The sequence below is a fragment of the Ictalurus punctatus genome, chromosome 9 (assembly GCF_001660625.3).
Source record: "Ictalurus punctatus breed USDA103 chromosome 9, Coco_2.0, whole genome shotgun sequence".
In the NCBI taxonomy this organism is placed as follows: Eukaryota; Metazoa; Chordata; class Actinopteri; order Siluriformes; family Ictaluridae; genus Ictalurus; species Ictalurus punctatus.
Window position 1 is genome coordinate 27,805,343 of NC_030424.2, and position 144,179 is coordinate 27,949,521.

The 144,179-nt window shown below is 37.9% G+C and overlaps 6 protein-coding genes and 1 pseudogene across 14 annotated transcripts; 6 read left to right on the forward strand and 1 right to left on the reverse strand.

Annotated features, from left to right (window-relative positions):
• Positions 1-3,022: 3,022 nt before the first annotated feature.
• LOC108269837 (up-regulator of cell proliferation-like) lies at positions 3,023-11,553 on the forward strand (annotated as a pseudogene).
• Positions 11,554-16,162: 4,609 nt separating this feature from the next.
• Positions 16,163-34,193, forward strand: LOC108269831 (E3 ubiquitin/ISG15 ligase TRIM25-like). Of its 2 annotated transcripts, none has more exons than XR_008397022.1 (6): positions 16,163-16,216; positions 22,459-23,027; positions 24,383-24,443; positions 24,624-24,674; positions 25,750-31,497; positions 31,978-34,185. XR_008397022.1 is itself a non-coding variant. In XM_047157863.2 (6 exons), the coding sequence occupies exons 2-5, from the start codon at positions 22,461-22,463 to the stop codon at positions 31,475-31,477; spliced, it is 720 nt and encodes a 239-aa protein (XP_047013819.1). In that variant the 5' UTR covers positions 16,163-16,216; positions 22,459-22,460; the 3' UTR covers positions 31,478-31,497; positions 31,978-34,193. The 2 variants fall into 2 exon arrangements, 1 of the variants encoding a protein (XP_047013819.1); XM_047157863.2 differs by having other exon boundaries at positions 31,437-31,497; positions 31,978-34,193.
• A 2,779-nt stretch (positions 34,194-36,972) lies between these two features.
• On the forward strand, positions 36,973-57,837 carry LOC108270226 (up-regulator of cell proliferation). 2 transcript variants are annotated; one of them, XM_017476684.3, is made up of 6 exons: positions 36,973-37,115; positions 39,839-39,979; positions 47,980-49,016; positions 51,442-51,498; positions 51,679-51,729; positions 52,738-57,837. In XM_017476684.3, the coding sequence occupies exons 5-6, from the start codon at positions 51,708-51,710 to the stop codon at positions 57,405-57,407; spliced, it is 4,692 nt and encodes a 1,563-aa protein (XP_017332173.2). In that variant the 5' UTR covers positions 36,973-37,115; positions 39,839-39,979; positions 47,980-49,016; positions 51,442-51,498; positions 51,679-51,707; the 3' UTR covers positions 57,408-57,837. The 2 variants fall into 2 exon arrangements, with proteins under 2 accessions (XP_017332173.2, XP_017332170.2); XM_017476681.3 differs by lacking the exon at positions 39,839-39,979 and having other exon boundaries at positions 37,007-37,115.
• Positions 57,838-65,845: 8,008 nt separating this feature from the next.
• Positions 65,846-75,137, forward strand: LOC128633594 (up-regulator of cell proliferation). Of its 3 annotated transcripts, XM_053682792.1 has the most exons (4): positions 65,846-65,937; positions 66,901-66,998; positions 68,788-68,838; positions 69,894-75,137. In XM_053682792.1, the coding sequence occupies exons 3-4, from the start codon at positions 68,817-68,819 to the stop codon at positions 74,558-74,560; spliced, it is 4,689 nt and encodes a 1,562-aa protein (XP_053538767.1). In that variant the 5' UTR covers positions 65,846-65,937; positions 66,901-66,998; positions 68,788-68,816; the 3' UTR covers positions 74,561-75,137. The 3 variants fall into 3 exon arrangements, with proteins under 3 accessions (XP_053538767.1, XP_053538768.1, XP_053538769.1); XM_053682793.1 differs by lacking the exon at positions 66,901-66,998 and having other exon boundaries at positions 65,869-65,937; XM_053682794.1 differs by lacking the exons at positions 65,846-65,937; positions 66,901-66,998 and adding an exon at positions 67,461-68,623.
• A 1,496-nt stretch (positions 75,138-76,633) lies between these two features.
• LOC128633592 (up-regulator of cell proliferation) lies at positions 76,634-86,519 on the forward strand. 3 transcript variants are annotated; one of them, XM_053682789.1, is made up of 3 exons: positions 76,634-76,786; positions 77,759-79,697; positions 80,706-86,519. In XM_053682789.1, the coding sequence occupies exons 2-3, from the start codon at positions 79,634-79,636 to the stop codon at positions 85,373-85,375; spliced, it is 4,734 nt and encodes a 1,577-aa protein (XP_053538764.1). In that variant the 5' UTR covers positions 76,634-76,786; positions 77,759-79,633; the 3' UTR covers positions 85,376-86,519. The 3 variants fall into 3 exon arrangements, with proteins under 3 accessions (XP_053538764.1, XP_053538765.1, XP_053538763.1); XM_053682790.1 differs by having other exon boundaries at positions 76,651-76,786; positions 79,653-79,697; XM_053682788.1 differs by having other exon boundaries at positions 76,651-79,697.
• Positions 86,520-87,359: 840 nt separating this feature from the next.
• Positions 87,360-96,746, forward strand: LOC128633593 (up-regulator of cell proliferation). The gene is made up of 3 exons (XM_053682791.1): positions 87,360-87,575; positions 90,436-90,490; positions 91,503-96,746. Exons 2-3 carry the CDS (start codon positions 90,469-90,471, stop codon positions 96,170-96,172), a joined length of 4,692 nt encoding a protein of 1,563 aa, XP_053538766.1. The 5' UTR covers positions 87,360-87,575; positions 90,436-90,468; the 3' UTR covers positions 96,173-96,746.
• A 12,474-nt stretch (positions 96,747-109,220) lies between these two features.
• LOC108270418 (cytochrome P450 26B1) lies at positions 109,221-122,821 on the reverse strand. Of its 3 annotated transcripts, none has more exons than XM_053682797.1 (7): positions 122,680-122,821; positions 121,177-121,493; positions 117,729-117,953; positions 115,586-115,861; positions 114,739-114,894; positions 113,005-113,442; positions 109,221-112,558 (listed from the first exon to the last, which is right to left on the reverse strand). In XM_053682797.1, exons 2-7 carry the CDS (start codon positions 121,381-121,383, stop codon positions 112,184-112,186), a joined length of 1,677 nt encoding a protein of 558 aa, XP_053538772.1. In that variant the 5' UTR covers positions 121,384-121,493; positions 122,680-122,821; the 3' UTR covers positions 109,221-112,183. The 3 variants fall into 3 exon arrangements, with proteins under 3 accessions (XP_053538772.1, XP_053538771.1, XP_017332586.1); XM_053682796.1 differs by having other exon boundaries at positions 122,573-122,821; XM_017477097.3 differs by having other exon boundaries at positions 121,177-122,821.
• Positions 122,822-144,179: the final 21,358 nt, after the last annotated feature.

The following is a 144,179-nucleotide window of genomic DNA, read 5'->3' on the forward strand; positions in this document are numbered from 1 at the left end:
TCTGAAAACAAAACCTGACTCAAACATTCACCAACAAATGCTCTTCAATATAAAATCCAACATAGAAAGAGAGAACATTTACAATCATGATAACAAGCCATCGCTTACTTATTTGAGTAGTAAACTACAAAGAGTTTCTCAAACCAGGATTTAGCTGTGGCACCATTACCCACCATGAGGTTTACAAGTGAATCTCTCTTCATCTTCTACAGTACTCTCTCTTTTTATACTCAACTCTTTTTATATGCGTCCTATTAGTGACTCCTGGTGGCAGGGATGAGCATAACATAAAAAGAAAATATATACACATACCCCATGACAGGCAATTGACTGTTACAATTTCAGTTATTCAGCTGGCCTTGTCTTTAATGTTGTACTTTGAAGTTTGTAGTGTTTTGTTCCCCCCAGTGTGTCTAAAGTGGACTAGTCCGTCTGTATTGCTGCCTCTGTTGATTTATTTGTTTGGTTCTGTTCAGTGCTTGGTTATTTCAGTTTAATTATATTTAGTTTGTCACAAATAGGGGTGCACAGTGGCTTAGTGGTTAGCATGTTCGCCTCACACCTCCAGGGATTGGGGTTCGATTCCCACCGTGGCCCTGTGTGTGTGGAGTTTGCATGTTCTCCCTGTGCTGCAGGGATTTTCTCCGGGTACTCCGGTTTCCTCTCCCAGTCCAAAGACATGCATGGTAGGCTCTCTAAAGTGTCTGTAGTGTATGAATGGATGTGTGAGTAGGTATGTCATTGTGCCCTGTCCAGGGTGTACCCCGCCTTGTGCCTGATGCTCCCTGGGATAGGCTCCAGGTTTCCCCGTGACGTGGACGGATGGATGGATTGTCACTAATAGAATATGATGTGGCCCGCATTACAAGTTGACCTCTTTTATAGGCATTAATATTGATTTTGATTAGTTGAATTTAATCTATTTGAATATATGCATTTTTATTCATTCAACTTTTTTTTATGGGAAAGTGCATCCCTTGTGCCTTGACTGCCTTGGTCCCTCACAAACAACTTAACCAAATGATAAGTCTGCTATTACATATTGATTATGTAAACAATCTTGTCTATTCATTAACAGTAGCGGTTTCGCATTATTTATGATACTGTATATAGTTTCTTAGTAGTTCTCCGGGACGCATAAAAGAAATAGTAGTTGTTGATTAGCTAATAGTGAACTACCGCATTCATCTGTATGCTATTACTTACTAATTTGTTAAACAGAGTTTCTAATTAGTTAATTGTAGTTACTAGAAAGTTTCATTATTCATTTCTTCCTGTGTCGTTATTCATTAATGAAGGATCAGTATTCTTAAGTGTTACCAATTCATTGAAGGTGGAGAACAGGTTTTGTAAACAAAGCCTCACATGAGATGGCAGTTACTTTCAGAAACATTGTTCTCAGCACTACAGTGATATGTTGGTGTATTTTTTTTTTATCCTCTTATTTGTATTTAATGTATTGAAACACAAGTAAATTTTAATAATCTTTTGTATGATGTATCACATCGTGCATACCATCCATTCATTGGGAAATCCTGAGTAGAATTCGATTGTCCGTTCATTCTACCCGGCCCAGAACTGCTCTGTCAGTAACACTGAAGAACAGTGTAACCTCACATGTGTTTCACATTTATTTTAAATATGTGAGTAAGTTATTGAAGACATTTAGGACAGTATATTCAGAATTCAGTCATCAAATTAAACTACCCATGGATTACCATTATTTAATGGATTCTGTTAAAATTCTCATTGAAATCTCTGGAGCTGAGACAGATTATTTGGCATCTACTAATACCAATGTTCCCTTGTACTTTTAAGAAGCTGAATAACAATCACCTCTTTAGAAAACTCTAGGGCAGAAGACATTCATGGACTGGACTCTATGTTTCTTAATATTAATAAACATTCATTCTTAGACCCATAGTTGAGCACCATTAATCAATCAGATTAATCAAATTAACATTATTGTCAATAGACTCATAAGCATTCCGCCCGTCTTATCTACTGTTGCTAAATAATGGGCAGCAGATGGATATGCAGATGATATAGCTATTTTTATGCATGTAAAAAAATCACTCAGGATGGGACACTAGTCCATTGTAGGACATCATGCACACACATGTTTGAACGCTCAATTTAGCGCAGCCAGTTCACCCCCTGCCATGATTTTGGAGGTGGGAAGAAACCAGAGACCCTGGATTGAACCCATGCACATACAGGGAGAACATGTGAAACTGCACACAGACATTAACCTTCTGTGAGGTGGAATTGATACCCACTGCACCAACATGCCACTTTTAGAGATAATAGAGATCATTTGACTATTGAGGCAGTAAATTAAAAATAAAAAAAATTTAATTCATTATTTACGAATTTACTTCATATTACTTGTCAAGCCTCTTGGACACATACTTGGACATACTGATGCAGCATATAACCAAGTATCAAATTTTAAGTTGGGAAATTTTTATGAAATTCTCATATGTAGTATTAATCTAGATTGTAAAATCGAATCTAATTAAGTTAACGTGTTTACTTTTTCTTTTTGTCCATCAGATGATAGAAATGAAATTTCTGCTGATTTAAGAGGATTTAAAACCATTGGTTTATTTAAACAATATATATATGCTTGCTGGAAAAATAAGAGTATCAACATGATTTCCAAAAGGATTTTCGTTATAAAGCATGTTAATAATAGACAGCTAAATTAGTATTGGTATTTTTCATAGAGTGTGGAATAATTTAGCATGTTTTGTGCTTTATGTGTCAGTTTATTTGTTATTTAGCCACATTCTTTAAATGCTGCTCTGTGAATTTATTCTGTTTTTTTTAGGAGGACATTTGAAGGAAGAAATATGTTATTTGTAAATCTTAGAAAATGTTAACGTTTCATACAAATGTTAATTTCTTGTACATATTTGACCTTTCCCTGTTTTGAGCTTGTCTTGTCTTGCCCAGAGCAGGGTGTTTTTTCACCTGCTATTTCCTGTAAGAGCAAGTTTATCTGCTTTGAGTTTCGGGGTATAAACTGCAACTGCAACAGAAACAGCACAGACATCACCATGAGCACTTTTATAACTTGGATTTGGTAAGAAATTGTGGCATTTCATAATTTTCTACACTACAAATTTATTTTTGTTCTTATTTTGTTGTCAGCTACAAACATTTGCTTTTTACGGTTCCATTTGCAAGGTTTAATGGCGAACTGGAAAGAAAAGGCATTACATTGAATGACAATGTTACTCGCCTGTTGCCAATTAACCTCCAGCTGTTTCTTTTTTATTAACATTTACTTTTCCAGCCTTTTGTTGCCCCTGACCCCAACTTCTTTGAGACATGTTGCAGCCGTCAAATTCAAAATTACTTTATTTTTTCCTTAAAATGGTACATTTACTCAGTTTAAATATTTGATATATTTTCTATGTTCTATTGTGAATAACATATGGGTTTATGAGGTTTGCAAATCATTGCATTCTGCTTTTATTTACATTTTTCCCAATTTTTTTGGAATTGGGGTTGTATATTTTTTCATAGTTTGTTCAGCATCCCGTTGAGGGAGTTTTGGGCAGATAATGGCTCCAGTCATGTTGACTATTAGAGCAGGAATCTTAGGAATCTTCCTATTTCTAGATTAAACAATCAACTTGACTGTTAGATTGCAGATGATAAAACGAAAATTAACTAACATTTATTAATTGTTGATGAAATGCTTTGGAGATATGTGGCATTAATTGCACCCTTCTGGTAGATACAATATCCCCTGGTATACCATTATATTAAAACACTACATTAAAGGTATTGGCAGTTTACATTACAGTATGAAGATTTGCCCAGGGTATTAGTAAACAGGCCTTGAAGAAGCAAACAAGAATTATCAGGGGTGTGGTGTAACACTGGGATTAAGGTAGACCAGTTATTAACTCTATCACTAGGCCAACATTGATGTGGTATTGGCAAGAGTACAAACAAGACAGTGAGAGGGTATCAAGGGATTGTTTTTTTGTGCACAAACTTGGCAGTATTGGACAAACTGTGTCACAACATGGTTCAAGGAAGGCCACCAGAATATATTGTGTGGTAAAATGATGGATCTTTGTGTATGGGGATGTCCTGAGCTGAGTGTGGGCCCACAGTATAAGCTGGTCTCACAAGGTCTGTAGAACAGTAGAACTTTGAAGATTTTGTCAGAGTACATTCATGCAGTATGGAGTCATTGTTTTTTGCTTGGGAAATGACTATGATAATCTATGAGCAACCATTGGATGTGAGCTACTATACTGACTTCATTTTGAGTCTGTTTCCTCTCCATTCGTCCATTAGGCCTTTCCCCATTCAGCTCTTTCTACTGGATTGGTTCCGGTGCTTCCTTTATATTGAAGCCAGTTAAGGTGCTAGTGACATCTGAAAAATTTGGTATGAACCTATTATAGTAGCCATCCAGCCCCACGACCTGGCCCTTTAGGTCTCTGGTCTCTCACAGCACCTCCATTAATAGCCAGCCCCAAGGACTCTCTCATTTCCGTTTTGGTCTTTGGTCTCAAGTAGGCCACAATTCCTCTTTGCATGCCCACACCTGCCCATGGCCCAAGTGGAAGCCCAAATACAATTTTTCAACCTGTCCAATTGCATGCTTCATTGGATTAGCTAAGTCCTGCCTACCTATCGCAAAGAATTTCGGACAACTCTTGGGTGTTGTATATGGTACTGCTAATCATTACTATAAATGATCATCTAAATAGGCAGTGGCATATACTTTGCTCAATTATCATTTTTGATAGTCTATAAATAATTTGTTAACTGTTTTCAGAATGTTTAAAAGTGGATTATCCAAATAAGTTGTCAGTATGAATAATTTGCTAATTTTTGTATACAAAATATTTTGTAATAGATTTTGCAATGAAAGTAGTTGCATAGGTGGCAAAGTGATACAGTGGGTAACACTGGGCTCCCCATGTGCCCTGTGACTGACATTCCAACCAGGGTGTATTCCTGCTTCATACCTACTGTTCCCAGGATGGGCTCTGGATGCATAGTGAAATTGTCCATGATAAAGTTAAATGAACTAATTAGTGAATTTAGTCCTTTTTTTGAAGAACTGCAGGCAGGATCTAAATAAAGAAACAATTCTTTTTTTAAATGCAGAACTAAATAGTGTAATGCGTTAGCCCTCCATACATATTGGACACATTTATATAACATTTAACACATCAAATCATGTTCTGTTTTTTCTCTCTACAGATATTTCTGGAAAACTGTAATAACCAACAAACTTATGGAGAAGAAACATCTGTTGACATAAATGACAGAGATAAAAGTATGAAATACACACTAGAATATTGGAGTATTAAATATTCATTAAAATGTTTGTGTGTTTGTTTTTGATTAATTACATACGGTTCTATAATTTGCTTTGATTAATATAACTTTTCAACTGCAAACATCCAACCAACTGTGTTGAATTAAACTTGTTTCCGTTAGTAAAAGACTGTGGCTCAGGATCAGCACAGATGGAGTTAAGGCAGGTCAAAGGTGAGTAAATGATAATGCATGAAAGGGGGGGGGGGGGGGGGGGAAGTTCTACATTTTGTAGAAGTAAACTAATGGATTATAATGTACATTGATGAAAAGAAATAAAATAGTTGAAAACATTAATCTAATTATTATAGCAATATATTGCATTTGCATTAATTCATAATGGTGTCACGAAGTAATACTTTCTCTTAATAAGTTATTTATTGGTTCATGGAATTCTAGTTATTTGCAGCCCTTGAACTTGGACAATTCTTTTGTTTTTGTTATACACTGAAGAAGAATGTTTGTCATGTCCTTGGTAGAATATTCAAATGAACTTGACAAATTACCTATTTTCTGAAATAATAATGATATTAATATTGATTTAAAAATTATCTCAACTTTCAGATGATTTTCTTGCATTTTTGAAAACACTGGGACTTGAACAGTATTACCCAAACAAGCTGACTCTGAGGTCTTTGTTGGAGATCAACAAAGCCAGTGAATCTGATGAAGAGCTTCACTCACTGCAAGCAATACCATTGGCTTTCCTACGCAAGTTACTGATGGTTAATTCAAATTCAAGATCTTTAATATGTGTACCTGGTGAAAATAATGATACAGATGACTTGTTTGCTGAGCAGAGCTGTGACGCTACCCCAAATCTTCTAGATCTCCACACTGCACTCTTCATCTGTGCAGACAGTTTCCTTCAGCAAGAAATAGCACTTAAAATGTCAATGTGCCAGTTCGCAGTACCCTTTCTGTTGCCTCAAGGAGTACATAATCAAAGCACTCTTATGTTATGGGCTCTTAGAGGTATCCTGAAAGAATGGCATCCCCATTCAATGTCAGAATCTAAAGGGTTTGTTGAAGACAGTGTTGTTCATGCAAAAATTCCCATAATATCGTTTGTGAGGCTAAGCAACTGCAGCTTGTCCAAGTCACAGATTTTGAACCAAGTGCTCAACAATTCACAGCAGCACCATGACTTCTTTTCTCATCGAGAAATGATTGGAGGATCTGCTCGAAGGGTAATCAGTAATGGGATGGTTGAAATATGCTGGAATCTGCCATGTGGGAGAAAGAACATTGATGTCTTTCCTGAGGCAGTGGCTATTGCTAATTTAAGAGGAGATGCTTGCACTTTTGAAACACAATTCAGTTTCCTTACTCAGGTGTCCACGGCTGTCTTTGTGTTCCTGGACAGTGTTGAAGAAAACGAGCAAAGTCTGATCGCCTCTTTACGAGGAATGAAGTCCAAAAGCTTTCTTGTGGTCAACTCTCAGGAAAATATGAGTGAGAAAATGAAGTCATCAATTAAAGTAGCAGTTGATACTCTGCAAATGGAAAGAGATCACATCATTCTGAAAAACCAAAACATGAATTTGGCTACTTTCTCAAAGACGATCAGTTCTGCCATTAAAAAAGTGCTATGTAGGCATCATCAATCATGTGAAATAGAGGCTATGAAGGGAATTGCTCAAGAATTACATATGGGCATTGATGAACGTGAAAATAGAGCCTGTGAATCAGCAGAGGAAACAGCAGAGAAAATCATGAAAAGTATTGGAGTTCGTCAAATAGTGGAATATAAAAAGACACGGCTGCCACTACAAGGTGAAAACTGGAAAAGACTGGCTCAGATAGAAAAAGAGCAATGCCGATTACAACATGCAGGGGACTTGAGTTTGGAGGTGTATAAAGTTCGACTTCAAAAAGAAAAATGTGAAATATTGAAGAAACAAAGCCAGTATAAGATGACAGAAACAATGGACATTTTAATAAAGGCATTGTCAAACTCATAACACTGAGCGAGACTTCTTCCTCAGATGGCTGGGACTAAAGCTGGACATGCGATCACGCAAACACATGTCAAACCTTCGACGCAAATACAAGGAGTGTGAACAACAGAAAGACAAACATAGCATAGCCCAATTAGACCAGGAGCTTCTTGATTGTTCTCTTGGAATAGAGCACTACATGAGAGAAATGGGACAAATCTATGAGGCTGCTTCATTTGGTTCAAATAAAATGTCTGACAGAATAAGCAGTCTCCCTACTCTGGCTGCCAAATTGCTTCTAGCTGGGTTTCCTCTTGAATTCCTTGATGGAGATGCATCAAATATCCCAGAGAAATGGGTGAGTGATGTTCTCATGGAGCTTCACAGGATGGTTGGCCAGAAGAGCCGTTTGCTGGTTATCACTGTCTTAGGGGTTCAGAGTACGGGTAAATCAACACTACTCAACACTATGTTTGGAGTTCAGTTTGCAGTGAGCAGTGGACGATGCACACGAGGAGCATTCATGATTTTCCTTCCTGTAGGTAAAGACTCGAAGGAGGAGTTACTTTGTGACTTTGTCCTTCTAATTGATACAGAGGGTTTGAAATCACCAGCACTGGCACAACTGGATGACAGTTATGAACATGACAATGAATTGGCCACATTTGTGATTGGTCTGAGTGATGTAACCATCATCAATATAGCAATGGAGAATTCCACAGAGATGAAGGACGTCTTACAGATAGCAGTTCATGCTTTTTTACGGATGAAGGAAGTTGGTAAAAAAACAGTTTGTCACTTTGTTCATCAAAATGTTGCTGGTGTATCTGCATATGACAAAACCATGCTAGACCGAAAAAAGCTCCTGGACCAATTAAATGAGATGACAGTGATTGCAGCTGAAATGGAAAAGCAGCCTAATGTGAAGAAATTCACAGATGTCCTTGATTATGATGTTGAAAAGAATAACTGGTATATACCAGGCCTATGGCATGGCACACCACCAATGGCACCAGTTAATACAGGCTACAGTGAGGCTGTGTTTGATTTTAAGCAAAACCTCTTGGAGATGCTTAAAGCAAGAAAAGATGAACAAGCCTCTCAGATCCCAGAGTTCCTGCAGTGGATGAGTAGCTTGTGGAAGGCAGTGAAATTCGAAAACTTTGTCTTCAGTTTCAGGAACACTCTTGTGGCCCGTGCCTATGACAACCTTTGCATAGAGTTTTCTGAATGGCAATGGTCTTTCAGAAGACATATCCTTGCTTTGTTTCCTAGTGCAGAAGCTCAAATATCTAACGCTGAAACCAATTCAATTCATGAAGTTGCTGGAGCACTGAAGGAAAATTTATATAAAGAGATTGCAGTTCAAAACAAAGCAATGACTGAAAAACTGAAAGACTTTTACAAAAGGAAAGACCGTTATGTGCATTTGGTGGAAAAGTACAAAGCTGATTTTGCTAATAGCATTAAATCTTTACAGACTGAAATGACAGATGAAGTGAGAAAGAAATTAGAAGCTGCTCTTGAGAAGAGAAGAAACACGGAAAAAGTAGAAGATATACAAAATAAGCAATCTGTTATATTTGAGCGTCAATTCCTTCAGTTACTGCAGAGCTGCAAAGGTCGTGAAGATGACGCATCTGAGGAAGATCTCAAAGCAGATTTTGAGAACATGTGGAGACAAGAGGTGGGAAACATCACTGGTCTTACAGAAAAAGATGTTCCTCATGATGTTTTTATGATGCTACGTTCAAGTTTAGGAAATCGTAAAGTCACAGAATATTTGCAGAAAATTGGAGATTTGACACAACATGGGAAAGAAGAGTTCAAGGCCAAGAAGGAACATGTGAAATTGGGAAAATTAAAAGGTTTAGTATATGCACATCGTAGTACAAAGAAGGATTTACAGATTATTGCAGTTGATGCAATTAACAATTGCACTAGGATGATTGAACAGTTCACACAATCCAAAAATGATTACCAAGCTACATTTGCAAAAGATGTGCTTGATGAAATTGATGCACACCTCAAAAAAGCAGGCTCCAAATTCACTACCAAATTTGAATTTGACCTGAAATTACACATTTGTGGCATTGCTTCTCGGAAATTCCTTGAGATGCACAGAAAGTATCTGGCTGAGCAAGACCCATTAAAACATGCAGAGAAATTCAAGAGTAAGTATCTCTCTGATTTTATTGATTTGTACAAAACGAGGGATCAGCGCCAAAGGAAAGCACAAGAATTCACTCAGCTCTGTCTCAAACCAGCAGTGACTGAGTACATCGACCATGGTATCGGACCTGACATTGTTGATGCAGTTTTGGAGTGTAAATCTACTGAGTATAGTTCACGAGCACTGTTTCAGTACACCATCCTGAAGGAACTACTGGAAAAATCCAACTTCACTGACTTTGTAGAGTATATTTTGCATTATGAGAATTATGTCAAAGACTGGATATACAATCACATCATTGAATGCTTCTCCAAAGACATATCTTTGCAAGAATTGAAAATAAAGAAGCTGGACAGTGTAATTAAAATGATAACTAAAGCTTTGGACGCATCTAAGCTTGAACCCAATGGGTCTCCTTTGCCCAATAATGCAGAAGGTACCACAATTCTGATCCAACACCTTTGCAAAGCTTTGAGCAATGCCATCTCAATATCCATGAGCACAGTGGAGAGGGTCCTGTTTCAGAACACAAGTTGTTGTGAACCATTCACCAAAAGTCTCTATGAATGCATTGATGACCTGAAACAGCAAATAGCAAAGGAGATCTCGGAGTCCACTGATACCACTGAGACCCTGAACAATGTGCAAGTAAAACCCCAAGATGAGCTTTTCAAGAGGGTGTTTGGTTGTGGAGCACAGTGTCCCTTTTGCAAAACACCATGTGAGGCAGGTGGGAAGGAACATAAGCTACACCATGCAGCTGTGCACAGACCACAAGGACTTGGCATGTACACACACATAAAGACTGATATCCTTTTTGAAGAGATTTGTACATCTAGTGTTCATGGCAATGGGACATTTGACAACCATGAAACAAATTTCCAACCTCATCCATACAAAGACTACCGGAAATTCTACCCAGACTGGCTTATTGCACCTGACATGTTTATAGAGGCCTCAGATTACTGGAAGTATGTGCTGGTGACATTCAATACGCAATTTGCTGAACGGTATAAAGCATTGCCAGCTGTATATCCAGATGCGTGGAAGACAATCACTAAGGATCAGGCTTTTATCAGTCTGAAGCACATGTTTAATATTCAATAATGGATGACCTGCAAAATATTACTGCAGAAATATTGCCATTTGTGAAGTGGACAACTCCATCACTCACAGTTCCATCACTAATGTTATCACTCAGGTGAATCAGGAACTGGAGCGCTAATTATGTCTGACAATTTAGCCATCTTCTTACTTACGTTTATGTAAATATAGAATCAATGGGATTTAAACATTTTGATGACTGTATTATGTCTGTGTCTGCAATATTAATTCAAACATTACAATTATGTTATAAATGCTACAATTCTGTTTATTAACTACTTTCCAAAATTCAAATGAACGCATTATTCAGAAAATATTGTATGAAAGTATGACTATATTCATATTCAGAGAACTAACTGCATAAACAATGCATAGCTTAACTACATCAGTCTGTCAATCAAAATTGGTTGCAAAGGCAAGTGTTATTGAAGTGTCATTTACAAATAAACTAATCATTTCTCATATTCATTAAATGAACCACTATTGTCATCATACATACATTTATACATATACATATGTACATGTGTATACAGTATAACTAAACAGTTTAGCTAGCTTCAGTTGTAAACATATAACAAGTGTTAATGCAAATAACATGAGACAAGACAAAAGAGATTATGTGGGTAGAAGCATTCGACAGGGTACTTTACAAAAAGATTTCATCAGATGAGTTCTCCATACATAATACATTACAAAGGCATTTAGCAAGTATAATGTCTTCGGTTGGCATGCCAATCTCAGTCTTTTCATCTGTTTGTGTTTATATTCCATGTATTCAAATTTCAGCACAGCCTGTAATGTTTTATTCCTTACACAATGCATTGAAACATACATTTGTTTGGTCATAAGAATCCTAAACCATGTCTAAGCACGAGTGAGTAATTCATTACTTTTATCAGCATACCTTTGATCAGCAACTGAAGAGACATTACTGTCAAATGTTGGCTTATTGTTCTTATTTTCATATTTCTGCTGAAAGTTTTGTAAATAAAATGGAACTGTTGCACAAAAGGAACTGCTTTGACTTGAAGGTTTATCAAAATTCATCTCCATTAAGGATGCATCAATTTTATTTATGTGCTTACAGGAATTCAGGATAAAAGATAAAAGGCAAGGATAGACAGATGCTTCCTATGCAGAAGTTTTGTTCGAAATCTGAACTATTACAAGATAAAGCTAATACAAAGTAATAATTATGGTTTATAATAAGTAAGGACACACAAAACACACAACTTTTGTGTATAACAGGGTTTGTTCTGTTGACAGTACGTGTGTCTGTGTGTGCTTTAGGAATGAATGACTTAATTGTTTATAGTGGACTGGGTTAAGGTTGAATGACTGAAGGCCAAATGTTATCACAGACAGTACTGCCACCTTCCTTACCTCTCACACAGGTTCAAGGTGTGTTTGTTGTTTGTAAATTCAAAAATTTCTTGGTAATTTTCAGAAAGTGCAAAAGTAAATAAATAAATAAAGTTTTACTCAGGTTTCAATCAGTTGTTTATGGCTCTTTGGAGGAACTTTTGCCTAAAGTTCCTTTGTACAACCATACAGGTAAGGCTTTATTCTTAGTAGAAATCTTTAATAAACCTTTAATTAACTCTTTAGAAAGCCTATCTTTTTAAAATAAGTGCAGTGTTTGTTCTTTAACCCTTGTACATCAATTAAAAACGTTACACATATAGGTTCATAGAAGACAAAAATGTCCATGTCAAAAAACTGTCATAAGAATATATTAATAATAAAAATATATTATTTTTTTCCACTTTCATTGATGTTGATTTTTAATTTTTTAATTTTTATTTTTATTATTATTATTTTTTTTTACTAGCAGTAGTTCTAATCATAGTTACCAAACTTGCATTTATTTTCAGAATTGTAACCCTTTGAATGCTGGTTTCTTTTACATAATGCCACAGATGCCATTATTATATGTCATTATTTTCCATATACTAAATGCTAAGCAGAATTTTTTTCTTTGATTATTACAGTCTTTGTTATGTCAATGATTAACAACAACTTTAATTTTGATGCATTCATATTTTTTATGCCATGTCAGATTTAAAACAAACAACAAACTAACACTCAGGTCCATAAAGGACAAAAAGGTACATGTCAAAAAACTGTCATAGATATATTATATTATAATATATTTTTTCCACTTGCAGTCACTTCGATTTTTTACCAGCAGTCCGTTCTGATCATAATTACCAAACATTCATTCATTTTTCAGAATTTTAACCCTTTAAACGGCGGTTTCAAAAATCTTCAAAGCTTCAAAGGAACCTTCTTTGACTCGTATACATGGGGTGGGATTTGTGATATCCAGTACAATATCATTTATTTCTTTCAAACTGTTTTTCAAACAACAAATATTCAGTACACACATACAAACCACAATTCTGATATCCACACACACACACACACACACCAACACAATTATATCTGCATCATTTATTTGGTTGCTCTGTGGCACTCTATATGTTACGAAACGTATCGGGACTGGACAGCGGATGCAGGTGCAGGTCAAAGTCTTTATTAACAGTAGACAAACAAACACAGGAAACGCGGTCTTCACCAGGAAAACAAGAAACGTATCGTGGCTTGAAACTAGAGCAGGGCATGAAAACAGACCGCTTAACATGCTAACGTATTCACTATCGTAATCAAATATAAACGGGAACCGCATCAGACGTTTGGTACAAACTATACCAACTACAATACTGCGCAAAGTGCGAGGTCACACACATTAGGTTTAAATAGCAAACCTAATCAGACCAAAACATGGACACTTGGGCAAATCAGAGACCTGATCAAACCTAATTCAATGTCCAAGCGGGAAGCGAACGAAGACAAAAGAGTCACGTGACCAGTCAGAAGCCTGCCGCAGTGCCATCTGCTGGCCGTGGCGTAACACTATAAGACAGCAGAATAAGGAAAAGCATGGATTTTCGCAAGAGGCTAAACCTGAGAAAATACTACACATTTAAGATTTTTATTATTTTAAATATTTATTTATTTATTTATTTATTTATTTATTTATTTATTTATTTAACAAAATTCAATGTTTTGAAACCTGGTCAACAAAAAAAGGCCTATACAGTAGTGGGTCTTGCTTGTGGGTCACTGCAGGCAATGACAGTGTTGCAGGCCTACCAAGCAGACCTACTGAGGGTTCTGTCTACCGTAGAAAAGGGTTACCGTGTCCAGTTTAGAGCTCGAGACCACACCGGTTCAGAGGTGTGCTCATCACACTAGTCAGCATAGACCAGAGCCCGAAGTTAGCGCAGGAAGTAAGATCCCTCTTGGAAAAAGGGGCCATAGAACATGTATCCTGTTCCCTGAGGGAGGGAGGTTTTTACAGCTGTTATTTCCTGGCCTGCAAAAAATAGAGGAGTATGCGGCCAATTTTACATCTGCGTCATCTGAACTATACTCTTCGGACATACAGATTCAAGATGCTGACGCCCAAACTTATTGTTCCACAGATTCAGTTTGAGGACTAGTTTGTGACAATAGATCTAAATATTTCCACATCAAAATATCGCCCAGTCACAGGAAGTTCCTGGGGTTTGAATTGGAGGAAATGCATATCAAGATCGGGTTCTTTCCTTCAGGCTAGCTTTATCCCCTCATACCTTCACAAAGTGCATGGATGTCATTCTGGCTCCATTGTGACTCCAGGGCATCCGTGAACTAAACTACATGGATGACTGGTTAATTCTAGCATGATTTAGGGAACTGGCAGTTGTTTTTCTTGCCGACAAGAAGAGCTTGGGGCTCGTGGTGAACCTCAGAAAAGTATGCTTTCTCCTGTGCAGTGGACAACTTTTCTAGGGCTCATAAGGATTCTGCTACGATGAGGGAATTTCTATCCCCAATATGTGTAGGATCAATCCTATCAACAGTGAGCAAGATTCAGGTTTCAGAGTGTGCTGCGAGCTCCTGCGCTTTGCGGAAGTTGAAATCATGACAATGTTTCAGTTTATTTGTAATGTAGCATTCTTTAAATGCTGCTTTGTGGATTTTTTCTGTTTTGTTTTTATTTCTATTTAATTGAAACATTTTTCCAACTTCTTTTCTTATTTTAAAAAAAGTATTTTGAAAATCTTAGAAAAATTCTTCTTTGCAGGACCTCTCAAGCTCCATCAGGTTGGATGGGGAGCGTCGGTGCACAGCCATTTTCAGATCTCTCCAGAGATGTTCAATCAGGTTCAAGTCTGGGCTCTGGCTGGGCCACTCAAGGACATTCACAGAGTTGTCCTGTAGCCACTCCTTCGTTATCCTGGCTGTGTGCTAAGGGTCGTTGTCCTGTTGGAAGATTAACCTTCGCCCCAGTCTGAGGTCCAGAGAGCTCTGGAGCAGGTTTTCATCAAGGATGTCTCTGTACATTGCTGCATTCATCTTTCCCTCAATCCTGACTAGTCTCCCAGTTCCTGCCGCTGAAAAACATCCCCACTGAATGATGCTGCCACCACCATGCTTCACTGTAGGGATGGTATTGGCCAGGTGATGAGAGGCGATGAGTGGCCAGGTGATGACACTTGCCATTCAGGCCAAAGAGTTCAATCTTTGTTCAATCTTTGGTCTGAGAGTCCTTCAGGTACCTTTTGGAAAACTCGAGGCGGGCTGTCATGTGCCTTTTACTAAGGAGTGGCTTCAGTCCGGCCACTCTACCATTCAGGCCTGATTGATGGAGTTCTGCAGAGATGGTTGTTCTTCTGGATGGTTCTCCTCTCTACACAGAGACACGCTGGAGCTCTGTCAGAGTGACTATCGGGTTTGCAGTCACCTCCCTGACTAAGGCCCTTCTCCCCCGATTGCTCAATTTGGCCGGGCGGCCAGCTCTAGGAAGAGTCCTGCTGGTTCCAGACTTCTTCCATTTACGGATGATGGAGGCCACTGTGCTCATTGGGACCTTCAATGCTGCAGAAATGTTTCTGTACCCTTCCCCAGATCTGTGCCTTGATACAATCCTGTCTCTGAGGTCTCCAGACAGTTCCTTGGACTTCATGGCTTGGTTTGTGCTCTGACATGCATTGTTAACTGTGGGACCTTATATAGACAGGTGTGTGCCTTTCCAAATCATGTCCAATCAACTGAATTTACCGCAGGTGGACTCCAATCGAGTTGTAGAAACATCTCAAGGATGATCAGTGGAAACAGGATATACCTGAGCTCAATTTTGAGTGTCATGGCAAAGGCTGTGAATACTTATGTACATGTTCTTTTTTTGTTTTTTATTTTTAATAAATTTGCAAAGATTTCCAACAAACTTCTTTCATGTTGTCATTATGGGGTATTGTTTTTAGAATTTTGAGGAAAATAATGAATTGAATCCATTTTGGAATAACGCTGTAACATAAAAAAAAAATGTGTTAAAAGTGAAGCATTGTGAATACTTTCCGGATGCACTGTATATTTTTCTTTACCTTTCCCTGTTTTCAGTTGCCTTGGCACATCATGTTCTAACACACAAAGGTACATCAGTTGCAGAAAGTTCTGAGTAATTTCCAAGAAATCATACTCCCCCAGAGCAAGTTGTTTTTCACCTGCTATTTCCTGTAAGAGCAATTTAATCTGCTTTCACTTTCAGCTGCACAGACATCACCCTGAGCACTTGTTCCAGCTGGGAGTACATTTGGTAAGCAAATATAACACTTCATAATTTTCTGCACTACATTTTAATTTTTGCCTTATTTTGTTGTCAGCTATAAACATTTGATTTTACTGTTCCATCTACAAGGTTTAATGTTTTTTTTTTTTTTTTTTTTTACAGAACTGGTAAGAAAATTACATTGAATGACTAAATGAAAATACACATCTGTGTTGTTAGCAAGAAAAGAGAGGAAATAAAAATATATATGAGATTTTGTGTTGGAGACATTGGAGGTTATTTGTCTACATATTTTAAAGATATTTTTTAAGCTTCTTCAGCAACCTGGTGTGATAATGAAAATATATTATGGCAAATACTGGTGGGGAGGGGAAGATCCCACCTCCCACACTGGTCCGTTCCCAAAGCTGTGGAATCTGTCTCCTATGGGGTCTACTACTGTATCTGTTTTCAGTAGAAGTTCATGATTAGAAAAAGGTGTAGTATTTCCTCAGCAGTGATCCAGGTACATTCCTCTGTATGGTACCCCTCTCAGTGTATGAGGTACAGCATGCATAAACCCTGTCCTTTAGAGTCAAGTAGTCTTATGAGGTATGCTGGTCTGCTGTCTATTTAATCCAATTTTTAATTATATTTAATTGTATTTATATAGTTCTTTTAACAATGGACTTTTTCACAAAGTAATTTTACAGAAGTCCAGATATAGATTTAAATTCCAATAATGAGGAAAACAGCTGACAATAGCAAGAAATCTTTACAGGAGCCAGACTCAAAAGGGAACCCATCCTCTTCTGGGTGACAAGAGATAGTGAGATTATGAGTCATTACCCATTCACAGGTGTGTACTGTGGAGATAAGCAGTGTTAAGTGTGGAAGGATCTTGATTGAGCCTCAGAGTAATTTCTGATTTCATTAAATTTAAGTGTGAAGTGTGTTTGGGGGGGATGGGGGTAAAATTCAATAGTAGTGTTTTATAATCAATGCAACATTTTGCTGGGAACCAATGCAATGTGAATAAGATTGGGGTGAGGTGGTTAAATCTTCTGGTTCTAGTAAGGACTAGTTGGACTAGTAGGACTGGTTGCTGCATTCTGGACTAACCAGAGCTTGTTTATGCACCTACTGAAACATCCAAACAGAAAGCCATTACAATAATCCATCTAGAGGTGACAAAACTAAATTAGTTTTTCTGCATAATTTCTTATTTTAGCAACTTATTATCTTAGCTATTTCTGAGATGAAAAAGGCTATTAGTAATATTAACTAGATGAGCTTCAAATGTAAGAAAGTAAATAATTACAACAAAGTCTTTTACTGCTGCAGAAGGTATACAGTTGCAATCAAAACTATTCAACTCCTTTATGGCAAACATCTTTAGTACTTAGTAGAGCACCCTTTGCTGTTATGAGATGCCAGACACTACCATATGGAAGTGTTCCTGAGGAATCTTAGTCCATTCATGAGCAATGGCCTCCAGTTCAGTAATATTCTTGGGTTTGCGTGCTGTAACCGCCTTCTTCAAATACCACCACAGATTTTCTATGCAGGATGCAAATCAGTCCCAGAGCATCATCAAGCCGCCACCACCACGTGTGACTGTGGATAGAGTTTTCTTTCTTCATTCTTCTTCCTCCAGACATACTGCTGATCCATCATGCTGAAAAGTTACAGTTTTGTTTAATTGCTCCACAGGACAGAATCCCAAAACTTCTGTGGATTATTTATATGATTTTAAGACAACTTTTCTTGTGCTTTTGGGTCAGTAATGGTGTATATCTTGGAGTTCTGGCATGTAAACCTTCTGCATTTAGTACATGCCTTACTGTGTTCACTGAAACCTCAGTGTCTGTTACACCAAGTCTTGCTGCAGGTCTTCTACAGTCACTTGAGTGTTCTTCATAACGTGCCTTCTCACAAATCTGGTTGCAGCTGTTGATAGGTTCCTCTTCTGCCCAGTCCAGGTATTTTATACATTTTCTACCCCTAGCCAGTTCAGGTACATCATGTGTTTAAGCTCAAGCACACCTGCTGCAACTAATGAAGCCCTTGATTAGTTACATCAGGTGTGCTTGAGACAACACCTGTTTTGCATATTTGTGCTGCTGTGAGGGATTCTATTCAGGGGGTTGTATAATTTTGAAACTGGAGAAATCATTATAAGTTGCATTTTCAGTTGAATTTTCATCCTCTTCATAGTACCGAAACTGCCCTTATAAGAGTTATCAATGACCTATTACACTCTAGCAACTCTGATTCTCTTTCTGTTCTTCTATTATTTGATCTTAGTTCTGCTTTTGATACTGTCTATCATGACTTACTTCTCTCCCGCCTCTCGGATATCGGTGTCACAGGTGCTGCTTTTTCCTGGCTTACTTCTTACCTCACACATAGACAGTTTTCATTTCTAGGCAGGATTATCAGTCATCTACAGTCTCTCTGAAATTAGGTGTCCCTCAGGGGTTGGATCTCTACTACTCCTTTTATATATATATATATATATATATATATATATATATATATATATATATATATATATATATATATATATATATACACACACATAGTATCTCACAAAAGTGAGTACACGCCTCACATTTTTGTAAATATTTGATTATATCTTTTCATGTGACAACACTGAAGAAATGACACTTTGCTACAATGTAAAGTAGTGAGTGTACAGCTTGTGTAACAGTGTAAATTTGCTGTCCCCTCAAAATAACTCAACACACAGCCATTAATGTCTAAACCACTGGCAACAAAAGTGAGTACACCCCTAAGTGAAAATGTCCAAATTGGGCCCAATTAGCCGTTTTCCCTCGCCGGTGTCATGTGACTTGTTAGTGTTACAAGGTCTCAGGTGTGAATGGGGAGCAGGTGTGTTAAATTTGGTGTCATCGCTCTCATGCCCTCATACTGGTCTCTGGAAGTTCAACATGGCACCTCATGGCAAAAACCTTTCTGAGGATCTGAAAAAAAGAATTGTTGCTCTACATAAAGATGGTCTAAGCTATAAGAAGATTGCCAAGACCCTGACACTGAGCTGCAGCATGGTGGCCAAGACCATACAGCGGTTTAACAGGACAGGTTCCACTCAGAACAGGCCTCGCCATGGACGACCAAAGAAGTTGAGTGCACATGCTCAGCGTCATATCCAGAGGTTGTCTTTGGGAAATAGACGTATGAGTGCTGCCAGCATTGCTGCAGAGGTTGAAGGGGTGGGGGGGTCAGCCTGTCAGTGCTCACACCATACGCCACACACTGCATCAAATTGGTCTGGATGGCTGTCGTCCCAGAAGGACGCCTCCTCTAAAGATGATGCACAAGAAAGCCCACAAACAGTTTGCTGAAGACAAGCAGACTAAGGACATAGATTACTGGGACCATGTCCTGTGGCCTAATGAGACCAAGATAAACTTATTTGGTTCAGATGGTGTCAAGCTTGTGTGGCGGCAACCAGGTGAGGAGTACAAAGACAAGTGTGTCTTGCCTACAGTCAAGCATGGGGGTGGGAGTGTCATGGTCTGGGGCTGCATGAGTGCTGCCGGCACTGGGGAGCTACAGTTCATTGAGAGAACCATGAATGCCAACATGTACTGTGACATTGTGACATACTGAAGCAGAGCATGATCCCCTCCCTTCAGAGACTGGGCCACAGGGCAGTATTCCAGCATGATAACGACCCCAAACACACCTCCGAGACGACCACTGCCTTGCTAAAGAAGCTGAGGATGAAGATGATGGACTGGCCAAGCATGTCTCCAGACCTAAACCCTATTGAGCATCTGTGGGGCATCCTCAAATGGAAGGCGGAGTCGACATCCGTGATGTCATCATGGAGGAGTGGAAGAGGACTCCAGTGGCAACCTGTGAAGCTCTGGTGAACTCCATGCCCAAGAGGATTAAGGCAGTGCTGGAAAATAATGGTGGCCACACAAAATATTGACACTTTGTGCCCAATTTGGACATTTTCACTTAGGGGTGACTTTTGTTGCCAGCAGTTTAGACATTAATGGCTGTGTGTTGAGTTATTTTGAGGGGACAGCAAATTTACACTGTTACACAAGCTGTACACTCACTACTTTACATTGTAGCAAAGTGTCATTTCTTCAGTGTTGTCACATGAAAAGATATAATCAAATATTTACAAAAATGTGAGGGGTGTACTCACTTTTGTGAGATACTATATATATATATATATATATATATATATATATATATATATATATATATATATATATATATATATATATATATATATATATATATACTGCCTTTGGTCAACTTATTTGCCACCATGGTTTCAGTTAGCACTGTTATGCTGATGACATTCAAATCTATACAGCTTGTAGATCTGCTCCCACTCCCCAATCCGGGCCACTATCAGCAGGTGTAAATGAAATAAAAGGATGGCTTAAGTCTAACTTTTTAAAACTGAACATGGACAAAACTGAGATCATTATTATTGGAACACCAACTCTTACTAAAAATATCCTTTATGACATTACTTGTGACATTGATAGTACACTCATTAAACCATCTCGTACTGTAAAAAATAAATCAGCACCATCTTTGATCCCTCCCTCACCTTTGAAGCTCATATAATTCTAAAATTGGATTCTTTTACCTTCATCACAGTGCTCGTCTCTGTCCCTTCGTTAGCCTCAAAGACACTGAAACACTGGTTCATGCATTTATATCCTCACGTCTTGACGATTGCAATGCACTCCTCATTGGTTTACCTGCTAATTCCATTGCTAGGTTGCAATATATTCAAAACTCAGCCACTAGATTTCTTACACATACCAAGCTCTCAGCTCACAGTACTCCAATCCTGTCTGAACTGCATTGGCTACCGGTTTTGTTTAAATATACAATAATCCTGTTCACATTCAAAATGCTTCACAGTTTGGCACCTTGCTATCTTAGTGAACTGCTTCTCCCCTACAACCCGACCTGCTCTCTCAGGTCCTCTGGGCTCAGACTTGTCTTTGTCCCTAGATCTAGTCTCTCTATTATGGGTGGCAGGTCTTTCAGTGTTGTAGCACCAAAGATCTGGAATTCACTTCATCTGACTCTTCGCAGCATCCATCTCCGAGTTCAACTCCCAACTGAAAACATATCTGTTTTCTCAGTATTATTTGTCCTAATGTGTTACTATGAATTTTCTCTCAGTGACTGTGTTTTTCATTTTCCGTGTCTGATTGTTCATTGTTTTTCACATTTTGTGTTTGTCCATGATTGTTCATTGTTTATATTGATATTGTAAAGCATCCTTGAGCCCTGGAAAGTTGCTATATAAATTAAACACTCATCCATCCATTTTCTGTACTGCTTATCATTACTGGGTCATGGGGAACACGGAGCCTATCCCAGGGGGCATGGGGCACAAGGCCGGGACACCCTGGACGGGATGCCAATCCATCACAGGGCACATTCACACAAACACACACACACACACACAATCACACACTACAGACACTTTTTGGACATGCCAATCAACCTACAATACATGTCTTTGGGCTGGGGGAGGAAACCACAGTACCCAGAGCACAGGGAGAACATGCAAACTCTGCACACACGGGACTGCAATGGGAATCGAAACCTCAACCCTGGAGATGTGAGGCAAATGTGCTAACCACTAAGCCACTGTGCCCCCTAAATTAAACATTATTATTGTTATTATTATTATTATTATTATTATTATTATTATTATTATTATTATTATTATTATTATTATTATTATTATTATTATCTCAAGTGGTCCATTATAGGTTGCTCAAAACAGACTAGATATTGATAACTGCCCCTTAAATACACTGCCTAAAATGCTGCAGCAGCAAATACCTGTAACTAGTTGCGATTTGCATTTTTTGCACTGCCACATTCATAATCATAAAAATAAAAATAAAAAAGTATTATTAGATACCATATTTAACAAATTACAAAAGTAAATCAGATTATTTGAGCAAATATGACTTACTATCAGTAGGAGGTTGCCACATTCATTTGTGATGTTTATCAGACAGTGAAAGAGAAGATTTATATTAGGAGTGGGAACAAATACTTGAAAGTTCGTAGACCTCCTCTAAAGTGCACTTGAATACTCAAAGGAAAACAGATGCTTTTGTTTACATGGTTGTATTTCCCCCAACTCTCCACATAATATGACACACCTTGAACTTATCACAAATAATTAATTGGTGGAGGTGAAAAATATGTGAATTGTTTCAATTGTATGTACTCATCATTGTCTGTATCTTCTCTGTCAGTCATGGCATCCTCCAGCAGTGTCCTATCTGAAGATGAGCTGCAGTGCTCCATCTGTCTGGATGTGTTCACTGATCCTGTCTCTACTCCATGTGGACACAACTTCTGTAAGGTCTGTCTTAGAAAGTGCTGGGACACCTGTCCACACTGCCAGTGTCCAGTTTGTAAAGAGGCCTTCCCCAAAAGACCTGAGCTTCGTGTGAATACATTTATCTCTGCACTGGCTACTCAATTTAAGAAGTCAGTTCAGGTGAAATCCAGCAGCGCTGCAGATCCGCTTCTCTCCATGACTAAAAAGGTTCTGTGTGACTCTTGCACTGAGGAAAAGCGGGAAGCTCTAAAGTCCTGTCTGCACTGTGGAGTTTCTCTCTGTAGCACTCATCTACTGTTTCATAAAACTACAGCAAAATTCAAAAGGCACAAACTGATCGACCCTGTGGAGAACCTGGAGGACTACATCTGTCAGAAACATGACAGACCCCTGGAGCTGTTCTGTAGAGATGACCAGACGTGTGTGTGTCAGTTCTGCATTGAGGGAGACCACAAAACTCACAACACTGTTCCCATACAGGTAAGTCTTGACTGACTTACAAAAAGAAAAGGAAGGTAACCATGTATGCAAAATGTGGCGAAGATATACAATGGCCTCCATTTTGGCCGCTAGTGACACTCCCCTTGGTGCCTCCTAGAAAGTAGTCATAGTGGTCAATTACATTTACTAGAAGAAGGCACCTCTTGCAATCCCTCATTGGACATGGAGCTGGCCTAAACACATAGTCATCTGCAAGAGTAGATAGACTGATAAGTTGTTGATACTGTTGTGTTAATATATTTGGTAAGAATGCTGGTTTCACCCACAGCATGAAATATTTGAATCCCACATACCAAAGCAAACACTGACACATTAAAAAAAATGTCTTCGGTGAAAGCAACTTTGGTCTCGTCTCAGACTAAAGTTGCCAACCATTTAATACCCCCTGTGAATGTGTGGCAAAGACTTGTTCATGCACCAACCTTTAAACAGGGATACCACGGAATCATGCTCAATCGGCTGAGTGCAATAAACATAGCATGAGAGATACTGTAAGTGTTCGAGAGACACTTTTCTTGGAAAATAAATGTCGTAAACTAAATATAATTGTATCTCAAGCATAAATTTCCTGCACAGTTCATCAAAATTAAATGTTTATGGTGAATTGATTAAGATGAAGTTTACCTATTGTCTTGAGGTCACTAAGTCCTGAGTGTGAATGAAGCAAGCTGATAAAATACTGTTAATTAAAATAGCATTCAACTCTGAAATTGAACAAATAATTTACAACCACAAATTAGACCATATACGTCTTGCGCATGGATGTTGCGTGCTTTAATAGTAACAGTAAGCTATTCAGCGGTGAAATGGTTAGGAATCACTTCAATATAATTTTGACATACTTAGATGGTGTATAATACAAAAACTGTGGTGTTAAACATTCTTTTTATTCTTTTATTCTTAATTGTTCGATACCATTACCATACCATTGTGTAAGACACAAACCTTTAATCACGAATCACAAACGTCTCTTTTATCTGTGTATAGTTTAGTTTGGTAATAAATTGAAACTTAATGCAGTGCACTTTTCACATGTAAATGACAGAGACCTTTTTTTGCACTCAGATTTCATTTAACACTGGTGTTGTCATGAGTGAGAGAAAGGGAACAGACATAAAACAGTTTTTTTTGTGTGGCCAGAGGAGTACTTCAGAAAGCATATACGGTACTACTTTTTTAAGGAATTCATGGCACTATGAAATACATGAACTAGTTAATCTGGGCAAACCGAAAAAAGCTGACCCCCCTAAAAGTCAGTGTATAATTCGCACACTGATTACACACCGTTACATAATATTAATGCATCAATTAACGTTCTGTATTTCTCTCTACAGGTATTTATGAAAATCTGTAATAACCAACAAACTTATGGTGAAGAAACATCTGTTGAAACAGGTGACACAAATGAAAGTATAAACTACACACTAACGTTTTGAAGAATTAAATGTTTGTTCAAATATTTATACAAGTTTTTTTTGATTAATTACATACTATGCTACTATACTTTGCTTTGATTAATAATTCTTTGCAACTGCATGTCAAATACCTGTGTCTAATTAAACATGTTTCCTTTAGTAAAAGACTGTGGCTCAGAATCCGCACAAATGGAGTTAAGGCAGCTCACCGGTGAGTTAATGCTGAGGTTGTCACAATAATGCATGAAAAGGGAAAAAGAGAAACTTCTTCTAAATGTAGTTTAGTTTTGGAGAAGTAAACTGATGGAATATAAGGCACATGGTAAAAACATAAAAATAGTTGAAAACATCAATCTAATTATTATAGCATCGTATATTTATTCACAGTGGTGTCAAGATGTAATTCTTGCTCTAAATAAGTTAATTATTGGTTCGATTAATTCCAGTTATTTGACATCTTGAACTTGGCTAATTCTTTCTTTTCCTAAAAAAAAGTTCACCACCTGGGAACTTGTCATTTATGGCTTACATTTTTTTTTCTATATTTTGTTCCCCAACTCATGCACTCAGTCTTTTTTTAGATTATTAAGTATTGGCTGCCAAGTAAAATCAAGTTAAAATGATGTTGAATTAAAAGTGGAATTAAATTCTATAAATGATTAGAATAGTATAACTGAATTAAAACATGAAACATACCCAATGTTAACAATAAATAAGTGGACATGAGTATTTAGAATACCCATATATTTACATCTAAAACTAAAATAGTAGTTGGAATTTCTATATTCTGTATTCTACAGTATATACTTGCCACCAAGTATGCTAACAGATGTTCACATATAAATACACTAGTCTGCTTTTATTCAAGTACTTAGATTGTCCTACTGTAAACATAAAAGTGGACATCTCTAATTAATATACTTAGAAATTGCATTATATCAAAAGTAAACACTACATCTCTCTAAATATACATTAGAATGTTTGTCATAAACTTGGTAGCATATTTGAATGAACTTGACAAATTTACTTAGCAGATCTGAAGACAGGATGTGACTTTGTTGAGATCTCTACTGTAGAAATGTATTTGAGACTTTTGTCTCAGGAGAAAAAGAGAGACAGGAGAGTTAGGCAGAGTTCACTGTTTCATTTCCATTTGGTCTCATTGCTGTCTAAATAACTGTAGAGATAATAAGGAGATCTGCTTTTAGGTTTTCTTTCTAGGGTGGGGCATAGTCTCTAAAATAATCGTGATATTAATAGTGATATAAAATGATCTCTACTTTCAGATGATTTTCGTGCATTTTTAAAAAGACTGGGACTTGAAAAGTACTACCCAAACAAGCTGACTCTGAGGTCTTTGCTGGAGATCAACAAAGCCAGTGTATCTAATGAAGAGGTTCACTCACTGCAAGCCTTACCATGGGCTTTCCTATGCAAATTACTGATGGCTAATTCAAATTCAAGATCTTTATGTGTACCTGGTGAAAATAAAGAAACAGATGACATGTTTGCTGAGCAGAGCTGTGATGCTACCCCAAATCTTCTAGATCTCCACACTGCCCTCTTTGTCTGTGCAGACAGTTTCCTTCAGCAAGAAATAGCACTTAAAATGTCAATGTGCCAGTTTGCAATACCATTTCTGTTACCTCAAGGAGTACATAATCAATGCACTCTTATGTTATGGGCTCTTAGAGGTATCCTGAAAGAATGGCGTCCACATTCAATGTCAGAATCTAAAGGGTTTGTTGAAGACAGTGTTGTTCATGCAAACATTCCCTTTATATCGTTTGTGAGGCTAAGCAACTGCAGTTTGTCCAAGTCACAGGTTTTGAACCAAGTGCTCAACAAGTCACAGCAGCACCATGACTTCTTTTCTCATCGAGAAATGATTGGAGGATCTGCTCCAAGGATAATCGCTAATGGGATGGTTGAAATATGCTGGAGTCTGCCATGTGGAAATGATAGCATCGATGTATTTCCGGAACCAGTGGCTATTGCTAATTTAAGAGGAGATGCTTGCACATTTGAAACCCAATTCCGTTTCCTTACTCAGGTGTCAACAGCTGTCTTTGTGTTCCTGGACAGTATTGAAGAAATGGAGCACAGGTTGTTTGACTCTTTAAAAGGAATGAAAAATAATATCTTTCTTGTGGTTAATGCTCAGAGAAATATGAGCCAGAATGTAAAGTCATCTATCAAAGCAGCAGTTGATACTCTGCAATTGGAAAGAGATCACACCATTGTGAAAAGCCAAACAGTGAATTTGGCTAATTTCTCAATCATGATCAGTTCTGCCATTAAAGAACTGCTAAGTGAGAATCACAGATCATCAATCACAGAAATTGAGAGTATGAAGAGAACTGCTCAGGAATTAGGTCTTTGCATTGATGAATATGAAAACAGAGTCTGTAGATCAGCAGAGGAAAGAGCAGAGAAAATCATGAAAAGTATTGGAGTTCGTCAAATAGTGGAATATAAAAAGACACGGCTGCCACTGCAAGGTGAAAATTGGAAAAGACTGGCTCAGATAGAAAAAGAGGAATGCCGATTACAACACTCAGGAGAGTTGACTTTGGAGGAGTATAAGGTCAAACTTCAAAAAGACAAAGATGAAATTTGGAAGAAACAAAGGAACTATAAAGTGACAGAAACAATGGACATCTTAATAAAGTCATTGTCAGCCTCTGATGACACTGAGCGAGCTTTTTTTCTCAGATGGCTGGGACTAAAGCTGGACATGCGAACACGCAGAGACATGTCAAAACTTCGGCAAAAATATACAAAGTGTGAACAGCAGAAAGACAGTGATGCTATAGTTCGATTAGACCAGGAGCTTCTTGATTGTTCTCTTGGAATAGAGCACTACATGAGAGAAATGGGACAAATCTATGCGGCTGCTTCATTTGGTTCAACGAAAATATCTGAAAAAATTAGCAGTCTCCCTACTCTGGCTGCCAAAATGCTTCTGGCTGGTTTTCCTCTTGAACTACTTGATGGAGATGCATCAAATATCCCAGAGAAATGGGTGAGTGATGTTCTCATGGAGCTTCACAGGATGGTTGGCCAGAAGAGCCATTTGCTGGTTATTACTGTGTTAGGGGTTCAGAGTACGGGTAAATCAACACTACTCAACACTATGTTTGGAGTTCAGTTTGCAGTGAGCAGTGGACGATGCACACGTGGAGCATTCATGATTTTCCTTCCTGTGGGTAAAGACTTGAAGGAGGAGTTACTTTGTGACTTTGTCCTTCTGATTGATACAGAGGGTTTGAAATCACCAGCACTGGCACAACTGGATGACAGTTATGAACATGACAATGAGTTGGCCACATTTGTGATTGGTCTGAGTGATGTAACCATCATTAATGTAGCAATGGAGAATTCCACAGAGATGAAGGACATCTTACAGATAGCAGTTCATGCTTTTTTACGGATGAAGGAAGTTGGTAAAAAAACAGTCTGCCACTTTGTCCACCAAAATGTTGCTGGTGTATCTGCATATAACAAAAACCTGACTGAACGAAAACAGCTCTTGGACCAACTGAATGAGATGACAACAATTGCAGCTGCAATGGAAAAGCAGCCTAATGTGAAGAAATTCACAGATGTATTGGATTATGATGTGGAAAAGAATAACTGGTATATACCAGGCCTATGGCATGGCACACCACCAATGGCATCAGTTAATACAGGCTACAGTGTAGCTGTGTTGGATTTTAAGAAAAACCTCTTGGAGATGCTTAAAGTGAGAAATGATGAACAACTCTCTCAGATCCCAGAGTTCCTGCAATGGATAAGTAGCTTATGGAAGGCCGTGAAGTTTGAAAACTTCATCTTTAGTTTCAGAAACACTCTTGTGGCCCATGCCTATGATAACCTTTGCAGAGAGTTTTCTGAATGGGAGTGGTCTTTCAGAAGACATATCCTTGCTTTGTTTGCTAGTGTAGAAGCTCAAATATCTAACGCTGAAAGCAGCAGTGTTCATGAGGTTGTTGAGGCACTTCAAAATAATTCACATAAAGAGATTGCACTTCAAACAAAAGATATTACTGACAAGTTGAAAGACTACTACAAAAGGAAAGACTGTAATGTGCATTTAGTGGTAAAGTACAAAGCTGATTTTTCCAATAGCATTAAATCTCTGGAGAATGAAATGAAGCATGAAGTAAGAAAGAAATTAGAAGCTGCTGCTGAGAAGAGGAGAAACAAGGAGAAAGTAGAAGAAATACAAAATAAGCAAGCTGCTATGATTGAGTGTAAAGTTAGGCAGTTACTGCAGAATTACAAAGATCGTAACGATACAGTGTCTGATGATGACCTCATAGCTGATTTTGAGAGAATGTGGAAAAGAGAAGTGGCAAACATCACTGGTCTAAAAGAAAAGGATGTTCCTGCTGATGTTTTGAAGCAACTGCGAGCAAGTTTAGGAAATCGCCAAGTCATGGAGGATTTGCAGAGAATAAAAAATTTGACACAATATGGACAAGAAGAATTCCAGGTCAAAGAGAAACATGTAAAAAGTTATAGCAATATAAAAGGATGTTGTACCTCAAATTATGCAACGAAAACTCTAGAGATTGTTGCATTTGGTGTCATTAAGAGTTGTACTAGGATGATTGAATGGATTATACAATCTGGAAGTGATTACCAAGATACATTTACAAAAGATGTGCTTGAGCTAATAGATGCACAACTCAAAAAAGAAGGCTCTAAAATTAATACCAAATTTGAACTTGACATCAAATTGCACATTTGTGGCATTGCCTCTCAGAAATTCACAGTGATGCACAGGAAGTATCTCACTGAGCAAGATCCATTAAATCATATACAGAAATTTAAGAGTCAGTATCTCTCTGATTTCATTGATTTGTACAGAGAGAGGGACCAGTGCCAGAGGAAGGCAAAAGACTTCACTCAGCTCTGTCTCAAGCCAGCAGTGACTGAGTACATTGACCAGTCCCTTGGACCTGACATTGTTGATGCAGTTCTGGAGAATAAAACTACTGAGTATAGTTCACGAGCACTGTTTCAGTACACCATCCTGAATGAACTACTGGAAAAATCCAACTTCACTGACTTTGTAGAGTATATTTTGCATTATGAGAATTATGTCAAAGACTGGATATACAATCACATCATTAAATGTTTCTCCAAAGACATTTCTTTGCAAGAATTGAAAATGAAGAAGCTGGACAGAGTAATTAAAAAGATCACTAACGCAATAGAAACATCTAAGCTTGAACCCAATGGGTCTCCTTTGCCCAATAATGCAGAAGGTACTACAGTCTTGATCCAGAACCTTTGCAAAGCTATGAGTGATGTCATCTCAATATCCATGAGCACAGTGGAGAGGGTCCTGTTTCAGAACACAAGCTGTTGTGATCCATTCATCAAAAGTCTCTATGAATGTATTGAGGTCCTGAAACAGCAAATAGCAAAGGAGATCTCAGACTCAACTGATATCACTGAGACCCTGAACAATGTGCCAGTAAAACCCCAAGATGAGCTTTTCAAGAAGGTGTTCGGTTGTGGAGTGCAGTGTCCATTTTGCAAAACACCATGTGAGGCAGGTGGGAAGGAACATCAGCTACACCATGCAGCTGTGCACAGACCAAAAGGACTTGGCAGGTACAGATCCGTAAAGACTAATATCCTTTGTGAAGAGATTTGTACATCTAGTGTTCATGGCAATGGAATGTTTCAAAACCATGAAACAAATTTCCAACCTCATCCATACAAAGACTACCGAAAATACTACCCAGACTGGCATATTGCTCCTGACATGTCTATAGAGGCTTCAGATTACTGGAAGTATGTGCTAGTGACATTCAATAAGCAATTTGCTGAAAGTTATAAAGCATTGCCAGCTGTGTATCCAGATGCGTGGAAGACAATCACTAAAGATCAGGCTTTTATTAGTCTGAAGTGCATGTTTAATATTAAATAATAGATAACCTGCAAAATATCACTGGAAAAAATATTGCCATTTGTGAAGAGGACAACTCCATCACTCAGTTCCATCACAAATGTTATCGCTCAGGGGAATTACGAACTGGAGCACTAGTTATACTGTATCTGACAATTGAGCTTCTTCTTACTTACTATTATCTAAATATAGAATCAATTTTACTAAAAGTTATTTTCGGGGATTTAAATGGTTTCTTTTAAACATTATATCTGTATGTCTACAATGATAAACATTTTTAAAAAGTGTAGGTAGGATTGTTATAACATCTTGGTGATTGGATTATTTCTGTGTTTGTGATGTTAATTCAAATGTTACAATTATGTTTATTAATCACTCGGTTACAATTGTTACAAATCTTTGTTATAAATGTTACAATTATGTTTATTCACTACTTTCTAAAATTCAAATGAATGTGTTATTCAGAACATATTGTATGATTCTATGAGTATATTCATGAACTGCATAAACAATTCATACCATAAATATATCTGTCAATCAAAATTGGTTGCAAGGACAAATTTTATTCAGTGTGATTTACAAATAAACTAATACATAATACAATAAACTAATAATTTCTCATATTCATTCAATTTAACACTTCTATAATCATACATTCATATGAGCCATTCCACTGAATGGGTGCCATTTCTGTCCCCAGGACATTATATGTATAAATATGCATGACAATTAACTGAAAAATACATCTTATTATCAAGCAAAGTGTCTGCACATTAATCTAACAGCAAATTAAAAATATATAATTTAAAACATTTATAAAAACTTCCTAGAACACTGATAAAATGTGTTACCTGTCCACACTCTCTAACACTACACTTTACTGCACTTTATAAATCTTTTTTTGCATTGTTGTGTTCATATTTCATCTACAGTTTAAATATTCTTTTTCATAAGCAATCCGTAATATTTTAATTAATATACACATTTTAGTCGTGTCCCCGGGTTTTAACTTTAACACCTCCCCTCTCTGAAAACATTTGGAACAAGGCACATGTTCACCAGGACGTTGTATCATCTGGATCTTCTGAAGGCCATGGGAAGACCAAAAGTAAGTTCTCTCATTTTGTTTTCTGTATATTTTTGATGTTGTAATTATGACTGAGAAGGTTAATCTCAGTGTACAGTCCTGTTACTTAAATCATTTCTTAGATGTTATTTGTCTATTTTAAAAATACAAATTTTTGGTAAATCACTAGTAGCAAAAATTTGTGCTCATGCTATTTTCATATATGCCATGTGGCTATATTTCATGTATTTGCTAATTCTATGCTAGAAAATCAGTCCTGTTACTTTCAGTTCTGTTCCTTTTAGAAAGAGAAGACTTCTTAGAAAAGGTTTTTTTTTTATGAATTTAATGCAATTCTAGCTAAAACACTAATGGATGTAGTTTTTCCAACTGAACCATTTAGTGTTTTGTAGACAAGCAGGAATATTTTCAAACTGATCTTAGATACTGGTAGGCAATGCAGAGATCTGACGACTTGCATAATATCTTCAACTTTATTTTTGTCATTCATATCTTTTGTAGATGAAGATGGAGAGAACCCATACTATGCAGGAGCCAGAAACACCCACCCATTGTATGTTGAAGGGGAAGGAGCGAAACACACCCACCACCCTCTCTATCTCCTCTCTCTCTGTCTCTCCCTCCATCTCTCTCTCCCTCCCTTCCCCTCTATCTCCTTCTTTCCCTTTCCACTGCCTTTGCTGTGAAGAACTACAAGCATATAGAATATCCCTTCAATATAAACATGCACGCATGGCCATACACACTCTCACAAACACAAAAACACACAGGCATGCACACACACACTCATTCCCGTTATCCACCACCAGTGTGTAACATACACCTGGATGATGCAACCGCAGCCATAGTGCACCAGAACATCCACCACACACCAGTTATTAGTGGAGAGGAGAGTGGGCCAATGAAGTGGGCCATTGGGCCAATAAAGGCCAATGGGGATTTTTAATAACCACAGAGGGTCAGGACCTCAGTTTAACATCTCTTCCAAAAAGCACTGCTGTTTTTACATTATAGTGTCCCAGTCTCTATACTGGGGCATTAGGACCCACACAGACCACAGTGTGAGCACCCCCTGATGGCCTCACTAATACCACTTCCAGCAGCAACCTTAGTTTTTGGTCTCCCATCCAGGTACTGGCCAGGCTCAACCCTGTTTAGCTTCAGTGGGACACCAGATGAAAATTGCAGCAAGATCTGACTCTGGCAAGAAACCAACTAATAAAATAAAATAAAATAAAAATAATTTCTATTATATTTGGTCCATAATTTATCAAATAATTTAATAAATTACATGATAAAAAATGTATAAACTTAAGGTTTGGGTCTCCTTTAAAAGGGAAAATATAGTTTTGCCTTTTCTTTCTTTTTTTCTTTCTTCCTTATTTATTTATTTTTAAATTTTTTTTTTTTTAGAAAAATACAACTTGTGTGCATATACAGTGATTTTTTAGTGATTCTTTTTGTCACAAACATCAATTATTTGAATGTGTAACCAACCATTTTTTTATTTATTTTTTTTTAAATAAACACTTTCTTGAGGGAAAAACAAAGGAATTAGTTTAGAAGTTTTCATGCATTTTAAATGGAACATGAGTTTTGGTAACAGGACTGAAAAAATGCAACCATCTTCTGCTTAGAAACCTTATAAAAATTTGAATAGTTAAATACGTGTGTTATTAGATTTGGTGTTGAAAAAAAATTTTTTTTTAAAAGGTTAATTTGGAAGATTTACAACAAGCAAATGGCACCCATTTGATGGAATGGCTCATATACATATACAAATGTACAACCCCAATTCCGAAAAATTTGGGACAGTATGGAAAATGCAAAAAACTAACAAAAAGAGTAATTTGACTCACCTTGTACTATATTGAAAACATATTATTTGATGTTTTACTTTCTGAATTGGATTTATTTTTTTTAAATGCACTCATTTTAAATCTGATGACTGCAACACACTCCAAAAAGTTGGGACAGTCGACTGTTGACCACTGTGCAACATCAGTTTTTCTTTTAATAACACTTATTAAGTGTTTGGATGCTGAGTGAAGACACCAGTTGGTTAAGTTTAGCAAGCATTTAATAAGTTTATGCATTTCTTCAGCTGCGCAACTTTAGAAGGCCTTACTTGCCTTATTTTGCACTTCACAATGTGCCACACATTCTCAGAGAGACTGAGAGACAGGTTAGGGTTAGGGTTATGAGACAGGTCAGGACCATGCTAGCACCCGCACTCTCTGCTTACACAACCATCTGGGCAGAATGTGGTTTGGTGTTGTCCTGCTCTGGATGGCAACATATATTGCTCCAAAATGTGTACATATCTTTCTGTATTAATGATGCCCTTAGAGATGTACAAGTTACCCATGCCATGGGCACTGACACACCCCATACCATGACAGACACTGGCTTTTGGACCTGACGCTGATAACAGCTCGGGTGGTCCTTTTGCTCTTTGGCCTGGAGAACACATCAGCTGTTTTGTCCGATTTGAAATGTCGACTCGTCCGACCACAAAACACGACTCCACTGTGCTACTGTCCATCTCAAATGAGACTGAGGCCAGAGAAGTGGGAGGAGCTTCTGGACAATGTTGATGTATAGCTTCTGCTTTGCATAGTGATGTCTTAACTTGCGTCAAACATTCATTAAATTTTAACCCTTTAAATGCTGGTTTCTTTACACAATACAAAAGTCTTCAAAGCTTCAAAGGAACCTTCTTTGACTCGTGTACATGGGGTGGGATTTGTGATTTCCAGTATAATATCATTTCTTTCTTTCAAACTGTTTACACACTTAATATTTCCAGTACACACATACAAGCCACAACTCTGATATCCACACACACACACACACACACACACACACACACACACACACACACACACACACACACACACACACATACACACACACACACACAATTATAGCTGCATCAGTTATTCAGTCTGCATCGCTCTATAGTACAGCAGAATCAGAAAAAAGGAAAAGGATGGATTTTCCCCAGAGGCTAAACTTGAGAAAATAATACACCTTTATGATTTTATATATATATATATATATATATATATATATATATATATATATATATATATATATATATATATATATATTTACAAAATTCAATGCTTTGAAACCTGGTCAACAAAATAAAAGCCTATTAACACAGAATGCATGATAATATGCTTAAAGGTCGTGAAGATTAAATATTGCAGTTTGAATGGGTTTCAATGAGGATGTTTTTGTCCTTAAGATCCTGACTGTAAGTATTTTGTGTACCTAGTTTACAATAGATTTATGAAAACAAATAAGGGTGAAATATTAAAATTCCAATAAAAGACACACCTTTTGCAAAATTGCATTAACACAGACAAAATGATTAAAAAAAAAGACAAAAACGTCCATAAAGATGCACAAGGGTTAATATATCCTGGTGTTTCTTAAGGTTTACATAAAAATGATAATTTAACCCTTAAACGCATACCTCAGGTCTTTAGCGACCCAGGACGTCAATCAATACCCTCCCCCTCGTTCATTTTTTCACATTAGTCCCCCACCTTCTTTGAATTCCTCAATCTATTTATTATCAACAATATTACAAGAAAAAAAAATTGTCAAATAATATCTGTTTTATAATTAATATTTTTTTGTAAAAAGGTTATAGGGCCGAGGTATATAATAGTATAAGTATATTTTTCTGCACAACAATATTGAATCTCTCACGGCTCAATAAGTGCAGTTCACTTTTATTCCTCAAGGCGGGAATGTTTGGTAAACAATGATGATGTAATGTGTCAATCATAATGACCCCAGACATAAAAGAAACAGTACAAATTTTGGCATCGTTCAGCGATTTACTGCAGAACAAGTTTTTAATCAAATATTAGCGTCGTTTGATGGTGGATCTGATGAGGAAGCTGTCAGCGAACAAAATATTGATCTTGATGATTATGACTACGATAGTAGCCTATTGAGAGTAACATGCCAATGATCCAGACCCCAAATATGAGCCAGATGCTGAATTTACAGGAGGAAGCATAGAAGGTGCCACATTTATCTGGAAAATATTAATAATATCATAATATTACTTGATAAAGTCCAGGGGCGTAACCTGGCCTGGGCATTGGGGGCTGTAGCAGGTTTTATGATAAATCCAACTTTTTCTGATCATGTCATACAAGTTACCACAGCGTCCATAAAACAGAACTTAATTGAGCTGAAAAAAAATGCACGGAGAAGAATCTAGGCTCAGCCCCGGATGATTAACAGTCCAGCTAACGCCCCTGTTTTTAGCCATGAAAATCTAACATGATGAAATTTCTTGAATTATGAAATATTAAATATTTAATAATGTTAATTTTGTTATGGTGACTGAAATGATTGAATGAAAATGCTACAATACTGTCACTATTGAAATAGGTGTGTAATTTTAACAGTGTATTTTTTTTGACAAATAAAATGTCAAAATATAATGAAATATGCTGTATTTGATTATTTTGTAATTGTTAATAAAATATTAGGACAGTTTTATACTATTGGGGCAGTTTAGAGATCCATCCACGTTAGATATAGACTCTGGGTCGCTAACAACCTGAATATGTAATAACGATGGGTGAAACATGTATGTTTCATGTATATTTTCAAACAAAATAAAAACAAACAGGATGATTTTGGACAGTGTGTTCCAGCAGCATCATCAAAACCCCAAATCTGGGGTTTTGATAAAATCCATTAGAAGATTGGTGTGCTATCTCTGCAGATGCCCAACATCATACTTCTGTACAGTAGGTCCCAAACATTTTTTGCCAGCTGAACTCCTTAAACTCCTTAAACAGTGCATATGAAAAGAAGTAACATAAATAACTAATAAACTAAGGCATATTCACTTCACACCCCTGTGTTACCACATGTGCCCGCCTGATGGAGCTAAAACACGACAAAGCGATTTGGACGTCGCTGGTGACGTCAGGTGTGCGACGCTCAGGTAAATCGCGGTGAATGGAAACCAGACACTTTTAATATGGCGGGAAACAGCAGCTCTGTATTTATATTAGGATCCGGATCTAAATCTGTAATTACTGTTTTCATTCCCCCCCCAGTTTTAGTCAACAGAGCAGATTCAAACACTGCTATAGAGGTAAGGTGGTTTACATGAACATGTGTAATGCAAAAAGTGGAGGAAAATAAAGAAAAACCTTTGATGCACCAACATGCCATCTAACATTTAGAGATAATTTGACTGTGGAGGCAGCAAATTTTTTGTTTGTTTGTTTTGTTTTGTTTACAATATATCTTGTCAAACCTCTTGGACACAGATATATTGAGACAGCATATAACCAAGTATCAAATTTTAAGATGGTAAGTTTAATTGAAATTCTCAAATGTAGTAGTAATAGCTTGTATAATATAATGTGCAATACCATTGTGGTTTTTGTTTTGTTCATCAGATGACTGGGATGAAATTCCTGCTGATTTAAGAGACTTACATACGCATTTTCATACTACCCCCAGAGCATATTTCCTGTAAGAGCATGATAATCTGCTTTCACTTTTGGAGTATAAATTCTGATCATAACCAGCTGCAACAGAAACAGCACAGACATCACCATGAGCACTCGTCCTAGCTTAAAGTACATTTGGTAAGCAATTTGGACACTTCATAATTTTCTACACTACAATTGTATTTTTTGTTATTTTGGTGTCCGCTACAAACCTTGGCTTTTACTGTTCCATTTGCAAGGTTTAATGGGTGTTTTTACAGAACTGGAAAATTGCATTGAATGAAAATGCTTTACATTGAATGACTGAATGAAAATACCCTATCTGTGTTGTTAGCAGGAGACATTGGAGGTTATTTGCCTACATATATTTTAAAATATATTTTTCATAAAATATTTTATCTGGCTGAAAATGATATGAAAGCTCTAGAAACATCTAGATCCAAAAGTGATCAATTGTCATTAATTACAAGGCTAGAAGCATCTTAAAACTTACATGAATTTAATTGTAGACTCATTAATTTAACAGAGGATGTACATTAAGTTTGAGCTTCTCCTGTAAAGGTTTAGTTTAGCTCCAGAATTCGGAATTTAATGTGTGATTTAAAGATATAACTGCAGGAACTGAATGATTGAGTATATGTTTTATAAACAGTATAAGAAAAGCATTAATGACATGTGCACTGATTGACATGATGTTTTTTCAACCTCACATTTATAAATAAAAATGTTATGTTTCTATAACAAAGACAAGGTATACAGTAGCACAGGATCCACATGCATTAGGTTAAATTAGATCCAGGCAAACAGAAAATTATACATCTGGCATACATTAATAATTAATAACACTCAGTGCAATCGAAGGCAGTAATCCAAAATTACAGCAGTTGTTCAATACACATAGTAAGTAAGTAAAATTTATTTATATAGCACGTTTCACACAGCAAAGCTGACCAAAGTACTGCACAGAGTAAGGAAAATAACATAGAAATAGAATTAGACCAAATAAAAATAGACAATGGAAAATAGAAACAATTGATAAAAAATTTGTTTAAACAATTAAAAATTTTATCAAAAAGCCTGGCAGAAGAGATAAGTTTTAAGCCTATTTTTAAAAGTGGTAATAGAAAAGCAAACATGAACAAAGCTCAAGCTCAAAGCTCATGAGTCCTTGTTTCCTCGCTCCTATGTCCCCCAGCCCGTGATCCAGAAATTGGTTGACACTAGAGAGACAGGATATTCCATTAGACTTGCTTTGATTCCTCTCTCCTCACATTTCATCCATGCATCCTTCCCTGACACCCTAATGGAGTGGAGCTAAGATATAAGGAAAGGCAGTGAGGAAAAGAAATGAGGATGCACAAATAAGAAATGAGAAGCAGCTGGAAACCTAGAAACTCACAGAACCCTCCCAGAATCCCATTCAACCTATGAGGGGCAGGTTGACATGGCTCAGTAGAGCTGAAAAGTCTTGGGAAATGGGAGCTGGGTTAGAGGGTGCGGGGCAGGTAGGCATGGATCAGTAGAGCTGAAGAGTCTTCTGAAATGGGAGCTGGGTTAGAGGGTGCTGAGGACTGTTGGTCAATACAAGTTGTAAGATCTGGGTCAGCAGCTGCTCATCTTGCTGTATAGGTGCTCCTTGCATGGCCAGTGCTGTTGTGTGTCTTCCCATTGTGGTCCCTTGATTGGATGGTGATCTCTAGTGAGTTTTGCTCTGCTGGCTCCTTCTTGATGGAGTGTTGCTGTAAGGGTTAGGGACCCTGGATAGGAATTGAACCCTGGTAATGGTGGTGATGACCCAACAACTTAACCACTGCTCCATAAGATAGGTGGGACTAAATTGCAGAGAAACTCTAGCAAATCAGGGGCAGGTGAAAACAGTAACAAAGGTTTACAGGTCAAGTGAAAAAGAGAAAACAGGTAGAATGTCCCATCTAGTGATGAAAGTCTTTATAGTCCAAAATCCTAACATCTCTCATCTGGCTTTGCTGAAACACATAGCTGTATGTCATCAGCATAACAATGGAAGCTAACACTATGTTTACAGATAATTGTATCCTATTTTTACAGATAATGTTTTAAATAAATAAGACCTGAGCAAGGAGAGAGCCATTTTCTTAACGCCAACAACATTTTCTAGTCTATCTATGAGAATATTCAATGGTATCTATGGGATCAATGGTATCAAAGGTCAACCAACACAAGCAAGGAGATACAACCCTGATCAGAGACCAGAAATAGTTCGTTTCTTACTGTCTTTAATTTATTTATTCATTTTCATATGGTTCATTTACGTATGATTCATTTACATGTGATTCATTTTCATGAGATTCATATTCATGAGATTCATATTCAAGTGATACATTTTCATGTGATTCATTTACGTATGATTCATTTACGTATGATTCATTTACATGTGATTCATTTACTAATTTGCTTCTCTTTAAATCCAGTTTTAGACTGTGATATTACAAAGGTCTTTCCAGATTATTACTTGCTACCCTGTATGAGATAACCCCAGTAAAATTGCCTGAATTCTATAATATAATTTGTGCACCATGTTAGGTTTAAATTCTCTAAAAAAAGATTCGCAATTAAATAACATTACACCCTTCAAAGCATTGGCATGTTCTGCTTACTCTCACAATCCTCCAAGCACCCACCCACCCAAAGTCTTCATAAACAAATGAGACAACATTTCTTACTTTAACCAGCACTGACTCAGTACAGTGATGAAACCTTGAATTACCTTGTTTTCAAATTTTGATAAGGCTAGTAAAACCAGGAAGTCACAATTGTAGGTCTCGGGTGAACTGTTTGTCTGGGGCATAAGTGAGGCATTAAAAAGTTTATCTTATCTGTAGGTGAGGTCTGCCTGGATCGTCCGTAGTATTGTAACTATTTGTAGATGCATGTGTGCTGTCTCCTTCTGATCCACTTGTCTACAGAATGTTCCCCAGTCCAACAAAGCATGGGTTGTTGATCTCCACAGAAACACTGGAAAGGTGAGTCCAATGGATGAGAAGGTGAGGCAGATGCCTCGTCATGTTGGTTATTAGAACAGCAAGAATTTAAGATTCTTCCTATGTGCTGATTTTTTTCAATTGTATATGGAATGCTTTAAAGATGTGTGTCCTTAATTGCACCCTTCTGGCAGATACATTATCCTCTCGTGTACCATTATATTTAAACACTACTTTAAAGGTCTTGGCAGTTTACATTACATTAGGAAGTTTTTTCTCAGGGTATTAGTAGACAGGCCTTGGAGAAGCAGTCTATTATTACCAGGGCTGAGGTGTAACCTTGGTAGTTCAGTTTTATACAACTAGGTATGATGAGTATAGTTTGATTTGAATAGGATAGGTTCTGGTGCTTTCTTTTTATTGAAGTAAGTTAAAGTACTAATGATGTCGGAAAAATTAAGTACAAACCTACAATAGTAGCGAGCCAGCTCGAAGAACTGGCCCTTTAAGTCTCCCACAGCACCTACATTAATAGTCAGTCAGCCCCACATGTGAAACTGCACACATACATTAACATAAGCGAATCAAATCAAAAACCTTTGGTGCTGTGAGGTGGAAATGATACCCGCTGGACTAACATGCCATCTAAGTTTTAAAGATAATAGAGATGATTTGACAATGATTTTACTTCATATTACTTATCAAATTTTTTGGACAGATGTATTGAGACAGCATACTGTATAACCAAGTATATAATTAAGTTGGTAATTTTTTATGAAATTCTCTAATATAGTATTAATCTAGCTTGTAAAATCTAATGTGCAATACCATTAGGGTAATGTGTTTATTTTTTCCTTTGACTATCAGATAACTGAAATGAAACTTCTGCTGAGGCTCGAAGACTGTTGGGTTATTTAAAATATATATGCTTGCTGGAAAAACAGGAGTGGCTACATGATTTTTAATAGATTTTTAATTATAAAGCATGTTAATAATGCACAAATAAATTAGTGTTGGGATTCAAAATGCATTTTGGTGTGATTTAGCAGGTTTGATACTCTGTTTCAGTTTATTTGTTATTTGTTATTCTAATATTTTGAGATACTGGATTTTTATTTCCATGAGCCATAATCATCAAGATTAAAATAAAAAAGGTTTGAAATATTTCACTTTATGTGTAATGAATCTAGAATATATGAAAGTTCCACTTTTTGAATCAAATTATGGAAAAAAAGTAACTTTTTCAAGATATTAATTTTTTTGGAGATGCACCTGTGTGCGTGTGTGTGTGTGTGTATGTGTGTGTGTGTGTCTGTACTCTGCTCCCACAAGTTCTAGCAAGAGTTCGCCAAGATGATCTACGTCTGCTGCTAGTAGCACCTTATTGGCCAGCCCGAGTATGGTTCTCAGAGACCTTATCCCTGCTAGACAGCACTCCTTCAGAGATTCCCCTCTGCAGGGATCTACTGTCTCAAGCCAGACGGCTGATTTATCACCCTTGGCCAGAACTATGGAAACTATGGGTCTGGTTCCTGAGGGGCACCGGCTCATAGATTCTGGTCTCAGCTGAGGTTGCAGAGACCATGTAGAATGCTAGAGCACCATCCACGACGAAATTGTATGTGCTCAAGTGGCAACTTTTTGTCTTGTGGTGCGAGGAACGTCAACTATACCCAGTGAACTGCAGAATAGCTACAGCCCTGGAGTTCTTGCTAGGATGTTTCTCAGTGAGGTGGGCTCCTCCTACAATCAGGGTTTACGTGGCTGCCATTTCGGCCAGTTATGCCCCTATTGATGGAGCCTTTGTTGAGCAATATCCTCTATCTTCGAGGGATATGCGTTGTGTCAGGTGGCTGAGGCACATCTGCAGACCACACGTACCTTCCTGGGACCTTTCTGTGGTCCTGGAAGGTGTGTCAGGTGCTGCACTTGAGCATTTGAGTCAGCCTCTGAGAAGCTTCTGACTCTAAAGGTAGCTCTTCTGCTGGCCCTGACCTCTCTCAAGTGAGTAGGAGATCTACAAGCTCTCTCTGTTGCCCCTTCCTGCCTTGACTTTACCCCTGGATGAGCCAAGGCCATCCTGTATCCTAGGCTGGATTATATTCCTAAAGTGTTTATATCTGCTGTCCAGTCAGTAGTGCTGCAGGCTTTCTGCCTTCCTCTGTTCCTCATACTGGAACAAGGGAAATTGCACCGACTGTGTCCAGTAAGGGTTCTCTGTACTTACGTCCACCACTCCGGCAAAAGGCATAAGTCGGAGCAGCTCCTGGTCGGCTTTGGCGGCAACAGCGCATCTCTAATTGGATAGTGGAATCTATCTCTATCGCTTATGAGGCATGCAGTCTCACTACACCTCTGGGCATAAGGGCTCATTCCATTGAGGGGGTCTCCTTCTCGAAGGCTTTGTCCAAAGGGCTATCCTTACAGGATGTGTGTGCTGCGGCGGGGTGGTCTACGCCACACACACTCATTCGATTTTACAGCCTGGATATACATTCCGGCCCAGGCTTGAGTTCTTGCAGTGACACTCGGGCTCAGATCTTTTTGAACAGGCTGTACCCTCAGTATGACAGTGTGGGTATTCTCATTCCCACAACGTTCAGCTAATGAAACATGAAGTTCCGTTTGAAAGGGAACGTCTGGGTTGCGCAAGTAACCCTATTCCCTGAGAAGGGAACAAGATGTTGCGTAGCTTTGTCATACTCTGGCATGCCTGTGAATTGCATCTTCACTTCAGATAATAGAGGCTGATGGCACGGTTCACAGGTGTCATTTATATATTTACATTTACATTTATTCATTTAGCAGACACGTTTTTCATAAAAGATCCATTAATTGAGTTCCAGAATAAGCACAGTGTGTAGAGTAGAGGTGTAAGTGCCAGAGTAAGTTTTTTTTTTTTTAGTGGTTGGATAGGTGTTCACGGAAGAGGTGGGTCTTTAGGTTTCGCAAGTTTCTTGAAGATGGTGACAGATTCTGCGGTCCGGGTTGAGGTTGGAAGTTCATTCCACCACTGAGGGTCAGTTAGTTCTAAGCTTCTTGAAAGGGACCTTGAGCCATGCTGAGTAGGTACTACTAAGCGTCGGTCATTGATTGATCGCCAATTGCATGAGGGAACATATGCCTTCGGGAGAGAGTTGAGGTAGGAGGGTGCTGTTCCAGACAAAGGTCTTGTAGGTGAGCATCAAGGCCTTGAATTTGTTGCGGGCGGCTACAGGAAGCCAGTGGAGGGAGAGGAAGAGAGGTGTGACATGGGTTCTCTTGGGCTAGTTGAAGATGAGGCATGCTGTTGCATTATGAATCCTTTGAAGGGGTTTGATGGAGCTGGCTGGGAGGCACGAGAGTAGTGAGTTGCAGTAGTCCAGTTTTGAGATAACAAGAGCCTGGACTAGTAGTTGTGTAGCCCATTCGGTGTGGTAGGGTCTGATTTTCTTGCTGTTATACAGGATGAACCTACAGGACCGTGCACTTGTTGAGATGTGGTCTGTAAAGGACAAGCTGTCATCAAGAATCACCCCAAGGTCCCTGGCCTTCCTGGTTGGCTTGAATGTGGTCGAGCCGAGCTCTACAGTGAGGTCGTGGTTGATTTGAGGGAGATGCTGGGATAACGAGAAGCTCAAATTTTGCCAGGTTGAGCTTAAGGTGGTGTTCCCTCATCCAGACCGAGATGTCCGACAGACAAGCAGAGATCCGTGCAGAGACGGATGGCTCATCAGGCTGGAAGGGCAAATAGAGCTGGGTGTCATCAGCATAGCAATGGTATGAGAAGTCATGAGACTCAATCACCTGCCCCAGAGATGTAGTGTAGATAGGAAAGAGCAGTGGACCCAGAACTGACCCCTGCGGAATGCCAGTTGTGAGTTGCTGAGTTTCAGAAATACCTCCCCTTCACAATATCTTGAAGGATCTGTCTGAGAGATAGGATTCCATCCAGCGCAGAACCATTCCGGTGATGCCCAAGCTGGAGAGAGTTGACAGGAGGATCTGATTATTCACAGTGTTGAAAGCAGCAGAGAGGTCGAGTAGGATGAGGACAGATGATATAGAGGTATATATCACACGACGTGCTTAATTTCCATGTCACCTGATCACGGCAGGCCTATAAATAGGCATGTTTTACACAAGCTTCAGATACCAGTCACGCGCGAGGACGCTTCCCACAGCATTCAGCTAACGCAATGTCTCGTTCTCTTCCCAGGGAATAGGGTTGCATGTGTAATTGCACTGATGTTTTCAGTGGAAGTTCATGATTAGAAATAGGAGAAGTATTTCCTCAGCAGTGATCCAGGTGCATTCCTCCAGATGGTACTCCTCCCACTGTAAGAGGTACAGCATGCATAATCCCTCTCCTTTAGATTCAAGTAGTCTTATGAGGTATGCTGGTTTGCTGTCTATTTAACACAGTTTTAAATTAAATTTAGTTGTATTTACAGTATATAGTTCTTTTAACAATGGACATTTTCTCAAAGCAGTTTTACAGAAGTCCAGATATAGATTTAAATTTCCCTAATGAGGAAAACTGACATTAGGAACCAGAATCAAAAGGGAATCCATCCTCTTCTGGGTGACAACAGATAGTGAGATTATGAGTCATTGCCCATCTACAGGTGTGTGCTTCAGTATGAGCCTCAATGTCATTTTAACTTTAAGTGTGAAGTGTGTGGGAGGGATGGGGGTAAAATTCAATAGTAGTATTTTATAATCAATGCAACATTTTACTGGGAACCAATGCAGTGTGAATAAGATAGGGGTGATGTGGCGCAATCTTCTGGTTCTAGTAAGGACTAGTTGGACTAGTAGGACTGGTTGCTGAATTCTGGACTAACCGGAACGACTGTCTTAAATTTTTTGGACTGTGTTACAGTCTTCAGATTTGAAATGAGTGTATATTTTCAAAAATAAACAAAATTAAAGTAAAACATCAAATAATGTATTTTCAATATAGTACAGGGTGAATTTGATTTTCACGTCTCTTTTTTTTTTCTCATTTTCCATACTGTCCCAACATTTGTATTCACAAATATATGTCTCTATTTGTACAAATCGTTGCACATTCATTTAATTCTGAATTTCGCAGACACAAATTATAAGACATTTATTTGTGGATAGTAAGATGCATTTGCAACATTTATCAAGTTCATGTATAGATGTGCATGCCTTTGTTAATCATTTTGAGACTAATTCCATCCCATAGTCTCTCCTGTCTATATCCATGCTGTCGTTCACTGAAACACACAGCAGCACCATGCCTCTGCTTCCACAGCACGTTACTTTTATTAGCACTAAAAAAAATCTTTGATCAGGAACACATGATATGGTAGTGTTGTTTTCTTATCCTCTTATTTGTGTTAAAGTTTTGAAGCGTAATTAAATGAAACAGTGTAATGTCCGATTAATGTCATATTTATTATGCCAGTAGTCACAGAAATAGTTTTAGTAATATAAGGCAGTTATAATATTAGTGTCCAAGACTGGACAGATCCCCACTGTGTACCTGGCCCAGAACCACCCATGCCCATAAAACTGAAAATCAGTGAGACTTAACTGGTGTTTCACATGTGGCTTTACTAAATGTATTCAAGTGTATATTGAATATGTATTTTTTCATTTATTATTATTTTAACTAAGTATGCTATGAATACATTTAGGACAGTGTACTCAAAGACTACATTCTACATAACCTTGAATTAAACATGCACATTTGGTTGGTGATAAGACTGTATTTGAAATCAGAGGTATAACTTCAATGATATTATGAAATAGCTTCAAATTTAACATTAAACATTATATACTACATCACTGTTAAAGTCTCTCATTGGTCAGAATGTGTGGATTCATTTTATATAACATCAGTAAAGGATTTTGTAGGGTTTATAATAACATGCTTGTTCTATTTAATGTGCTATAGATTCTATAGTAGCAGCTAAATCTCAGGGACTTGTATGGTCTAATTTAATCCAAGGCTATAAATAAATGGATTAAAAATGTATTGTTACTTAACAAGCTAAAATGTGTAACTGGTGAAATGGTAATGTTTTCTGTAAGGGGAGGTTTGTTTAACATTTATGAAAGGAGTCTCCAGTGTCAGCACTTTGCAGCAGTTAGTAGGTTTTCTGCCACATGAACGTCTTCATGACAGAGGTGTTCACACTTTCAGGTTCTTACTTTCATGACATTTTGTCTTATAAACTTTGAAAAACAATATAAAAAACGATTCTGATAACAAATTGGGAAATACAATACTGGGATGTTTGCGTGTCATTATGCAAAAGTTTCCAATGGAGAAAAAAAACGTGAATTTTCATGAGATAGAAATGAAAAAATGCTTTAAAAAAAAAAAGAGAAAATGCTACAAGCGTTTGGAGCAATTGTAAGAAGTATTGTAATATTGTAAACATGGGTGGCATGTTGGTGCACCAGGTAGTGTTGTCACCTTAAAGCTCCAGGTTCCCTGGTTTGATCCAACTACAAGCTCCCTGGTTGATCCAGGGTGTATTCTTGCCTGCCGTCCAGGATAAGCTCTGGATCCACTGTAACCCTGACGAGGATCAAGTGCTCACTGAAGATGAATGAATGAATGCGGATTTTGTCTTTGATTTGTACATTTGTAATTATAAAATCATTATATTTCATAATGTAAAGCAGGTTTTGAAAATGAAAACAGAAATCTGTTAAATTCCATGAGGTGGAATCTGGTCAGGTAACCTCTGGCAGCATTCTTTTGCAACTTTAAAATACAATTAATCATTGTAAAGCGCTGTTGTTTCTAAGAGTGATGAGATGACACTCAGTAGATGTACCTGTACCCATATGATTGGACATTCCACTAATTAACTTCATGACTAGTTTGATCTGAAATGAGATGAACTTTATATTTTGTGAAACTGAAACATCCTGCTGCTGACAGGGTTCTTAAATATTAATAAAATAATTCAAAATGCTTTGGTGTGATTTTTAGCTTCAGTTATTGATCCATCCATCCATCCATCTTCAACCGCTTACTCCATTTCAGGGTCACGGGGGAGCCTGGAGCCTATCCCAGGGAGCATCGGGCACAAGGCATGGTACACCCTGGACAGGGTTCAGTTATTGATATATATATATATATATATATATATATATATATATATATATATATATATATATATATATATATATATATATAAACCAATAGATGTGACAGGGAAATAAATTTGCTGGTCCAAATAGTTTTTTAAATGATTTGGTAAAGTTGTAAGCAAGTTGTAAACTGTCATGGGCATTGTGAGTTTTAATTAAATCATTTGTTAGCCCTAAGCAAGAAGTTAAATCTCCAAACAATATGGATCTTCATACATCTTCTGAGTCTGGTGCATTATACAGAAGACCCAGCTATGTATCTAGGTTCATTTAACTGAAACACTAAAGAACACCTAAACCTGTCATATTCAAAGAAAAGGCTCTCATTAGTCTACTATATGCCTTCAATATTACATGAGACAATATTGACAAAATATCACAGCTTATGCTACATAAAAAAAAAAAGTATCACCATTTATGAAGAGGACACAGAGTCTATCATTGATATACAACAACTAGAAACTCAGGACTCATTTTATTGCTCAGGTGAATCTTTAATGGAAAAGGGTCTGGTTCCACAAAAGCCCTGTCCAGTTAGTTTGGAAAAACATTTGTATATTTCAAGAGCTCCTGAGTTTTGTAAATGTATGTGTAAGATGACTGACTAATGTAATCTTTAACTGATTGGCTTCAAATCTTGGACAAAAGAAACGCTGCATTAAAAAAAAAGCAGGAAGAGCTTATATGTGTTTTTACTAGTCAAAAAGTTGCAGTGGCTGAGCTGCATTACTTGAATATTTAGCCTATGGCATGTTTAAGAGGCACTGTATAATTATCAGTTTGCTATTTTTAGCGCTCTGTGAGCTCTACCTTTTATGGAGTTTGTGGGCATCGCTAAATGTAAATGTACCTGTTCTATGAACACGCTTGGTATGTTACTGAGTCAATGCAATGTCTCAGTTTCTGTTTTCATTTCCCCTCAGTGAAACTGCATCTACCTCCATTGAAAGCCCTGACTCATCATGCCATGTGACTATCCCTCTGGGGTATCAAAACTTTTGTGAAGTGTTCAGCAAAATGAAAGTCTTTGGCCTGCTTCCTCACTGGACCTACGACTGAAGCACTGACCTCATTCCTGGGACCATGACCCCTCACAGTCACATTTACCCCCTCTCCGTCATTGAAAGTCAAGCCATGCAGGACTACATCACCCTAGCTCAGGGGTACATCCATCCCTCCACATCACCAGCATCTGCCAGCTTCTTCTTTGTGGAAAAGAAAGGAAGCGGTCTCAGGCCCTGATTATTGAGGGCTAAACCAAATCACTACCAAATATTGCTACCCATTACCTTTAGTCCCATCGGCCCTCAAACAGCTCAGAGAAGCCTGAATCTTCACGAAATTAGACAAGTGCAGTACCTATAATCTCATCCACATCTGAGAAAGGGATGAGTGGAAAGTGGCCTTTAGTACAACCTCTGGAATTACGAGTACTAGTGTATGAGACATGCTGGGTCTCGTACATTTATGATTACTGGTATTCAAAATGTATGCCTACATTGTTGACATTTTGATTTACTCTTCATTCCAAGAAATTCATGTTATCCATGTGAAACAAGTGTTTCAGAGACTCATGGACAATCACCTATATGTCAAAGCAGAAAAGTATGAATTCCATGTTGAATATAAAATTTTTCCCACTTATTTTCTTATTTTAAGAAAAAAAATATTTGAGAATCTTAGAAAAATTCAATTCTGTTTGTAGAAATGTTTTTTTTTTTATATATATTTTTCTTTACCTTTCCCTGTTTTGAATTGTCTTGGCACATCATGTTCTAACACACAAAGAAAACAGAAAGTAATTTCCAAGAAATCATACTATCCCCAGAAGAAGGTGTTTCTCACATGCATTACCTGTAAGAGCAAGTTAATCTGCTTTCACTTTGGGGTTATAAATTCTGATCATAACCATGTGCACAGACATCACCCTGAGCACCTGTCCCAGCTGGGAGTACATTTGGTAAGCAAATATAACACTTCATAATTTTCTACACTACACGTTTATTTTTGTCCTTATTTTGTTATCAGCTATAAACATTTGATTTTACTGTTCCATCTACAAGGTTTAATGGGTGTTTTACAGAACATACACGTCTGTGTTTTTTGCAAGAAAAGAGAGGAAATAAAAATATATGAGATTTTGTGTCGGAGACATTGGAGGTTATTTGCCTACATATTTTTTAAAAGATATTTTTCTTAGCTTGTTCAGGAACCTGGTCTGATAATGAAATTATATTATGGTAATTGCTGGTGGGGAGGGGAAGATCCCACCTCCCACATTGTCCAGTTCCCAAAGCTGTGCAATCTGTCTCCGATGGGGTCTACTATTGTGTCTGTTTTCAGTGGAAGTTTATGATTAGAAGTATTCTATATGAGGAGTAGTATATGAAGAGTAGTATTGCCTCAGCAGTGATCCAGGTGCATTCCTCTGTATGGTACCCCTCCCAGTGTATGACTTACAGCATGCATAAACCCTGTCCTTTAGAGTCGAGTAGTCTCAGGAGGTATACTGGTCTGCTGTCTATTTAATCCAATTTTTAAGTATATTTATGTAGTTCTTTTAACAATGGGCATTTTCACAAAGCAGTTTTACAGAAGTCCAGATATAGATTTAAATTCCCCTAATGAGGAAAACAGCTGACATAAGGAAGAAATCTTTAGAGGAACCAGACTCAAAAGGGAACCCATCCTCTTCTGGGTGACACCATATAGTGAGATTATGAGCCATTACTCATCCACAGGTGTGTACTGTGGAGATAAGCAGTGTTAAGTGTGGAAGGATCTTGGGTGGATGGGGGTAAAATAGAATAGTAGAATTTTATAATCAATGCAACATTTTACTGGGAGCAAATGCAGTGTGCATAAGATCGGGGTGATGTAGTCAAATCTTCTGGTTCTAGTAAGGACTCTGGTTGCCACATTCTGGACTAATCAGAGCTTGTTTCTCCACCTGCTGGAACATCCAGACAGCAAGGCATTACAACAATCCAAACTAGAGGGGACAAAAGCATAAACTAGACCCTGTGTCCAGAAGGAGTGGAGGCTAAGCTCTGGGTTTCTGCCCCTGTAATATATAATAGACAGGTTTTAGCAATCAACCATGGAATGTGAGCAATTGTATATGATGAAGGCTGATTTAGTCTCTAGGCTACTGGGTTAACTTGTTTTAAACTTTTGAAGGACCAATGAATCCAGTCTCAATTTTAGGTCTCAGTTGAATGGCTAGACCATTTGTCTGGGACATAAGTGAGGCAATAAAAAGGTTTATCCTATTTGTAGGTGAGGTCTGTGGCACAGCTTTGCTTGGTTACCCAAGATGGCCATCTTTGTGTCATGGCACACAACAAATTTTGGTTATACAGCTGTTTACAGAAACCTCAATATCTCGGCGCCGCATGTTTCAAGCTCCTTGGAACAAAAACTAATCTCTAAAACAAACTACAAGGTACATGTACATATATAAACATTTCACACATTCTTGTTCCTTAATCTTAGAACTTAAGTCCAAATGTACAGTAATGCTCAAGATTGCTCACATTGTTCCACATTTAGGGTACATCTATAATGGGAAGGGTTTGAGGTTTAGCCTTAATTGTTTTGAGGTTACCTAGGTAAGTATAGTGTGCTTGCAGAACATTTCAGTTTTGAGATTTCTCTTTTTTTTTTTTCATGTGGGTGAGAAAGTGCCATTTAAAAAATTCCCCTACGTTTTGGGTTGAATATCTCTGGTGGGGGACCAGATACGAACCTGAAATTTTCACAGAAATAAGTCCTCTATAGTAGCAACCTCTAAAGTTAAAATTTTGAGTTTGAGATTACACTGGTTACAGAGCTAGGGCTATTGGAAATCTGGGGGAAAGCATACTTTATTCATGCATTTTGAGAAATGAACAAATGTAGTATAAGCATAAAAAATAATAAAATGAACAGTAGTTCACAGTAATTATGATTGGTATTCAATAGCTTATGCTTGTCAATGAGGTCTAAAATATTATTACATATAATACTGGCAGCAGTAAACATGAACTATCACAGGGGTTTTCAAATCTGCAGACTTCAGCTCAAACCTCCAAACTCTGCTAGTAATCCTGAGGACCTTGGTTAGCTTGTTCAGGTGTGTTTATCCAAATATGGAATTACATTGTTCAGTTGGGTGTTTTACAAATGTACAGTGACATAAACAGAGCTGTGGTGGTGTTTCTCCTATTATAATAGCAGTAAGTGACTTCTATTTCGAAATGTCACACTAAATAGTGTAACGCTTTAGCTCTCCTTCAGGGGGTCAGCTTTTTTTTTAATTTTCCCAGACAATGTATGATTCACGCACTGATTACACACCTTTACATAACATTTAATGCATCAAATCATGTTCTGTATTTCTCCAGGTATTTCTGAAAATCTGTAATTACCAACAAACCTATGGTGAAGAAACACAGATGAAAGTATGAACTACACACTAGCATTTTAGAGTATTAAATGTTTGTTCAAATATTTATGCATGTTTTATTTTTTTTATTTTTTTATTTTTTAAACAATTTCATACTATGCTAATATACTTTGATAATTAATACTTTGTAACTGCAAGCCAACTACCTGTGTCTAATTAAACATGTTTCCTTTAGTAAAAGACTGTGGCTCAGGATCCGCACAAATGGAGTTAAAGCAGCTCAAAGGTGAGTAAATACTGACGTGGTCACAATAATGTATGAAAAGGGAAAAAGAGAAACTTCTTCTAAATTTAGTTTTGGAGAAGTAAACAAATGGAATATGCATGGTATATGCACCTTATATATATATATATATATATATATATATATATATATATATATATATATATATATATATATATATATATATATAATTTGGGTTTGATAATAGCTCATGTACTTTGTCATGGGACACTAGCTCATGTACTTTGTCTTTTTTAGGTTATTAAGAATTGACTGCCAAGTAAAATTAAGTTAAAATGACTGTTTATGAAGTTGAAATAAAAGTGGAATTACATTGATTTATAATTCCATTATCTTTTTATTCATGTTACAAACATGATCAGAATAGTATATCTGAATTAAAACATGAAACATACATAATGTGTACAATAAATAGGTAGACCTGAGTATTTAGAATACCCATATAATTACATCTAAAACTAAAATAATAGTTGGAATATAGATTATTTGCCACCAAGTGAATTTCTCTTCAAGTATGCTAACAAATAACATATAATCACATATCACATATACACTAGACTACTTTTCTCCAAGAACTTAGATTGTCCTATTGTAAATACAATAGTGGACATCTCTGATTAATATATTGACATTATATTATATCAAAAGTAAACAGTACATCTCTCTAAATATACATTAGTAAGTTTATCATAAACCTGGCAGCATATTTGAATGAACTTGACAAATTTACTGGATTTGAGGACAGAATCTTACTTTGTTGAGATCTCTACTGAAATTCAAGAAGAAATGTATTTGAGGCTTTTGTCTCAGGAGAAAAAGAGATGCAGGAGAATTAGGGATAGTTCACTGTTTCATTTCCATTTGGTCTCATTGCTGTCTAAATTAGATTGTAGAGATAATAAGGAGATTTGAATTAAGAGTTTTTTTCTAGGGTGGGGCATAGCTTCTAAATTAATAGTGATATTGATATAAAATGATCTCTACTTTCAGATGATTTGCGTGCATTTATTAAAACACTGGGACTTGAAAAGTACTACCCAAACAAGCTGACTCAGAGGTCTTTGCTGGAGATCAACAGTGCCAGTGTATCTGATGAAGAGGTTCACTCACTACAAGCCTTACCATGGGCTTTCCTACGCAAATTACTGATGGCTAATTCAAATTCAAGATCTTTATGTGTACCTGGTGAAAATAAAGAAACAGATGACATGTTTGCTGAGCAGAGCTGTGATGCTACTCCAAATCTTCTAGATCTCCACACTGCCCTCTTTGTCTGTGCAGACAGTTTCCTTCAGCAACAAATAGCACTTAAAATGTCAATGTGTCAGTTTGCAATACCATTTCTGTTACCTCCTGGAGTACATGATCAAAGCACTCTTATGTTATGGGCTCTTAGAGGTATCCTGAAAGAATGGCGTCCACATTCAATGTCAGAATCTAAAGGGTTTGTTGAGGACAGTGTTGTTCATGCAAAAATTCCCTTGATATCGTTTGTGAGGCTAAGCAACTGCAGCTTGTCCAAGTCACAGGTTTTGAACCAAGTGCTCAACAAGTCACAGCAGCACCATGACTTCTTTTCACATCGAGAAATGATTGGAGGATCTGCTCGAAGGGTAATCAGTAATGGGATGGTTGAAATCTGCTGGATTCTGCCATGTGGAAACAATAGTATCGATGTATTTCCGGAACCAGTGGCTATTGCTAATTTAAGAGGAGATGCTTTCACTTTTGTAACACACTTCAGTTTCCTTACTCAGGTGTCAACAGCTGTCTTTGTGTTCCTAGACAGTGTTGACAAAAATGAGCAAAGGTTGTTTGCCTCTTTACAAGGAATGAAAACCAATATCTTTCTTGTGGTTAATACTCAGCCAAATATGAACCAGAATGTGAAGTCTTCTATCAAAGCAGCAGTTGATACTCTGCAATTGGAAAAAAATAACATCATTGTGAAAAGCCAAACATTGAATATGGCTAATTTCTCAAATATGATCAGTTCTGCCATTAACAAAGTGCTAAGTGAGAATCACAGATCATCAATCACAGAAATTGAGAGTATGAAGAAAATTGCTCAGGAATTAGGTCTTTGCATTGATGAATGTGAAAACAGAGCCTGTGGATCAGCAGAGGAAAAAGCAGAGAAAATCATGAAAAGTATTGGAGTTCGTCAAATAGTGGAATATAAAAAGACACGGCTGCCACTGCAAGGTGAAAATTGGAAAAGACTGGCTCAGATAGAAAAAGAGCAATGCCGATTACAACACTCAGGAGGGTTGACTTTGGAGGAGTATAAGGTCCAACTTCAAAAAAACAAAGATGAAATTTGGAAGAAACAAAGCAACTATAAAGTGACAGAAACAATGGACATCTTAATAAAGGCACTATCAACCTCTGATGACATTGAGCGAGCCTTTTTTCTCAGATGGCTGGGACTAAAGCTGGACATACGATCGTGCAAAGACATGTCAAACCTACAGAAAGAATATACAAAGTGTGAACAACAAAAGGACAGAGATGGTATAGTTCGAATAGACCAGGAGCTTCTTGATTGTTCTCTTGGAATAGAGCACTACATGAGAGAAATGGGACAAATCTATGAGGTTGCTTCATTTGGTTCAACTAAAAAGTCTGACAGAATTAGCAGTCTCCCTACTCTGGCTGCCAAAATGCTTCTGGCTGGTTTTCCTCTTGAACTACTTGATGGAGATGCATCAAATATCCCAGAGAAATGGGTGAGTGATGTTCTCATGGAGCTTCACAGGATGGTTGGCCAGAAGAGCCGTTTGCTGGTTATCACTGTGTTAGGGGTTCAGAGTACGGGTAAATCAACACTACTCAACACTATGTTTGGAGTTCAGTTTGCAGTGGGCAGTGGTCGATGCACACGTGGAGCATTCATGATTTTCCTTCCTGTGGGCAAAGACTTGAAGGAGGAGTTATGTTGTGACTTTGTCCTTCTGATTGATACAGAGGGTTTGAAATCACCAGCACTGGCACAACTGGATGACAGTTATGAACATGACAATGAGTTGGCCACATTTGTGATTGGTCTGAGTGATGTAACCATCATTAATGTAGCAATGGAGAATTCCACAGAGATGAAGGACATCTTACAGATAGCAGTTCATGCTTTTTTACGGATGAAGGAAGTTGGTAAAAAAACAGTCTGCCACTTTGTCCACCAAAATGTTGCTGGTGTATCTGCATATGACAAAAACATGACAGACCGAAAAAAGCTCCTGGACCAACTAAATGAGATGACAGTGATTGCAGCTGAAATGGAAAAGCAGCCTAATGTGAAGAAATTCACAGATGTATTGGATTATGATGTGGAAAAGAATAACTGGTATATACCAGGCCTATGGCATGGCACACCACCAATGGCACCAGTTAATACAGGCTACAGTGTAGCTGTGTTGGATTTTAAGAAAAAACTCTTGGAGATGCTTAAAGCAAGAAAAGATGAACAACCCTCCCAGATCCCAGAGTTCCTGCAGTGGATTAGTAGCTTGTGGAGGGCAGTGAAGTTTGAGAACTTCATCTTTAGTTTCAGAAACACTCTTGTGGCCCATGCCTATGATAACCTTTGCAGAGAGTTTTCTGAATGGGAGTGGTCTTTCAGAAGACATATCCTCGCTTTGTTTGCTAGTGCAGAAGTTCAAATATCTAACACTGAAAGCAGCAGTATTGATGAGGTTGTTGAGGCACTTCAAAATAATTCACATAGGGAGATTGCAGTTCAAACAAAACAAATTACTGAGAAATTGAAAGTCTACTACAAAAAGAAAGATTGTAATGTGCATTTAGTGATAAAGTACAAAGCTGATTTTACCTATAGTATTAAATCTCTGGAGACTGAAATGAAGCATGAAGTGAGAAAGAAATTAGAAGCTGCTGCTGAGAAGAGGAGAAACAAGGAGAAAGTAGAAGAGATACAAAATAATCAAGCTGCTATGATTGAGTGTCAAGTTCGGCAGTTAATGCAGAATTACAAAGATCGAAACGATGCAGTGTCTGATGATGACCTCACAGATGATTTTGAGAGAATGTGGAATAGAGAAGTGGCAAACATCACTGGTCTAAAAGAAAAGGATGTTCCTGCTGATGTTTTGAAGCAACTGCGAGCAAGTTTAGGAAATCGCCAAGTCATGGAGGATTTGCAGAACGTTAAGAGTTTGTCACAATTTGGGCAAGAAGATTTCAAGGCCAAGAGAAGACATTTAAACTTGGGGGGAAAAATTGAAAAAGTAAGAAATATTCTTATGAAAAAAAGTCTAAAACAAGACCTACAGATTGTTGCAGTTGATGTCATTAACAGTTGTAGAAGGATGATTGAACAGTTCACACAATCCAAAAGTGATTACCAAGAGACATTTACAAAAGATGTGCTTGATAAAATTGATGAACACCTTAATAAAGCAGGCTCCAAATTCAATACCATATTTGAATTTGACCTGAAATTGCACATTTGTGGCATTGCCTCTCGGAAATTCCTTGAGATGCACAGGAAGTATAACACTGAGCAAGATCCATTAAATCATGTACAGAAATTTAAGAGGCAGTATCTCTCTGATTTTATTGATTTGTACAGAAAGAGGGACCAGTGCCAGAGGAAAGCACAAGACTTCACTCAGCTCTGTCTCAAACCAGCAGTGACTGAGTACATTGACCAGTCCCTCGGACCTGACATTGTTGATGCAGTTTTGGAGTATAAGTCTACTGAGTATAGTTCACGAACGCTGTTTCAGTACACCATCCTGAAGGAACTACTGGAAAACTCTAACTTTGACGATTTTACAAACTACATTTTGTATTATAAGAATTATGTAAGAAAATGGATATATAACAAAACCATTGAATGCTTCTCCAATGGCATATGTTTACAAAAATTAAAAAAGAAGAAGCTAGACATTATAATTAAAAAGATCACGGAAGCAGTGGAAACTTGTAAGCTGGAAGCCAATGGGTCTCCTTTGCCCAATAATGCAGAAGGTACCACAATTCTGGTCCAGAACCTATGCAAAGCTTTGAGCGATGCCATCTCAATATCCATGAGTACAGTGGAGAGGGTCCTGTTTCAGAACACAAGCTGTTGTGAACCATTCACCAAAAGTCTCTATGAATGTATTGATGACCTGAAACAGCAAATATCAAAGGAGATATCAGGGTCAAATGATATAATTGAAACACTGAAAAATGTGGCAGTAAAACCCCAAGACGAGCTTTTCAAGAGGGTGTTTGGTTGTGGAGTGCAGTGTCCATTTTGCAGAACACCATGTGAGGCAGGAGGAAAGGAACATCAGCTACACTTTGCAGCTGTGCACAGACCAAAAGGACTTAGTGCCTACAGTAAAATAGTGACTAATATTCTTTCTGAAGATATTTGTACATCTAGTGTACATGGCAATGGGGGATTTCTAAATCATGAAACAAATTTCGAACCTCATCCATACAACGACTACCAGACCTACTACCCAGACTGGCATATTGCACCTGACATGTCTATACAGGCCTCAGATTACTGGAAGTATGTGCTGGTGACATTCAATACGCAATTTGCTGAAATGTATGAATCACATCCAGCTGTGTATCCAGATGAATGGAAGACAATCACTAAAGATCAGGCTTTTATTAGCCTGAAGAGTGTGTTTAATATTCAATAATGGATGAACAGCAAATTACCTCTGCGATTTGTGAAGTGGACAACTCTTCACTCACAGTTCCATCACTAATGTTATCGCTCAGGTGAATCAGGAACTGGAGCACTAGTTATGTCTGACAACTGAGCTTCTTCTGACTTACTATTATCTAAATATAGAATCAATTTTACTAAAAGTGATTTTCGGGGATTTAAATGGTTTCTTTTAAACATCATATCTGTATGTCTACAATGATAAACATTTTTTAAAAGTGTAGGTAGGATTGTTATAACATTTTGGTGATTGGATTATTTCTGTATTTGTGATGTTAATACAAATGTTACAATTATGTTTATTAATCACTTGGTTACAATTGTTACAAATCTTTATTATAAATGTTACAGTTATGTTTATTAATTACTTTCTGAAATTAAAATGAATGCGTTATTCAGAACATATTGTATGAATGTATGAGTATATTCATAAACTGAATAAACAATTCATACCATAAATATATCAATCTGTCAATACAAATTAGTTGCAAGGACAAATTTTATTCAGTGTGATTTACAAATAAACGAATGCATAATACAATAAACGAATAATTTCTCATATTAATTCAATTTAACACTTCTATAATCATACATACATATGAGCCAATGCACTGAATGGGTGCCATTTCTGTCCCCAGTACATTATGTATATAAATATGTATAAAAATTAACTGAAAAAAACGTTTTATCAAGCAAGTTTAGTGGTAAGCACACTCGCCCACCGTCCCACCATGGCCCTGTGTGTGTGGAGTTTGCATGTTCTGCCCGTGCTGCGGGGGTTTCCTCCGGGTACTCTGGTTTCCTCCCCCAGTCCAAAGACATGCATGGTAGGCTGATTGGCGTGTCCAAAGTGTCCGTAGTGTATGAATGGTTGTGTGAATGTGTATGTGGTTCTGGTGTAACTTGCCTTGTGCCCGATGCTCCCTGGTATAGGCTCCAGGTTCCCCGTGACCCTGAAAAGGATAAGCGGTATAGAAGATGGATGGATGGATGAATAGAACTACCTAGAACACTGATAAAAATTTGTTACCTGTCCACACTCTCTAACACTACACTTTACTATTAAATATAATTATTAAAATCCTTCAAAAATGCTTTTTTGAATTGTTGTGTTCATATCTCATCTACAGTTTAAATATTTTAATTAGAATACACATTTTAGTCGTGTCCCTGGGATTTAACTCAGTCCTGTTACCTTAAAACACCCAACCCCCCACTTCCCACCCCACCCTACCCCGAAAAATTTTGGAACAAGGCACATGTTCACCAAGACGTTGTATCATCTGGATCTTCTGAAGGTCATGGGAAGATCAAAAGTAAGTTCTCTCAGTTTGTTTTCTGTATATTTGATGATATTGTAATTATGACTGAGAAGGTTAATCTCAGCGTACAGTCCTGTTACTTAAATCATTTCTTAGATGTCTTTCTCTTTCTCCCCTTCCCACTCTCTCCCTCTTTCTCTCTCTCCCTCCCTTCCCCATCTCCTTCTTTCCCTTTCCACCACCTTTGATATGAATAACTACAAGCATATAGAATATCCCTTCAATACAAACATGCATGCATGGCCATGCTCACTCTCACAAACACAAAAACACACAGACATGCACTCACACACATACAGACACTCATTCCCATTATCCACCACCAGTGTGTAACATCCACCTGGATGATACAACCACAGCCATAGTGCACCAGAACATCCACCCCACACCAGCTATTAGTGGAGAGGAGAGTGATGCAGCTAATTCAGGGATGGAGATTATTAGGGAACCATGATAGATAAAGGCCAGTGGGGATTTTTAATAACCACAGAGAGTCAGGACCTCGGTTTAACGTCTCTTCTGAAAGATGGTGCTGATTTTACATTATAGTGTCCCAGTCTCTATACTGTGGCATTAGGACCCACACAAACCACAGGATGAGTGCCCCTGCTGGCCTCACTAATACCACTTCCAGCAGCAGCCTTAGTTTTCCCCAGGAGGTCAATTTCAAAATAAACATAAACAATCAAACATTTACCTTAAAAGAAACTATGCAGTTGATTAGGTAAAACATAAAATTCCTCGCCTTTATACGTTTTTTGTTTAGAAACAAGTCAAAGTTCATTTACAATTCACTCCTCTTCATTTTAATGAGCATTTTCCATACTGTCCCAAGTTTTTCGGAAATGCGGTTGGACATGCGTATACAGTACAACAAAACGGTTTAGCTAGCCTCAGTTGTAAACACATAACAAGTGTTAATGCAAATAACATGACACACAAGACAAAGGACATTATGTGGGTCGAAGCATTAGACAGGACACTGAACAAAATGATTTCATCAGATGAGTATTCTGTACATAATACATTACAAATGCATTTAGCATGTTTTACGCCAAGTATAATGTCTTATAATGACTGGCATAAGCAAACATAAATACTTAAAATATTTATATGGAAGAGATTATGAAGCAGGAGTTTTATGAGACCTTAAAAAAAGTTACATAACATGTTCATAACAACAATGTGTGTGGCAGGCCAATCTCAGTCTTTTCATCTGTTTGTGTATATATTCCACGTGTTGCTATAACAGCTCAGCCTGTCATGTTTTATTCCTGATCAGCAACTGAAGAGACATTACTGTCAAATGTTGGTTTATTTTTCTTATTTTCTCATTTGTGTTTAAAGTTTTGAAGCCCAAGTAAATGTAAATTAAATGGAACTGTTACATAAATGGAACAGCCTTGCCTTGAAGGTTTATCAAAATTGATCATTAAGCATGTATAAACTTTATATGATTAGAGGCATTGAGGATAAAAAGATAAAAGGCAAGGATAGACAGATGCTCCCTGTGCAAAAGCTTGGTCAGAATTCTGAACTATTACTAGATAAAACTAATACAAAATTAATATTATGGTTTATAATAAGTAAGGACACACAAAACACACAACTTTTGTGTAAAACAGGGTTTGTTCTGTTGACAGAACATGTGTCTGTGTGTGTTTTAGGAATGAATGCCTTAATTGTTTATTGTGGACTGGGTTAAGGCTGAATGACTGAAGGTCAAATGCAGTCACAGACAGTACTGCCACCTTCCTTACCTCTCACACAGGTTTAAGGTATGTTTGTGTGGAAATTCAAAAATGTTTTGGTTATTTTCGAAGTGACAAAGTTTACAAAAAAAAGTCTTACTCAGGTTTCACTCAGTTGTTCATGGCCCTTTGGAGGAACACCTATAGTTCCTTTGTAGAACCATACAGGTAAGGCTTTGTTCTTAGTATAAATCATTAATAAACCTATAACCATTAATTCTTTAGAAAGCCTATCTTTTTTGAGTGCAATGTACGTTCTTTATGCGTCAATTAAACAAAGTTACACACAGGCCTTTAGGCCCATAGAAGACTTGTAATGCAAGAAAATGCATTACATTGAATGACTGATGGAAAATACCCTATCTGTGTTGTTAGCAGGAGACATTGGAGGTTATTTGCCTATATATATATTCAAAAGTATGATTTTATAATCAATGCAACATTTTACTGGGAACCAATGCAGTGTGAATAAGATAGGGGTGATGTGGCGCAATCTTCTGGTTCTAGTAAGGACTAGTTGGACTAGTAGGACTGGTTGCTGAATTCTGGACTAACCGGAACTTGTTTATGCACCTACTGAAACATCCACACAGAAAGGCATTACAGTAATCCAACCTAGAGGTGACAAAAGCATAAACTAGTTTTTCTGCATAATTTCTTATCTTAGCAACTTATTAGATTAGCTATTTCTGAGATGAAAAAGGATACTCTAGTAATATTATCTACATGAGCTTCAAATGTGAGAAAGTAAATAATTAGACCAGTCTTTTACTGCTGCAAAAGGTATACAGTTTCAATCAAAAATATTCAACCCCCATTGCAAATCAGGTTTATTGTCAAAATTTACAGACTTTCAGGTCTTTGCAATGAACAAATCAAACAAAAGCAATTGAAATAGTTCAACACAATGAATGCTTCAAGTGGTTTCCCCAAATTCAACAGAAAATTTATTTATAATAATTTCTCCAGTTTCAAAATTGTATGGTGCAGGTGCTAGCATGGCCTGCCTGCAGTCTTGACCCGTCCCTGATTAAGAATATGTGGCATGTTATGAAGTGCAAAATAAGGAAACAAAGGCCCTGTACAGTTGTGCAGCTGAAGAAATGCATAATGGATAAAATGGGGGAAAATTCCGTTTGCTAAACTTAACCAACTGGTGTCTTCACTCAGCGCCCAAACACTTAATAAGTGTTATTAGATGATGTTACACAGCGGTGAACAGTCGACTGTCCCAAATTTTTTGGACTGTGTTACAGTCTTCAGATTTGAAATGAGTGTATATTTTCAAAAATAAACAAAATTAAAGTAAAACATCAAATAATGTATTTTCAATATAGTACAGGGTGAATTTGATTTTCACATGTCTCTTTTTTTTCTCATTTTCCATACTGTTCCAACATTTGTATTCACAAATATGTCTCTATTTGTACAAATCGTTGCACATTCATTTAATTCTGAATTTCGCAGACACAAATTATAAGACATTTATTTGTGGATAGTAAGATGCATTTGCAACATTTATCAAGTTCATGTATAGATGTGCATGCCTTTGTTAATCATTTTGAGACTAATTCCATCCCATAGTCTCTCCTGTCTATATCCATGCTGTCGTTCACTGAAACACACAGCAGCACCATGCCTCTGCTTCCACAGCACGTTACTTTTATTAGCACTAAAAAAAATCTTTGATCAGGAACACATGATATGGTAGTGTTGTTTTCTTATCCTCTTATTTGTGTTAAAGTTTTGAAGCGTAATTAAATGAAACAGTGTAATGTCCGATTAATGTCATATTTATTATGTCAGTAGTCACGGAAATAGTTTTAGTAATATAAGGCAGTTATAATATTAGTGTCCAAGACTGGACAGATCCCCACTGTGTACCTGGCCCAGAACCACCCATGCCCATAAAACTGAAAATCAATGAGACTTAACTGGTGTTTCACATGTGGCTTTACCAAATGTATTCAAGTGTATATTGAATATGTATTTTTTTATTTATTATTATTTTAACTAAGTATGCTATGAATACATTTAGGACAGTGTACTCAAAGACTACATTCTACATAACCCTGGATTAAACATGCACATTTGGTTGGTGATAAAACTATATTTGAAATCAGAGGTATAACTTCACTGATATTATGAAATAGCTTCAAATTTAACATTAAACATTATATACTACATCACTGTTAAAGTCTCTCATTGGTCAGAATGTGTGGATTCATTTTATATAACATCAATAAAGGATTTTGTAGGGTTTATAATAACATGCTTGTTCTATTTAATGTGCTATAGATTCTATAGTAGCAGCTAAATCTCAGGGACTTGTATGGTCTAATTTAATCCAAGGCTATAAATAAATGGATTAAAAATGTATGGTTACTTAACAAGCTACAATGTGTAACTGGTGAAATGGTGATGTTTTCTGTAAGGGGAGGTTTGTTTAACATTTATGAAAGGAGTCTCCAGTGTCTCCACTTTGTAGCAGTTAGTAGGTTTTCTGCCACATGAACGTCTTCATGACAGAGGTGTTCACACTTTCAGGTTCTTACTTTCATGACATTTTGTCTTATAAACTTTGAAAAACAATATAAAAAAACGATTCTGATAACAAATTGGGAAATACAATACTGGGATGTTTGTTTGTCATTATGCAAAAGTTTCCAATGGAGAAAAAAAAAAACCTGTGAATTTTCATGAGATAGAAATGAAAAAAATTCTTAAAAAGAAAAAAGAGAAAATGCTACAAACGTTTAGAGCAATTGTAAGAAGTATTGTAATATTGTAAACATGGGTGGCATGTTGGTGCACCAGGTAGTGTTGTCACCTTAAAGCTCCAGGTTCCCTGGTTTGATCCAACTACAAGTTCCCTGGTTGATCCAGGGTGTATTCTTGCCTGCCGTCCAGGATAAGCTCTGGATCCACTGTAACCCTGACGAGGATCAAGTGCTCACTGAAGATGAATGAATGAATGCGGATTTTGTCTTTGATTTGTACATTTGTAATTATAAAATCTTTATATTTCATAATGTAAAGCAGGTTTTGAAAATGAAAACAGAAATCTGTTAAATTCCATGAGGTGGAATCTGGTCAGGTAACCTCTGGCAGCATTCTTTTGCAACTTTAAAAAACAATTAACCATTGTAAAGCGCTGTTGTTTCTAAGAGTGATGAGATGACACTCAGTAGATGTACCTGTACCCGTACAGTTGGACATTCCACTAATTAACTGCATGACTAGTTTGATCTGAAATGAGATGAAGTTAATATTTTGTGAAACTGAAATATCCTGCTGCTTACAGGGTTCTTAAATATGAATAAAATAATTCAAAATGCTTTGGTGTGATTTTTGGCTTCCGTTATTGATCCATCCATCCATCCATCTTCAACCGCTTACTCCATTTCAGGTCATGAGGGAGCGTGGAGCCTATCCCAGGGAGCATCGGGCACAAGGCGTGGTACACCCTGGACACGGTTCAGTTATATATATATATATATATATATATATATATATATATATATATATATATATATATATATATAAATATAAATATATATATATATATAACAATAGATGTGACAGGGAAAGAAATCTGCTGGTCCAAATAGTTTTTTAAATGATTTGGTCAAGTTGTAAGCAAGTTGTAAACTGCATGGGCATTGTGAGTTTTAATTAAATCATTTTCTAGCCCTAAGCAAGAAGTTAAATCTCCAAACAATATGGATCTTCATACATCTTCTGAGTCTGGTGCATTATACAGAAGACCCAGCTATGTATCCAGGTTATTACCAGTCATATTCAAAGAAAAGGCTTTCATTAGTCTACTATATGCCTTCAATATTACATGAGACAATATTGACAAAATATCACAGCTTATGCTACATAAAAAAACAAAAAGTATCACCATTTATGAAGAGGACACAGAGTCTATCATTGATATACAACAACTAGAAACTCAGGACTCATTTTATTGCTCAGGTGAATCTTTAATGGAAAAGGGTCTGGTTCCACAAAAGCCCTGACCAGTTAGTTTGGAAAAACATTTGTATATTTCAAGAGCTCCTGAGTTTTGTAAATGTATGTGTAAGATGACTGACTAATGTAATCTTTGACTGATTGGCTTCAAATCTTGGACAAAAGAAACGCTGCGTTAAAAAAAAAGCAGGAAGAGCTTATATGTGTCTTTACTAGTCAAAAAGTTGCAATGGCTGAGCTGCATTACTTGAATATTTAGCCTATGGCATGCTTAAGAGGCACTGTATAATTATCAGTTTGCTATTTTTAGCGCTCTGTGAGCTCTAACTTTTATGGAGTTTGTGGGCATCGCTAAATGTAAATGTACCTGTTCTATGAACACGCTTGGTATGTTACTGAGTCAATGCAATGTCTCAGTTTCTGTTTTCATTTCCCCTCAGTGAAACTGCATCTACCTCCACTGAAAGCCCTGACTCATCATGTCATGTGACTATCCCTCTGGGGTATCAAAACTTTTGTGAAGTGTTCAGCAAAATGAAAGCCTTTGGCCTGCTTCATTGACCTCCTTCCTGGGACCATGACCCCTCACAGTCACATTTACCCCCTCAGCATCACTGAAAGTCAAGCCATGCAGGTCTACATCACCCTAGCTCAGGGGTACATCCATCCCTCCACATCACTAGCATCAGCCAGCTCCTTCTTTGTGGAAAAGAAAGGAAGCGGTCTCAGGCCCTGATTATTGAGGGCTAAACCAAATCACTACCAAATATCGCTACCCATTACCTTTTATCCCATCGGCCCTCAAACAGCTCAGAGAAGCCTGAATCTTTACGAAATTAGACAAGAGCAGTGCATATAATCTCATCCACATCCGAGAAAGGGATGAGTGGAAAATGGCCTTTAGCACCACCTCTGGAATTACGAGTACTAGTGTATGAGACATGCTGGGGTCTCGTCCATTACGAATACTGGTGTAAAAAATGTATGCCTACATTGACAACATTTTGATTTACTCTTCATTCCAAGAAATTCATGTTATCCATGTGAAACAAGTGCTTCAGAGACTCATGGACAATCACCTATATGTCAAAGCAGAAAATTGTGAATTCCATGTTGAATTTTAAATTTTTCCCACTTCTTTTCTTATTTTAAAATCTTAGAAAAATTCAAAACTGTTTGTAGAAATGTAAAATTTTTATATATTTTTCTTTACCTTTCACTGTTTTGAATTGTCTTGGCACATCATGTTCTAACACGCAAAGGAACTTCAGTTACAGAAAGTTCTGAGTAGTTTCCAAGAAATCATACTCCCCCCAGAACAAGGTGTCATTCACCTGCTATTTCCTGTAAGAGCAAGTTAATCTGCTTTCACTTTGGGGTTATAAATTCTGATCATAACCATGTGCACAGACATCACAATGAGCATTTGTCCCAGCTAGGAGTACATTTGGTAAGCAAATATAACACTTCATAATTTTCTACACTACACGTTTATTTTTGTCCTTATTTTGTTATCAGCTATAAACATTTGATTTTACTGTTCCATCTACAAGGTTTAATGGGTGTTTTACAGAACATACATGTCTGTGTTGTTTGCAAGAAAAGAGAAGAAATAAAAATATATGAGATTTTGTATTGGAGACATTGGAGGTTATTTGCCTACATATTTTTTAAAATATATTTTTCTTAGCTTGTTCAGGAACCTGGTCTGATAATTAAATTATATTATGGTAATTGCTGGTGGGGAGGGGAAGATCCCACCTCCCACATTGTCCAGTTCCCAAAGCTGTGCAATCTGTCTCCGATGGGGTCTACTACTGTGTCTGTTTTCAGTGGAATTTCACGATTAGAAGTATTCTATATGAGGAGTAGTATATGAAGAGTAGTATTGCCTCAGCAGTGATCCAGGTGCATTCCTCTGTATGGTACCCCTCCCAGTGTATAGGAACAGCATGCATAAACCCTGTCCTTTAGAGTCGAGTAGTATTATGAGGTATGTTGGTCTGCTGTCTATTTAATCCATTTTTTAAGTATATTTATGTAGTTCTTTTAACAATGGACATTTTCACAAAGCAGTTTTACAGAAGTCCAGATATAGATTTAAATTCCCCTAATGAGGAAAACAGCTGACATTAGGAAGAAATCTTTAGAGGAACCAGACTCAAAAGGGAACCCATCCTCTTCTGGGTGACACCATATAGTGAGATTATAAGTCATTACCCATCCACAGGTTTGTACTGTGGAGATAAGCAGTGTTAAGTGTGAGAGGATCTTGAGTATGAGCCTCAGAGTCATTTCTGATTTCTTTAGAGTTTTAACTTTAAGTGTGAATTGTGTATGGGGGACGGGGGTAAAATAAAATAGTAGTATTTTATAATCAATGCAACATTTTGGTCAAATCTTCTGGTTCTAGTAAGGACTCTGGTTGCTGCATTCTGGACTAATCAGAGCTTGTTTCTCCACCTGCTGGAACATCCAGACAGCAAGGCATTACAATAATCCAAACTAAAGGTGACAAAAGCATAAACTAGTTTTTCTGCATCATTTCTTATCTTAGCAATGTTTTATCTTAGCTATTTCTGAGATGAAAATGGCTATCCTAATAATAGTATCTACATGAGCTTGGTAAACAACAAGGTATTTTACTGCTGCACATGGTATAACTGAATGGCCATCCATAGTTACTACATAATCACAAAGCTTACTTTTAGCTGCATTTGAAGTAAAGTATTTATTTATTTTCAGAATTAAGTAGAAGGAAGATACTAAGCATCCAGTGTCTAACATCCACATTCCGAATCTATTCAAATAACATTCCTCAACTTTATTAAGCTGGTGTCTCTCATATGGCATTGATGGAGCACATAGCTGTGTGTCATCAGCATAGCAGTGTAAGCTAATACCATGTTTACAGATAATTTGACTTAGAGGTAGAAGATATGGAGAAAAGAGCAGTGGGCCTAAAATAGAACCTTATGGAACACCAAACTTTATTATGCATAGTGAAGCCACCATTTGCATCTACAAATTGATAACAGTCCGTTAAATAAGACCTGAGCCAAGGAAGGGCTGTTTCCCTAATTCCAACAACTTTTTCTAGTCTATCTATTATGATAATTATGATAAATGATATCAAAAGCTGCATTAAGGTCAAGCAACACAAACAGGTAGGTAGGTAATTTACTACTTTAACCAGCACTGTCTTAGTACTGTAATGAAACCCTGAATGATAGATTTCATGAATGTTATTGCCATGTAAGTATAAGCCTAACTGCTGTGCTATGTCACCGTGCTGCATTGGGATAGGGCTAGAGCATATTACATCATCATCCATTGTCTTTGCTAATTTACATACATCTTAGTAACTTCTGATTGATGAAGCTGCATATCCTTAGCTCCTCCGAACTTCAAAAATAGCTCTTTACTTGCCTAAGACCCTGTGTCCAGAAGGAGTGGAGGCTAAGCTCTGGATTTCTGCCCCTGTAATATATAACAGACGGCTTTTAGCAATCAACCATTGAATGTGAGCAATTGTATATGATGAAGGCTGATTTAGTCTCTAGGCTACTGGGTTAACTTGTTTTAAACTTTTGATAGGACCAATGAATCCAGTCTCAATTTTAGGTCTCAGTTGAATGGCTAGACCATTTGTCTGGGACATAAGTGAGGCAATAAAAAGGTTATCTTATTTGTAGGTGAGGTCTGTGGCACGGCATTGCTCAGATCTTATATTGTATTATAGCTATTTGTGAGTCCAATGGGTAAGAAGGTGAGGGAGTTTTCTGAATATTCTGCCCAAAATTTTGAGTTTGAGATTACACTGGTTATAGAGATAGGGCTAGTGGAAACTGGGGGAAAACATACTTTATTCATGCATTTTGAGAAATTAACAAATGTAATACAAGCATAATAAATAATAAAAATGAACAGTAGTTCACAGTAATTATGATTGGCATTCAATAGCTTATGCTTGTCAATGAGGTCTAAAATATTACTACATATAATACTGGCAGCAGTAAAGCATGAACTATCACAGGGGTTTTCAAATCTGCATCAAATCATGTTCTGTATTTCTCCAAGTATTTCTGAAAATCTGTAATTACCAACAAACCTATGATGAAGAAACACAGATGAAAGTATGAACTACACACTAGCATTTTAGAGTATTAAATGTTTGTTCTAATATTTATTCATGTTTTTTTATTATTATTAATTTCATACTATGCTAATATACTTTGATTAATAATACTTTGTAACTGCAAGCCAACTACCGGTGTCTAATTAAACATGTTTCCTTTAGTAAAAGACTGTGGCTCAGGATCCGCACAAATGGAGTTAAAGCAGCTCAAAGGTGAGTAAATACTGACGTGGTCACAATAATGTATGAAAAGGGAAAAAGAGAAACTTCTCAATTTAGTTTGGGAGAAGTAAACTAATGGAATACGCATGGTATATGCACCTTATATATATATATATATATATATATATATATATATATATATATATATATATATATATATATATATATATATATATATATATATATAGGTAATCATTTATTGCTATACACTGAAGGCATTTGGGTTTGAGACAATAGCTAAAAAACAACAACACTTGGGACACTAGCTCATGTACTATGTCTTTTTTAGGTTATTAAGAATTGACTGCCAAGTAAAATTAAGTTAAAACGACTGTTTATGAAGTTGAAATAAAAGTGGAATTACATTGATGTATAATTCCATTATATTTTTATTCATGTTACAAAAATGTTCAGAATAGTATATCTGAATTAAAACATGAAACATACATAATGTGTACAATAAATAGGTAGACCTGAGTATTTAGAATACCCATATAATTACATCTAAAACTAAAATAATAGTTGGAATATAGATTATTTACCACCAAGTGAATTTCTCTTCAAGTATGCTAACAAATAACATATAATCACATATCACATATAAGTACACTAGACTACTTTTCTCCAAGAACTTAGATTGTCCTATTGTAAATACAATAGTGGACATCTCTGATTAATATATTGACATTATATTATATCAAAAGTAAACAGTACGTCTCTCTAAATATACATTAGTAAGTTTATCATAAACCTGGCAGCATATATGAATGAACTTGACAAATTTACTGGATTTAAGGACAGAATGTTACTTTGTTGAGATCTCTACTGAAACTCAAGAAGAAATGTATTTGAGGCTTTTGTCTCAGGAGAAAAAGAGAGACAGGAGAATTAGGGATAGTTCACTGTTTCATTTCCATTTGGTCTCATTGCTGTCTAAATTAGACTGTAGAGATAATAAGGAGATCTGAATTAAGAGTTTTTTTCTAGGGTGGGGCATAGCTTCTAAATTAATAGTGATATTGATATAAAATGATCTCTACTTTCAGATGATTTTCGTGCATTTTTTAAAAGACTGGAACTTGAAAAGTACTACCCAAACAAGCTGACTCAGAGGTCTTTGCTGGAGATCAACAGTGCCAGTGTATCTGATGAAGAGGTTCACTCACTACAAGCCTTACCATGGGCTTTCCTACGCAAATTACTGATGGCTAATTCAAATTCAAGATCTTTATGTGTACCTGGTGAAAATAAAGAAACAGATGACATGTTTGCTGAGCAGAGCTGTGATGCTACTCCAAATCTTCTAGATCTCCACACTGCCCTCTTTGTCTGTGCAGACAGTTTCCTTCAGCAACAAATAGCACTTAAAATGTCAATGTGCCAGTTTGCAATACCATTTCTGTTACCTCCTGGAGTACATAATCAAAGCACTCTTATGTTATGGGCTCTTAGAGGTATCCTGAAAGAATGGCGTCCACATTCAATGTCAGAATCTAAAGGGTTTGTTGAGGACAGTGTTGTTCATGCAAAAATTCCCTTGATATCATTTGTGAGGTTAAGCAACTGCAGTTTGTCCAAGTCACAGGTTTTGAACCAAGTGCTCAACAAGTCACAGCAGCACCATGACTTCTTTTCACATCGAGAAATGATCGGAGGATCTGCTCGAAGGGTAATCAGTAATGGGATGGTTGAAATCTGCTGGAGTCTGCCATGTGGAAACAATAGTATCGATGTATTTCCGGAACCAGTGGCTATTGCTAATTTAAGAGGAGATGCTTTCACTTTTGTAACACACTTCAGTTTCCTTACTCAGGTGTCAACAGCTGTCTTTGTGTTCCTAGACAGTGTTGACAAAAATGAGCAAAGGTTGTTTGCCTCTTTACAAGGAATGAAAACCAATATCTTTCTTGTGGTTAATTCTCAGAAAAATATGAGCCAGAATGTGAAGTCTTCTATCAAAGCAGCAGTTGATACTCTGCAATTGGAAAAAAATCACACCATTGTGAAAAGCCAAACAGTGAATATGGCTAATTTCTCAAATATGATCAGTTCTGCCATTAACAAAGTGCTAAGTGAGAATCACAGATCATCAATCACAGAAATTGAGAGTATGAAGAAAATTGCTCAGGAATTTGGTCTTTGCATTGATGAATGTGAAAACAGAGCCTGTGGATCAGCAGAGGAAAAAGCAGAGAAAATCATGAAAAGTATTGGAGTTCGTCAAATAGTGGAATATAAAAAGACACGGCTGCCACTGCAAGGTGAAAATTGGAAAAGACTGGCTCAGATAGAAAAAGAGGAATGCCGATTACAACAACCAGGAGGGTTGACTTTGGAGGAGTATAAGGTCAAACTTCAAAAAGACAAAGATGAAATTTGGAAGAAACAAAGCAACTATAAATTGACAGAAACAATGGACATCTTAATAAAGGCATTATCAAACTCTGATGACATTGAGCGAGCCTTTTTTCTCAGATGGCTGGGACTAAAACTGGACATGCGATCGCGCAAAGACATGTCAAACCTACGGAAAGAATATACAAAGTGTGAACAACAAAAGGACAGAGATGGTATAGTTCGAATAGACCAGGAGCTTCTTGATTGTTCTCTTGGAATAGAGCACTACATGAGAGAGATGGGACAAATCTATGAGGTTGCTTCATTTGGTTCATCTAAAAAGTCTGACAGAATAAGCAGTCTCCCTACTCTGGCTGCCAAAATGCTTATAGCTGGGTTTCCTCTTGAACTACTTGATGGAGATGCATCAAATATCCCAGAGAAATGGGTGAGTGATGTTCTCATGGAGCTTCACAGGATGGTTGGCCAGAAGAGCCGTTTGCTGGTTATCACTGTGTTAGGGGTTCAGAGTACGGGTAAATCAACACTACTCAACACTATGTTTGGAGTTCAGTTTGCAGTGAGCAGTGGACGATGCACACGTGGAGCATTCATGATTTTCCTTCCTGTGGGTAATGACTTGAAGGAGGAGTTACTTTGTGACTTTGTCCTTCTGATTGATACAGAGGGTTTGAAATCACCAGCACTGGCACAACTGGATGACAGTTATGAACATGACAATGAGTTGGCCACATTTGTGATTGGTCTGAGTGATGTAACCATCATTAATGTAGCAATGGAGAATTCCACAGAGATGAAGGACATCTTACAAATAGCAGTTCATGCTTTTTTACGGATGAAGGAAGTTGGTAAAAAAACAGTCTGCCACTTTGTCCACCAAAATGTTGCTGGTGTATCTGCATATGACAAAAACATGACAGACCGAAAAAAGCTCCTGGACCAATTAAATGAGATGACAGTGATTGCGGCTGAAATGGAAAAGCAGCCTAATGTGAAGAAATTCACAGATGTATTGGATTATGATGTTGAAAAGAATAACTGGTATATACCAGGTCTATGGCATGGAACACCACCAATGGCACCAGTTAATACAGGCTACAGCGTAGCTGTGTTGGATTTTAAGAAAAACCTCTTGGAGATGCTTAAAGTGAGAAAAGATGAACAACCTTCCCAGATCCCAGAGTTCCTGCAGTGGATGAGTAGCTTGTGGAAGGCCGTGAAGTTTGAGAACTTCATCTTTAGTTTCAGAAACACTCTTGTGGCCCATGCCTATGATAACCTTTGCAGAGAGTTTTCTGAATGGGAATGGTCTTTCAGAAGACATATCCTCACTTTGTTTGCTAGTGCAGAAGTTCAAATATCTAACACTGAAAGCAGAAGTGTTCATGAGGTTGTTGAGGCACTTCAAAATAATTCACATAAAGAGATTGCAGTTCAAACAAAAGAAATTACTGACAAATTGAAAGACTACTACAAAAGGAAAGATCGTAATGTGCATTTAGTGGTAAAGTACAAAGCTGATTTTTCCAATAGCATTAAATCTCTGGAGAATGAAATGAAGCAGGATGTTAAACAGAGATTATTTACTGCTGCTGAGAAGAGGAGAAACAAGGAGAAAGTTGAAGAGATTCAAAATAAGCAAGCTGCTATGATTGAGTGTAAAGTTCGGCAGTTACTGCAGAATTACAAAGATCGTAATGATGCGGTGTCTGATGAGGACCTCATGGCTGATTTTGAGAGAATGTGGAATAGAGAAGTGGCAAACATCACTGGTCTAAAAGAAAAAGATGTTCCCGCTGATGTTTTGAAGCAACTGCGAGCAAGTTTAGGAAATCGCCAAGTCATGGAGGATTTGCAGAACGTTAAGAGTTTGACACAATATGGGCAAGAAGATTTCAAGACCAAGAAAAGACATTTAAACTTGGGGAAAATTGAAAAAGTAATTAATATTATTAAAAAAAAAAGTCTAAAACAAGACCTACAGATTGTTGCAGTTGATGTCATTAACAGTTGTAGAAGGATGATTGAACAGTTCACACAATCCAAAAGTGATTACCAAGAGACATTTACAAAAGATGTGCTTGATAAAATTGATGAACACCTTAATAAAGCAGGCTCCAAATTCAATACCATATTTGAATTTGACCTGAAATTGCACATTTGTGGCATTGCCTCTCGGAAATTCACAGAGATGCACAGGAAGTATATCACTGAGCAAGATCCATTAAATCATGTACAGAAATTTAAGAGGCAGTATCTCTCTGATTTCATTGATTTGTACAGAAAGAGGGACCAGTGCCAGAGGAAAGCAAAAGACTTCACTCAGCTCTGTCTCAAACCAGCAGTGACTGAGTACATCGACCAGTCCCTCGGACCTGACATTGTTGATGCAGTTTTGGAGTATAAGTCTACTGAGTATAGTTCACGAACGCTGTTTCAGTACACCATCCTGAAGGAACTACTGGAAAAATCCAACTTCAGTGACTTTGTAGAGTATATTTTGCATTATGAGAATTATGTCAAAGACTGGATATACAATCACATCATTAAATGTTTCTCCAAAGACATATCTTTGCAAGAATTAAAAATGAAGAAGCTGGACAGAGTAGTTAAAAAGATCACTAACGCAATAGAAACATCTAAGCTGGAAGCCAATGGGTCTCCTTTGCCCAGTAATGCAGAAGGTACTACAGTTTTGGTCAAGAACCTTTGCAAAGCTTTGAGTGATGTCATCTCAATATCCATGAGCACAGTGGAGAGGGTCCTGTTTCAGAACACAAGCTGTTGTGAACCATTCACCAAAAGTCTCTATGAATGTATTGAGGACCTGAAACAGCAAATAGCAAAGGAGATCTCAGAGTCCACTGATACCACTGAGACCCTGAACAATGTGCCAGTAAAACCCCAAGATGAGCTTTTCAAGAGGGTGTTTGGTTGTGGAGTGCAGTGTCCATTTTGCAAAACACCATGTGAGGCAGGTGGGAAGGAACATCAGCTACACCATGCAGCTGTGCACAGACCAAAAGGACTGGGTATGTACAGATCTGTAAAGACTAATATCCTTTCTGAAGAGATTTGTACATCTAGTGTTCATGGCAATGGGATGTTTCGAAACCATAAAACAAATTACCAAAGTCATCCGTATAAAGACTACCGGAAATACCACCCAGATTGGCATATTGCACCTGACATGTCTATAGAGGCCTCAGATTACTGGAAGTATGTGCTGGTGACATTCAATAAGCAATTTGCTGAACGGTATAAAGCATTGCCAGCTGTGTATCCAGATGCGTGGAATGGAATCACTAAAGATCAGGCTTTTATTAGTCTGAAGCAGATGTTTAATATTCAATAATGGATGACCTGCAAAATATATATTGCCATTTGTGAAGAGGACAACTCCATCACTCACAGTTCCATCACTAATGTTATCACTCAGGTGAATCAGGAACTGGAGCGCTAATTATGTCTTACAATTGAACTTCTACTGACTTACTATTATCTAAATATAGAATCAATTTTACTAAAAGTTATTTTCGGGGATTTAAATGGTTTCTTTTAAACATTATATCTGTATGTCTACAATGATAAACAATTTTTAAAAGTGTAGTTAGGCTTGTTATAACATTTTGGTGATTGGATTATTTCTGTGTTTGTGATGTTAATTCAAATGTTACAATTATGTTTAATAATCACTTGGTTACAGTTGTTACAAATCTTTGTTATAAATGTTACAGTTATGTTTATTAATTACTTTCTGAAATTAAAATGAATGGATTATTCAGAACATATTGTATGAATGTATGAGTATATTCATAAACTGAATAAACAATTCATACCATAAATATATCAATCTGTCAATCCAAATTGGTTGCAAGGACAAATTTTATTGCAGTATGAATTACAAATAAACGAATACATAATACAATAAACTAATAATTTCTCATATTTATTCAATTTAACACTTCTACAATCATACATACATATTAGCCATTGCACTGAATGGGTGCCATTTCTGTCCCCAGGGCCTTATATATACAAATATGCATGAAAATTAACTGAAAAAAAAAACATCTTATCAAGCAAGTTTAGTGGTTAGCACGCTCGCCTCACACCTCCAGGGTCGGGGGTTCGATTCCCACCGTGGCCCTGTGTGTGTGGAGTTTGCATGTTCTCCCCGTGCTGCGGGGGTTTCCTCCACGTACTCTGGTTTCCGGAGTGCACCAGGTAGTGTTGTCACCTTAAAGCTCCAGGTTCCCTGGTTTGATCCAACTACAAGCTTGCAACTTTAAAAAACAATTAATCATTGTAAAGCGCTGTTGTTTCTAAGAGTGATGAGATGACACTCAGTAGATGTACCTGTACCCGTACAGTTGGACATTCCACTAATTAACTGCATGACAAGTTTGATCTGAAATGAGATGAACTTAATATTTTGTGAAACTTAAATATCCTGCTGCTTACAGGGTTCTTAAATATTAATAAAATAATTAAAAATGCTTTCGTGTGATTTTTAGCTTCAGTTATTGATCCATCCATCCATCCATCTTCAACCGCTTACTCCTTTTCAGGGTCACGGGTGAGCCTGGAGCCTATCCCAGGGAGCATCGGGAACAAGGCGTGGTACACCCTGGACAGGGTTCAGTTATATACATATATACATATATATATATATATATATATATATATATATATATATATATATATATATATATATATATATATATATATATATATATATATATATATATATATAAACAATAGATGTGACAGGGAAATAAATTTGCACATTTGCTGGTCCAAATACTTTTTTAAATGATTTGGTCAAGTTGTAAGCAAGTTGTAAATTGTCATGGGCATTGTGAGTTTTAAGTAAATCATTTGCCAAATCACTACCAAATATCGCTACCCATTACCATTTATCCCATCGGCCCTCAAACAGCTCAGAGAAGCCTGAATCTTTACAAAATTAGACAAGAGCAGTGCATATAATCTCATCCACATCCGAGAAAGGGATGAGTGGAAAATGGCCTTTAGCACCACCTCTGGAATTACGAGTACTAGTGTATGAGACATGCTGGGGTCTCGTCCATTACGAATACTGGTGTAAAAAATGTATGCCTACATTGACAACATTTTGATTTACTCTTCATTCCAAGAAATTCATGTTATCCATGTGAAACAAGTGCTTCAGAGACTCATGGACAATCACCTATATGTCAAAGCAGAAAATTATGAATTCCATGTTGAATTTTAAATTTTTCCCACTTCTTTCCTTATTTTAAAATCTTAGAAAAATTCAAAACTGTTTGTAGAAATGTTATATTTTTATATATTTTTCTTTACCTTTCACGGATTTGAATTGTCTTGGCAGATCATGTTCTAACGCACAAAGGAACTTCAGTTGCAGAAAGTTCTGAGTAGTTTCCAAGAAATCATTCTCCCCCAGAAAAGGTGTCATTCAGCCGCTATTTCCTGTAACAGGAAGTTAATCTACTTTCACTTTGGGGTTATAAATTCTGATCATAACCAGCTGCAGAGACATCACCCTGAGCACTTGTCTCAGCTGGGAGTACATTTGGTAAGCAAATATAACACTTCATAATTTTCTACACTACACGTTTATTTTTGTCCTCATTTTGTTGTCAGCTATAAACATTTGATTTTACTGTTCCATCTACAAGGTTTAATGGGTGTTTTACAGAACATACACGTCTGTGTTGTTTGCAAGAAAAGAGAAGAAATAAAAATATGAGATTTTGTATTGGAGACATTGGAGGTTATTTGCCTACATATTTTTTAAAATATATTTTTCTTAGCTTGTTCAGGAACCTGGTCTGATAATGAAATTATATTATGGCAATTGCTGGTGGGGAGGGGAAGATCCCACCTCCCACATTGTCCAGTTCCCAAAGCTGTGCAATCTGTCTCCGATGGGGTCTACTACTGTGTCTGTTTTCAGTGGAATTTCACGATTAGAATTATTCTATATGAGGAGTAGTATATGAAGAGTAGTATTGCCTCAGCACTGTGAATACATATACAGAGGTGCATTCCTCTGTATGGTACCCCTCCCAGTGTATAGGAACAGCATGCATAAACCCTGTCCTTTAGAGTCGAGTAGTATTATGAGGTATGTTGGTCTGCTGTCTATTTAATCCATTTTTTAAGTATATTTATGTAGTTCTTTTAACAATGGACATTTTCACAAAGCAGTTTTACAGAAGTCCAGATATAGATTTAAATTCCCCTAATGAGGAAAACAGCTGACATTAGGAAGAAATCTTTAGAGGAACCAGACTCAAAAGGGAACCCATCCTCTTCTGGGTGACACCATATAGTGAGATTATAAGTCATTACCCATCCACAGGTTTGTACTGTCGAGATAAGCAGTGTTAAGTGTGAGAGGATCTTGAGTATGAGCCTCAGAGTCATTTCTGATTTCTTTAGAGTTTTAACTTTAAGTGTGAATTGTGTATGGGGGACGGGGGTAAAATAAAATAGTAGTATTTTATAATCAATGCAACATTTTGGTCAAATCTTCTGGTTCTAGTAAGGACTCTGGTTGCTGCATTCTGGACTAATCAGAGCTTGTTTCTCCACCTGCTGGAACATCCAGACAGCAAGGCATTACAATAATCCAAACTAAAGGTGACAAAAGCATAAACTAGTTTTTCTGCATCATTTCTTATCTTAGCAATGTTTTATCTTAGCTATTTCTGAGATGAAAATGGCTATCCTAATAATAGTATCTACATGAGCTTGGTAAACAACAAGGTATTTTACTGCTGCACATGGTATAACTGAATGGCCATCCATAGTTACTACATAATCACAAAGCTTACTTTTAGCTGCATTTGAAGTAAAGTATTTATTTATTTTCAGAATTAAGTAGAAGGAAGATACTAAGCATCCAGTGTCTAACATCCACATTCCGAATCTATTCAAATAACATTCCTCAACTTTATTAAGCTGGTGTCTCTCATATGGCATTGATGGAGCACATAGCTGTGTGTCATCAGCATAGCAGTGTAAGCTAATACCATGTTTACAAATAATTTGACTTAGAGGTAGAAGATATGGAGAAAAGAGCAGTGGGCCTAAAATAGAACCTTATGGAACACCAAACTTTATTATGCATAGTGAAGCCACCATTTGCATCTACAAATTGATAACAGTCCGTTAAATAAGACCTGAGCCAAGGAAGGGCTGTTTCCCTAATTGCAACAACTTTTTCTAGTTTATCTATTATGATAATTATGATAAATGATATCAAAAGCTGCATTAAGGTCAAGCAACACAAACAGGTAGGTAGGTAATTCACTACTTTAACCAGCACTGTCTTAGTACTGTAATGAAACCCTGAATGATAGATTTCATGAATGTTATTGCCATGTAAGTATAAGCCTAACTGCTGTGCTATGTCACCGTGCTGCATTGGGATAGGGCTAGAGCATATTACATCATCATCCATTGTCTTTGCTAATTTACATACATCTTAGTAACTTCTGATTGATGAAGCTGCATATCCTTAGCTCCTCCGAACTTCAAAAATAGCTCTTTACTTGCCTAAGACCCTGTGTCCAGAAGGAGTGGAGGCTAAGCTCTGGATTTCTGCCCCTGTAATATATAACAGACGGCTTTTAGCAATCAACCATTGAATGTGAGCAATTGTATATGATGAAGGCTGATTTAGTCTCTAGGCTACTGGGTTAACTTGTTTTAAACTTTTGATAGGACCAATGAATCCAATCTCAATTTTAGGTCTCAGTTGAATGGCTAGACCATTTGTCTGGGACATAAGTGAGGCAATAAAAAGGTTTATCTTATTTGTAGGTGAGGTCTGTGGCACGGCATTGCTCAGATCTTATATTGTATTATAGCTATTTGTGAGTCCAATGGGTAAGAAGGTGAGGGAGTTTTCCGAATATTCTGCCCAAAATTTTGAGTTTGAGATTACACTGGTTATAGAGATAGAGCTAGTGGAAACTGGGGGAAAACATACTTTATTCATGCATTTTGAGAAATTAACAAATGTAATACAAGCATAATAAATAATAAAAATGAACAGTAGTTCACAGTAATTATGATTGGCATTCAATAGCTTATGCTTGTCAATGAGGTCTAAAATATTACTACATATAATACTGGCAGCAGTAAAGCATGAACTATCACAGGGGTTTTCAAATCTGCATCAAATCATGTTCTGTATTTCTCCAAGTATTTCTGAAAATCTGTAATTACCAACAAACCTATGATGAAGAAACACAGATGAAAGTATAAACTACACACTAGCATTTTAGAGTATTAAATGTTTGTTCTAATATTTATTCATGTTTTTTTATTATTATTAATTTCATACTATGCTAATATACTTTGATTAATAATACTTTGTAACTGCAAGCCAACTACCGGTGTCTAATTAAACATGTTTCCTTTTGTAAAAGACTGTGGCTCAGGATCCACACAAATGGAGTTAAAGCAGCTCAAAGGTGAGTAAATACTGACGTGGTCACAATAATGTATGAAAAGGGAAAAAGAGAATCTTCTTCTGAATTTAGTTCGGGAGAAGTAAACTAATGGAATACGCATGGTATATGCACCTTATATATATATATATATATATATATATATATATATAGGTAATCATTTATTGCTATACACTGAAGGCATTTGGGTTTGAGACAATAGCTAAAAAACAACAACACTTGGGACACTAGCTCATGTACTATGTCTTTTTTAGGTTATTAAGAATTGACTGCCAAGTAAAATTAAGTTAAAATGACTGTTTATGAAGTTGAAATAAAAGTGGAATTACATTGATGTATAATTCCATTATATTTTTATTCATGTTACAAAAATGATCAGAATAGTATATCTGAATTAAAACATGAAACATACATAATGTGTACAATAAATAGGTAGACCTGAGTATTTACAATACCCATATAATTACATCTAAAACTAAAATAATAGTTGGAATATAGATTATTTACCACCAAGTGAATTTCTCTTCAAGTATGCTAACAAATAACATATAATCACATATCACATATAAGTACACTAGACTACTTTTCTCCAAGAACTTAGATTGTCCTATTGTAAATACAATAGTGGACATCTCTGATTAATATATTGATATTATATTATATCAAAAGTAAACAGTACATCTCTCTAAATATACATTAGTAAGTTTATCATAAACCTGGCAGCATATTTGAATGAACTTGACAAATTTACTGGATTTGAGGACAGAATCTTACTTTGTTGAGATCTCTACTGAAATTCAAGAAGAAATGTTTTTGAGGCTTTTGTCTCAGGAGAAAAAGAGATGCAGGAGAATTAGGGATAGTTCACTGTTTCATTTCCATTTGGTCTCATTGCTGTCTAAATTAGACTGTAGAGATAATAAGGAGATCTGAATTAAGAGTTTTTTTCTAGGGTGGGGCATAGCTTCTAAATTAATAGTGATATTGATATAAAATGATCTCTACTTTCAGATGATTTTCGTGCATTTTTTAAAAGACTGGGACTTGAAAAGTACTACCCAAACAAGCTGACTCAGAGGTCTTTGCTGGAGATCAACAGTGCCAGTGTATCTGATGAAGAGGTTCACTCAATACAAGCCTTACCATGGGCTTTCCTACGCAAATTACTGATGGCTAATTCAAATTCAAGATCTTTATGTGTACCTGGTGAAAATAAAGAAACAGATGACATGTTTGCTGAGCAGAGCTGTGATGCTACTCCAAATCTTCTAGATCTCCACACTGCCCTCTTTGTCTGTGCAGACAGTTTCCTTCAGCAACAAATAGCACTTAAAATGTCAATGTGCCAGTTTGCAATACCATTTCTGTTACCTCCTGGAGTACATGATCAAAGCACTCTTATGTTATGGGCTCTTAGAGGTATCCTGAAAGAATGGCGTCCACATTCAATGTCAGAATCTAAAGGGTTTGTTGAGGACAGTGTTGTTCATGCAAAAATTCCCTTGATATCATTTGTGAGGTTAAGCAACTGCAGTTTGTCCAAGTCACAGGTTTTGAACCAAGTGCTCAACAAGTCACAGCAGCACCATGACTTCTTTTCACATCGAGAAATGATTGGAGGATCTGCTCGAAGGGTAATCAGTAATGGGATGGTTGAAATCTGCTGGAGTCTGCCATGTGGAAACAATAGTATCGATGTCTTTCCTGAACCAGTGGCTATTGCTAATTTAAGAGGAGATGCTTTCACTTTTGTAACACACTTCAGTTTCCTTACTCAGGTGTCAACAGCTGTCTTTGTGTTCCTAGACAGTGTTGACAAAAATGAGCAAAGGTTGTTTGACTCTTTACAAGGAATGAAAACTAATATCTTTCTTGTGGTTAATGCTCAGAAAAATATGAGCCAGAATGTGAAGTCTTCTATCAAAGCAGCAGTTGATACTCTGCAATTGGAAAAAAATCACACCATTGTTAAAAGCCAAACAGTGAATATGGCTAATTTCTCAAATATGATCAGTTCTGCCATTAACAAAGTGCTAAGTGAGAATCACAGATCATCAATCACAGAAATTGAGAGTATGAAGAAAATTGCTCAGGAATTTGGTCTTTGCATTGATGAATGTGAAAACAGAGCCTGTGAATCAGCAGAGGAAAAAGCAGAGAAAATCATGAAAAGTATTGGAGTTCGTCAAATAGTGGAATATAAAAAGACACGGCTGCCACTGCAAGGTGAAAATTGGAAAAGACTGGCTCAGATAGAAAAAGAGGAATGCCGATTACAACAACCAGGAGGGTTGACTTTGGAGGAGTATAAGGTCAAACTTCAAAAAGACAAAGATGACATTTGGAAGAAACAAAGCAACTATAAATTGACAGAAACAATGGACATCTTAATAAAGGCATTATCAAACTCTGATGACATTGAGCGAGCCTTTTTTCTCAGATGGCTGGGACTAAAACTGGACATGCGATCGCGCAAAGACATGTCAAACCTACGGAAAGAATATTCAAAGTGTGAACAACAAAAGGACAGAGATGGTATAGTTCGAATAGACCAGGAGCTTCTTGATTGTTCTCTTGGCATAGAGCACTACATGAGAGAAATGGGACAAATCTATGAGGTTGCTTCATTTGGTTCAACTAAAAAGTCTGACAGAATAAGCAGTCTCCCTACTCTGGCTGCCAAAATGCTTCTAGCTGGGTTTCCTCTTGAACTACTCGATGGAGATGCATCAAATATCCCAGAGAAATGGGTGAGTGATGTTCTCATGGAGCTTCACAGGATGGTTGGCCAGAAGAGCCATTTGCTGGTTATCACTGTGTTAGGGGTTCAGAGTACGGGTAAATCAACACTGCTCAACACTATGTTTGGAGTTCAGTTTGCAGTGAGCAGTGGACGATGCACACGTGGAGCATTCATGATTTTCCTTCCTGTGGGCAAAGACTTGAAGGAGGAGTTACTTTGTGACTTTGTCCTTCTGATTGATACAGAGGGTTTGAAATCACCAGCACTGGCACAACTGGAAGACAGTTATGAACATGACAATGAGTTGGCCACATTTGTGATTGGTCTGAGTGATGTAACCATCATTAATGTAGCAATGGAGAATTCCACAGAGATGAAGGACATCTTACAGATAGCAGTTCATGCTTTTTTACGGATGAAGGAAGTTGGTAAAAAAACAGTCTGCCACTTTGTCCACCAAAATGTTGCTGGTGTATCTGCATATGACAAAAACATGACAGACCGAAAAAAGCTCCTGGACCAATTAAATGAGATGACAGTGATTGCGGCTGAAATGGAAAAGCAGCCTAATGTGAAGAAATTCACAGATGTATTGGATTATGATGTGGAAAAGAATAACTGGTATATACCAGGTCTATGGCATGGAACACCACCAATGGCACCAGTTAATACAGGCTACAGTGTAGCTGTGTTGGATTTTAAGAAAAAACTCTTGGAAATGCTTAAAGTGAGAAAAGATGAACAACCTTCCCAGATCCCAGAGTTCCTGCAGTGGATGAGTAACTTGTGGAAGGCCGTGAAGTTTGAGAACTTCATCTTTAGTTTCAGAAACACTCTTGTGGCCCATGCCTATGATAACCTTTGCAGAGAGTTTTCTGAATGGGAATGGTCTTTCAGAAGACATATCCTCGCTTTGTTTGCTAGTGCAGAAGTTCAAATATCTAACACTGAAAGCAGCAGTGTTCATGAGGTTGTTGAGGCACTTCAAAATAATTCACATAAAGAGATTGCAGTTCAAACAAAAGAAATTACTGACAAATTGAAAGACTACTACAAAAGGAAAGATCATAATGTGCATTTAGTGGTAAAGTACAAAGCTGATTTTTCCAATAGCATTAAATCTCTGGAGAAAGAAATGAAGCAGGATGTTAAACAGAGATTATTTACTGCTGCTGAGAAGAGGAGAAACAAGGAGAAAGTTGAAGAGATTCAAAATAAGCAAGCTGCTATGATTGAGTGTAAAGTTCGGCAGTTACTGCAGAATTACAAAGATCGTAACGATGCAGTGTCTGATGATGACCTCATGGCTGATTTTGAGAGAATGTGGAATAGAGAAGTGGCAAACATCACTGGTCTAAAAGAAAAAGATGTTCCCGCTGATGTTTTGAAGCAACTGCGAGCAAGTTTAGGAAATCGCCAAGTCATGGAGGATTTGCAGAACGTTAAGAGTTTGACACAATATGGGCAAGAAGATTTCAAGGCCAAGAAAAGACATGTAAACTTGGGGAAAAAAAATGAAAAAACAAAACATTTTCTTAAGACAAAAAGTCTAAAACAAGACCTACAGATTGTTGCAGTTGATGTCATTACCAGTTGTAGTAGGATGATTGAACAGTTCACACAATCCAAAAGTGATTACCAAGAGACATTTACAAAAGATGTGCTTGATGAAATTGATGAACACCTTAATAAAGCAGGCTCCAAATTCAATACCAAATTTGAATTTGACCTGAAATTGCACATTTGTGGCATTGCCTCTCGGAAATTCCTTGAGATGCACAGGAAGTATCTCACTGAGCATGATCCATTAAATCATGTACAGAAATTTAAGAGGCAGTATCTCTCTGATTTCATTGATTTGTACAGAAAGAGGGACCAGTGCCAGAGGAAAGCACAAGACTTCACTCAGCTCTGTCTCAAGCCAGCAGTGACTGAGTACATCGACCAGTCCCTCGGACCTGACATTATTGATGCAGTTTTGGAGTATAAGTCTACTGAGTATAGTTCACGAACGCTGTTTCAGTACACCATCCTGAAGGAACTACTGGAAAAATCCAACTTCAGTGACTTTGTAGAGTATAGTTTGCATTATGAGAATTATGTCAAAGACTGGATATACAATCACATCATTAAATGTTTCTCCAAAGACATTTCTTTGCAAGAATTAAAAATGAAGAAGCTGGACAGAGTAGTTAAAAAGATCACTAACGCAATAGAAGCATCTAAGCTGGAAGCCAATGGGTCTCCTTTGCCCAATAATGCAGAAGGTACTACAGTTTTGATCAAGAACCTTTGCAAAGCTTTGAGTGATGTCATCTCAATATCCATGAGCGCAGTGGAGAGGGTCCTGTTTCAGAACACAAGCTGTTGTGAACCATTCACCAAAAGTCTCTATGAATGTATTGATGACCTGAAACAGCAAATAGCAAAGGAGATCTCAGAGTCAACTGATACCACTGAGACCCTGAACAATGTGCCTGTAAAACCCCAAGATGAGCTTTTCAAGAGGGTGTTTGGTTGTGGAGTGCAGTGTCCATTTTGCAAAACACCATGTGAAGCAGGTGGGAAGGAACATCAGCTACACCATGCAGCTGTACACAGACCAAAAGGACTTGGCACCTACAGATTCTTAAAGACTAATATCCTTTGTGAAGAGATTTGTACATCTAGTGTTCATGGCAATGGGACGTTTCATAACCATGAAACAAATTACCAACCTCATCCGTACAAAGATTACCGGAAATATTACCCAGACTGGCATATTGCACCTGACATGTCTATAGAGGCCTCAGATTACTGGAAGTATGTGCTGGTGACATTCAATAAGCAATTTGCTGAACGGTATAAAGCATTGCCAGCTGTGTATCCAGATGCGTGGAATGGAATCACTAAAGATCAGGCTTTTATTAGTCTGAAGCAGATGTTTAATATTCAATAATGGATGACCTGCAAAATATCACTGCAAAAATATTGCCATTTGTGAAGAGGACAACTCCATCACTCACAGTTCCATCACTAATGTTATCACTCAGGTGAATCAGGAACTGGAGCGCTAATTATGTCTGACAATTGAACTTCTACTGAATTACTATTATCTAAATATAGAATCAATTTTACTAAAAGTTATTTTCGGGGATTTAAATGGTTTCTTTTAAACATTATATCTGTATGTCTACAATGATAAACAATTTTTAAAAGTGTAGTTAGGCTTGTTATAACATTTTGGTGATTGGATTATTTCTGTGTTTGTGATGTTAATTCAAATGTTACAATTATGTTTAATAATCACTTGGTTACAATTGTTACAAATCTTTGTTATAAATGTTACAGTTATGTTTATTAATTACTTTCTGAAATTAAAATGAATGGATTATTCAGAACATATTGTATGAATGTATGAGTATATTCATAAACTGAATAAACAATTCATACCATAAATATATCAATCTGTCAATCCAAATTGGTTGCAAGGACAAATTTTATTGCAGTATGAATTACAAATAAACGAATACATAATACAATAAACTAATAATTTCTCATATTTATTCAATTTAACACTTCTACAATCATACATACATATTAGCCATTGCACTGAATGGGTGCCATTTCTGTCCCCAGGGCCTTATATATACAAATATGCATGAAAATTAACTGAAAAAAAAACATCTTATCAAGCAAGTTTAGTGGTTAGCACGCTCGCCTCACACCTCCAGGGTCGGGGGTTCGATTCCCACCGTGGCCCTGTGTGTGTGGAGTTTGCATTTTCTCCCCGTGCTGCGGGGGTTTCCTCCACGTACTCTGGTTTCCGGAGTGCACCAGGTAGTGTTGTCACCTTAAAGCTCCAGGTTCCCTGGTTTGATCCAACTACAAGCTTGCAACTTTAAAAAACAATTAATCATTGTAAAGCGCTGTTGTTTCTAAGAGTGATGAGATGACACTCAGTAGATGTACCTGTACCCGTACAGTTGGACATTCCACTAATTAACTGCATGACAAGTTTGATCTGAAATGAGATGAACTTAATATTTTGTGAAACTGAAATATCCTGCTGCTTACAGGGTTCTTAAATATTAATAAAATAATCAAAAATGCTTTCGTGTGATTTTTAGCTTCAGTTATCGATCCATCCATCCATCCATCTTCAACCGCTTACTCCTTTTCAGGGTCACGGGTGAGCCTGGAGCCTATCCCAGGGAGCATCGGGAACAAGGCGTGGTACACCCTGGACAGGGTTCAGTTATATATATATATATATATATATATATATATATATATATATATATATATATATATATATATATATATATATATATATAAACAATAGATGTGACAGGGAGATAAATTTGCACATTTGCTGGTCCAAATACTTTTTTAAATGATTTGGTCAAGTTGTAAGCAAGTTGTAAATTGTCATGGGCATTGTGAGTTTTAATTAAATCATTTGCCAAATCACTACCAAATATCGCTACCCATTACCATTTATCCCATCGGCCCTCAAACAGCTCAGAGAAGCCTGAATCTTTACGAAATTAGACAAGAGCAGTGCATATAATCTCATCCACATCCGAGAAAGGGATGAGTGGAAAATGGCCTTTAGCACCACCTCTGGAATTACGAGTACTAGTGTATGAGACATGCTGGGGTCTCGTCCATTACGAATACTGGTGTAAAAAATGTATGCCTACATTGACAACATTTTGATTTACTCTTCATTCCAAGAAATTCATGTTATCCATGTGAAACAAGTGCTTCAGAGACTCATGGACAATCACCTATATGTCAAAGCAGAAAATTATGAATTCCATGTTGAATTTTAAATTTTTCCCACTTCTTTCCTTATTTTAAAATCTTAGAAAAATTCAAAACTGTTTGTAGAAATGTTATATTTTTATATATTTTTCTTTACCTTTCACGGATTTGAATTGTCTTGGCAGATCATGTTCTAACGCACAAAGGAACTTCAGTTGCAGAAAGTTCTGAGTAGTTTCCAAGAAATCATTCTCCCCCAGAACAAGGTGTCATTCAGCCGCTATTTCCTGTAACAGGAAGTTAATCTACTTTCACTTTGGGGTTATAAATTCTGATCATAACCAGCTGCAGAGACATCACCCTGAGCACTTGTCTCAGCTGGGAGTACATTTGGTAAGCAAATATAACACTTCATAATTTTCTACACTACACGTTTATTTTTGTCCTCATTTTGTTGTCAGCTATAAACATTTGATTTTACTGTTCCATCTACAAGGTTTAATGGGTGTTTTACAGAACATACACGTCTGTGTGGTTTGCAAGAAAAGAGAAGAAATAAAAATATGAGATTTTGTATTGGAGACATTGGAGGTTATTTGCCTACATATTTTTTAAAATATATTTTTCTTAGCTTGTTCAGGAACCTGGTCTGATAATGAAATTATATTATGGCAATTGCTGGTGGGGAGGGGAAGATCCCACCTCCCACATTGTCCAGTTCCCAAAGCTGTGCAATCTGTCTCCGATGGGGTCTACTACTGTGTCTGTTTTCAGTGGAATTTCACGATTAGAATTATTCTATATGAGGAGTAGTATATGAAGAGTAGTATTGCCTCAGCACTGTGAATACATATACAGAGGTGCATTCCTCTGTATGGTACCCCTCCCAGTGTATAGGAACAGCATGCATAAACCCTGTCCTTTAGAGTCGAGTAGTATTATGAGGTATGTTGGTCTGCTGTCTATTTAATCCATTTTTTAAGTATATTTATGTAGTTCTTTTAACAATGGACATTTTCACAAAGCAGTTTTACAGAAGTCCAGATATAGATTTAAATTCCCCTAATGAGGAAAACAGCTGACATTAGGAAGAAATCTTTAGAGGAACCAGACTCAAAAGGGAACCCATCCTCTTCTGGGTGACACCATATAGTGAGATTATAAGTCATTACCCATGCACAGATTTGTACTGTGGAGATAAGCAGTGTTAAGTGTGAGAGGATCTTGAGTATGAGCCTCAGAGTCATTTCTGATTTCTTTAGAGTTTTAACTTTAAGTGTGAATTGTGTATGGGGGACAGGAGTAAAATAAAATAGTAGTATTTTATAATCAATGCAACATTTTGGTCAAATCTTCTGGTTCTAGTAAGGACTCTGGTTGCTGCATTCTGGACTAATCAGAGCTTGTTTCTCCACCTGCTGGAACATCCAGACAGCAAGGCATTACAATAATCCAAACTAAAGGTGACAAAAGCATAAACTAGTTTTTCTGCATCATTTCTTATCTTGGCAATGTTTTATCTTAGCTATTTCTGAGATGAAAATGGCTATCCTAATAATAGTATCTACATGAGCTTGGTAAACAACAAGGTATTTTACTGCTGCACATGGTATAACTGAATGGCCATCCATAGTTACTACATAATCACAAAGCTTACTTTTAGCTGCATTTGAAGTAAAGTATTTATTTATTTTCAGAATTAAGTAGAAGGAAGATACTAAGCATCCAGTGTCTAACATCCACATTCCGAATCTATTCAAATAACATTCCTCAACTTTATTAAGCTGGTGTCTCTCATATGGCATTGATGGAGCACATAGCTGTGTGTCATCAGCATAGCAGTGTAAGCTAATACCATGTTTACAAATAATTTGACTTAGAGGTAGAAGATATGGAGAAAAGAGCAGTGGGCCTAAAATAGAACCTTATGGAACACCAAACTTTATTATGCATAGTGAAGCCACCATTTGCATCTACAAATTGATAACAGTCCGTTAAATAAGACCTGAGCCAAGGAAGGGCTGTTTCCCTAATTGCAACAACTTTTTCTAGTCTATCTATTATGATAATTATGATAAATGATATCAAAAGCTGCATTAAGGTCAAGCAACACAAACAGGTAGGTAGGTAATTCACTACTTTAACCAGCACTGTCTTAGTACTGTAATGAAACCCTGAAAGATAGATTTCATGAATGTTATTGCCATGTAAGTATAAGCCTAACTGCTGTGCTATGTCACCGTGCTGCATTGGGATAGGGCTAGAGCATATTACATCATCATCCATTGTCTTTGCTAATTTACATACATCTTAGTAACTTCTGATTGATGAAGCTGCATATCCTTAGCTCCTCCGAACTTCAAAAATAGCTCTTTACTTGCCTAAGACCCTGTGTCCAGAAGGAGTGGAGGCTAAGCTCTGGATTTCTGCCCCTGTAATATATAACAGACGGCTTTTAGCAATCAACCATTGAATGTGAGCAATTGTATATGATGAAGGCTGATTTAGTCTCTAGGCTACTGGGTTAACTTGTTTTAAACTTTTGATAGGACCAATGAATCCAATCTCAATTTTAGGTCTCAGTTGAATGGCTAGACCATTTGTCTGGGACATAAGTGAGGCAATAAAAAGGTTTATCTTATTTGTAGGTGAGGTCTGTGGCACGGCATTGCTCAGATCTTATATTGTATTATAGCTATTTGTGAGTCCAATGGGTAAGAAGGTGAGGGAGTTTTCCGAATATTCTGCCCAAAATTTTGAGTTTGAGATTACACTGGTTATAGAGATAGAGCTAGTGGAAACTGGGGGAAAACATACTTTATTCATGCATTTTGAGAAATTAACAAATGTAATACAAGCATAATAAATAATAAAAATGAACAGTAGTTCACAGTAATTATGATTGGCATTCAATAGCTTATGCTTGTCAATGAGGTCTAAAATATTACTACATATAATACTGGCAGCAGTAAAGCATGAACTATCACAGGGGTTTTCAAATCTGCATCAAATCATGTTCTGTATTTCTCCAAGTATTTCTGAAAATCTGTAATTACCAACAAACCTATGATGAAGAAACACAGATGAAAGTATAAACTACACACTAGCATTTTAGAGTATTAAATGTTTGTTCTAATATTTATTCATGTTTTTTTATTATTATTAATTTCATACTATGCTAATATACTTTGATTAATAATACTTTGTAACTGCAAGCCAACTACCGGTGTCTAATTAAACATGTTTCCTTTTGTAAAAGACTGTGGCTCAGGATCCACACAAATGGAGTTAAAGCAGCTCAAAGGTGAGTAAATACTGACGTGGTCACAATAATGTATGAAAAGGGAAAAAGAGAATCTTCTTCTGAATTTAGTTCGGGAGAAGTAAACTAATGGAATACGCATGGTATATGCACCTTATATATATATATATATATATATATATATATATATATATAGGTAATCATTTATTGCTATACACTGAAGGCATTTGGGTTTGAGACAATAGCTAAAAAACAACAACACTTGGGACACTAGCTCATGTACTATGTCTTTTTTAGGTTATTAAGAATTGACTGCCAAGTAAAATTAAGTTAAAATGACTGTTTATGAAGTTGAAATAAAAGTGGAATTACATTGATGTATAATTCCATTATATTTTTATTCATGTTACAAAAATGATCAGAATAGTATATCTGAATTAAAACATGAAACATACATAATGTGTACAATAAATAGGTAGACCTGAGTATTTACAATACCCATATAATTACATCTAAAACTAAAATAATAGTTGGAATATAGATTATTTACCACCAAGTGAATTTCTCTTCAAGTATGCTAACAAATAACATATAATCACATATCACATATAAGTACACTAGACTACTTTTCTCCAAGAACTTAGATTGTCCTATTGTAAATACAATAGTGGACATCTCTGATTAATATATTGATATTATATTATATCAAAAGTAAACAGTACATCTCTCTAAATATACATTAGTAAGTTTATCATAAACCTGGCAGCATATTTGAATGAACTTGACAAATTTACTGGATTTGAGGACAGAATGTTACTTTGTTGAGATCTCTACTGAAACTCAAGAAGAAATGTATTTGAGGCTTTTGTCTCAGGAGAAAAAGAGATGCAGGAGAATTAGGGATAGTTCACTGTTTCATTTCCATTTGGTCTCATTGCTGTCTAAATTAGACTGTAGAGATAATAAGGAGATCTGAATTAAGAGTTTTTTTCTAGGGTGGGGCATAGCTTCTAAATTAATAGTGATATTGATATAAAATGATCTCTACTTTCAGATGATTTTCGTGCATTTTTTAAAAGACTGGGACTTGAAAAGTACTATCCAAACAAGCTGACTCAGAGGTCTTTGCTGGAGATCAACAGTGCCAGTGTATCTGATGAAGAGGTTCACTCACTACAAGCCTTACCATGGGCTTTCCTACGCAAATTACTGATGGCTAATTCAAATTCAAGATCTTTATGTGTACCTGGTGAAAATAAAGAAACAGATGACATGTTTGCTGAGCAGAGCTGTGATGCTACTCCAAATCTTCTAGATCTCCACACTGCCCTCTTTGTCTGTGCAGACAGTTTCCTTCAGCAACAAATAGCACTTAAAATGTCAATGTGCCAGTTTGCAGTACCCTTTCTGTTACCTCCTGGAGTACATGATCAAAGCACTCTTATGTTATGGGCTCTTAGAGGTATCCTGAAAGAATGGCGTCCACATTCAATGTCAGAATCTAAAGGGTTTGTCGAAGACAGTGTTGTTCATGCAAAAATTCCCTTGATATCATTTGTGAGGTTAAGCAACTGCAGTTTGTCCAAGTCACAGGTTTTGAACCAAGTGCTCAACAAGTCACAGCAGCACCATGACTTCTTTTCACATCGAGAAATGATCGGAGGATCTGCTCGAAGGGTAATCAGTAATGGGATGGTTGAAATCTGCTGGAGTCTGCCATGTGGAAACAATAGTATCGATGTCTTTCCTGAACCAGTGGCTATTGCTAATTTAAGAGGAGATGCTTTCACTTTTGTAACACACTTCAGTTTCCTTACTCAGGTGTCAACAGCTGTCTTTGTGTTCCTAGACAGTGTTGACAAAAATGAGCAAAGGTTGTTTGACTCTTTACAAGGAATGAAAACTAATATCTTTCTTGTGGTTAATGCTCAGAAAAATATGAGCCAGAATGTGAAGTCTTCTATCAAAGCAGCAGTTGATACTCTGCAATTGGAAAAAAATCACACCATTGTTAAAAGCCAAACAGTGAATATGGCTAATTTCTCAAATATGATCAGTTCTGCCATTAACAAAGTGCTAAGTGAGAATCACAGATCATCAATCACAGAAATTGAGAGTATGAAGAAAATTGCTCAGGAATTTGGTCTTTGCATTGATGAATGTGAAAACAGAGCCTGTGAATCAGCAGAGGAAAAAGCAGAGAAAATCATGAAAAGTATTGGAGTTCGTCAAATAGTGGAATATAAAAAGACACGGCTGCCACTGCAAGGTGAAAATTGGAAAAGACTGGCTCAGATAGAAAAAGAGGAATGCCGATTACAACAACCAGGAGGGTTGACTTTGGAGGAGTATAAGGTCAAACTTCAAAAAGACAAAGATGACATTTGGAAGAAACAAAGCAACTATAAATTGACAGAAACAATGGACATCTTAATAAAGGCATTATCAAACTCTGATGACATTGAGCGAGCCTTTTTTCTCAGATGGCTGGGACTAAAACTGGACATGCGATCGCGCAAAGACATGTCAAACCTACGGAAAGAATATTCAAAGTGTGAACAACAAAAGGACAGAGATGGTATAGTTCGAATAGACCAGGAGCTTCTTGATTGTTCTCTTGGCATAGAGCACTACATGAGAGAAATGGGACAAATCTATGAGGTTGCTTCATTTGGTTCAACTAAAAAGTCTGACAGAATAAGCAGTCTCCCTACTCTGGCTGCCAAAATGCTTCTAGCTGGGTTTCCTCTTGAACTACTCGATGGAGATGCATCAAATATCCCAGAGAAATGGGTGAGTGATGTTCTCATGGAGCTTCACAGGATGGTTGGCCAGAAGAGCCATTTGCTGGTTATCACTGTGTTAGGGGTTCAGAGTACGGGTAAATCAACACTGCTCAACACTATGTTTGGAGTTCAGTTTGCAGTGAGCAGTGGACGATGCACACGTGGAGCATTCATGATTTTCCTTCCTGTGGGCAAAGACTTGAAGGAGGAGTTACTTTGTGACTTTGTCCTTCTGATTGATACAGAGGGTTTGAAATCACCAGCACTGGCACAACTGGAAGACAGTTATGAACATGACAATGAGTTGGCCACATTTGTGATTGGTCTGAGTGATGTAACCATCATTAATGTAGCAATGGAGAATTCCACAGAGATGAAGGACATCTTACAGATAGCAGTTCATGCTTTTTTACGGATGAAGGAAGTTGGTAAAAAAACAGTCTGCCACTTTGTCCACCAAAATGTTGCTGGTGTATCTGCATATGACAAAAACATGACAGACCGAAAAAAGCTCCTGGACCAATTAAATGAGATGACAGTGATTGCGGCTGAAATGGAAAAGCAGCCTAATGTGAAGAAATTCACAGATGTATTGGATTATGATGTGGAAAAGAATAACTGGTATATACCAGGTCTATGGCATGGAACACCACCAATGGCACCAGTTAATACAGGCTACAGTGTAGCTGTGTTGGATTTTAAGAAAAAACTCTTGGAAATGCTTAAAGTGAGAAAAGATGAACAACCTTCCCAGATCCCAGAGTTCCTGCAGTGGATGAGTAACTTGTGGAAGGCCGTGAAGTTTGAGAACTTCATCTTTAGTTTCAGAAACACTCTTGTGGCCCATGCCTATGATAACCTTTGCAGAGAGTTTTCTGAATGGGAATGGTCTTTCAGAAGACATATCCTCGCTTTGTTTGCTAGTGCAGAAGTTCAAATATCTAACACTGAAAGCAGCAGTGTTCATGAGGTTGTTGAGGCACTTCAAAATAATTCACATAAAGAGATTGCAGTTCAAACAAAAGAAATTACTGACAAATTGAAAGACTACTACAAAAGGAAAGATCATAATGTGCATTTAGTGGTAAAGTACAAAGCTGATTTTTCCAATAGCATTAAATCTCTGGAGAAAGAAATGAAGCAGGATGTTAAACAGAGATTATTTACTGCTGCTGAGAAGAGGAGAAACAAGGAGAAAGTTGAAGAGATTCAAAATAAGCAAGCTGCTATGATTGAGTGTAAAGTTCGGCAGTTACTGCAGAATTACAAAGATCGTAACGATGCAGTGTCTGATGATGACCTCATGGCTGATTTTGAGAGAATGTGGAATAGAGAAGTGGCAAACATCACTGGTCTAAAAGAAAAAGATGTTCCCGCTGATGTTTTGAAGCAACTGCGAGCAAGTTTAGGAAATCGCCAAGTCATGGAGGATTTGCAGAACGTTAAGAGTTTGACACAATATGGGCAAGAAGATTTCAAGGCCAAGAAAAGACATGTAAACTTGGGGAAAAAAAATGAAAAAACAAAACATTTTCTTAAGACAAAAAGTCTAAAACAAGACCTACAGATTGTTGCAGTTGATGTCATTACCAGTTGTAGTAGGATGATTGAACAGTTCACACAATCCAAAAGTGATTACCAAGAGACATTTACAAAAGATGTGCTTGATGAAATTGATGAACACCTTAATAAAGCAGGCTCCAAATTCAATACCAAATTTGAATTTGACCTGAAATTGCACATTTGTGGCATTGCCTCTCGGAAATTCCTTGAGATGCACAGGAAGTATCTCACTGAGCATGATCCATTAAATCATGTACAGAAATTTAAGAGGCAGTATCTCTCTGATTTCATTGATTTGTACAGAAAGAGGGACCAGTGCCAGAGGAAAGCACAAGACTTCACTCAGCTCTGTCTCAAGCCAGCAGTGACTGAGTACATCGACCAGTCCCTCGGACCTGACATTATTGATGCAGTTTTGGAGTATAAGTCTACTGAGTATAGTTCACGAACGCTGTTTCAGTACACCATCCTGAAGGAACTACTGGAAAAATCCAACTTCAGTGACTTTGTAGAGTATAGTTTGCATTATGAGAATTATGTCAAAGACTGGATATACAATCACATCATTAAATGTTTCTCCAAAGACATTTCTTTGCAAGAATTAAAAATGAAGAAGCTGGACAGAGTAGTTAAAAAGATCACTAACGCAATAGAAGCATCTAAGCTGGAAGCCAATGGGTCTCCTTTGCCCAATAATGCAGAAGGTACTACAGTTTTGATCAAGAACCTTTGCAAAGCTTTGAGTGATGTCATCTCAATATCCATGAGCGCAGTGGAGAGGGTCCTGTTTCAGAACACAAGCTGTTGTGAACCATTCACCAAAAGTCTCTATGAATGTATTGATGACCTGAAACAGCAAATAGCAAAGGAGATCTCAGAGTCAACTGATACCACTGAGACCCTGAACAATGTGCCTGTAAAACCCCAAGATGAGCTTTTCAAGAGGGTGTTTGGTTGTGGAGTGCAGTGTCCATTTTGCAAAACACCATGTGAAGCAGGTGGGAAGGAACATCAGCTACACCATGCAGCTGTACACAGACCAAAAGGACTTGGCACCTACAGATTCTTAAAGACTAATATCCTTTGTGAAGAGATTTGTACATCTAGTGTTCATGGCAATGGGACGTTTCATAACCATGAAACAAATTACCAACCTCATCCGTACAAAGATTACCGGAAATATTACCCAGACTGGCATATTGCACCTGACATGTCTATAGAGGCCTCAGATTACTGGAAGTATGTGCTGGTGACATTCAATAAGCAATTTGCTGAACGGTATAAAGCATTGCCAGCTGTGTATCCAGATGCGTGGAATGGAATCACTAAAGATCAGGCTTTTATTAGTCTGAAGCAGATGTTTAATATTCAATAATGGATGACCTGCAAAATATCACTGCAAAAATATTGCCATTTGTGAAGAGGACAACTCCATCACTCACAGTTCCATCACTAATGTTATCACTCAGGTGAATCAGGAACTGGAGCGCTAATTATGTCTGACAATTGAACTTCTACTGAATTACTATTATCTAAATATAGAATCAATTTTACTAAAAGTTATTTTCGGGGATTTAAATGGTTTCTTTTAAACATTATATCTGTATGTCTACAATGATAATCATTTTTTAAAAGTGTAGGTAGGATTGTTATAACATTTTGGTGATTGGATTATTTCTGTGTTTGTGATGTTAATTCAAATGTTACAATTATGTTTATTAATCACTTGGTTACAATTGTTACAAATCTTTGTTATAAATGTTACAGTTATGTTTATTAATTACTTTCTGAAATTCAAATGAATGCATTATTCAGAGCATATTGTATGAAAGTTTGAGTATATTCATAAACTGAATAAACAATTCATACCATAAATATATCAATCTGTCAATCCAAATTGGTTGCAAGGACAAATTTTATTCAGTGTGATTACAAATAAACTAATACATAATACAATAAACTAGTAATTTCTCATATTCATTCAATTTATCACTTCTACAATCATACATACATATTAGCCATTGCACTGAATGGGTGCCATTTCTGTCCCCAGGGCCTTATATATACAAATATGCATGAAAATTAACTGAAAAAAAACATCTTATCAAGCAAGTTTAGTAGTTAGCACGTTCGCCTCACACCTCCAGGGTCGGGGGTTCGATTCCCACCGTGGCCCTGTGTGTGTGGAGTTTGTATGTTCTCCCCGTGCTGCGGGGGTTTCCTCCGGGTACTCTGGTTTCCTCCCCCAGTCCAAAGGCATGCACGGTAGGCTGATTGGCGTGTCTAAAGTGTCCGTAGTGTATGAATGGTTGTGTGAATGTGTATATGATTGTGGTGTACCCCGCCTTGTGCCCGATGCTCCCTGGGATAGGCTCCAGGTTCCCTGTGACCCTGAAAAGGATAAGCGGTATAGAAGATGGATGGATGGATGAATAAAAACTACCTAGAACACTGATAAAAATTTGTTACCTGTCTACACTCTCTAACACTACACTTTACTATTAAATATAATGGTTAAAATCCTTTAGAAATGCTTTTTTGCATTGTTGTGTTTATATCTCATCTACAGTTTAAATATTTTTTTTCATAAGAAATCCATAATATTTTAATTAAAATACACATTTTAGTCGTGTCCCTGGGATTTAACTCAGTCCTGTTACCTTAAAACACCTAACCCCCCACTACCCCCCCACCACCCAGAAAAATTTTGGATCAAGGCACATGTTCACCAGGACGTTGTATCATCTAAATCTTCTGAAGGCCATGGGAAGACCAAAAGTAAGTTCTCTCATTTTGTTTTCTGTATATTTGATGATATTGTAATTACGACTGAGAAGGTTAATCTCAGCGTACAGTCCTGTTACTTAAATCATTTCTTAGATGTCTTTCTCTTTCTCCCCTTCCCGCTCTCTCCCTCTTCCTCTCTCTCCCTCCTTCCCTTTCCACCGCCTTTGCTGTGAATAACTACAAGTATATAGAATATCCCTTCAATACAAACTTGCATGCATGGCCATGCACACTCTCACAAACACAAAAACACACAGACATGCACTCACACACATACAGACACTCATTCCCGTTATCCACCACCAGTGGGTAACATCCACCTGGATGATACAACCGCAGCCATAGTGCACCAGAACATCCACCCCACACCAGCTATTAGTGGAGAGGAGAGTGATGTATATTGATGTAGATTATTAGGGAACCATGATAGATAAAGGCCAGTGGGGATTTTTAATAACCACAGAGAGTCAGGATTTCGGTTTAACGTCTCTTCCGAAAGATGGTGCTGTTTTTACATCATAGTGTCCCAGTCTCTATACTGGGGCATTAGGACCCAGACAAACCACAGGATGAGCACCCCCTGCTGGTCTCACTAATACCACTTCCAGCAGCAACCTTAGTTTTCCCCAGGAGGTATCCCATGCAGGTACTGGCCAGGCTCAACCCTGCTTAACTTCAATGGGACACCAGGTGAGAACTGCAGGGAGATATGACTCTGGCAAGCAAGCAAAAAATAAAATAAAATAAAATTAAAGCACATTTTAAATAGTTAAATATGTGTGTTATTAGATTTGGTGTTGAAAAAATATATATATTTTAAAAGTTTACTTTGGAAGATTTATAGTGGAATGGCCCATACACATATACAAATGTACAACCCAAATTCCCAAAAATTTGGGACAGTATGGAAATGCAAAAAAATAGCAAAAAGAGACAAATGACTCACCTTGTACTATAATGAAAACGTCGGGGTTACGCATGTAACCTTGTTCCCTGAGAAGGGAACGAGACGTTGTATTTAGCATAACAGTATGGGAGAGCGGTGACCGGTATCTGAAGCTTGTGTAAAATCATGCCTCTACTTATAGGCCTGCCATGATCAGGTGATGTGGCAATTATGGCACCTGTGAACCATGCCGCCAGCCTCTATTATCTGAAGCGAAGACGCAATTCACAGGCCTGCCCTGGTATGACAATGCTATGCAATGTCTCGTTCCCTTCTCAGGGAACAGGGTTACATGCATAACCCCGACGTTCCCTTTTAAAGGGAACTTCAACGTTGCATTTAGCATAATAGTATGCTAACGGGAATACCCACTCCGTCATACCGAGGGTACGGCCTGTTCAAAAATACCCAAGCCCAAGGGTCACTGCAAGACACTCGAGCCCGGGGTGGAATAAATATCCAGGCTTTAATAACGAATGAATGTGTGTGGCATAGACTACCCTGCAGCCACACACTCATCCTGCAAGGATACCCCTTTGGACAAAGCCTTCGAGGAGGAGACCGCCCTAGTGGAATGAGCTCTTATGCCCAGAGGCGTGGCGAGACCGCGCGCCTCATAAGCCATAGAGATTGCTTCTACTATCCAGTTAGAGATGCGTTGCTTTGACACAGCATCACCTTTACTGTCGCCACCAAAGCAGACCAGCAGCTGCTCCGACTTACGCCACTGGCCGGGGCGGTGGACGTAAGTACAGAGAGCCCTTACTGGACACAGCCGGTGCATCCTCTCTTGTTCCAGTGTGAGGAACGGAGGAGGGCAGAAGGCCTGCAACACCGCAGGATGGGCAGCCGATATAGGCACTTTAGGAATATAATCCGGCCTAGGATACAGGAAGGCCTTGGCTAGTCCAGGGGCAAAGTCAAGGCAGGAGGGGGCAACCGAGAGAGTGTGTAGATCTCCCACTCACTTGAGAGATGTCAGGTCCAGTAGAAGAGCTACCTTTAGAGTCAGAAGCTTCTCAGAGGCTGACTCTAAGGGCTCAAATGTGGCCCCTGACAGACTTCCAAGACCACAGAAAGGTCACAGGAAGGCATTCGGGGCCTGCAGATGGGCCTCAGCCGTCTGACACCACGCATGAACCTCGAAGTTAGAGGATGTTGCCCCACAGAGGCTCCATCAACAGGGGTGTGGCTGGCTGAAATGGCGGCCACGTAAACCCTGATTGTAGAAGGAGCCAACCCTGCTGAGAAACATTCTTGTAAGAACTCCAGGACTGTAGCCATTGCGCAGTTCACTGGGTCTAGCTGACGTTCCTCACACCACAAGATAAAAACCGCCACTTGAACGCATACAATTTTCTTGTGGATGGTGCTCTAGCGTTTAATATGGTCTCTACAACCTCAGTTGTGAGACCAGAATCTATGAGCTGGTGCCCCTCAGGGGCCAGACCCACAGTTTCCATAGTTCTGGCCGAGGGTAATAAATCAGCCATCCACCCTGCGGATGGGAATCTCCCAAGGAGTGCCGTTGAGCGGGGAGTTCAGTTTCAGAAATGCGGTTGTACGTGTGTATACAGTACAACAAAACGGTTTAGCTAGCCTCAGTTGTAAACACAACAGGTGTTAATGCAAATAACATGACACACAAGACAAAGGACATTATGTGGGTAGAAGCATAAGAGAGGACACTGAACAAAAAGATTTCCTCAGAAGAGTATTCTGTACATAATACATTACAAATGCATTTAGCATGTTTTACGCCAAGTATAATGTCTTATAATGACTGGCATAAGCATAAATAAATACTTAAAATATTTACATGGAAGAGATTATGAAGCAGGAGTTTTATGAGACCTAAAAAAAAGTTACATAACATGTTCATAACAACAATTTGTGTGGCAGGCCAATCTCAGTCTTTTCATCTGTTTGTGTATATATTCCACGTGTTGCTATAACAGCTCAGCCTGTCATGTTTTATTCCTGATCAGCAACTGAAGAGACATTACTGTCAAATGTTGGTTTATTTTTCTCATTTTCTCATTTGTGTTTAAAGTTTTGAAGCCCAAGTAAATGTAAATTAAATGGAACTGTTACATAAATGGAACAGCCTTGCCTTGAAGGTTTATCAAAATTGATCATCATTAAGGATGTATAAACTTTATTTATGTGCTTAGAAGAATTGAGGAAAAAAGATAAAAGGCAAGGATAGACAGATTCTTCCCGTGCAAAAGTTTGGTCACAATTCTGAATTATTACAAGATAAAACTAATACAAAATTAATATCCATCCACCCATCCATCCCATGGGACGTGTTGTGGGCTGGGTGTGATGTTCTGCTCTGGGCCAGAAAGTCCAGGGCCACCTTTTGGTCCCAGTTCACCCCTGATTATTGCTATTAATGCTAAATAACGTATGCTGAAAATGTAAATATCGATGTTAAAACACTGAAACGAAAGTCCCATTCCTACATTTTTGCCTAGGGCCCCCAAATCACTAAATCTGCCCATGTTTTGTAGACACCCTTATCCAGAGCAAATTACCTTCAACTGAGGGTTAAGAGTTAAAGTCAAATGCAATTACAATTTAAATCGACACTGACATTCCTATCAGTCTTATGAACTCCCTCCAACTGCCATACTAAAAGTAAAACAAACAAACAAAAAAGGTTGGGGGCGGGGGGGGGGGGGGTTGGAGAGGGGTCCTTTAATTTAATTTGTGATCTAAAATTCTATTTTTTTCAGCACCTTTTGTTTCTCGGTGCATATTAAAATTAATATAAATGGCACGGCTTATTCACGTCACGCCCCTGTGTTACCACATGTGCCCGCCAGATGGAGCTAAAACACCTCGAAGCGATTTCGACCCGCTGGTGACGTCAGTGTGACGCAGGTGTGCGACGCTCACGTAAATCGCGGGAAATGGAAACCTGATTCTTTAAATATGGCGGGAAACAGCAGTCCTGTTTTTATCTCCGGATCTAAATCTCTAATTATTGTTTTCATTTCCCCCCAACAGTTTTAGTCAACAGAGCAGATTCAAACACTGGTATAGAGGTAAGGCGTGCCAGCTTTACATGCACATGTGTAATAAAAAAAGTGGAGGAAAATAATGATGCGCCATATTACGACATATTTTTGTTATATTATAATAATACTATGCAACATGGCCCAACATTCTATGGTTTGTGTTCTGTTATTTTTGTTCAGTTTTTCATTATATGCCTAGTTTGATCAGAATTAGTCACGAAAGGAATTGCAGTTTGATTTGGTTTGCACTAGTAGCACATTTACATTTATGCATTTGGCAGACGCCCTTATGCAGAACGACTTACATTTATCTCATTTATACAACTGAGCAGTTGAGAGTTAAGGGCCTTGCTCAAGGGCCCAACAGTGGCAGCTTTGATGTGCTGGGATTTGAACTCATGTAACACTGTAAGCAATAGTAAGTTTACATATAACGGGAAAGCAATTCAACTGAATAATTTGCAGTTCAAGTCAGGGGCGTTGGCTGGACTGTTAATCATCCGGGGCTCAGCCCAGATTCTTCTCCATGCGTTATTTCCAGCTCAACTAGAAGCCTAAGGTAACTTAGCTGTCAATGTATGACATGATCAGAAAAAGTTGGATTTATCAGAACACTTGCCTCAGGTGTTGTCACTGTGTGTAGGACTTCCAGACTGATAAAATACAAAACTTTTCTAACTAGGCTTGTTTGGTGTCGCTAGCCAAGGGCAGGCACAGCTAAGCTATCATTGTATGAGTTTAGCTGCTACAGTGCAATGCAGAGTATATTATTTTTCCTTATGTTCTGCTCATATCATGTTCACATAAACTGGAACTAATGTAGAAATTTACACAACTTGTACATTAGAGGATGTTACTGTTTCAGTTTCAACCCATTTACTGATTTTTAAAAAAATCGCCGTATAGAATTTTTTCTTCACACTCACTGTGTGCTAGCGTTTAGCAGAATTGGGAGCTGTCAACCAATAAGACACGAGTATTTCGACGTATTTTCCTGTAAACCATGTCTGGCTGGTCTCACCTCCGTGCACTGAAGATTTAAAATTACAACACCGCTGTCTTCTTTTACTGACCTTCAGTTACGTAGTGACAAACCGCTCCAAGTGGAGAATTATTCAGGACTAATGAAAAAATCCTCCGGGCTACAGCCCCCAATGTCCAGGGGTATGCCCCTGTTTCACGTATGATTCACATAAACTTCATGCAGAAGACGAGCCTTGTGCTTAGCTTAGCTTGTTTGGGAACCAAAATTCTCACCAGAAACACTTTGTCCTCACAAATTGGGAACACTCATGCTAGTGAACAGGATTCTACATGCTAGCGATTCGTTCTGCCTGGAACATTACACTGTCATTTGAATGTTACATTCATATTCTTAGGAGGAGGAGATGGGGAGGTGGTGGCTGCTGAAATTTCTAGGGATGGGAATTTGTAGAGAAGTCAGCTAGGGGAGAGGTGTAAGTCTCGGGTCTTTTCCCCCACACAAAATAACACTGTTCTTTTACCAAATCAACATTACTTCATTGTAGATCCAGTTTGCTACACAAACCTCACCCAACACACAGATCCATCTTTGAAATATGATCTTGGCTCTCGTTAAGCACCAAAATGGCATCCCATTTGCAGACCTGCCAAAATCACCCTCTTGAATTAGGCAAGCTCTCAACCTTGTAGCACCCTACGCTTTCAGCTATGGCAATTTCTTACCAAGCACTGGGGGACTTCTACTAAATAAGATGGAAAGGTTCAGCATCATCATCTCACAGCCTTATCACTGGAGATTTCCAGGGGGTTGGTTCTTGGTCCACTCTTTTTCTCACTTTAATACTAAATCTCTTGGATCAGTGATTTATTTCATTTAAATATTTGTTAATTTTTAAATTTTTTTTACAGCAAAGGCTATATAGTTAGGCAAGGTCATTCTTACTTATTTTCCATTGTACTTTCACTACTATTCTCATTGTACCACCTTCCTGGTCTACTTCAGACCTAAATACTTTGATTTGTACTGAACCGAGCTAATTGTAAGGTCACAGAGATACTGTTTAAATGATAATGTATTTGCTCTCTCCCATTGGCTGATGTATATTCAAATATATAAAGTATATTTTTCCAAGCAAGAATTAGAGCTACGTTAATGTTGCAAAGGTCCTGAGTAAAATCTCTACGATTATTTAAAGGATATTGGGCACAGTGTGGCTGGATTTGAGGCCATATAATGCACAACTGAATTTTCCATTATCGAAAGATCTCTCGTGATGGTTTCTTTGCCTCTGTTTAGAAAGCAGCTTGGATAAATATGCCCACATGCTGCACTCGGTATCTGTGTATTCGTGTGTTGTGTGGTGTGTGGGAGAGGATATGATTAGTGTTTGTGTAAAGCTAGTAGTTAGTCATGAATGCAGGTATGTCACCCTGAGGTGAGAAAGATTGTTGGCTTGGAACACCTTGACCTACTGTTGAACTTCCGCGGAAATTTTCTAAGCCACACAATGCCGCGTCTGACACATGGAGCGCTTTAGTAAAACATCGATGTCAGTTATGGAAATCATAATTTGATAATTGTGCAGTGTCTCTGCACATGAATCAGGGCGGGTAATTAAGAGGGGGTAAATGTGTTCTTTTTTATTAGAGTGCCAGTCAGTTTAGCACTGAACCCTGAAACGCTCTCGACGTCTTCTGGATTTGTGTCAGTCAAATGAAAAACGTCAACAAAATATGCATTTGACCTTAGGCGACGCGGAGACATTCTCTCTGGAGTCGGTACGCTCTTAGATATAAAGGTAACAAAGTGTACTTTTCCTTGTCAGTATGGTGGTGCTTTCAGTTGCACATTGTACCTGTGGTGTGTATATTTTACCTGAAAATGTGAATTTTAAAATAATTTAAGGTACATAATTGTACCTTAAAGACCTGCGATGTACCTTTAAAGCTCAACACTACATGTCCAGGTAAAAGACACAGTAAAGGTACCCCAGCAACAAAAGAATTTACAGTTTGGTAACTTTCATTTTGAGTGTCCAATGCTATAAGCAGGTCGACTGCAATGTCTAGGTTTAAGGACTCTATCAAGGCTTTTGTGATATTTCGAAAAGTGTACGATTGTCATTTTAAGTCCATTAATAAAGGTAAAATACTTTGTTAATAATACACACAGCAGAACTGCTGCCGCGTGCGTATTTGTCTAAAGTATCTTCATCATAAAAGAATGCAAAAACTAATCTTCATGTGTCATGTACTCAGGTCTGTTGCTACAAGCCATTCTTCTTGGCAATTTTATTGTTTCCTTCATGGGTTTTCTCCACAAAGCAGGTTTCCTCCTATAGAAGTCAATAACGAAAGGTCAGGAGGAGTGTGTTTGCATAGCTCACACACCCCACTCTGAAGAAATCTTCAAGCATCCCACCTACACCGTGTCTCCACCCTCATTCCAGTAAATTCATTGCTGCTTTCTGTTTATCAGGTCAGGTACGGAATTTACCTCCAAGGCATAATCACCTTATGATCTCCCTGCATATGATTAAGTAATCTTAAGAATATGAAGATCTAGAAAGCTCTATGAGACATGCCATTGCTGGTTGGTGTTTTCACCATCCGTGCTTGTCTTGGCACAGACAAGCCGTTGCTGATATTAAAGCTATAGTCTATAGGACAGAGTGTTGTATTTCTGTGTTCTAAGTTGTTTAACGTATCTAGGTGTAAATATCAGAAAGATGAAATCCTGATCTTTTTCTCATATTCATCTTTTGGTCTAAAACCAAATCTCGTCAGTGTATAGAGAAAAGGAATTGGCCATGCCCTTCCAGTGCTTTCAGAGGGGACTGTATATTCTATTTCTATAGCACTTTTGACAGTACACATGGTCCCAGAACAGATTTACAGATATCTGGATGTAGATTTAGATATCTAATGAGCAACCAATGGATAAGTGGTAAGGAAAAGCGTAAATTCTCATTTTATTGGGCACATACACAACCATACAGAGTACGATGCGCAGTGAAATGCTTTTTGACTGTCCATGACATAAAAATAAAATGTACATAAACCAGAATTTACCTCTATATAGGTAGGAAATAAAATAAAACATATTAAAATATGATGGTATTTTATTGCATGGCAGCTCTGCTTCACACCAATGGTACCAGAGCTGACATGCAAGGCACTACCTTGCCATCGGGAGCAACTTGGGGTTCAGTGTCTCGCCCAAGGACACTTCGGCATGTGAAGTCATGCGGGCCGGGAATTGAACCACCAACCCTACGATTAGTGGACAACCCGCTCTACCACCTGATCCACAGCAGCCCCCTAAGTGTACAATGAGTAGAGCAAGGGCTCAGGACACAACCCTGGGGAGCTCCAGTGCTGAGGGTGGGATAAGGTGAGACGTGCTTGCCCACCCATACTCCTTATGGTCTATCAGGAAATTGGAGATCCACTGACGCCAGGATGGATTAAGTCCTCCAACTTGGTGGTGAGTTTGAATGGGAATTATAGTGTTAAATGCTGAACTGTAGTCAACTAACATTTTAGCATAATCCCCCCCAACCCCAATGTCCAGATGGCTCAGTGCTGTGCGTAGGAGGTGTGTGATGGTGTCCTCGGTAGAGCGATTGGGACGGTATGCACATTGTAAAACGTTAATTCCCTGATCAGGAATCGAACTCGGGCCATGTGGTGAGAGCACTGAACCCTACTGTAACCCCTAGACCATTAGGAAACTCCAAGATGACACGAAGAAGAAACCTTGAGAAGAATTGGACTCAAAAGGGAACCATCTTCTGTCTGACAATGGATTGTAGGATTTTAAAGTATTCACCACTCAACAATTGTATACTATAAATTCAAATGGTACTACGTGAATAAGATTGTGAATAAGAGTTGTGGAATAAGATCATGACATTCGTGATTATTAGCAGCAGTTTTTTAGATACAAGTTTAAAATGAAATGTTTCATTGTTACGCACACACACTAAGAAAGAAGTGTGGAATGCAAATACTCTGATTTCCTGTTCTGAATCTTGTAGACTTTCAGGTTCCTTGGAATGACTTTGGTTCCTTTGACCAGGTTAATGTTTCTGGAATGATTGTAATCAGTAATTGTTAAAGTAACAACACGCAATCATACTGGTAACTCTTCTGAAATAAAGTTAAACCCTTACCTACGGTATATTATATGACGCTGGAAGATGGAGGCCATGAGTTAGTCATTCTGCAAGTGACAAGAAAAAGTATGCACTGCATCTGCTGCCAGATGTGAGAGACATTTTCTTCAGGCTTATCAGTGAGGTGGGCAGAGCGCCTACCTATTGAAATACACTATAATGTTGAGACTTTCCACTTTCGCTGAGAGCAGGAACACAACAGGATGCAGCAGGGATTCAGAATTGGTCGATTCTAGGAAATCATGACGCATTTCAGAGTGACCTTGAGACGCTCGAGCAACCGCTCCCAGAGTTTCTTTGGCATTGGTTCACTTGCATTCAGGCCATCCTCGTGATATGACTGTGCCGCCTGGTCCTCCAGCAGATTTCAATGCATGTCCTGGTTCCCCTGCATACAGGCCCTGCTGATTTTGCTCCTTTCAGTTTTTCTGATGTGGTCCCTCTGGGTCCTACAGGACATTGCTCCTTCTCCAGTTCCTCTATATGCCAAAGACTTAATGGTTCCTGGTCACCCTACACACCCAGGCATATATCCTGGTAGCTTCGTTGATTTTGACAGCCAGGGCCCAACCATATGTTTTTCCTGTCTTGAGGATATACCAAGTGACCTTGGAGCAACTATGAAGAGAGACAGTCTAGAAAAAAAAGCAAGAAAAGAAAGTACAAAGAATAGAGAACAAAATTAAACGAAAACATGAAAGACAAACAGGGGATGTGTTCCTAACAGTCACTCGCTGTAAAGTAAGAATGTGCCCTATGCTAACAGCACAGAATGACAGAGAACGAGAAGAGCTTGAGAGTACCCTCAACTTTGCCCTCATTTCTTGAACCATACTTGTGTGTGTGTGTGTGTGTGTGTGTGTGTGTGTGTGTGTGTGTGTGTGTGTCTGTGTGTGTGTGTGTGTGTGTGTTTAGAGCAGGAAACATTGGTGCGAGGTTGTAATTACAGTGCAGACACCAGCTGCTCTTTCTGCATTCCTATACACACACACACACACACACATACACACACACACACACACACACACACACTGATGCTGCCAACAGAGGTCATGACTTACCTTAGACACGCACATACTCGATCTGATCTCAGGGAATTTACCGTGGTTTGTATTAAATCTCTGCATTGTGTATCTGTTTATTATTATTTTTGATTCTGTCTTTATTGTCTGTGATGTTTAGGGCATATTAGCGTCAGAGGAGATAGGAGATTATCATTTGCATTTACTCATTCTTACTCATTTCAGACACTTTTATACAAAGCGATTTACCAGAAGACCACAGAAGAGTGCTACACCCCCTAGTCTTAACGCCGTCAAGCCGTCGCGAGTGACGCGGTCTTACGGTAACTTTCGACAAAAGGAACACACAACAACAACAGCAGTAATAGAGTCGTACTGTATATAATAGCTAATAGTTATGTTCTCTCTACATTCACATTTTTCATTTCATCTTTAGTAAGCACTCGTATCCTGTAAGTGTCCTGTTCAGGGTCATAGTGGATCTAAAGCAGGATTACATGCTGGATGGGATGCCCGTCCATAACAGGGCAGCTCTAACACAATCATCCCCAGTGGCAAATTAGAGCCACCGTTCCACCTACTGGTATGAAACCTGAAGAACATGATGGAAAGACTTGCCGACATGGGGAGAACACACACCCACACAAGCAGAGGTTTAGAAGGTCATGTAATTCGATGGCTTTTATTTTATCTCTCCATTCTTCTCCCTCCATTGATACTTCTGCTTTCTATCTAGCCATTAACGTCGGTTGTTTCTTTCTTTTCCTGTCTTTTCATCTCTTATCTCGGTCTGCTCTCCACTCATTCACCTCTCTTCCTTGTATCCTTTGCTTTTTCAATCTCTGCTGTAAAAAAAAATAAAAAATTTGATTAAACCTTTTCCACTTTATTTTCTGTCTTTCTCTTACCCCCTGTATTGTATCTGATCTCTCTGTTACCTCTATCTTCAGCTCACTATACCCCCCCCCCCCCCCCCCCCCACACACACACACCATACAGTTCTAATAAATGTCTGTGTGCCCTCAAGCTGTGTTCTTAAAGTGTGTGCTGACAAATTCTTTTCTCAGCTTTATGTCTGTACATGTGTGCATCAGTGTGGTGACCCACTTTCTTGCTTTCGGCAAGTCTCGCAAAACATATCTCTAGCTTCACTAGAGTCTGGTACATTTTGTCTTGGTGAATGTGGCCAAGAACCATCTACTTAATAGAAAGGAGAAATTTGATTGACGTGGCAGATACCCGACCACAGACCTTTCTCCAATATACTTTTATTCTTATATATTCGCCATTTTGTGCGTGAACAACGTTTAAAAACTGGACATTTTCCTCAATACAGTTACTATAATCCTGCTCCAAAAAGTTGTGGCGTTCAGAAGTTTTGTTTTCCTGCTGCAAGCCAGCTCTGACAAATGTGTATAAGTGTAGAGAGCCATTCAAGATTCTGAAGGTTGGGGCCAGAAAAGTGTACAAAAAAAAAATTAATAATTTGCTCCTTGTCCCATGCATGGTATTTCTGAGGCTGAAATGAACTTTCACCGTTTGTGTTCTATAAAACATTATAGATGTTCTGGACTTTTAAAATGCCACAATGATAGAGAAGGTTAGTATTTTAATAAGCAAGAGCATTTTATTTAAATATTAGTCATTTGTGATGAATGCAGCCACAGTAGATTAACAGTGTTGATATTGATAATGCCCAAAAAGTAGTGAGTCCATCAATTTTATGCATAAGGGTAATTGTAATAAAAGCACTGCTTTAGCATAAATAACCCCAACACGTGTTTATTAACAAGTCTTATTAAGTGGGAGAAACACTGAATGCCAGTCAGCCATAGGCGTATTTAGAGACTGATATAGCAGATGATAAAGAATACTGAGCAAGTGTCTATGGAGACATGCACAAACATTAGGCAAAAAACTCACATACAGTTATTAATATTACAAATATACAAAAAAAAAAAAAAACTTGTAAAAGTGCTGCCGGTTTCTCCTTCCCTGTTTTGGACTGGTCCTTCTACAAGGACCTTTATTCACAGTTTGCAATTAACAAATAAACATAATTAATAGCGTGTTAACTCTGTGTGAAGTGACGCCACATTTCCGCGCATGTTAATGTGGTGAGAAAAGATACCATACATCAATGTACTATCGTACACATCGGGAATAAACGTAGTTAATTAATAACACGTTAACACCGCGTGAAATGATACCACATTTCTACATACTACCGTAAACATCTGGAAGCCAACAGACAGCTGTTCCATGTTAGTGTAGCAAGCCTAGTAACTACTGATTTTTTTTTTGTTCTGTTTTTTTCTTGTTTGTATATTCTCTACTTAAAAATGAATCATAAATAGAGCTTATTTAAATTCCTACTTCATTTACCAAACAAAACCACATTTTGTTTATATATATATATATATATTTTGTTTAATATGCATAATCAAAAGAGTGGTTAGTTTTCCTCTAACAAGCGCTTAAAAAAAAGTTATTTAGAAGTTTAAGTACCTTTAAAGCCCAGTTCGGACTGGATTAGTTTTACATGGGTAGGTGGGGATATTATTAATTAATATTATTAATAATAATTATTGTGTCTCTGGAATTGTAGTCCCATCTAAAACCATTATGTCAGTCAATTGAGTGTGCATGCATCTGGAAAGATAAGTCCATCTTTTACCTTCTATAAAATGAGCAGTAAAAAACAATAAATTTAAAACAATAATATATAAATGATATTTAAAGGGAAATCTCAGAGAAGTGATGCTTCTAGGGATTTTAGACAAGTCATTGCATTCCTAGCACAGCCTATGTATGTATTATGGTCATGTGACTTAGTAATGATCAAGCCCTAAAAGAAGTGGTTATAATGAAGTTCACAACAATCAGTTTGTATTAAAATTAGGAGTATAAATTAGGCATGGAATGTTTGGCATGATGACTACGCATCTGAAAGTAGTGGAAAAGCAAGGATCTTTTTTTTTTTTTTTTTTTTTTTTTTTTTTTTGTGCTGCTATACACTGAAGACATTTGGGTTTGAGATATGCAGACCAAAGAAATACAGAGAAGAGCCACAAAGGTTTTGGAACCAAAATTAACCTCTACCAAAGTTTGGAGAAAAATGGATCTGCTCATGATCCAAAACATACTAATTCATTGGTCAACCATGGTGGAGGTAGTGCCACGGCTTGGGCTTGCATGGCTGCTTCTGGAACAGGCTCACTAATCCTTCTTGATGATGTAACTCATGGTTTTAGCAGCAGAATGATTTCAGAAGTTTATAGAAACATTCTGTCTGCCAATTTACAGAGAAATGCATCCAATCTATTTGGGAGGAACTTCATCATTGAGCAAGACAACGATCCAAAACACACTGCTAACATAATAAAGGACTTTATCAGGGGAAAAAAGTGGAAGAATTTGTATTGGCCAAGTCAGTCACCAGACCTCCTGAAGAGGTGACTGAAGGGAGAAATCCCCCAGAAACAAACAATTACTGAAAGAAGCTGTGATGCACGCCTGGAAAAGCATCCCAAAAGAAGAATGCAACAGTCTGGTGATGTCAGTGGGCCACCGGCATGATGCAGATATTACAAGCAAGATACATGCAACCAAACAGTAAGTGTTATTTACTTTAAGCCTATCTGTTTCAATACTTTTTCTCACCAAAACATTGGATGGTCTGCTAATTTTCCTAACTTGATTAAGGCATCTAGATGTAAACATCAGGAAATTAAAGCTGAATTTTTTGATCTATCGTCTCGTCTTCATCTTTTGGTCTCAAAACCCAAATGTCTTCAGTGTATAGCAAAAACCAAAGAATTGGCCTTGCTGTTCCAGTACTGTTGGAGGGAACAGTATATAGAAAAGACAGGATCACGTATACCCTGCAAATTGACCATCATTTTTTACAGACCTCCTCCTTCAACATAACTTTATCAGGAAATCTTATCCCATCTAAATAGTACTTAAGACTATCCATCTCCATGATCATGGATTCTTGACAAACTGAGGGGTTTCAAATGCTAACTACCCTGAGAAACGCAGTTCACCACTTCTACAGTCATTGCCTTAAGATGTATGTTCCAGAGCCCTTATTTAGCTCAGGGCACACTGAGCGTTCAGAGCGTTCCTCTTATTACAACATCCCTGTGTATGGGTTCTGCATAATCAACTCAGTTGTATCAATATCCAGTCTTTTCTCTCTCTCAATGATCATGTCCTTGTTCTGTGTTCATCTATTCTTTTTCCTTTCTACAAAAATGGGGCCTAGAGAGGTTAGTCATATATTGATTTGCTAGCAGCAGACATCGTCCATGTTACGGCCTAGACTTTTTATTTACTCTATTAAGATCAATTTTTTTTTTTTTTAATGTACTTCAGCCATCCCCTGTGGGCTGATTTTGTTAATGGACTGGTGAAAACCACTCCAGTGCAGTTCACAAATCATGAAGTGGACTCCCTGCGGTTTCTCCCACCCACATAATTCCTGTAGTTGAAATGGACGTGGAGTCCGTTGACTGGGTGAACGATCGGCACTGTTTGCATGCTGGGATAAGTCTCTGTGGCTAGCGTCCACTCGGCCGTGGCCAACAGCTCCACGCTGAGTGTTTTGAGCACGAGCAAGGCAAGCTCACGGCCGATGCACCTGCGAACGCCACCACCGAATGGCACGTAACTGAAGCGACTGTTTTTGCTCTCGTCCCGATCAGTAGCGAAGCGCTCCGGGTCAAACATCTCTGGGCTTGTGTAGGCAGCTGAAGTCTCATGCGTGTCACGGATGCTGTACATGACACTCCAGCCTTTTGGAATCTGGTAACCCTGGAGATGAAGGAAAACTGGCTGTGACATTAGCTAATTTAAAACAGAAACTATTACAGGACGAACATTATTGAATATATGCTCTGTCTGAAGCGAGAGAATACTGAATATTGAATAATCGGTATTCAGGACAATGTTAAGTAGATGCTTTTCTGTGAATGTGTCACCTTTCAGGATTCTGTAATCTTCTAGACTTTGGAATTAAAACAAAATGTGTACTAATAAAGAAATCCTGAATAGATATCTAAAGCCTGCACTGCAATATCAATATCAAGCCAGTATATAATGTCCCACAAATGATCTTACTTTGACCTTAAACATGTAAGTAAATTTGTCTTTTTCGAGCCTGGTGCATCATTTTTATGAACTTATTATACTGTATTTTAAGAGAATTGTTTTTCATTTGAGTTAATTCTTCAAAATCTGGACTACTTTTGTCTACTCACGTTCAGCTCGAACGTCTGAAGCACTGTCCTGTATCCCCCAGACACTGGTGGTAGAAATCTAAGCAGCTCCTTCACCACACAATCTAAGTAGCACAGCTGATTGAGTTTTTCCAGACTCAAATACGGGACGTTGATCCACGATCGATGACTTTCTTGTCTGTCAGGGCAGGGTGTTTTATCGAGCAGAGGTTTGGATTTAAGACGGGGCCGTGCCACGTCGTTTGTGCACTTTTCGACCGCGTTGTTTGAGCAAGCGTTGGTGTTTTCATTACAGTATAAGCAACAAGAGCTGGGAGCATCTACGATTAAGACTTCAGCCTCCAGTTCAGCCCTTGCACGCTCTGTGACTTCAGAATGGCGCATCAGCTGAAGTATGAGCGATGTGGACGCGCTCGCTGTGGTGGAGTGTGCGGCGAAAATCAATTCCACTGCTGTTTCCTGTACAATAAAGAATTTAATCAGTTTCATTCAGACAAAAAGATCCATTGCAAAATTAGCCAGTAAAATAAGACCAAAAATAATCAAATTTCCAACATGAGGTTTTTCCTTTATGAACCAAAGGTGATGTTAGTGGCCATCTTATTGGGAGTGGATCAGGTGGTAGAGCGGGTTGTCCATTAATCGTAGGGTTGGCGGTTTGATTCCCAGCCCACATGACACCACATGCTAAATTGTCCTTGGGCAAGACACTGAACTCCAAGTTGCTCCTGATGGCAAGCTAACGCCTTGCATGGCAGCTCTGCTCCCATTAGTGTGTGTGTGACTCGGTGAATGAGAACCAGTGTAAAGTGCTTTGTAGAACCACTAAGGTTAAAAAAGCACTATATAAGTGCAGACTCTTATTCATCCTACTGTGCATACACCTGCCATCAGGAAGATCCATGGCAAATGGAATCCATGGCATGGCAAAGGCCTTTGGGGCTGTATTTCTAAGATATTTCTAACATAAAATGGGTTAATAATAGGAGTAAGAGTTAATATATTAGTTGTAACATAAACCATATTCTAGGGCTGTAATGATTAATAAAGACAGATTCATTAAAGTGGACTTTTATATTTGTTGTGTTGTCATTGAAATGTTTTAAATGCCTCACTGTTTGGACATGCAAACGATATTTGTGTACAATACACTACACTACAGAAGCCATTGCAGTGTTGCTTCTGTCGTTCCTTCAGATCATAAAGCACTTTTCACAGGACTGTTATCAGTTGGTCCAGTTATGACAAATATGAGCAAAGAAGTGATTTAAATGTAAAGGATGTTAAAAGCAATGTTCTCTACTCTCTGTAAAAATAAATCAGTAAAATAAAATGGAGAAACGCTATTATGTAGTGGTCAAATTGGCTGCATGCTTTTTCTCTTTGCTTCCTTTCTCAAGGCCTGCATGAAAGAGAAAGTTTCCCACAGGATCCCAGTCCTGATGCGCACCATAGAAGAAATCATATCTCTCACAGACAGAGCTCATTTGGTCGATGATTTCAACCAAAGCGACTTAAAAGTGAATCTTGCTTGAAGACCCAATAGTGACAACTGAACAGTGTTGGGAATTAAACTCCTAACCTTCACACTAGTAGCCCAAAGCCTTCACTACTGCTACAGAACTTTGAACGATTGAGCCAGTCACAGCCAGGCAATTTTTCCCCTCACAGTGTGTTCTAAGTAGAGCTGTATGAACATGTGAGTCACTGGATCTTCAAGTCACGACAGAGTGTTTTTTTAAACGAACGATTTACCTTGAGTTCCTGCAGGGTCAGGTCGTAATCGTTTTCCTTTGCAGCGCTCAGCATGTAGTCGAAAGCATCACAGTACTCATCCGTGTTCTGCTTCTTCAGTTTCTCCTTGATGATTATCTCCATCTCTGCATGCAGAATGTCTCTTGCTTTTTTCCCCTAAGAGGAGATTTGGAAATGAAACTTATAAGCAGGTAAGTTGTACCAAATCGTTCTTCAGTACATTACACAGTGCTTGTTTTTTCATCCTCCCAAGTTCTACTTGGAGCTTCTGTACTTGGGAATCACTTTCTGCTGCTTTGGATAATCCCACATGTATACCCTTATGATTTTAACTGCACTTCCGATTTTTGTCCTTGTTTCAGTGGATAATTTCACCTGCTGATGTAATCATAAAGATTGTCCTGTGCTCATCCCTGGACTTCACAATCTGCTCAAACTAAAGATCCTTTCAACATCGTACTGTTTGTATACAGATGTAGACAAGTAATAGTTTATAATCATAGCTGGAGTCACCTAGAAGAGGATGGGGTTCCCTTTTGAGTCTGGTTCCACTCAAGATTTGTTTCTTATGCTGTCTCAAAGATTTTCTTCTTGCTTGGTCATGAGAGAATTAAATCTATATCCAGATTTCTATAAAGCTGTTCTGTGACAAACTGAATTTGATCCCTTTTGGTTAAACAAAATGTAATTAGGTTCATTTAAAGTAGAACAGAACATAAAGGGGTAAATAACCAATTTTCTCAGCTTGATCTATATGCATTTCTGTTCCTGGTCTTTTTAAAACAAAAACACACGACGTGAAAATTGTAAGTGAGGTGATGTGATTGATAAAGATGTGTTTTCTCACTTTGCGCAGGCCGCTGAGAGGTGCATCCACAGGCAGAGAGAACAGGTTGTTCATGAGCTGCTCAAAGGTCTTGGAGAGGTGAGCGATGCGCTGCTCGTCGAGCTTCAGGCCGAGCAGGACGCGCACGGCGATGCGGAACGTGAGTGACCTCGCAGCAGTGTAAACTTCCACAGGGCCAGCCTCAGCACACCACTTACTGATTTCACCCTTCACCACATCCTGAAGGCGTGTCAGATAGGTCTCCAATGCTGCGTGGCTGAACACTCTCGCCAGGATCTAAGCAGGAGACGGAATGTATTAAAAAAAAGGTACGTGCAAATCAGTTAATCCGTTATGTTGTGATTGTCTGAACAGTTCATTATTTCTAAAAATTTACCAACGTAAATTATGTGACATGGCACAAATAAATGCTTTCTGTAATGGAAAACACTCATATTTAAAGTCCTATTTATTACACACATATCTAGTAAGGTCATTTTGACCTTTTAAACTAAAGTGTTTAAAATGGCTGGTGTTATAAATCAAATTTTGATTTGAATCGCTGTCTTGTTCCCTCCAGCTCTTATTTACACTCCGATTATGCATGTACACCTGGCACTAGGAGGATTTCCAAGAATGTACTCCATAATATTCCTTATTCCTTATGTTTCTAATAACTAGGACCAATGGAAGATACACTATGACCGAAAGTATGCGGAAACCTAACCATCACACCCATATGTGACCATTCCAAAACCATGGATGTTAACACGGACTTGGCCCCGCTGCTGCTGTTGTTACAGCCTCCACTCTTCCAAGAAGGTTTTCCACTAGATTTTGGAGCGTGGCTGTGTTGTGTTCGTTCCACTACAAGAGCATTAGTGAGATCAGGCACTAATGCTGATTGAGGGAAGTCTGGAGGGCAGTCAGTGTTCCAGTTCATCCCAAAGGTGTTCAGTGGGATTGAGGTCAGGACTCTGTGCAGGACACTTGAGTTCTTCCACTCCAAACTTAACACATTCATGTCTTCATTGAGCTCGGGTTGTGCTCAGGGGCGTAGTCATGATGTAACACGTTAGGGCCTCTTAGTTCCCGTAAAAAGGAAATTGTGCGCTTTTAACTTTGGGGCAACAATTTTGGAAAGAGCGACATATGGGTGTGATTAGCAGGTGTCCACAAACTTTTGGTCATGTAGTGTGTATTGGAAGATTTAAAATGAATCGTTACAGATTTATAGATGTCAAATGTACAAAGATAACCATGGGACATGCACTAAGTAATTAATACAACAGGATTTACACTCTACATACACCTACGTACACATCTGCCATCAATAGGATCATCGAGAATAGGAATGACTTTGTGTATTTCCATAAATAATGGAGTTAAGCCATGAAATATCGGTTATTTCGAAATAAACTTGGAATCTTAAGATGGCCTGGGAAAATCGGGCCAAACATTGTTGAGCAGTGAACAGAATGATTACTGCATTAATGGGTGCCACGACATACAGCAACTTAATAATTAACAAAGTACAGATGTAACTTGGGCACAGTCCATGTAAACATTTAGGTTTAGCTTTTTGGCCTGGGATCCTCTATGTTGAGCATTATTATTATCATTATTATTATTATTATTAGTAGTAGTAGTAGTAGTAGTAATAGTATTGTCCTATAGTGGTGGAAATCACAACCAGCCATTATGACCCAATATTAATTATTATATCTTATAGTTATTAGCCAATTTGTCTGGCCACTTGAATTGAATGGGTTTAATCCAAATGTCAATAACTCAAATACAAGTAGGCCTATAAATAATGTCAGCTTGTGCCTAATGTGTTCTGTTGATGGCAGTTTTTGGAAGAAAAAATGTTCAATGGCTCCAATATATAATGTTGCTAATAATGTCTAATATTTGAATAATTAAGTTATGTTAAAATTGTACTGATGGGGTCCATGACATTTATTTTACAGTAAAAAAAAAAAAAAAAAAAGGCTCACTGGCTGTAAAAAAAAAAAAAAGAAAGAAAAGAAAAAGGAAAAAAAAAAGTGTTTGAGAACCCTTGCTCAAGTTTTAACATAAACATATTTCAACACAAGTTTGTGCTTATGTTAAAATATTGCTCTCAAACATCTTATAGTCACTGTGTGGAGTTTTTGCTTACTTTTCTTTTCTTCTTGTGCAGCGCACCGACCGAGTTGACGAGCGTGTTTGGTCCGAGGATGATGCGCGTGCTCTGTGGCCACTGTGTGCTCACCAGGGTGTGTTCACCGAGCAGGATCTTACGAATGTTTTCAGCGCCGGTCACGCGGATCACGGGTTTCCCCAGGAGGTGGGTCTTAAAGACGTTGCCGTGTTTCTCTCGCCTGGAGATGTGAAAGCTGGAACCCTGTGAAATGAAGGGCGGTTGGGAGAGAGTGAGATGGAGAGAGGGTTGTTTCAATGTTTAAAAATGGAAAGGTTATTTCAAATACTTTGGACAACATGCCAAGAAAGATTTAAAAACGAGTGATCCAAATCATCAGAAAGACAGAAAGGTGGAGAGACTGAAAAGCTTATTTGGGGTCAATTGTGATGTTTAAGGACTCCCTGCTCCTTAACTACTCCCTATTTATCCAAAACATTTTTAAAAAAAACGTGAGCCTTTGAAACTGAGCTAAGGATTTGCCTTGGCTTGGTACTGTGCCTGGAACCGAGGGGAATTCTGTATTTTACTTTCAGGTCCGCACATGCAGGGTAATAATTTCATACATGTATTAACAGAACAGTAGACTGAAGGATCATTTATTTGTGCCGGAGATGTGCACAACGTTAAAGGTCACAATTAAATTGAATGGCCTCATACAGTGCAACAGTATGAGCTCAGTGGTTAAAGCGTTGGACTACCAATTGGAAGGTCGTGAGGTCAAGCCACAGCACCTCCAAGCTGCCAGTGTTGGGCCCTTAACCCTCAACTGCTAATGTGAGATGTATAAATGAGATAAATGTAAGTCGCTCTGGATACGGGCATCTGCCAAATACCATAAATGTAATCTAAATGTAATGTAATAACGTAAACCAGTAAAATCCTGTCAGTTTCTACTGTCAACAGTGTTAAACTACAGAACGTACAGAACTACATGAGAAAGCTTCTAGATCAGTAGTAAGTACTGGACCGTCAGCAATAATGTACCGCAGTGTGATGCCTAAAATAAACTCTGGATGTTGACCCAATAATGATTGTTATCCAATAATCTAACCAGCATTCTCTGATGAGATCACGGTCAAGCGATGAAGTGGATCTCATAGCTGAAAACATATGCGGTATTTTAATACAATAAATAAATCCTCTAGACTTGACCCTAAGAGACTTGATCAGGATTAGTAGAATGTTACGTCCTTTATTTTTCATTTGAAGTGTCAAACGTGCTCATTTTGTTAAAGCGCCGTCTGCATAAACAACTGTAGGCCTATAAGTAGGCGTGATTATAATGGAAATAGAACTTCCTAGAACCTTATGATAAACACTATGTACAAAATTGCAGTCTATTTAAATATTGCACTGAAATTTTGTTCAAAGCATTGCATAAAATATCACAGGCATGCGCAAAAATCCAACAGTAGGTTAGTGTTCAAGTATGCCTCAAGTGTGTACGCAAGTGTATACGCGTAATTCAATTCTGCATTTGTAGACACTAGGGAGCGTATTATTTTGGCCACAAGAAAATGTCCCAAATGGCATGCCTTTTGTCCACTAATCGTAGGGTTGGCGTATCGTGCCGAAGTGTCCTTGGGCAAGACACTGAACCCTGAGTTGCTCCCGATGGCAAGTTAGCACCTTGCATGGCAGCTCTGCTGCCATTGGTGTGCATGTGTGTGTGCGTGTGGATGGGTGAATGAGAACCAGTGTAAAGTGCTTTGTAGACCCACTAAGGTTAAACAGCGCTTTATAAGTGCAGACCACTTACCATTATCCACTCATTTTCCATACAGAACCAGGATTTGCAGATCACACAGATTAAGACCAATGATGTACTGTATCAGATCGAAATCAGCTCATTAGGTAATCAGTAGTATTTTGTCTATTTGTTTCACATCATTTGTAACCCAAATACTGCTCAATGACAAGTTGTTGACGTAAGACACTTTAAGAATCTTTAAGAATATTGATGTATCTGCTGTGTTTGGTTCTCGCTAGTAATTTCCAATTGTTTAGGTCAGGGACTGCAGCTAAGCCCACACTGATGCAGGCTTTTGCAAAAAAAAAAGTACAAATATGGCGCTTGTGAACACTTTTTTTTGACATCCATATAGAGAAAAGAGACCCCTTACAGCAAGTATGTCGTTTTGGGAAGATGTTGAGGTGCCTCACTTTAATGGCTGTCTATTATATCTGCTCCAAAACCGTGCAATTTAGATGCTCTATATATGGTACCTTTAAATAAGATGCCTTAGTAGGTAGTAGGTGGTATATTAAGACCTATTATTAAGACAACAGATCTGTTGCATTCTCAAACCTGATTGGTCAGAAGGTGTTTTCTGTAACTTTTTTTTTATATATATATATGAAATCTCGGCATCTCTGACAGTGGGGTTTTCGTCACACCAGCCCATCACTGACTATTTTCCTATAACGGCACGACCCATTACTTACCCAGTGCACTTGTAACATTGGTATCGTATGCACGTATTTAGTGACTTTATGCTGCCTATTAATAACCTCCAAGGTATCGACACAGGCCTGATCTCATAGGAAATTAGCAGAAATTTGAACAAGTATGGATGATGTTCTTCAGCCCTGTTCAGTTCAGGAAAAGGTACAAATGCTAACCTTATCACAACCCCAATCCTAACCTTTGTTAAGATTTCACACAAACTTGCACAGATGTGTAAATTGTTACAAATTTGCAAGTCTGAGACTGAGACATGGTGTACTCAGAGAGAGCGAGAGAGTGAGAGAGAAAGAGAAAAGAAACAAGGGAGGTTATGAACACTTGTATAATTTGGGTTCCGTCCAAAACCGCACAATTGTGTGCTGGAATAACGCCAACATCACACAGTGTACACAGCAAAATCCCCAGTGTTGAATTTACACTTCATATCAGTGAATCGGGACAATATAATAGATCATTATAACACTTCAGTTGTTACTGTATTACTTTGATTTATTATTATTATTATTAGTAGTAGTAGTATTATTATTATTATTATTATTATTATTATTATTATTATTATTATTATTATTTAAAGTTAAATGTAGATCTACAAGACCTACTGGAGATTTTAGGACATTCGCAAATACCAAGGGTATTCATATTGAGTCTGGTTCTCTATTAATAACAGACTACCATCAAATTTAGACAAAACAAAAACATTTAGAGGTCTAAGTGTTGTACTAAGAATAATCCGGAACCTATACGTCCAAATGCGCACTAAATTGTGCGCTAACATCACAGAGGTAACTATTGCGCACAGCAAAAGAAAAGTTCATACGAGTTCATCCGGACATCATAATAATAGCTCATTTAGTACTAAGTGTTAGTTAATTCAGCACTGGGTAGGACTTCTATTTGTTGCGCTACAAGGACTTTTTTTAGGATATGAGCTTTATTCACCCCTCCAGCCACGCTTACCTGAAAGAGCCAGTGGAAGGTCTCTCCGATCAGTGGCCATCCCATGGAGCCATCCGGCAGCGGGAGCGCGCACGCCTTGTCCCGGGCCGCGCTCCACCTGAGCGCCCACAACCACCGCGACACCGCGAGCAGCAGCAGCGCCGGAACCACGGAGCGGAGAAGCGCGAGGAGCGCCGACACCAAGCCGCTTTCACTCCAAAACATCATCAACCATAAGAACCGAGCAAAATAAATCTTCCTGATCAATTTCAGTCGAGCGAAAAAAACAACAAAGCGTCCAGGCTGTTCATAGAAGGTGGGCTCCTTTCTTCAGATAGCTAGGGGGGGGAAATATATAGGCTATTTATATATATATAAAACGTTTTATGTTAGTTTTCACAGAGAGGAAAAACCATGGCTGGCACTTTCCGTCTGCTCCAAACGCGCAACACGAACCTGACAGGTATGCCAAATAGTTTTACAAGTTACATGCGCTGGCATGTCTTTCATTAGACTTTATAGAGTAGCCTGTGTATACACAGTTGTAACAAGAGGACAGTGAACATGATAATTATGTTCTCCGCGACTTACGCGTAAACAGTCATATTCGCTATGCACATGCGTAATACCATTCCTCTTTTTTTTTTTTTTTTTTTTTTTTTTTTTTTTTTTTTGCGTAAACCTTTTCAGTTTTTCACTTTCTCATCTTGCTTTTATATGGGATCTCTCCTCATAGCCTAGGCGATTATTTGATTTGATTTGGTCTGTTTACTTTTTTTGTTTGTTGTTGTTGTTGTTGTTGTTTTGAAAATCCTGATATGCGCAAAGTTAATAGGAGAAACTTTGCAAACCTGTGCACTTCATTAGCCTAGGCAATTCATTCATTCATTCATTCATTCAAATAAATTAATGCAATTCAGATTTAACCTGATTTTAGTTGATTTGTAAATAAATATTATTAAGAATACAAGTCATGACGACTTCTTGAAATACTGTTGCATGGGCTACAAAAAGAATAAATAAAATAAAATAAAAGTACTGTAGCTATGCCTATTGCAGGCGTATTTAATTTAATATTCACAGACCAGAGAGCAATATTGTAATCGTGACGGACAAGCACTAATAAATAAGAAGAATGTCCAATAAAAATGACTAAAATTAAAACTTATTTTTAATTTGTGGCTAGTTAGCAGCATGTAAAATAGCTATTACGTTAAAAACAATGCAACAGTTTAATCTTATCGAGGAAGGAGGAGGGTAAATGATTTTTTTATACCGTATTTTTATACCGTAAATTAGACTTAAGCTCGAGATCCTGGGTACTGAGGTTTACATAGCACATGCAGATCAAATTCAGAACTAAACGAGGCTTAAACAGTTTAGTAAGTAAGCTATAAAGGTTAGAGTGCTTACTTACCTAAATGTCGCCATAAACAAACAAACAAAAAATATTCCAGAAGTTTTCTTGCAAGATTTTTTTTCTTTTTCTTTTTTTTAAGTAAGCAATATGCGTGTTTTATCTACCTGCTGAAAGGTGTGTACTCTTCCGTCTATAATACTAAATACCGACTGATGGAGGAAAGTTTTTTACACCCTAAACCATGAAGAACTCATTGATAAATCATCTGGGATGGTAATAAGTTATAGAGCAGAGAGAGAGAGAGAGCGCGCTTGTGATTGGCTACCTGAACATTCTCTCTCTCTCTCTCTCTCTCTCTCTCTCTCTCTCTCTCTCTCTCTCTCTCTCTCTCTCCGTGTGTGTGTGTGTGTGTGTGTGAAATCCACAAAATAATGTTTTAATTTTCATTTTCCAAAGCGTTCAATCAGTCAGATGTAGCCTACCAATCGGATTTAAATAAGTAAGTAAATAAATAACTATATACATACATACATACATACATACATACATACATACATACATACATAAATAATGAAAGAAAGAAAGGAAGGAAGGAAGCTTGCAGTCTCGTTGAACCATAAAAATAATTTATATTATTTAACGTTCATTTCCTATTAATATTAATTATGCGGGCCAGTACAGCAGTGCAGCAAAGATTATTTGTTTGATTGTGTGTTTGTTTGTTTGTTTAAGCGGGAAGAAAGCAGTCTTCTTATTTGGCCATTTTTCTCCCCTTTTCCTCTTCATTTTCTTTTCTTCACAGGGAATGGTAAAGGGCTGCTATTATTTCTATAGTGTTCCGACCGCTTAAACTGATTTAGGAGTAAATAAATAAGCTACAAATAGGCTTAATATATATATATATATATATATATATATATATATATATATATATATATATATATATATATATATATATATATATATATATAAAACGTTAATGACATTTCTGACAATAGTTTCAGCATATTTAAGCCTAAAGTTGTCATGCTCCAGGCTCACGGCGTGATATTCTAAACTGAATATCAATATAATCAATATTATTATTTTAAAAATAAATAAATAAATAAATAAATTAAAAAAAAAAAAAAAAAAAAAAGGTGGGCCGTTGGCAGTGATGTTAAATATGATACATTTTGTTAATTTAATAGCTTAATAATCAGCTTTCTCTTGTTTACTCACAAACTTTTATAGCATTTTCTTTCCCTCGAGTGGTAATCTCCTCATTCCCCACCTGTTTTTATTCACTAAATACCTTTAATGCTTTATTATTATTATTATTATTATTATTATTATTATTATTAAAAGTCCTCTTTTGTTCCTTTGTTCGGGATTTAGCTTATTTAGCTAATTATGCTAAATAACGTCTACACCCTATTTAAAATGTGTCTCGCGCTCATTAGAGCAAGCGCCTCGCGCTGACTGGGATTTTAAAAAGTAACGGTCGTTGTAACGGCTCCTTCAGCTGCGCCATGATGGCGCACAGTCCAGATATTTCTCACAGAAAAGATTATAATGTCTTGACTTTTTAACCACGGAGTAATTAGCCTATATAAAGGCGCTAGAAAGTAATGAAGACGTTCATGTTTTTGAGAGAACAGTTTTTAAGCGAATTTGAGGTTGAAATTGTATGAGCTTGTATGTTGTTCCTTGGTAATAATTAGGCTAGCCTATAGACCTTTAAAGAGTATGTAAATTATATAATCCTATGCCTATGACAACAAATTGGCTTGTTTCTCTTGTGACAGTCATTGGAAAAGTGAAAGGATAAAAAAATAATTAGGCTTAATCTTGCAAGTGTAATGTGGGATATGGGCTAATAAGTCTTTTTTTCCCCTCATCCTCTAATTATAATATTATGTTATTCTACCAGATGGATTCGTTATTTAAATACACATGTTTTATTTTTTCATTATGCAAATCTTTGCTTTATGAATGGACAATTTAGTTAATGTAGGCTACTCCACACTATCTTTTATATATTAAAATAAGCTCCAATGATTCTCACCAATGATTCTCACCAATGAATATCACAAAGGAATATCACCTATGATTCTCACCAATGATTCTCACCAATGAATATCACCAATGAATATCACCAATGATTCTCACCAATGAATATCACCACTGATGCTCACCAATGATGCTCACCAATGATTCTCACCAATGATGCTCACCAATGATTCTCACCAATGATGCTCACCAATGATTCTCACCAATGAATATCACCAATGATTCTCACCAATGATGCTCACCAATGATTCTCACCAATGAATATCAGCAATTATTTTCAGCAATATCATATTATGCACTTATGAATAAAGCATTTATCATGATGTTGTGAACTCCAATAACAATAAAATGATAAAGATTTAGAGATGGAATGTACATCTGTTGCGCTGTTCTCAATCATTTTACTCTCTCTCTCTCTCTCTCTCTCTCTCTCTCTCTCTCTCTCTCTCTCTCTCTCTCTCTCACACTCACTCACACACACCACATGCATTAGACCACCAGCATCACATAACCTTCTTTACATACCTCAATAACAGCCATCAGTTATCACAAGCAGTAAAGCCACTAACCACATGGCAGATTCATTCAACAATACAGGAGCTGACAATCCAAATTCTAAAAACACCACATCCATCTAACAACCTGCAATTTAATGGAAGAAAAACATGGCAGCCCATTACACGGTCATATCCTGCAAGAAACACACCGTCTAATGGTTAAGTTTCGATAAATTTGACACCTTTAATTTGCTAGACATTTTCTAAAAGGCGCTTTTACAGGGCTGTCACGTTTTTGTACTGTTCCACATATATATTCATGTTGCACATATAAATGTTCCTGCAATGTTGTTTCAATTGTTCAAATGGATTTCTATGAATATTGCTTAAAGATTGTTCATGGACTTGGTTTCAAGACTTGAATCAGATCACTGAATGATCTAGGTTTTAGGATTTCTCAGTGTTATCTTGGATCTTGGATCAGCTCGGAAACACGGCCTCTGGGCCATGTGTGTGTGTGTGTGTGTGTGTGTGTGTGTGTGTTGCTCCTTTGAAAGCACTTGTTCAGAGGAAAGAATAAGATGTCCGGAGTGTAAACAGAGGCTTAGGATGGCTAGTTTGAATCCTGGATTAGTGGTCTTGACTAATCCATTAGGATGACCTTTTGACCTATTCTCTTCTCTTCTCTTCAGTTCTCTTCTCTTCTCTTCTCAATTTCATTCTCCCAGTTCCTCTTCTTCTGTTCATATCACCCTTCTCCTGTCTCCGTCTTTTGAAAAGTGTACTAGTGACGTGAGAGACTAACCTAAAAGAGAGAGGAAAGAGACTGAGGCAGCTAAGAAAAAGAAAGGTCTGGAAAAAAAAGAAGAGTGAAAGATTTCAGAGAGGCATTCCTCGTCTATGGTGTTTGGCAAATCCCGTTATTATTTTTAATAGCCGAGACTCAGTATACCAGAGGAAGCTCCCACCTCTGGATGCATGCGTGGGCATGCTACGCCACCACACACCTTACAGAGACGCCCCCATACACACACACACACACACACACACACACACACACACACACACACACACACACACACACACCGACAGTTGCAGGCAAAATCTTAGGACTTGATTCGTAAACATCAATTTGCAGGTTTGTTACTTTTATACTTTAATACTCTTATACCTTAATTTTTTTTTTACGTTGGTGGTTTTCGGTATCTGTGTAGACTTGACGAGTGTCTACTCAAAGAACCATCGCATATCTTTTAACCCACTGTCTCGGAGTTGACAGAACTCAGACCACATCATACGAAAAAAGCAAACGAGCAAGAAATGGTGTCTAAAATTTATTTTAATTAAGCAGTGCCATCAAAGCAGTCCCACGTTCCATTGAGTCCTCTATATGAATTCGCTGCAGGGGGTAACGATGTGTTTCTGATGCGTCCTGCTGCATCAGGGTGACTTTGATCAGTGTGTGAAATCACATGCACCTGAAGGATCATTTTACTTCAGCAATCTTGGAATATCCCGAAAATGCCTGTTGAAAGTGTTCAGGCCTGTTTTTCTTTTTTCTTTTTTCTTCTTTTTTTTAAGAGTATTCATCACTCTGTTTGGTGGACGGGCAGATCCTAAAGATTCCTTTAGAGCCTCAAGTTTGATGAGAAAACTCTCAGCTAAAGCTCAGACTCATTTATTAAACACTTTTGGCCATGGGGAAAATAATGCACAATGTGTGTGGTGTGTGGTTTTACCATTCAGAAGTATATTATTTATCAATAACAGCACGTCCTGAAGTGTTTTATTTGTCCTATATCATTTGCCAATGATTGTTCATTTGAATTTATTCATCCTTAACATGTTTTTCTTTTTAACCTTTTATAAGTATATTTAATGTTATGGAATCTCTGTGAGACAAGTTCCTATTATTACTCAAGGTACAGCAGCTAAATCAGCTGTTACTCTGGACACGACAAAGTATGAGTGAACCTCTAATTTGAATTAAGGTCGGGACTATAATTAGAGCTGAAGTTATAGAAAATCCATCAACACCTTCTGACCAATCAGGTTTGAGAATTCAACAGCGAAGCGATATGAATATATTTCTGTAGTATGTTAATTAAATACGTGTATAATGTATATACTCCTGTATGTCACCAGTACACCAGCTGAACTCTTCGACTCATCCATAAACACATTGATATGGAAAGCTTGGGGAAAACCATGCAACGTGTCTTGTGGTTTATACACACACACACACACACACACACACTGAGCTGTAAGCCGTCACCCTATCCCTCTCCCTCTAACCCCTCGTCACTCATCAATTGCAGATCACCGCTCGTAGAAGCAGCAGCGGGGTCAGAGCGAAAGTGTTCACCTGGCTGAAAGAACAGAGGGACACACACATCCATCAGCAGAGCAATACACACTTCCTGTTTGAGGTGAAGACAAGGTTGAGGTCCGGTTAGTCCTTTAGACTCTGGCATAAAGCCAAATGATTATTATTGACGTTGTTCTAAGAAAAATAATGACGCGTTTTTGGAGAATGCTGGGGGGAAAACACGCTTCATATTTAAAAAAATAAAATAAAATAAAAAACAGTGTACTTAAAATTACGAAGAGTAGCTTTGTTGTTTTTGATAAAAGTGTAAAAAATTCCAACACGTTTAACATAGTATCTGCATAATTAGCAGTTATAACGATAGCAAGATACATATATTGTCCTCTAGGTATGTGTTATATTATATGTACATTGAAAAAAATGGAATAAGGAGTTGGTCAGATTTAAGAGAACATATTACGTATAGTTTACATAAAACAAAGCATGGTTTAATTGCTTATACTGAATGGAATTTAAACAGGTTTTTAATGAGTAGAAACATGGGTCTGATTTTATTCAGGGTTCTGAATATACACGATCAAACTATGTTGGATGTACGACCACAAATTGTGTTAATGTAACATGTGGAATCACATGGAAACGATGTACGCATTTGAATGAAGTCAATTCAATTAGCTTTTATTTCCCCAGTGTACTTTACGTTTAATTTTACATACGCAGTTCCTCAAATGTTCTGTTTTTGGCATCCATAACTACATCGTGTGGACAGTAGAATGAATAACTACAAGGAATTTTTGTTTTTTTGGACATTTGGGACATTTCTTAGAAAGGCTTACATTCTAGTAAGGATGTTATCTAGAATGAATTTGGACATTTAAGACCGAGCCATAAGCACTGACTTAGGGATAATATGGAAAAGATTATAAAGGAAGCAACCTGACCTGGAAGCAAGACTTGCTTCAATCCATCTCTCATCAAAACTGGACCACCAGTCCAACACGCACACACTCACACGCTCGTTTCATGGATGTCCTGCTTTGATAATGCTGGTCTTTCCCTCCTCCTAAGCACCGCCTATCATCACTCAGTGTGTGTGTGTGTGTGTGCTGTGGTGGGGTGGAGGGGTCACTTAGATGAGAGAAGGACATAGCATTTCGAGGAGGAACATACTGACCCCCTTGGGGTATTGTGGAGGTTCTTAGGTGTGTGCATATGTGAGCTTGTGTAGGTGTATATGTGTGTGTGTGTGTGTGTGTGTATGTGTGTGTGTGTGAGTTTCAAGAGGCTTTAGCAGCGCCCAGTCACCCGTCTCATTTCCTTATCTGTCAGAGGGCCGTGTCGCCCGGCGGGTATCAGGTTCTGTTCTGGTGATGCCTCATGACCTCAGACTCTGACCCCTGAGGCCTTCGCTTCCTCTGAGAAGAAAAAAAGAGAAAACCCTTAAAACAATATGACAATTCAACATGTTTAAATGAATGTAAACATATTATACATACATTATACACAGGTATGTTCTACATAATAGTAGCTTGATTCCTAGCAATAACGCATGTCACGTCATAGAAATGGTCCAAATTTCCAAATGATTTATCATACAGTAGGATTGAAAAGTGTTTATTTTTTCCCTTCATATTATTAGAATGGAATGTAATTGTGCCGAATTTTATTTCTCAAGATTCTCTAACATTTTAATATAAGGTTTGGCAGTAAATTAAATGATTGCTTTAGAATATTTGTTAATTTATTATGTATGGGATAAAACCACTTGGGGCATGCTGTTATCGGAAAATAATCAACAATGGGAATCATAGGTACTCTTACCACCATATCGTTTATCCTTTTTACACCACAGCAATTTTAATGTCAATGGGTTTTATTTATTTATTAACAAAGCATCGTATTGTTTATCCATTTATAGTTAACGTCTACGTCTACGAAACATAATAGCTTGCTATAGCAGCTTTAAACTCTAATTCCCTCACCAGCATCACTTTTTTTTCTCTCTCTTGAAATTAAGACAAAAAAAATGCAGCATGCCATGTTACTGAGTCATTAAGACTTTCCCATGTCAGAATGCTTAAAGTGACAGTGTTGCCTTTAATTTAAAAAACAAAACAAAAAAATAAATAAAACGCTAGCACTAGAGACTCCTTCCATAAATGGTACATTAAATCTCCTCTTAGAAAACTACACCATTTTAACAATTACACACCTTTTTTACTGCATACAGCGCTACTATAGAAATAATATATTAGATTCAACACGACTGATACAGGTCATGAAGAGCTTTTTACATGTTGAAATTATATATATATATTTTTAAATAATGCACTAAAAGTAAAGATTTTAATCCAATACCTAAATATTAATACAGTATGTAAAATATAGATTGTGTGAATGTGCGTGTGCACGGTGTACTGCGATTGACTGGTGTTCCAGCCAGGTATATTCCCGATCTTGCCTTCCTAGGAAAGCAGTTACTAAAATAAATAAAATTAATTACTAAATATCCATCCGTCTTCTATACCGCTTTATCCTTTTCATGGTCGCGGGGGAACCTGGAGCCTATCCCAGGGAACATCGGGCACAAGGCCGGGTACACCCTGGACAGGGTGCCAGTCCATCGCAGGGCACAATCACATACACACTGACACACCCATTCATACACTACGGACACTTTAGACACGCCAATCAGCCTACCATGCATGTCTTTGGACTGGGGGAGGAAACCGGAGTACCCGGAGGAAACCCCCGCAGCACGGGGAGAACCTGCAAACTCTGCACACATAAGACTAAATACATTAATAATGTAAAACAGTTCAATTAGGGAACGCTTTATTTTGTAAGATAGATATACTGTACATACATGATCTACAAAGTCTGAAGTGTGGATGTCACATGATGGTGGAGTTTCTCCATGACAGCTGAATTTGATTCTGCTTCAGTAGTGGTCTTATGAGTACAGTGTATGTGTTTGGCCGAAACAAGGTTTGATAGTGATGTGGCGTATTGTAAAAAAACAAACAAACAAAAAACATACTGAAATTGTATTGTAGCTATATGATAAAATATTAAGAGAGAAAACGCTCACTGTTGCGTATATAGCACGTGTCACACGGTGCACAAGCCATGGCTTCTGGAGAAAATAAAGCCACAAACACAAAACTGCGAGTCACCGCAGGGCTTCACTTCTCATGTAAAAGTTGAACTATGTCACCTGAACCCCACCCACTTTTCCAGTACTCAGTCTATATGCTGTTACTGTAAACTGGCAACTGTCATTCAAAGTGAATGACTTCTGGTTACTATATTGCAACCAATAAGCTTTATGTAATAATGCATGCACTAACACAGGAATCCAATTCAATCACTAGCATGTGCAGTACAGGAATCCGATCCACTGTACAGCTCATATGAAGTAATAGTGTGATAGATGTGTTGAAAATGTATGTCGGTGTGTATATTTTAAAGCGCACCTATTATGGTTTTCAAACATGCCTAATTTTGTTTTAAAGGTCTCATACGAGAGATTTACATACATCCGAGGTCAAAAAACACTTTAACGTGCTCGTAATTTAAACTGCAGCATTACCTTTTTTTCCCTCAGTGTCACAAACGACTCATTAAATGATTCGTTCTAAAGAATTCGTTCTAAACTCCTCCTGTCAGAGAGCATACTCTGCTCTGATTGGTCAGACGTCCCAGTCTGTCGTGATCGGTCTACCGCTGTCAACGAGCAGCCGATGAAGTCCAGAGGCGGGGCTTTTTGTTACCTACTACGTAGGTTAGTACAGGAAGTAAAGTCTGGAATCACTAACGAGTCGTTTGAGCTGTTCAGAATCGGTTGATTTTTGCAGACTTTTTACATTCACAAACAGCTCTATAACACACTACATGAACGGGAATATTTGAAAAACCATAATAGGTGCACTTTAATGCAATACAATTCTGTTTTTTTTTTTTTTTTTTAAACGATCATTCCTGTTAATATTATGCATTCTAAAACTTTACGCTCACTTTGTAGCTTGTTAGAATGTTTGTGTGTGGTAACAGATTGCTTCGTGACAGCAGCATACTCCATCCTCTCATGCCACAATGGTAACCTGAAGAAGCTCCCTGTTTACTTACACACATCAACAAACTGTGTGTGTGTGTGAGCGTAAGCGATCCATTAGTGGCGTGTGGAGCTCACCTCAGGCAGTGATTAAGGGGTCAAATGCACCTCGAGACAAAAAGCATGATGAGAAAGAAGGACAGAGGAGAGGAAAGAGGAGGACAAAAGCCTGAAAAAGGCCCTCAAAAGTGCACCTTCAAAAGGTGTCTCGTCCCAAAGCCCAAATCCATCTCTCTGTCTCTCAGCCTTAGGGTGAAAGAGCTATTAAATAACAGGGGGAGAAAAAAAAACAGAAGCAGATTCAATGAAGGTGTGTACTTCCTGCTTGCCGATAACTATTTGAATATGTTCACACCTGGATCACTGAGGTTACTCTTCAGTGTGTGAGTGAGTGCGAAAGGGCGTTGACCAGAAACAGGTGAGTGCCTGGAACACATACCACAGTCTGACTGGAGAGTGACACACACACACACACACACACACACTCACTCACGCACACACATGCACACACACAAACCCGAACATGGGAATGTGTGGATGTTAATCACGTGCAGTCGGAAGTGAGGCTCTGTCTGAAACATTCACCCTAAGCTACAGGGGGAGGAAACCAAGAATATATCATTTTGTAGGAATACACAAAGACACACACATGCATTCTCTCTCTGCCTGGAATGTCTTTCTGATGGTAAATTAAAAGGCTATCCAGATTTTCTACTTTCGAGCTCTCTCTCTCTCTCTCTCTCTCTCTCTCTCTCTCTCTCTCTCTCTCTCTCTCTCTCTCTCTCTCTCTCTCACTCTCTCATTGTGTTCTCTAAAGCCAGGGTTAATCTGACCTTTCCTAAGGTTTGTCATAGGTTTTCTCTGTATGAAGTAATGTTTTTCTATATACTAGAACACTATATTCCCACCAATAAACTTTAAACGCAGTTGCTAGAGCTGCTTGTAATGCATTTGATCGGATTTAATGGCCATGTTGTGCGTATATCTGTTTGTGTAAGTGCAGCTAACTGAATACTTGCTACTTGGGTAGGTATGTGAGGAGGAAATAAGCTCTCCAGCTGAGCCAAGGAAGTCGTCAGAAAATGTTCAAACGTCAATCACTCGGCATCTCTGATAGCCATTTCCTGCTGAGGATGATGAAGATGGGTTGCGATGAGTGCCAAAACTCACCTTTGACACCACAATTGGGCACAACAGAGCATCTGTTTATATCTCTTATAATGTAAGTGATCACAGGAACTAACTTGTTTCATGGATGTTCCACAAGTAAACTATAAGTGAATAAAATGTATGAGATGTCGTGCATTGACAAATACAAAATTGTTAGCGTTGTTATCAGCGTCAGGTCCAAAAGCCAGTGTCTGTCATGGTGTGTCAGTGCCCATGGCATGGGCATCAGTGAGGGCACTATTAATGCAGGTGATGTCTCTTGTGTGGAATGATGAGAAAACTGCAGTTTGTAATCTCTGTAATCTCTGCACTGATAAAAATTTTACACCGGAAGCTGCAGCAGTGAAGCGAGAGTTTCGGCGTCGAGTCTAATCTATTTATTATTTTTTCCCCCTGTGCTGCTCGAGCTGAATTAAAGCTCCAGTACACCGCTGAAAGATTTAAATGAAGATGAGTTGACAAAAAAGTATACATTGCACAGAAAAATATATTTATAGAGTAGTATATTTCATATCCAGTGCATGTTAATATATAAAAAAGTTGATATTATATATGACCAGCTTGATGTTCAGTGATGAGGTAGAAATGCTCGTGTTTGTGGAGAGTGAATGTGAGACTAACAGGAGGTTTTTTAGAAATTAGTCGATGTTAGTATGAATTAATAACATTCAATAAGTTAATAATCTTACGTTAATCTTCAGAATTGAGTTCATGTGTTAATGTTAATTACAGTAATGTGTTTTCTGTTGATGAGACCAGTTACTGTCAAACAACTTGTTGAAATGGAGAGAATAAAGTTTTTATTTGAATTTCCTTCAGAATTGTGGAATTCATTATCATTCATTTAAAAGAAGGAATAAAAGGCAGACCTATCGGTATCGGTATCGGCCGATATCACTCTGAATAATCGCTTATCGGTATCCGCTGAGAAATTTAGTATCGGTGCAGCTCTAGTTGAATCTGATGATTTGGTAGCAGAAAACCACCGAAACGTGATGGTCCAAAATGTGATGGACCAGGACTCAGAAACACTCATCTAGAGTGCTCAAAAAGTTACCGGAGCTGTTAACTTTCTAATTATGAAAAGCATGAATGGTACCTGGAAAGAAAAAAAGGAGGAAAATAAAGCTACAGATATAAACAGATCGTAAGACACTAATCCACTCACCCAAACCCTGCCCCCTTTCCCACAAGGCCCCCCTCCCCCCTCCCTTTGGGACCACTATCAATATGAAAGAGGAAAGGAAGGAAGTTTTTGGAAGCAGTGAATGGACCGAGGCCATTTCATTTAGAACCCCAACTCTGAGGATCTCTCTCTCTCTCTCTCGCTCTCTCTCTCTCTCTCCGTCAGCCCTCTAGCTGATCCCATTCATCCTGCCCTACTGTAATCTAATCAAAGCCTAACTGGATTTATCTGCCGTCGTTTCGCATTCAAACGCACATTACACACACCTGCCCCCTGCCACTGAGATGGATGGCTGCTGCAGAGCGGCATTCAAATCGAAGAGCCACACCAGAGTCACGCTTCATTTATGAATTCAATCAAATGCTAACACTCTACATTGATGTTCACTTAACTCACATTATTTAATGCATTAACATTAACAAACCACAAACGTCGCCATTAATGAACCATCAGTAACACCAACAAAGCATAAACAATTGCATCAACTGTTGTTGTTGTTTTTTTAAAAATAATAAATGAATAAGCCAAATAATTAACACCTAAAATGGAGATATGCAACATGAACAATGAACAACAGTTTAAAGAGCATGTGTGTAGCAAAATTCAGAAAAAGTTCCCAGAGAACAACGGTAAGTAAAAGATCGTCGTTTAGGAGCATGTTCAAGACAATTTTTATTTATTTATTTATTTTGTTAATTTATTTGAACTATTTTTAGTCATGGATTGAATAAACATTTAAGCAAACATGAACGAATATATGTTAACTTAGTTTGTCACCATGTTAACATTATTTACTGCATTAATGAACGTCAACGAAGGTTCAACGTATCATTAATACATCATAAACAGTGTTAGTTACGGAAAATAATCAATGTACGGTGTGATGCCGCCTGATGTGAAGCGGAGTTACTGTTCCCACCACGGAGTTGATTATTTATCAGTAACAGCATATCCTGCAGTGTTTATTCTCCGTATATCACAGAAATTTGCCAATGATTACACATGTTCATTTAATAATGAATGACACATCATGTTTTCTTTTATTTTTTATTTATTATTATTTTTTTTATCTGTTTATAGCTACGTTTAATGTTGTGGAATGTCTGCAAGGCAAGTTAGCTCCTGTTCTCACCAGCCTCTCTTTTTGTTCTCTTTGTTAAAGTTAATAAGACAAAAGTAAAAAAGCATGCCATGTTGCCATGTTACAGTGAAACCACAAAGGGAAAACTCCTCTTTCCTGTGGCGATAAACTTAAACAAACAGCTTTACCTCTTCTTGTTACAAAGTGAGGACACTTCCTTGAATGTTAAATGTTTAAACAGTAAAAATCAGTTTACTATTATATTTATTATTATATTTATAATTTGATCATATTGAACAGCCACCTTACAAGTCTGTACAAAAAAGCTTCTAGTGTAGGAACGAGAACATATCGGAACGAACGATCTTAAAATCAGAAATATATTCATGTAGCTGAACTCTTGTCGAAGATGCTTTTGAAAAACAATCAACACCTTCTGATCGATCAGATGCCAGAGTTGTTGTATAAAGTAAATTAAATGTCTGTACTCGACCAAATATTCAAGTTTAAACGTCTGAATCCTGTTCAAAGATTTGTTTCGTTTCATCTTTTTTTTTTTTATTATCAAAATGAAGGTTTTCCATTTAAAAGTACACGATTCAACCTTTTAGCTATTTTAGCTTTCTGTGTAGATTGAATTACTTGTTCTATATGATGCTGACGCCATGTATTAACGCAATAAGCCATGAGTGAGTGTGTTATTGAGATTTGATCACTGATAGATATTAGTTTAATTGATTGATTGATTTTTAACCTGCTGTTTTAATACAGAATTCAATTATCGTGGTCACAGGTGTTCCTAGATCGAGTATTTTACAGTAGCGTTGATTTTCTAGTTGAATTAAAGGGTAACATATGGATCTGCTTAATAAAAAGTACATACAGTATACTGTGTGGTGTTGTTTCTTAATGATGAACCTTTATATTTGAATATAATTGGATAAAACTGGTAATATCATTTTATCCAATTTATCAGTTGGACAAAACTGGTAAGAAGCATTTTCTGATAGAACTTTCCAAAAGCGTCAATCAACTAAGGTCATGAAAGTTCAAAAGTTCAACCACTTTTTCCCCATTTAGTAAGGATGCCAAGACCACATATAGAGAGAAATTATATATATATATATATATATATATATATATATATATATATATATATATATATATATATTAAAATCCTTTAATAAAACCTCATAGAATCCAGCGTTTGATCCAAGAGCTGCTTACTCATCGATCAGTTTCAGTGTAGCGTGTTATGATGTCTTTAACTGTGTGCGCACAAATTGCTCAAATTCAGATGATTGGACAAGGCAACAAGCACTGACAAATGACTCCCTTCTCGTCTTTGTGATTAAAGTGATTTTCCTGCTCACGTCCTAGTGGATTATTGGAGTATTCTGTGTAATGCATGGACCAGCAACTTTGTCCAAGTTTAATGGGATTGGATATTCCTTTACGAGCCGAACGCATGGCTGAGCAGTCAGCATTCCAAAATCAATTGGAAAATCAATTGGAAGTCCTCTAGAGTTAGAAACGAGACTTGATTTGGGTCCATTAGATTTAATCATGCTGTTCAGATGGGGGCCAAAACTTCAAGCCACTTAGCAGAGTGGTCTGATCAGAAAGGGTTGGTTGGCTGAACAGTTGGCAGATGAACAGTTGGCATTAATTGAGATCTTGCTAACCGTTTGTGTTTGGATTTGCTGCGTGTCAGTAATTAAAAACCGCTGTGAAAAGGTTCCCTTCCATCTTCAGAGACGTCTCGGGAGCCTTCAAAAAAAGGTCTGCTGACTCCGGCAGTCCTTTCAGAGATCTGCTCAAAGGCCTGGAGAACAATCAGCAAGGCGAGACATTCCTGCCTTTAAGAGAAAACACCCAAGGGGCCGAGGGAGTCCTGCTGTACACATGCTCATTCGACACATCTCACGCACGCTTGCCCTCCATCTGTCTCCCTTCCTGCGAACTGAGAGAAAAAGAGAGCGAAGCTAACCGTTTGGTGTGTGCCAGGTTCGGTTTTCATGCTCACTGTCAGCATCAGTCTGTATGATTTATGGCGAAACATGACCACCGTTGGCTAATTATCTTAGCGTTATCCGCTGGGAGCCGAGCGTAGCGCCAGGGCGAGACCAGGCCAAGACCGTGCCAGGGGAGGAGGGAGGTTTCTCAGAGCGCTATCCATTCTCACAGTCAAGCTGTCAATCACACTCAGCAGGGGACGCACAGGGGGCGGGGTCTTATAAATTGGGGGTGGAGTATGGGAAACAGTGAAGGAGTGCAGACACTGAGTGGTACAATTCAGAATGATTGACAGCTTCACCACAGGGACTGGGCAGGGTGTGTTTGGTTCAAGTGGTGTGTGTGTGTGTGTGTGTGTGTGTGTGTGTGTGTGTGTGTGTGTGTGTGTGTGTGTGTGCGCCTGCCTCTGCCTTCCTGGCCGTGTTAACATGCTGTGATACACACCTGTCAATCATTCAAACAAACAATAACCAGCAGGGGGCTTTTTCTTTCTCCCACACACAGGCCAGGAAAATTCACTTCTACCTCACTCTTGAAAATTATGTGTAAATGAACATGTGTGTGTGTGTGTGTGTGTGTGAGAGAGAGAGAGAGAGAGAGAGAGAGAGAGAGAGAGAGAGAGAGAGAGAGAATGTGTGTGAATGAGTATGCAGGCTGTGTTAAAATATTTAATATTATAAAATGCATTAGGCATTTTAGAATGTATTTTAATGCATTGTCAATACCAATTTTCACAAAAACCTATTGTTATTTGCTTTAAATTGCAGTGAAACTAATAATAAAGAAATGTGGTTAGAAGAGTGACCCCTAAGGGTTTAACGCTGCCAAATACCAAATCATTTGAAGAGCAGTTTAGGATTCAGACAGAAAAAAAGAGCGACAGAAATGGCCTTTTTTTTTTTTTCAATAAAATATCCTTTTTGAATATGTAAATATTATGATTCGGGTGCTATTTAAACGGACAGCCCTGTACTCTTTCTTTTATCTCCTTGATATTTCACACTTAAATCTCAACATAATCATTTCAGCAGTGACTCACTCACTATTTAAGAACGTCTGATTAGCGGGTGTCGTCTATATACCTAACATACCAGGGCGAGAACTCACAGTGAGGGGTGTGTGCGGATGTGTTGGGTGAAGAGAAGAGAAACCGAGCACACCCATATAAGACACATAATAAGTGTTCGTGCTTGCATGTGAGAACGATTGTGCTTTAAATCCCGCGAGTGTTTGGGTATGTCTGCGGAAAGCAAGAATATCTCAATAAGATCCAAGCATGGCTGATTTATTGTCTTGCATGTATGAGACACACAAATGACTTGTTCAAGTCAGCAGGATTTTATGCTCAAACGCCATTAAATGGTCACAGGTCACCGCGAATCAAACGGCAGTTTCAGGCACTGAATCATTGTTGTGGTTCTGGTTTTGTCTAAAGCACTGTCTCCACAACCCAGCTCGAGTCAAACGAATGTATTGGATTCCATAGTCGTATCTCGTGCACGTCAGCACAATCGCCTCATCAATCTCGCGTCTTCACCTCTTCACCTTTCACCCCATAACCTCTGACCCCTGTTTCATACCGAGCCTTAACAACAGGTATCCCCAAGTCATCAAAATCGGGGATTCCTGCGTCAGCATGTACTGCGCGATTCAGATTCCTTGACTTGACAAGGAACACCAGTGCTAGATCTTTTCTCCGGTTTTGGGAAAGATCATTGCTAAAAGTCAGCACTTTTTAAACCCTTTTTAAACAGATTTCATGCGTTACTTAGTGTTTTGGGTGGTGCACCTGCAGCCGACTGTTCACATGGATTAGTACTTGCATAATTCTACTTATGTACTTTGGTCTCTACCTGTACCTGTGACACTATGTGTGGTGAAATTCATACCCATGTCTCATCCTGTTTGAGTCCTACCCAACCCACAGCTTTTGAATCTCAACCCAAATCTTCCCACCATCCCATTAGATATCCATGCTAATTATTACATCCACGCATATAACATCCCCAATCTTGACATAACCCATTAATGCATTCCTGGTACCCCAGTGGTCCTTCGTGTACCGATTTACCCTGTGGTTAATATTATCCTACCACTCTTTCCCCTAAATACATGGATCACAGATTTTCATCCACCAAATCGTCAAAAGTCAAGCTCTGACTGATGTTCCTGCTTCTCTACGTCTACTTACATCTGCCACTGTTTTTACCTTCGCCTGTGTCTTAACCTGTACCACTGTCTTTTCCTGGGCTTATATGTCTAACTCTATCTGCATCTATAAGTGTACATACATTTATATTGTTTTCTCCATCTCTACCTATACCAGCTCTTTCTCTAGTTTTACCTGCACTTTGATCTGAACCTGTTTCCCCATCTCTACCTGTCCATTTGTCTGTATCTTCCCTTTATCCGGCCTTCCTCAAATCTATGACTCGGGCTCCAGCTCTACCTGTATTTCCTCCTACACCTTTGCACCTTTGTTTTTATATGTACACATGTCTCTATTTGTACCTGTGCCTTTACCTTGGTCTACCTACCTGTCTAACTTCTCAGCTCACAGACGTTAATTATGCTAATTACAAGCAATTACGCAATACTTCTACCTGCCTCAAGGCCTTTCTCACCCTCTGTCTCTTCCTGCTGTGCCTGATTTAATAGCCTCATTCATTCATATACATTGCCAGTGGTTTTATCTCTCTCTCTCTCTCTCTCTCTCTCTCTCTCTCTCTCTCTCTCTATATATATATATATATATATATATATATATATATATATATATATATATATATAGCTTTTAGTCTTTCAAATAAAAGCTGTAAAACACTATTTTTGTGAGGGCCAAGTGACCGTGAGGACATTTAACCCTATCTTATCATTGTGTGGACATCCTTACAAAGAGTCCTCACTAAATAATGCAAGTACACAGAGCTTTTATATATAGTATACATTCCTGAATTGGGATAGATTTGTGTGTTTGAATGATTTCTCCTGAGAGGGGAGTGGCGCTACAATAATACTGTAGATAAACATTTACTCAGGCTTAATTGGCTTGTCCTAGCAGAGATACTTTCACGCTAATGGATCACTTACCTGATATGTGTGTGTGTGTGTGTGTGTGTGTGTGTGTGTGTGTGTGTGTGTGTGTGTGTGTGTGTGTGTGTGTGTGAGTGTTTAACTGTTTAAATCTCACTGAGTCAATGCCAGTAGGGACCTTAATTGGTTTTGCATAGATTAAATCAACAGATTTGCAGGCCAACCCAAAGCTAACAAATAGCGTTTCGAGCATCCTGTGAATGAATAGAGTTCAGATTCAATTAGTTATGCAGATAGCAAATTAGTTGGACACGATGGCGCAGAGAGAAAGAGTTGCTTCCTCAGAGAGATCGGTTTGCTGTCTGTGTGGCGTTTGCTTGTGAGCATTCCCCGTGTCCAGGTCGGTTTCACCTGGGTCCTCTGGTTTCCTCCCAGCTAGTAGGCGAAAGAAGATAAATTGCCGCTAGGTTTGAAGGAGTGTGTGAATGTGTTTGTGCATGGAATGTGTCTGGGATGTCCAGGGTGTATTCCCACCTCGTTCCTAGTGTTCCTGGGAAAGGCTCTGGATCCACCGAGACCCTGGCCAGTATAAAGTGCTTATTGAAAGTTCAATGTGAAAGAGAGATATTGAATTAGTGCTGCTTGTGTTTCCTAATACTCATGCATGTGTTACTGTATCTTTCACCGTACAGTTTAGCACTTTCGATGCTTCATTCCACGGCGCTGTCGAGTTCTTGAATCTGATTGGTCGAAAGGTGTTGAATAATTTTCTATAATAACAACTCTTGATTGTAGAGCTTCATGGAAGACAGACTTTCCCGGCTTATTAACGGACTTTAATTCTTTCTACAGAGACTTGTATATCGGATGCTCCATATAAACAGACTAACATATGCGTGAGGACGGTTTTCATTTAACATTCATGGAAGGAGTCTCTAGTGTAAGCTTTATAAATTGACTAAATGTATAACCGATTATTCTTTAATAAATGATCAATGGAATCGTCGGCAAGTTGCTGTGGTATAAGAGGAGTAAAACACTTTTGGACGAACTGTTAGTGGAAATAATAAACGTCAGGGTGGTGATAGTTACTCTGCTGTTTAAAAATTGTTTGTTTTTTTTATTCCTTTGTTAACTATAGTTACCACCAGTGTGAAATGAAAACAAGAGCCGTCTTGGGGATTACCTTCTGCACATATCTATTAGACCAGGGGTGACCAATCTTATCAGTTAAGCACCAGTGTGGCTGCAGATTTTCGTTCCAGCCGAGGAGGAGCCACGCTTGATAGAACTTATCAAAAAGACTAAGCCAAATTGATTCAACAAGAGGAAGTGGCTCCTAACTGGATGGAATTAAAACCTTCAGCCACATCAGCTCTGTGTGGATTAGCGCGCCTATTGAACTTCCCTTCAACACACCTTTTTTTTTTTTTGTCTCCAAATATCTCCGAAGGCTTCATACTTTCATGGGGAAGCACTTCAGAACAGATTACACACCGACGATGGTCCACGTCGTTGACAGTAGAGCAAGTGGCTCCATACTTTATGAATTCTTCTTGATATTTCCCACGTTTCCTACATTGGCCAGACGGGGTATTGCTCTTGTGTTTAGTAGAGGTACACGGTTCAGGTCACTCCGGCAGACTGTCCACAATGTCCTCAACATTTTTAGACCCAAATTGATCCGTTTTCCACGTGCAGTTGCGAGCTGTTGTTGAGCACGGCGACGTCATATCTTAGAGTCACGAAATATTATTGATTTTTTATTTTTATTTTTTAAATCACTTCTGTCTTTAGAAATCAGAACAGGGTCACGACCCCCAGTTTGAGAACCACTGTTCTAGGTGTTGCATGTAATGCACACGTCATATAATATATCCGTGTCAAGGTGAAATCACTGAAGGTGGGATTGATTCAATTGTCTTGAGATATTAAACAATTTCTCAATGTGGGTTTGGGGGATAAATTAGATTATTGGCAATTGGCAAGGTTATTTGTCCCTCATAAAAACTTAAACTGGTGAGGTGCCATACATTTAGAGAAAAGCAGCACATAACAGTCCAAAACAGTCCAAAATCATAAAAGGTTCAGTTATGTCACCAATATAAATATAATATCATAACATAATATAATAACATTTCCCCATAATTCTTGTTCCTACATCTACACCCATCCCCCTAAAATGAAGCATCTTTTATTGGGTTATGAAATTACTTTAAAAAGCATGCATCAACAGTGTCTGCTAATTAGCTAACCCATAATAACTAATGCATGGGTTTAAAAGTCATAATCCAATGAAAGACGTGTAAATTCAGGCAGAGAGGTGTTGGTTAGTTTTAAAACAAAAATGTGCAGTCATGGACGAGTCGTCACGAGCCTTCTTGACGAGTCAAGAAGGTTGTTATACCTTCAGTTTGTTGTTTTGACCCCCCTCCAATTGTTAAACCCAATGCAGAACCTATGCGTACAATCGTGCTCTTGCTTAGTCTTAAAGAATACTTTTTGAGATGTCGGAGAGCCATCTGCTTGATACATGGCACAATATTTTCACAGAACTCACTACAGAAAGCGACGTCCTTCTGGGATTCTCTCCTTTCAGCAGAATACAAGAGAAAAGTGTACACAGTAAAGATTGATTGGATGTCCACTGACGGTCCGTCCGAGAGCTGGTGAGGAACGTGTGCATGGCAGTTACCTCGAGTCACGTCCGTCTGTTCCTTTTGACTCTGAGTTTTACCGGAAAGTCTCAGTTTCTCTGTGCGGCTCAAGATGCAGGATAGAATATCTCTGTACGGTTCATTTGCATTTGAAAGAAAATCCACCTTTCAGTATTTCGCTAGACCAAACCAAATCCTTGAACAATGTACCGTAGAGAAGATTATTTCTGGTCTGATTAGCGAACGTTTTAACGTCGACGACAAAACCAGAATGTTTTAACATGAATGGACAAAGAAGTATGCGTTTATTCTCCTCATGTCAATTTCAGAATAGATGTGTCTCATCTGATCAATGTCCACTGCACGAGTCAAAATTGAAGTGCCAGTGCCAAAAAAAACACTGATGTCTTATTTTATAGCCTTAAAGCGCACCTATTATGGTTTTCAAACGTGCCTAATTTTGTTTTAAGGCTCTCATACGATAGATTTACACGCATCCGACGTCAAAAAACACTTTAACGTGCTCATAATTTAAACTGCAGCGTTACCTTTTTCCTCAGTGTCACAAACGACTCGTTAAATGATCCGTTCTAAAGGATTTGTTCTAAACTCCTCCTTTCAGAGAGCATACCCTGCTCTGATTGGTCAGACGTCCCAGTCTGTTTTGATTGGTCTACCGCTGTCAGCGAGCAGCTGATGAAGACCAGAGGCGAGGCTTTTTGTTACAAACCTACGTAGGTTAGTACAGGAAGTAAAGTCTGGAATCACTAACGACTCGATTCAGCTGTTCAGAATCGGTTCCTTCTTTTGGGAGTCAGTAACTCCGTCTGTCGTGCGCTTTGATTTTTTAAACTTTGCAGACTTTTTTACATTCACAAACAGCTCTATAACACACTACATGAACGGGAATATTTGAAAAAGCATAATAGGTGCACTTTAAGCTAGAGATAGCACTGATTCGATAGCCAGAATCTGTATAGGACCGATACCAGCAAAAATGCTGGACAGATTTTAGAGTAAACATATCAGATATAGGATCCTGTTAAAAAAAAAAAAAACAACAAAAAAAGGCAGAGATTGGATTTGAGTTTGGAAAATAAATGTATTTTTGGAACTGGAAAAGTTTACATATGAAGACAATTGATTTTTTTTTTTGTTATGATTGATTTTTATTATAAATGTACTTCATGCTATAATATATTTATTAGATTTACAGTGTAAGTGATTTGTCTGTGAAAGAGTTTAACTGTAAAGTGCTTCAGTTAAAAAAAAAACAACAACAACAAGTAAAGTTTAGTAGTTTTTAAAGCAAACAATATCGCATAATTATTGGCTGATATTCAGGGCTTCGGTATCGGAAAAAGTGGTGTCATGCCATCTCTGCTAAAAAGCATCAACTAATATAAACTTGTATATGCTTGATCATTAAAATCATTCAAATCAAGTCTGAGGACAACAACGGCACACAATACACCATTTTTAGAACCTTAAATAACCTCGTACCCTCTCATAACCTTTTATATAACCCT

Excerpts from the sequence above, each read along its gene's own strand:
- LOC108269831 (XM_047157863.2), top strand. The coding sequence starts at position 22,461 with ATGGCATCCTCCAGCAGTGTCCTATCTGAAGATGAGCTGCAGTGCTCC. Across the intron at positions 24,444-24,623 it reads AGAAACATCTGTTGAAACAG|TAAAAGACTGTGGCTCAGAA; the intron begins GTGACACAAATG and ends TGTTTCCTTTAG. Across the intron at positions 24,675-31,436 it reads GGAGTTAAGGCAGCTCACCG|GCACATGTTCACCAGGACGT; the intron begins GTGAGTTAATGC and ends ATTTGGAACAAG.
- LOC108270226 (XM_017476684.3), top strand. The coding sequence starts at position 51,708 with ATGGAGTTAAAGCAGCTCAAAG. Across the intron at positions 51,730-52,737 it reads GGAGTTAAAGCAGCTCAAAG|ATGATTTGCGTGCATTTATT; the intron begins GTGAGTAAATAC and ends CTCTACTTTCAG.
- LOC128633594 (XM_053682792.1), top strand. The coding sequence starts at position 68,817 with ATGGAGTTAAAGCAGCTCAAAG. Across the intron at positions 68,839-69,893 it reads GGAGTTAAAGCAGCTCAAAG|ATGATTTTCGTGCATTTTTT; the intron begins GTGAGTAAATAC and ends CTCTACTTTCAG.
- LOC128633592 (XM_053682789.1), top strand. The coding sequence starts at position 79,634 with ATGTTTCCTTTTGTAAAAGACTGTGGCTCAGGATCCACACAAATGGAG. Across the intron at positions 79,698-80,705 it reads GGAGTTAAAGCAGCTCAAAG|ATGATTTTCGTGCATTTTTT; the intron begins GTGAGTAAATAC and ends CTCTACTTTCAG.
- LOC128633593 (XM_053682791.1), top strand. The coding sequence starts at position 90,469 with ATGGAGTTAAAGCAGCTCAAAG. Across the intron at positions 90,491-91,502 it reads GGAGTTAAAGCAGCTCAAAG|ATGATTTTCGTGCATTTTTT; the intron begins GTGAGTAAATAC and ends CTCTACTTTCAG.
- LOC108270418 (XM_053682797.1), bottom strand. The coding sequence starts at position 121,383 with ATGATGTTTTGGAGTGAAAGCGGCTTGGTGTCGGCGCTCCTCGCGCTT. Across the intron at positions 115,862-117,728 it reads TGCACAAGAAGAAAAGAAAA|ATCCTGGCGAGAGTGTTCAG; the intron begins GTAAGCAAAAAC and ends TCTCCTGCTTAG. Across the intron at positions 113,443-114,738 it reads TGACCCTGCAGGAACTCAAG|GAAACAGCAGTGGAATTGAT; the intron begins GTAAATCGTTCG and ends TTTATTGTACAG.